The 144,179-nt window shown below is 38.0% G+C and overlaps 1 long non-coding RNA gene across 1 annotated transcript; it reads right to left on the bottom strand.

The window, feature by feature from the left end:
* Positions 1-50,343: 50,343 nt before the first annotated feature.
* LOC148131400 (uncharacterized) lies at positions 50,344-111,236 on the bottom strand. Its single transcript, XR_015748361.1, has 3 exons — positions 111,036-111,236; positions 51,012-51,215; positions 50,344-50,695 (listed from the first exon to the last, which is right to left on the bottom strand). It is a non-coding gene; the product is annotated as an uncharacterized LOC148131400 (long non-coding RNA).
* Positions 111,237-144,179: the final 32,943 nt, after the last annotated feature.

Below are 144,179 nucleotides of genomic sequence, written 5' to 3'. Positions count from 1 at the left end.
TTGGCAGAGGATTTAGACTCCTTGAGACCAGTTGTTTGACTGAGAACGGAAAACTGGTCTTAAATCCTTCTTAATCCACACAATTTCTTATAATCCCAAAGTTAATGATCTTCAAAGCAAGGTGAAGTGAAAGCAATTGAATGCAAGGACACCTAGGTGTTAACTATTAATGGTGCCAAAGATCATTTTTTAACAGATCATTTACTGTAAATACACACAAACTTTATGATTTTTTAAAATTTGTTTTCAAAGCCTGTTCTTTCACTTTGAGGCTCTGTTATTTTGTTTCAGGCTATGTCTCTTTTTTCAAATTGTACTTTCCCATGTCTTTATAAACATATTATTAAGCTACATTATTGGCATGAGTCAACTGCCTAAAATGATTAAGTTGGACTAGAAGACCTCCAAGGGACCTTCCAACTCTGTTATTCTGAATGTTCTGAATTGATGAAAAAAAATTGAGGGTTTTCTGGGAAAACATAAAGCTTTGGGCTAACCTTACCTCAGTGTGAAGAGCCATATGAACTGGCAGAATTAAAACTTGCAATTGACAAAAACATGGTGAAGAGACATCAATGAGCTAAAATTTCCAGAGAAAATTAATTGCATCTTTTAATATTCTGAAAGGAACTTGCTGATGGTCTGCCTAATTTTTCATTCATTCTTTCAGATATATCTTGCTGCATTACAAAACAACTTACAAGAATTTACTCGATTAAAAGGAATTCAAGACATCCATTGTATTAATTAAAATAAAATCAATTAAAACAAATTCAGACCATAGAAATTAAATCCAGATTTTAAAAAAGAGAAAGTAAATCAGAAGAGATCCAAGAGATACAACTCTTTGAAACAGCTTGGTCTTCAGTGTCATGCCCCTGGTGCAGACTGACTTTGAGGGAGAGGAGGAACAGCCGACAGGGAGTGGAAGTGTGGCTCTGGAGGTTGTGGAGGAGGCTGGGGAAGCGCAGAGTCTGGCTGAGCAGTCAGAGGAGGACCTAGGCTCACCTCCTATCCATCCTAGGGCACACAGGGAGGAGAGGATAAGGGAGAGACGTGGTCTACTCGGGAGGAGAAGGCCTTGATCCTCTTCATGGGCTTCAGCTGTGACAACTGAATAAGAGTATGGACCTGCATATGGGTGAACGCTGGAAACAAAGCGTGGAAATATCTTTAGTTTATAGTTCCTCTCTGAGTTTGGCATCCTTCCCAGTGTGTGTTATCTGTGGACATCCTCCAGCCCTTATCTTGCCTGGTTTGTGTTGCTTTTTCCTTCTTTGGGTAACTGTTTGTATGGGAGTTTTTTTGTCTTCTGTCAAAGATATTCAGAGCTTGGAAGCAAAGTAAAGGAATAAAAGAGGCTTCACCTATTTTCTGTGACTGTGTTTGTTTTGTATTCCACCCTGGGTCATCACATTCAGTATCTTCTTGAAGGCTATCAGGGATCCCTATTGGGAGATTGTTCGATGGAACCAAAGCTGCTACATTTATGTACAATTTATCTATAACTGTCCTAGAGACAATTCTACCTTCAACAATGGTGTGGGGGAGGTTTAGAGCCAGCAAGAATCTGACCAGCTTATTTCCTCACTATTTAGGTACTTGCATAGAACCTGCTTTTAAAATGCTAAGTGGGCAGAAGTTGAAGCAAGTGACGGAAGCTCACCACATCATCCTTGCTAGGGCTCGAACAGCTGGAGTAGAAATCAAGCCACTGAACCCCTCATTTTTGTTGTATCTCACCTATATTATATCTAACACATATTCTTCCTATTTTCCCCACAACAACCCTTTGAGGTGGGTTTAGCTGAGAGAGGGTGATTAGAGCAAAGGTACCCACCTGGCTTTCCTAACTAAGACAGGACTTGAACTCATAGTCTCCTTTTTTCTAGCCTCATGCCTTCACCACTGGACCAAACTCTAAATAGCAGTCCGGATAAATATGGATGAGATAATTTTATAATATGAATGACCTTTCCAGCTTTGAAATTCATAAGAAAAAATACTGGGTTCAGATAATATCTATGTAGAATTTCAGAGGAAACCCAACTCTATAATTGCTAATCTTTTTACAAAATTATATCAAAATATGTCATAAGGATGTTGTAAATAATCAGTATAATACTTGTTATATAAAAAGAGTTCCATGGAGAATCCAGCAAGTACAGAGCAGTTACATTAACAGCTGATCTATATTAAAGATAAAAGATATCAAACACATGGAAGAAAAAGTCTTCCTGGAGAAAAATTAAATAGCTTTTCCAAAGCAATACAGCCTTGATAACCTTTTAGATACTCTGCCAGTGTCAACAAATTCTTAACATAACTGAACTAGAATCTGCAAAAGTAATTGCCAGATCTAAATATATCTTCTTACAGTCTGCTAACCATTAGAAACAGAAAGCAAAAAACTACAGTACAAGTTTAAAGTAGTTTTCACAGGGCCCTAATCTTTGTGCATTATCCAGCCTAGCTAGGATAGATGAGAATTCTGGTTCATCGTTCATTCTGAATAGAAACTAAATGCTCTGGCAATGGAAGAATTAAACAGTGGGGTTTCCCCAAGGACCTGTACGGAGATTGTAGCATTTTAACTTGCTAATCAAGTGATAAGGAATTAGAATCAGGCAGAGAGATGTTCTATCATGGAAGGAGAAAAACAATGGTTAAATGTAGAAGTGATGGGAAAGAACTTCCGATGGATTTCTTCAAATTTATTCATTTATATATTTTTAATACATATGTATTAAAATGTATTTTTAATACATATGATTGCAAGAATGGTACAGCTGACATAGTATCCAACATAAGAGTACTACTCTGGATGGCCCACAACAACTGTAAAAATCTGTTGAAAAATGATAAAAGCCCTAAACACAAAACCCTAAAATCTGCCACCTCAGTCAACCTCTTGGGATGTTCCAGAAGCCAGCCAATAAGTGCATCCAGACAAATTCAAGCTGATAGCATTTGCCATGCAGTGAGCATGCATGCTTCAGAAATAAGGATGAAGACATGCTTTGAACCTTGGGCCCTACACCTACCTGTTCCTCACTCAAGCACACACATTTTTGTTCAAGCATGTGTATGAATCTTAAGAAAGATGTCACTCGGTTAAGAGCTGCATTACAGAAGTGCTGTTTTAATGATCTGGTTTATTAAAGCGGCTACTTTTTTTTTTAAAGAGAAAAACAAGAAAAATATCCTGCAGGCCGGGATGAAAAGAAGGGAGGTAAAGTGCTCCCTTTGCCTAAAAACCCAGACATCTCTTCCTTTTTATTTTTGAAGCATGCTCAGCTCTTTTAAGTATTTTAAAGTATGAACAGGTTGCTGCATAACTATTCAGAGTTTCCTGGAATTGGGGGAGGAGGCAGAATAGGGCACTGACATTGACTTTTGAAGAGTAAAAATAATTTGCAGAAGGCAGAAAAAAGCTGCCAAGAGTACACAAAGACAACACTAAGCACAATAAGATTTTGTCATCATTCTGCAGTTAATGTCTTTACATAAAAAGCTACAAGATCAAGACAGATAAACTGTCTATTTGTCTTTGTCTATATCTATGTAGTTTGCCAAGCAGATTTTTGTTGCTCGAGCAAATGTTCCTTTCCAGGTGCTAATGGGTTAAAAAGCACCCCACCCTCCCCCATATCTTTCTGTGTTCTACTTATAATTTTAACAATAATCACTAAAAAAAACAAAGGCAATGCAACCTCGTGGTTTTGAAATGTTGTTTTCCTACCCAGAGAATATGCAATTACTCTGAAACGAAAGAAGTGTCACGCTATCTTTGAAAATTATAATTTATTCTCTTGCTGGCATGAGGACAAATTAAAATCATGCTCCATCAAATCAACACATGTTCCATATGAGGCTCTTGCCTGGAGCGGAAAAGGTGACCTGTGCTTTTCTTCCTTCTCTCTAGAAATCAAGAAAGGGTTCAGTATTTTGTTGCAGTTGGGGAAGTACATGACGTTTGAGTGAGGCTCATGATATCTCCTTGAAAAATAAAATATGAAAAATCCTCCTTGAAGATCCACTTTTGTTATTTCAAATGAATTAGCCTGCATTTGTCATGCGAGAACCAGTTTCTCTACTAATGTCTATCCTACTTAGGACTTTGGTTGGTTGTTGTTGTTGTTGTTGTTGTTGTTGTTGTTGTTGTTGTTGTTGTTTCCCTCTTCCACTGGTAATCTGTCTATAATTTTTTTCTCTCATGCTTCCACCTGTCTATTCTCTTTCCCTTCCCCTGTTTCAAACCCCCATTTGCACGTCTGTTTTCACTCTGCCTTTATTCAAAGTTTTTGCCTTTTTGATTATATTTATTTTAATTGTCTTTAAAAACCCTGTGAGTGGGTGTGATTTCATTTCTAAATTGTTGCGGGAAGATCCAGCCTAGTTTGGGGAAAAAATGAATTGAAAGCCTGAACATCTTGACTCAGGATCCTTTTACATTTTATTTTTATTTTATGCAAACTGCTTTGTGAAATGGAGATATCATGTGTCATTGGTTTAATCACAGAATATAGAGAGATAATTCCTCTGGGTAGTGATTGCAAGAAACTTACTTTGTTGCTATTACTAAAAGCAAAAGAGTAACTGTTCTATTGACTTGAGAGTTCTGGAACTATAATTTTGTTATGTTTTACTGTATCATTCATGTTTTCTATCCCTATATTAGATCTTCCATCACACTGTAATATCAATGATATTTATTCTCTGTGAGACTCCATCCAGGCGGTCATCAACTTACAGCCAGAATAGGGACCAGAATTTCCATTGCTAAGCAAGGAAGTTGTTAACTAAATCTCACTAGATTTTACAACCTTTCTTGCCATTTTAAGTGAATCACACAGTTGTTTAGCAAGTCTGGCTTTTCCTATTAACTTGGCTAGGAGAAAGCCAGTGGTAAGGTCACAAATGGTTTTGACATGATCCCAGGTTATTGCAACATCATAAAATATATATTCTTGGATGGTGCTATGTTCCTAAGTGCAAGAACCAATTGTAAGTCACTTTTTTCAGTGCCATTGTAACTTTAAATGATCACTAAATGATTGTAAGTGGAAGACTACCTGTAATAATATTAACTTGAATCCTAAATAAGGTAAGAGGAGACTATATGGGATTTGCAATTTCAGACCATATATTTTTAACATATTAGTTGAGTTCCAATCAGAACATGTAGCTGAATTTTTTTTAACCTATATAGTAGAAATATACTGTATACTGAAAACTTTGGGAGAAAAAAATTTGGCCCCTTTTTTGGGAAAATGCAGATTTCCTTCTTTGAAGAGTAATCAGTATTGGATTGCCTTCCTATTTTTCTATTTTATTTGTGATGTTTTTTGTCATAAAAGTGTTTGGTATTATGATAAATAACATAATCTAAGAGATTATTTTTTATCAAACAGTGAAAATAAATTGAACAATCACCAAAAACAGTACAAGTCTAGATCTCGTTTTCTGCATATTCTTTAAAAAATGATGCCCACTAAACCCAGACTCATTATAGTAGGCCTGCTAGCCACTAAAGATTATTTCCAAAAACATTAGATTAGTGCTCACTTCCATATAATATATCTTTTGCACATAGGAAATTATCGTGTGAGACTAACTTTGAATTCTACTTTCTGAAGTCCCAATTCATTATATAGTGGAATTTGGCTGATTGGTTTTATTTGGCAAAATATTTATCATGTGAGACTCCCAGCTTACACTGAAGTGGTGACTATATAAAAGATATTTATCTTCGCCCTTTCCTTTTGAGTACTTGATTTGAGGCATCTATCTTGTTGGAAAGGCAAGGAGAAGGCCTGTGAAAAGAAGGGAGAGTTAGGTTCAGCATAGGCATTGTTAGGTACATATACTCCAACAAGCTTCCACCACTAACATCTGAGATCCATTGATGCTTATTAAGTCTCTTAAATATTTTTTAAATATTTGTTTGTATAGTTTAGCAAGAGTAAGATGGTAGCTTGGAGCTCTTTATCCATTTTTGTTTTTGTTTCCATTCTTATGGTTAATAGATAGGACCAAAGGGAAAAAAAGAAAATCAATGAGAAGTGATGGTGACCCCCAAATTAGACCCACTTAGTATATCATGGTGAACAATAATGAGGTCAAAAATGAAAAGAGGTAACGGCTTGGTGGGAAATTTCCATAACAAAATAATGGCTCCTTCCCCAATCAAAAGCTATATGACTTCAGGTTGTATGCTGTGGTGATATTCAGCTGGTTCGCACTGGTTTGGGTGGTCCGGTAGCAAGGATTTGCTGTGGGTTGGTAAATCAGTACTAAGTTCTGGTTGGCCATGCCCCCGACCCAGTTGCCAGGTCACTGCTGGCTTGCTTGCCCCTCCCGCCTGATGCTCTCTCACCCTGCCCACCTGATGTCCCCCCCTTAAGGTATTTCTTTTTTTCCCCTCCTGACAATCAGCTGTTCATACTATCAGGTGTGCTAGGATTCACCTAGCTTGTCTTAATGCTCCACCCAGGAGGATCCCCTGAGGCCCAGGAAGACAAAAAAGGGAGGAGGGGCACAGCTCCCACTCTCCATTTTTTGCTTTCCTGAGCCCCAGGGAAACCTTCTGGGAGCAAAAACGCCCCCCAGGAGGATCCCCAAGGCCCAGATGGCCCCAAAACAGAGTGAAGGGGGTACTGCATGCCCCCTCTAGGCTCCGTTTTTTCTTCCTGAGCTCCAGGAGAGACTTCTGGGAGCAAAAATGCCTCCTCAGGTGGCTCCCCTGAGGCCCAGAAGGCCCCAAAAATCAGTGTGGGGGGGGGTGACTGCAAAAAAGCAAAACAAAGGCAAAAAGCCATGCCCACTCAGTCACATGGCCATGCCCACCTAGCCACGCCCACCAAACCACGCCCACAGAACTGATAGTAAAAAAATTTGAATCCCACCACTGGTTGTATGGTGTCCCCGGATTTGTTTGCAAGACAACTTGTATGCAAATTTATCTTTATCCTTAGCTATATATCTTTTTTTTATAAAATAACATGTTTAATTGTAATACATCTTATTACTCTTGCGAACTTATTAAATATATTCTGCATTCAGATTGGCCTCTGGCCATTTTTCTCTGAAGAAACACCCTGAAGCAGTGTTCCTTACTTCAAGAAGAAGCAGGGAAGGGTTGCCCCACATGATTTTTTTTTTTTAAATCAAACTGATGTTCTGAGGGAGAAAGGCCCATCAATGATGTGGCCACCATTTCAACATTACGTTCTGCGATGAATTTACTCTTTGAGCTAAGGAAAGTTTAAAACAAATAAACTGGTCATGTGGCCAGCGCACGGAATGCTGTTATCTTCCCACCAAAGTGGTCCCTATTTTTCTACTTGCATTTTTACATACTTTCAAACTGCTAGGTTGGCAGAAGCTGGGACAAGTAACAGGAGCTCACTCCATTACGCGGTATTGGGGATTTGAACCGTCAAGCTGCCAACCTTTCTGATTGACAAGCTCAGAGTCTTAGCCACTGAGCCCCTGCGTCCCTTTTGTATGGGAGGGTCTTTATATTTGATCCTGTTTTCAGCTTTGGGGTAAGTTTGTAAAGACCCTGACATATTTTTTTTATTGTTGTTTACTCTGGGATGCTATGTTTTGTTGCCATATTTTTAACTGTCTATTTAATTGTCTATTCCAATGTTCTTAGCCACCCAGAGTCTTTTGGAGGCGGTAGCCATAATAAATCTAAGCATAATGTTGCAAATCATTCTATTTTATTCATGAAACCGAAAAAAGAAAATAGCAACCAGAAGCCACATTTGTTTTGATCTCAATAATATTTCATTTAAGTGCATCTTAAATTTACAGGCATGCAAGTTGGTCCTGTCAAGTTGACTGCTTGTTTATTTAAAATATTTATTCTGGCCTTTACTGCAAATAATCTTGAGTCAGTTTATAAATTAAGATGACAAGAAATAGAATAGTAATATAATAAAAATGTATAAGCAGTAGCTGAAAGGATTGTTGCATCCTTTTAATCCTTTATAATCAAGCTGGATAGAAAGGATAATTATTTGGTTCATGGTATCAGAGAGGAGAAAAAGTCCGGACAGTAGAAAAGCAGGTATGTCCTGATGGAGAACTTGACTCCAAAACATTTATTTGGAATCAATCAAAGTCACAGTATCATATTTATTTCATAATCTTCGCATTCATAAAGCCATGCTTTACTAAGTTCCCTTTATACTCAGCCAACCCAGACAATGTATATTGGAAGGGACATGGAATTCACCTGCATTTCCTGCAAAAAACATGAAATCTCTTTTAGCTTGGTTGATTCCAACTTATTAAGCCATTAGGATATTATGCTTATAGACAACAGTAAGGGTAATATTGCGCAGATCTTTGGATGTTGTCCAATGATGTCTTTCATTGCAGATTTTGGTATCTCGGAATGGACATGGGTGAGAAGCACTTTGGTGCAGTGGTTAAGGCACCAGGTTATTCACAAGGAGAATGAAAGTTCTAGCTCCACCTTAAGCACAAAATCAGATTTAGTCCTAAGAAGAATGGCAAGCCACTTCTGAAAAAATCCTTTCTAGGAAAACTCCAGAGACTAGGCCATACAATCAGGTGTGCTGGGATTCCTGTAGCTTGTCTTACTGCTCTGCCCAGGAGGATTCGCTGAGGCCCAGGAAGACAAAAAAGGGAGGAGAGGCACAGCTCCCACTCTCCATTTTTTGTTTTCCTGAGCTGCAGGGAAACCTTCTGGGAGCAAAAACACCCCCCACCCAGGAGGATCCCCGAGGCCCAGATGCCCCCAAAACAGAGCGAAGGGGGTGCTGCATGCCCCCTCTAGGCTCCGTTTTTTCTTCCTGAGCTCCAGGAGAGACTTCTTGGAGCAAAGACTGACTTGAAGGGAGTCAAAAACTGACTTGAAGGCACACACACAACAATACACTTATATCTTTGCTGCACAGAATTTGTACAAATGAAAGTGGTCAGAATTCCAGAACTAATTCTATAGCTATGTCCAATGGTTTCTACATATTACAACAGAGTGGGTTTGGCCCACATCTCGTTAATTAAGCATTGTCACCTTGTGGGACTGATGAAGCCTTTCCTGTTGATGCCTTTGCCCTCTGGAATAGTATCCACACAGAGATACGTATGGCACCCACTCTTGATGGTAAAGGTAAAGGTTCCCCTCGCACATACATGCTAGTCATTTCCGGCTCTAGGGGGCGGTGCTCATCTCCATTACAAAGCCAAACAGCCAGCGCTGTCCAAAGATGTCTCCGTGGTCATGTGGCCAGCGCACGGAATGCTGTTATCTTCCCACCAAAGTGGTCCCTATTTTTCTACTTGCATTTTTACATACTTTCAAACTGCTAGGTTGGCAGAAGCTGGGACAAGTAACAGGAGCTCACTCCATTACGCGGTATTGGGGATTTGAACCGTCAAGCTGCCAACCTTTCTGATTGACAAGCTCAGAGTCTTAGCCACTGAGCCCCTGCGTCCCTTTTGTATGGGAGGGTCTTTATATTTGATCCTGTTTTCAGCTTTGGGGTAAGTTTGTAAAGACCCTGACATATTTTTTTTATTGTTGTTTACTCTGGGATGCTATGTTTTGTTGCCATATTTTTAACTGTCTATTTAATTGTCTATTCCAATGTTCTTAGCCACCCAGAGTCTTTTGGAGGCGGTAGCCATAATAAATCTAAGCAATCAGCTATATCAGCAGCAACAACAAAATGTTCTAAAATGTTGGATAGCAGATCCAGTGTTTCCAGCTTAATTAAGGGTTTTGTAATAACAGAACTCCTCTTATGTCTCAGCAGTTTTGAACATTGATATATATTTTTGAAACCTGATGCCAGAAATCTTCTGTAGCAGAGGAACAAAAGGGAAGCATCTATTCAAGGACAAATGAAAAGAGAATACAGAGTCTTTTCTTTCACTTCTCAGTCCTTTCATTCACTTTGAAAAAGATACCTTGTGGAACTTTTAATAAGGCCATGGTAAGCTAGACATTCCTGTCTAAGCAAGATGATATTTGCAGTGGATAATATGACCAGACATTGGATCATGGCTAGCCAAAATCTCTCCAGAGAAAGGAGAGATTGTGAGATTGTCCACATATGCTCTGGACAGCTACTGCTTGTAAATATACTGCAGAAACCAAGGTTTTTGTGGTTTTCTTATGTGTCTTGCGGTTGGAAGTCAAGGAATTCCAACTAAGACACAGTTGTAATGCAGCCTTTATGGACAAAAAGATTGACTGAACCTCATTACTTCGGAATTATTTTTTGCTGTTATGAAACATTAAGACCCTTCTTAATGTTGCTGACCCACCTGACTGACTACCTGGAACAGGGTTTATTACCCGAGACACAGTGTGGGTTCCGCAAAGAGCGTGGGCATGATCTTCATAGCCTGACAGCTCCAAGAGAAGTGTCAAGAACAGAATTGTGAATTGTACACCACTTTCGTGGATCTCACCAAGGCTTTTGACACTGTCAGTCACAAAGGTCTGTGATATATCATGTCGAAGTTTGGGTGCCTTGATAGATTCATCCTTATGGTATGTCAATTCCACGATGGCATGATGGCTTGTGTTCTGGACAGTAGAGAAGCTTCAGAGGCCTTTCCCGTCACAAATGGCATCAAGCAAGGGTGCGTGCTCACACCGGCTCTTTTCAGCATAATGCTTTCAGACATGCTGTCAGATGCCTTCCAGAACAGTTCCTTGGGAGTCAGCCTGAGATACAGGACCAATGGGAGACTATTCAACCCATGAAGATTCCAGGCTGTCACCAAGATAAAGGAGACTGTGCTATGAGACCTCCTTTTGTTGACGGCTGTGCCCTGAATGTTGGATCAGAGCAGGAAATGCAAGCCAGCATGGACAAATATGCAGCAGCATGCGACCGTTTCAGCCTTCTCATCAACAGAAAGAAGACCAAAGTGATGCACCAGCCAGCTCTGAATGCCCAACACCAAGAGCCCATCATCACAGTAAAGGGACAAAAGCTGCAAGCAGTGGACCAATTTGCATATCTTAGTAGCACCCTCTCCAGTGCAGTGACAATTGACATCACCAAGACAAGCTCTGCATTTGGCAATCTACTGACCAACATATGGGACCACCAGTAAGCCTTGCTACAAAGCTCAAAGTCTATTGAGCCATAGTGCTAACTATCCTGATGTATGTCAGTGAGACTTGGACTGTATACAGGAGGCATGCTAGGCAATTGAACCACTTCCACATGACCTGCCTCCACAGATTTTTAAGGATCTGGTGGTAGGACAAGGTGTTAGACATGGAAGACCTCTCCAGAGCAGGCCTGCCATCAGTTTACACCCTGCTGATTAAAGCCCAGACATGCTGGGCAGGCCATGTTACAAGGATGCCAGACCATCACATTCCCAAACAGCTCCTCTATGGTGAGCTATCTCAAGGAAAGTGATCGCACAGGGGACAAAAGAAGTGATACAAAGACATGCTGAAAGCCTCTCTCAAGTCCCTGGGTATCGACACCACCTCCTGGGAAACCCTGGCACAAGATTGATTGACATAGGGCACATGTTGATCCACCAAGGCTGCCAGACATTTGAAGACAGCACAATCACAGCACAAGAGAAGCGAGCACTCTGTAAAGCCATAGCTGCAAATGCTGCAATAGTGGTGCCCAGACATGTCTGCCCAACATGTGGCAGAACATTCCATGCCTGTATAGGCCTTACCAGGCACCTGCGGACACACCGTGAACCACCTACAACCCATTAGATGTCCAGGTCCTCTTCGAAAACAATGGACGAACATGATGCTGTTTCAGATGTGCCAAGTGGGAAAATAGAATGAATGGTACCACCCATTTTTGCTTACAAATTTTCTGATTTTATTTTCCAAAGTCTGTCATAAAAAAGGATGAGGTAGCAGTAGATGAGAAAGCATTTGGACTGATAATCTGGGAAGCTGTGTCCATTATAAGAATGCTGATAAGAACATTTTCCCAGATTCTATGATTTTTTTTTTAAGCATGGCATGATACAAACTGGGAGGAAAACAGATTGTGGCAGGCACCAAATGGTTAATGATTATGACATCTGTTAAGCCTGGATTCCCCAACGGGTGTTAAGGAAAACAAACTAAACAGAATGTACAGCAAAGTCAGATAGGAAGACAGGTAAATGTGTGAGATAAGTTTTCTAGTTAACACGCAGTAAAAATACAGATACGCTTGTGCTATCAAAAATATAGTTTATTCCATTTAAGAATTATAGCATAGTCAAAATAACGGTCCATTAGTCATATATCATTTTCAGTCAAGTCTTGTCGGGGATATTCTATTTGCAAAGTCCGTGTTGAATAGCCAATGTCAGTTCACTTACAATAAATCAGTCCAATCTTTATTTTCTCTCTGTTGAGAAAAATCAACACTCCTTCTTCTCTCCCCTTTCCAGCAAGAACGCAGTCATCAATCCATCAAGTAATTAGGGATCAGTAAGCCAGAGAGAGAGAGCTGCAATTGCTTCGCTTCTTATATAGTGCTTTTACAACCACACCCTTAATTACATTCTTGCAATTAAAGTTACACACACTTTAACTAACAAACCATGATACCATATTTATTATTTTTACCCAAACCAGTTAGGGTAAACAATGTTATCCCTAACAACATCAACAATTCTGTGCCCTAATTCTGTGCACTATTTTTAGGGATGTTTTCCAACTGTCTTAGAAGTCATACTTTGCTATGCCTGCAACTGTCATTTTTTACATTTGGATGGTTTGCGGAAGGCCAGTTTATGTATCTTTGTGGGTGACTAACAAAAAGATGTATGTTTATTTGTTCTGTCTCTCATGCTGACAGGCCAATGGTATATTACAGTATAGTTTTTTATTGTTTTAGTAGAAATGTGAAGGCAATATAGGTGGAACATTTACCTTCACTGATAGTGCAGCAATAAGGAACATAGTCACTCTTCTAAAGATACAGATGATATTTTTAAATTGTGGAAGACTTGTTTATATTTTAAATTATTCCTTTTTTGCAAGGATTCCAAGAGAGAATATGCATTTTATATCCCATGTATTTTTATGAGCATTGAAAAACAACTATTGTTATTACCATTATAGTAGTGAAATCTGTTTGAGGTCGTTCCAATGAATCCATAACAGTATTATCTTCCCTCAACTAGGAAGCAAGAAAAGAACCCCATAGCAAGCCAATTCATCTTATTTATTTACTGTGTACTCAATTAGAATAAGTGCTTCAGTAGAATTCCTCATACGTGCAGCTAGGTAATGTTTAATGACTGATGTACATGAGCCCTTGTTATAGCCTCTTTCAGGATATGTTAGAAGACTACATGGCAGATTTAGGATTGATGAAGAGTGATAAGCTGATGATTCCCGAAAAGATCAGTCTAGTCCCCAGAGAGTGATATATTAGCCACAAAAGACAGATGAAAAGAAATAATATAATTCTTCAAAGAATTATATTCATGAAGAGTTGTCTAAATCTAATTACCTATGATTAGTCCCCAAAGCACATCAAACTTTTGGTCTGCACAATTGGCTTCCAGTATATGCTATAATGCTATATTTAATATGGATATATAGTGTGCAAATAAGTGTTGGGACATATTAAATGTGAGTATTAAATATGAACAAGCAGAAGGCAAGGCCAGTAGTGTATCTAACAACAGGGAAGGTTTGTTAATAAAGCTTGTAATGGTAATTAAATGAGCCTGACTATGTATCTTACATAGGAAGGTGATTGCATACAGATACAAGAGGATTGTGATTTCAAAAGTTAAATATGGATCTTAGGCTTCAGTATAGATGCTAAAACACTTTTATGCACCTTTACCAGACTTGGTAAGTCCTGATGTAACAGCATAAGTGGGATTTTTTTTTCTTAAATTTTGTCCTAAAGTTTCTAACGAAATATATATAGCTTGGATGACTATAGACTGCAGAAAAAAACTGTTAAGTATGGAGAATAACGGAGACCAGACATCTGACCAGTGACTTCAACTCTTTAATAAAGTGATAGAACATAACAGAGCAATGCTATGGGCAGCAGTAACCCTTTTATAGGGTTAGCTGCTGCCTTATTAACCAATGAAAATGTGCAACAAGTTCAAACTACTGACCAATAAGGACAGTCCCAAAAGTGGCCAATCAGGGACTGGTTCTGGCCCAATCCCAAGTTGTTGTATAAGGACCAATCAAGTGTGCAGGTTTTCAACCCCTAATTTGCATTTAGGTTATTCACTTTTATTGATTCACAACACCCCTCCCCCTTGGGTTCCGTTTGAGGGGAGCTGTGATAAAATCCTCAAGATAGGCAGGCCGTTTGGTCTGCCTGGATGATTTCCGAGGCTCCACCGGGTTTTGTCTAATGTTCGGTTCTGGTGGAGCGTTTGGATGACCTTTGTTAGATTCTATTTCGCTGCACGGCGATTCCGTGCTGCATTCACTGTGGTTGTCTCTGCTACTGCGTGTTTCTTCGGGGTTTTGCAGTTCGTTTTCCCCCGTATTAAAGTTCCCTGAAGACGTCAACTCCCTCCCCGCTTCACGTTCCGGTGCTTCGCTGGGCTGTAGGGCTCCCGTTGACCTGCTATTAGTTGTATCAAAGTCAATTCCCTCGATACTCCCTCCCCCTTGAGTTGGTGAACCGGGGAAGTCATGGCCGCTGGGTGGTAATCTCAATCGGAGCTGGTCTATGTGGCGTTTCCACACCCTCCCATCGTCTGTTAGCAGGCGGTAAGATCTAGGCCCGGTGAGGTGGGTAACGGTTGCGGGTATCCATAACGGGTCGCCGGAAAAGTTTTTTGGCAAAGATTAAATCGCCTACCTTAAATTCCCGGCATTTGCTGCTGGAGCGAAGGTTTTTCGGTGCGAGCGGGGTGGAGCCGGTCAAGGTGCGATCGTATTTTCCGCCCCATAAGAAGTTCAGCGGGTGTTTTGTTGGTCACGCTGTGGGGCGTGATGTGCTGCAATAAGAGGATTCGATTGATTTTCTCGTCGATGTTGCCAAATTCCATTTTGTGCAGGGTCTTCTTCACAAATTGTACCATGCGTTCTGCACGTCCATTCGCCGCAGGGTGCGCGGGCGAGGTTAGCGCATGGCGGATGCCCTGATCAGCAAGATATTGTTCAAAGGGCAATGCAGTGAACTGTGGGCCGTTGTCCGAGAGCAACACGTCCGGAAACCCGTGTGTGGCAAATAGTCTGTTTAATTTATTAATAACTGAGTCAGTTGTAGTTGTGTGCATTCGATGAATCTCGAGCCAGTTAGAATAGGCGTCGACAGTAATCAGGAAAGTGTGACCTTTGGTAGGCCCCGCAAAGTCAATATGAATACGGGACCACGGTCCCCTCGGCGTTTCCCATTCGGTTGGGCTTGCTTTAGGTGGGGCGTTGCTGACCTCCTGGCAACGTTGGCACGTAGCGACCCAGGCCTCGATTCTTTTGTCGATTCCCAGCCACCAAGCATAGCTGCGTGCGAGTGATTTCATCCGCACAATGCCCGGATGTCCCTCATGCAATACCGCCAACACAGTCTGTTGCAATTTGTCAGGGATTACGACTCGATCGCCCCACAAGATACAGCCTTTTTGGGAAAACAGCTCGGTTTGGCGGGCTTTGAAGGGAGCCCATTCAGGTGCAATTTGGTCCGTCGGCCACCCCCTTTCAACCCAGCGTAGTATGTGTTGCAGAACTGGGTCACGTTTCGTTTCAAAAGCAATGTCTCTAGCCGTCAAGGGTGGTGCCTGTAGAGCTTCAATCTGTAGTGTTGAGAGGGTTGGGGCTGGATCCACAACAGCGTCTGGAAGCGGTGCTCTGCTCAATGCATCGGCGTGGAGAATCGATTTCCCCGGGCGGTGTTGCAAGGTGTAGTTGTAGGCCGCCAGGAATTCAGACCAACGGGTCATTCTGGGGGACAATATATACGGGGTTGGTTTATTACCCGCAATGATCCCCAGTAGCGGTTTATGATCAGTGATTATTGTAAACGCACGGCCATAAACATATTCGTGAAATCTTTTAACTGCAGCAACAATAGCTAAAGCTTCTTTGTCCAGCTGACTATAATTTCGTTCAGCTTTAGCTAAGGTTCGCGAAAAAAAACGCGATGGGGGCCTCCGCTCCGTTTGGTAACACGTGGGCCAGAATTGCCCCAACCCCAAAGGTGATGCATCACACGTGATAGTGAGTGGCAGAGTCTCGTTGTACTGCATAAGTACTGAATCAGAAGTTAGCAATTTCTTTACTTGTTGGAAAGCATGTTGTTCCCGTTGTCCCCAAACCCACGTTGCTTTTTTGTCTAATAGTCTATGCAATGGTTCAGCTACGGTTGCTTTGTGGGGTAAAAACACATTATAGAAATTGATAAGTCCAAGGAACGCCTGTAGGTCTGCCTTGTTCCTTGGAGTGGGTGCCTTTTAATTGCTCGTAATTTGTCTTCGATTGGGATGAATTCCTTGGCTGTCCAGGAGGTATCCCAAAAATTCTACTTTTTCGGTACATAACTGGCATTTATCTTTTTTTACTCTGAGGCCTGCATTTTGGAATCTTCGTAAAACCTCTCTGAGTCGTTTTTCTAGGATGTCTTTGTTAGGTGCGGCGATGAGTACATCGTCGAAATATGGGACAACGCCTTTTATCCCTTGTAACAACCTTTCCATTAAACTCTGGAAGATTCCAGGGGCGACGCTTACCCCGAATTGGAGCCGGTTGCATTTAAATGCGCCCCTATGTGTTACGATCGTTTGCACCTCGGCTGTGGTTGGGTCTACAGGCAATTGTTGATACGCCTGGGCTAGATCTAGTTTGGCGAAAACTTTCCCGCCGCCCAGGGAATGGAGTAAATGTTGCACTACTGGTACTGGATAAGCACTTTGCTGCAGTGCGTGGTTTAATGTGGCCCGGTAGTCTCCGCAAATTCTTAGGGACCCATCAGGCTTGATAGGCGTCACTATCGGGGTTTCCCAACGGGCATGGTCGGTGGGTTCCAGCACGCCCTGTGCTATTAGCTTATCGAGTTGTTCATCGATTTTAGGCTTCAAGGCGAATGGCACCCGACGCGGCTTAAGGCGGATGGGTGCTATCTCAGGGTTCAAGTTAAACGAGATCGGGGTCCCCTTATACTTGCCTAGTCCGTTCGCGAAAACGTCTTGGAATTCTTGCACGAGTGCTTCTTCCCAATCGACGCTTTCGGCCTTGTGGACTCCGGCTACAGTGATTCCGAGCGGCCTGAACCATTGGAGGCCTAGAAGACTAGGCCTGTCGCGATCCACGACAGTCAGTGGTAGTGCGACGGTGCGGTCCTTGAATGAGACCTGGAATCTGCGGGACCCGACGACGGGGATTCGGTTGCCCTGATAGTCTTTGAGTATAACCCTTTGAGGGTTAAGGTCTTGGCAGCGAATCGTTGGAAGGAGCTGTTGGAGCGTTTTCCACGACACCATCGAGAGGGAAGATCCTGAGTCTACCTCCATCACGCACGGTTTGTTTTCGATGGCGACCTTTACTCGGATTTTCCCAGCATCAAGGGATGTAGCGTGGCCTATGGTGATTGTTTGGTGGGTCTCTTCCCGCCGGGTTTCTTCACGCCTTTTGTTTCTGTAGTTTTCAGTTTGTTTCAGTTTGTTTCTGTAGGAGTGGTTTAATTTTTCTCGGTGTGTGCCGAAGAATCCTGAAGACTGGCATTCGGCCTGTCGGGGTTTGGAGTTTTGTTTGCTTCTGCAAACCTTTGCGATGTGACCTCATCTCCCGCAATTTCGGCAGAGCGCGTCGAGGAATTTGCAGCCGGATCGTGGGTGATTGGATCCACAACCGGCACACAGTCGAAAGGAGTGTTGTGTGGACTGATCTCGCTCCGTTCGCAGTCGGTTGACCTCTTCCCCATCGCTGTCGGACGGGGACTCTTGGTCTTCGTGGTGAGTTGATACCGGGTGTCTCTCTGTGCGAGGCGAGGTATCCGTGGCGAGTTTACGTAGCGGTGCGTTGGTGCGGCGCATTTGGGCTGCCGACTTCTTGGTCGCCTCTGCTGCCGAGGCTTCTTTAAGGGCATCGGTGAGACTGATGTCCCCCTTAGCCATAATTTTACTCTGGATCGTGCCGTCTTCTAGGCCCAGAACCAAACGGTCCTGGAGAGCTTCTTCTAAGTCTGCGAATCCGCAGACGCCTCCAAGGTTGCGGAGGTCCGCGATATAATCAGCGAGGCTTTCACCTTTCTGTTGGTCCCTCCGGTAATATTTGTGTCTTCGGACTAAGGTTGGCATTGTGGGCGCGTAGTGAGCCCGTAGTAAAGGCTCGAGGACGTCCCAGTCCATCTCTTTTACCTCTGCTGGCTTGGCAAGTGACTTTGTCATTTTAAATACGGTAGGGCCGCAATGGGTTAGAAATATAGCTCTTTTTTTTCCGGCTGTTGCATTTTTCAAATTGTTGGTCTCCAGAAACATCTGGAACCTATCCATATACGACTCCCAGTCTTCGGTTTCTGGGTCGAATGGAGCGGGTGGTACGACACCGCTGGCCATGTTGCCGTTGATGGTGCGTGTTCAACCACGTGCTCTGTTAGTTGCTCTGTAGGTTAGTCAGCTCTTCGGTCTCCGGATCCCATCCTCGTCGCCAGTGTTAAGTATGGAGAATAACGGAGACCAGACATCTGACCAGTGACTTCAACTCTTTAATAAAGTGATAGAACATAACAGAGCAATGCTATGGGCAGCAGTAACCCTTTTATAGGGTTAGCTGCTGCCTTATTAACCAATGAAAATGTGCAACAAGTTCAAACTACTGACCAATAAGGACAGTCCCAAAAGTGGCCAATCAGGGACTGGTTCTGGCCCAATCCCAAGTTGTTGTATAAGGACCAATCAAGTGTGCAGGTTTTCAACCCCTAATTTGCATTTAGGTTATTCACTTTTATTGATTCACAACAAAAACAATTATTACCAACCTGCCTTCAACCAAGGACCTGCATACTGCACGAGTCAAAAAGAAGGCTGTGAAAATATTTACAGACCCCTCACATCCCGGACATAAACTGTTTCAACTCCTTCCCTCAAAATGATGCTATAGAGCACTGCATACCAGAACAACTAGACACAAGGACAGTTTTTCCCCGAACACCATCACTCTGCAAATAATTCCCTCAACACTGTCCAACTATTTACAAAGTCTGCACGACTATTACTATTAATCTTCTCATCACTCCTTATCACTCATCCCCTCCCACTTGTGACTGTATGACTGTAACTATGTCGCTTGTATCCTTACAATTTATATGGAATGTTTACTAGTATGATTTGATTGCTTATTGTACCATATGACTATCATTAAGTGTTGTACCTTATGATTCTTGATGAATGTATCTTTTCTTTTATGTACACTGAGAGCATTTGCACCAAGACAAATTCCTTGTGTGTCCAATCACACTTGGCCAATAAAGAATTCTATTCTATTCTATTCTATTCTATTCTATTCTATTCTATTCTATTCTATTCTATTCTATTCTATTCTATTCTATTCTATTCTATTCTATTCTATTCTATTCTATTCCATTCCATTCCATTCCATTCTACAGGACATGCTGTATTCAAAGGATCCAGACCTTCATTTGAAAGTGAAAAAAGAGTCGCAACAAAACTAGACAAACTAATGATTGGTTGCTGGGTTCAAATACTGTGGCTGTTGTCATAATTGCTTCATCTGAAAAAAAAAATGATGGTCTTCTATTCCAACATATCGCAAACTAAAACAAACTATGGATTAGTATGACACATGAACACAGCTTCCTATAAAGCAGCTTCCTTCCTTCTGAATTGTTTTGTCTTAAAACATAGTCTGCCATGTAGGTTTGTGGCTCTAATCCTACTACAGAATAAGAGAAATGACCAAGGCCTTGGTACTCCCTGTTTACAAATGGTTTGAGATGTGCAGTCTCAGCACCTGTTCTGAGCAAAGCAAAAGAACAAGAACATTTTTTTTATGACAGCCATCGTGTTTATAGCAAATTAAGCCTTTTTGTGTGAAAGAAGATGATGTTGCCTTCTTCACTTGACTGCAGCTCATTTTCTGAAATATGTGGGGTTAATACATGGCAATTTTATTGCTAATGGAAAGGCTAGTCTATTCTTCCTTCTTGAACAGCTTTCCTGCTAACTTCAAAGGCGTCTGTTAGAATGAAACTTGAATAGAGCCACAAAAAACAAATTACTCTGTCTTTGGTTAAATTAGTGATGAAACTATAACAACTGAAGGCTGTGTGACCTGATCAGCCAGGAGGAATGATGAGAAGAATAATGAAAGGGAGAAAAAAACAACTAATGCCTCTAATTTCAATTGTCAGAAACTGTTTTTCTCATACTCTACATGTTGTTATGGACAGAAACTTATGCTGGCAAAATAAGAATAAACAAACTACTACAATTGGTACCCCAATTCAATATACTGCAATCCCAGTAGTGATTATTATGGTGTATCACATAGTCAGCCAGATGTTCAGACTGGATTTGGCATTTTTATCCACCTATTGAGTTCTTTCCAATGACCTGAGATAGGCAGATGTGGATGTTTGATGGTGTTAAAGGTATCATTGCAGGATGTAGGCTATTCCGAGTAAAGCTGCCTTTTGCAATTGACTGATGGTGATTTTTTTCAATGACTATGGTGTTCAAGTGGTGCTTCAATTTTGGGATTGCATCCAAGCTATCTATTACTACTGGCATAGTACTACCGTGTTTCTCCAACAATACAGTCTCCACCAATAGGAAGGCCCAGCATGATTTCTAGGCCTGAGATGAAATTAAGCCCCGCCCCCAAAATTTAGGCCTATTTAAACCATGCGTTTTCCCGCCATTTCTCACATCGTTTGTTAGAACTACACGAGGTGAAGAGAAATGGGGGGAAGGTTGGGGGGGATGGGGAGAAAACTTGCCTTTAGGAGTGCCCTGCAGGTAGCCTAGGCTATAATACCTCGATAGCTGATAGAAGCTCCCTGAAGGCAGAGTCCCCAGCCGCTTCAGGGCGTGGCGTAGCTGCCCATGTCCCCTCGCCTTTAGGCAGTCTCTTTTGGGCAATGGAAGCTCCCCAAATGCAGTCACCAGCACTTCGATCAGCCAGTAGAAGCAGCCTCGGGGCGAGCGCACACACACACTCCCCTCACCGTGAGGCCGCTTTTATCGGCAGATGAAAGCTCCCTTGAAGGCTGAGTCCCCAGCCACTTCAGGGCGAGGCATGGCTGCCCATGTCCCCTCGCCTTTAGGCAGTCTCTTTTGGGCGATGGAAGCTCCCCAAGTGCAGTCACCAGCCACTCTGATCGGCCGGTAGAAGCAGCCTCGCGGCGAGGGGAGTGTGTGTGCGTGCTCGCCCCAAGGCCGCTTCTACCGGCCGATCGAAGTGGCTGGTGACTGCACTTGGGGAGCTTCCATTGCCCAAAAGAGACTGCCTAAAGGCGAGGGGACATGAATTACTATGAAATTCTTGGGCGGAACATGGTATCATGCATTTATTTAGTCACAAGAAGACTACAATATATCCCACCTTTCATTAATTGTGTCTCCAGCCATAGCCATTTTGTATTGATGGAATGTGCATCACACTGCGATGATAAAAATTCTGCCTCACTAATGGTGCAACACTACTACAAAAGGGTGGGGACTGCACAGTGGCAATATATACACATTTCATCATCTTGACATTGTTATGGTTAGGAATGGACATCTGTATCTCCAGAAGCTGATAGGCTCTTTGGCTTCCCCCACATCTGTTCAATCCCACAATTAGGAAATGCGGACAATTAAAGGAGGCTTCAGAGCTTGTTGCTTGCAGTGATAAAATAAGCTTAAATACACCATCAGACTTCCTTCAGAGACTCTTTCACTTTTTTTTTCCCCAAGAAGTTTTCTAGTTATTATGGTTAAGTTGGGGAGAGAGAGGGGAAAAAAAGACAATTTGAGTATTGCACAATGGGGAGTTTCAGCAAACTTGTTCTTGTCAAGCTAAAAAGCTCAGAATAAACAGTGCAAAAATGAAGAGCATGCATATGCAAGCATGTTCCAGTTGAATAACTTTGGAATAACTTGCAGAGTCTGGATACTGTGAATTTAATGTTGGAATACATTCATTGTTCTGAGGTTTGTCAGTAATTTGATAAAGCATGGCTGCCCCAGACCTGTTGGGCAGGGCAGACAAGCAGCGGGACCTGACCACATGATGTGATTTGGTTGGCAATTTTTGAAAGATAACATCCTTGAGGTATAAAATATGGCCACATTGCCTCAGAGGCATGAAAATAAAACTAGAGAGCTGTAGGTCCAGGAAAGAATGAAATATGAGTCTTTTCTTTTTCATTTGGCAGGGAATATAAATTTGATAGACAAATTTGATAAATATAAATCAAATACATTTGATAAATGAAATAAAAATAAATATTCAAAGAAGAAGGCTCTTGTTTCCAATTAACTGTCATTGATAACAGAATAATGTTTTCAAATGGTTGTTTGATATGATTATTTATTCTATTATGGCTATTTTTCAGAAGCATTCTATATTTTAACCAAATTGATACCTTGTTCATTGAGCAGTCACTTTGGGAATAGAGGAAGGTCAAAATTAAGTTTATTACAGTTTCATTAGCATTATAACTAATGGTTTAAAATGGAAGTTGTGTCAGAATTCTTTGGGGTAATCATTTTTCCCAGTATATGCATGTTTATATAAAAGAGTTAGAGAAAAATGCAAAGCAATGTGGAATGTGAATAGAATAGAATTGCCCAACTGGGGATGGTATTAAAAATGTTAGTTTATTTTTTCCTCCCATTTTGAGTTAGAAAAAAAGTTAACATGTATGATCACCATGTGGCTTTCCTTCAAAACCAACAAAACTTTCAATGAAGTATTAAAAGAAATCAGAATGGTGAAATCAGTTGCTGAAAAGGGGCAAGAATCAATTTAATTACCATAAATATTATAGGTATATTTATTATCCTTTTTCCAACTTTTTTTATTTCAGTTCATTGTTCAGTGTTTTCTTTAACTAAAGAAAGCTGCTTTTTGCTTTCCAAGACTGATGATTGGGTGTTCTCCTGATGCCTTTGAGCTTTTGTGTGGTCTCTGTATTAAAATTCAACAGGTATCAATGCAAAGCAGCGGAAGATAAATTCTACGTTAAAGGATCTGATATTTGCTTCTGTATATTTACATACTGGGGAAAAAAAGAAAGGGTAATAAAAATCTAGATTTCTTTTAAAGAATGAAAATGCCAGCACTATTTGATTAGGTAATTAAAGTAATAAGATTTACTTAATGAAAACAAATTAATTAAAAGGATAAATTCACTTCCCTGAGTAAGGGACGGGTATAGTTAATGTGTCACAATTTAATTAATAGTGGAATAATATCCTTAGATGGATGCTGAGATGCCTACAATTGTCCACTTTCTTCAGAAAGAGAAAGAAGCATTTGAAAGAGGAAGGCAAAAGGAGATTTCAGAAAACAGAGAGGGATAGCAGAAATGCAGATGAAATGGAATAACAATCATAGATCCTTCACTTTTTTTAATGTGCTGTTCTCTAGCTTCTTTTCTACTGATCTCCAGCAATTGATTCCCAGCCCCTGTGGCCCTTGAGAAAAGGGCCATTTTGGGTGAATAGACTGCAATCGTATATCATTTATCTTGTAATAAGCCCCATTGAGATCAATGATGCTTTCTTCTTAAAAGACATAGAGAGCGTCAGCAGTTCCCAGGAACGAAAACCAAATTCTACATAGAAGGGAATGATTTTCCCTGTCTCTGAATGAGTTACTGTTCTAGCTTAACATTCTCCTAAGGTAGATAGTTTTGATGCATCTGTGTCAGAAATGTGGCAGAACTGAATGATTCAATCACAGTCGATGGAAAAGCACAGCAGAATGACCTGCGCATTGGCTCTCTGCATGAGTGACTGCTCTAGACACTGTAGGACAGGGATCCCCAACCTTTTTGACGCCGCGGCCCGGTTCCGGCGTCAGCTGGGCGCCGCGGCCCGGTTCCGGCGTCAGCTGGGCGCCGCCATCTTTTTGACGAAAAATCACTTCCGGTGACATCACGAAGTGATTTTTCGTCAAAAAGCGGCGCCAGCGCTCGGTGAGCTTTTTCGGGTAGAAATGGCTTTCTACCCGGAAAAGCTCACCGGAAGCGCTGGCGCCGCCATCTTTTTTGACGAAAAATTGCTTTTTTTACCAAAAAAAGATGGCGGCGCCCAGCAACCAGCGGCCCGGTAAGGCTTGTTCCGTGGCCCGGTACCGGTCCGCGGACCGGCGGTTGGGGACCCCTGCTGTAGGACACCTACAGTTCCAATGGAAGGTGGTGTTTCAATTACATAGATGGCACATGATATGCATTGTGTAAAAACGAAAAATTCTCTCCCCTCAAGCAGTTAGAAGTCATACACAGGGGCGTGACTTAATGTAACATTTGCATCTTTCTCTTCTTCTTCTTTTTTTTTAAACAAATTTTATTAATTTTAAAGACAAACAAACCATCATTAACCATTAATACATGAACCTCTTTCCATTATAAATTTTACAAGTCAAATAAAACATTATTTTATACAATATAATTCTATTTTAGACCATTTCCATGTGAGCATACAAATATCTCTTATCCAATTTCTTTATATTACTCTTTACTCTTATCCAATTTCACTATTATTATTTTCCTCTATATTTATCCAATTTATAATTATCATCTATTTCTCTCTGACTTGGTTACCATTATTCTCATTCTATATTTCTGCAAGGTTTTATTAATTCTCCCACATACATAAACACACAAAACACAAAAATATAAAAGATCTTTTAGGAAAGTAACTTGGCCCCAGAAACCTCTCTCTACATGGACTTCAATTATATTCATGCTCATCTTACATGCCATTACCTATTTTATTTACCATTCTATATCTTCTAAATTAGCTTCTCCACACATTTCACTCTTCTTAATTCTATCTTATTTAATTCATTTTAATTTAAGTCATTATATTTGTATCTTTTGTCCATTCTTTATTATCCATTTGTCTCATTCCCTATAGTAAAAAGAAAAAAGAGTTTCTCCTGAAATCACTAATCAGAGTATGATGCCTTTCTATCATCCCCCCTAAATTAACATTTAAAATAACACCTAATACCCAATCTGATTCTGCTTGGTACATTCTATCTACTAATTTTTAAAAAAGAAAAATAATAAATCCAAAATGATTAAATACATTACTAAACATTTCAATATTTTAATCTCTTATTAACTCTTAAACCATTCTAATTTTCTATTTCTAATACAAATGCTACAGTACCATCTTATGTACCTTGCAGAATCTTTTTTTTAAACAAATTATACATTACCCTTTGTCCCTAAAAAAAATTCCTCTTTTCCCATCTGGTTTCAAAGCTTTGTGGCTTTTCTCCACCTTTTCCCTTTCTTTCTTCTCCCACCAGGCCTTTCTACCCCCCCTTCTCCTAGCCTCTGCCTTGTTAGCTTCCCTTCTCTGTTGTGTTCCTTTTTTCTTTTGTTTTCTAGCATTATATTGATTTTGCATCTTATTTTTCTCTTTCTTGGGTGTTTTTTTAAATCTTAAGTCCTTCCTTTTCCTTCCTCTCTTTCTCCTCTCTTTCTTAATTAAATTTTGAGATTCATCAAAGATGGCTTCTTCTTCTTCTTCTTCTTCTTCTTCTTCTTCTTCTTCTTCTTCTTCTTCTTCTTCTTCTTCTTCTTCTTCTTCTTCTTCTTCTTCTTCTTCTTCTTCCTCCTCCTCCTCCTCCTCCTCCTCCTCCTCCTCCTCTCCTCCTCCTCCTCCTCCTCCTCCTCCTCCATCTGTTGTTGTGTTTGTTGATAAATAGCAAGCGCCATTTCTAAAAAGAGAAAAGCTTCCTCTACAGCGTCCTTGCCCTCTCTTTTTGTTTGTTCATATTCTTTTCTCAGTTCCTCAACAGAAAAAGCCATTATAAATCTTTTCTTTTCTTTTTTTCCTCTTTCTTCTTACAACAACCAAGATGTTTCAAAAGTTAGAACAGTCCCAAAATCCCAAAGTCACCACTCAGTCCAAGCCAAAACAAAGTTCTCACTTTCTCTTCCTGGGGTAATATCAATAAAAAAAAAACGACCAAATCTGTATTTTAAAGCCTTATTGCAATAAATTTCAGTCTTCAAATCCTTAAGGCATCTCCTCCAACAAGATCTTAATATATATATATATATATGTATGGTGTTCGGCTTGGTTCGGGTATTTTCCCACGTCATTGTAGTTCTTTTAAAGTTGTAGCAACGTTTCAGCAGAATCTCATCTGCCATCATCAGGCTTCTGTATTGTGTCCGTCTGTGGGTCAGACTTTTACAGTGGTTTCAGATTTAAATTTGGGGCAGCCTATTGCTGTGCCAGAATGTTTTTTTCTTCATCCTGATTGGTTGGGAGTCTTGGTCTGTGTTTATTGGTCTCGGAGTTTGCTGTGTTCTGCTTGATGGGTGTCTCTGATATCTTCTGTCTGTTTTTTGGCTCTTTTTGTATCTTGATTGGCTGGCAGCATTGTGTTACTTTAATGGAGGCCTTTAGTGCAGCTTGGCTTCGGGTAAATGGACGGCTATCATTAGTTAGGAAGCTGGGTTTCATCTGGGTGCCTGGTTGGGGTGTGTTTGAGCTGGAGGTATCAGGGGGGATCTGTTTGTGCCCAGGTGTTTGCCTGGCTTGTGGTGTGGATATTTTTTTGTTTGTGAGTGCAAGCCAATCAAGATACAAAAAGAGCCAAAAAACAGACAGAAGATATCAGAGACACCCATCAAGCAGAACACAGCAAACTCCGAGACCAATAAACACAGACCAAGACTCCCAACCAATCAGGATGAAGAAAAAACCATTCTGGCACAGCAATAGGCTGCCCCAAATTTAAATCTGAAACCACTGTAAAAGTCTGACCCACAGACGGACACAATACAGAAGCCTGATGATGGCAGATGAGATTCTGCTGAAACGTTGCTACAAGTTTAAAAGAACTACAATGACGTGGGAAAATACCTGAACCAAGCCGAACACCATACATGTAAGTACCCGCGAAAACTTAAGAAAACATATATATATATATATATTGTCCTCTCCCTTCCCACTTATCACAAAAAGCAAGTTTTAACTTTCAATAAAAAGACAAGTTTCTCAATATCCATTTGTTGATTCCATAGGGAAGGAGAGTAAACTTTCCTTTCAGAACCTCAAAATTGCCGCTTATAGTTCTCTTCTGGAAAGTATCATTCAGAAAACCATAATTTTCAGGATGTTAAATATGTCTTAAAGTCCTGGGTCAGCCAAGAAAAACTTTCACTTAAAAAAAAACTTTCTCCTCTTCCTCCTGCACATTCTTACCCAGCTGCCGGCTTCTTTGTGGCGGCCATTACGGACCGCCGCTGCACCGTCTTGAGAAAAGGGGGTTTTGCCGGCCGGAGAGGGGGTCTGCAACACCCCCAAACCCCTCTCCGGATCCCCCCTGTCTTCAGCCGCCCCTGCAGGGCAGCCTTAGCCTCCAAACCCGTCTGGATCGGAGGCACCAAAACGGCTAGCGCCGCAGGGATCGCGCAGTATCGCAAATCCCTGCTGCTAGTGAAGCTGACAAACCGGAAGTCTCTCTGCATCTTTCTCTTCTGAGAGCTTAAAGCAAGGTAGACTGTGTTCAGATCTATCTATGGGAATGGAAAACTGAGATTCAAAACTGCTGCAACTGGAGCATTTAATTATTTCCACCTTCAAGTTAATGTTGATTAATCTTTACTGTGCCACTATATTGTAGTTTTCTCTCAAGAGACATGTCCATAACAAAAATTCATATAGAAATAGGGAATTATTTACCAAAAGGTTAAGGTGTTCTTTGTTTTAAACTGTCCGAAGAACATCTCAACTTTATTTTGGAAAAGAAACCTGGGGTTTTATATGTATCTGTACTAGGGGTTTAAGAAACAGATTGATTTATAAAGAATTGTAAGCTTGGCTGGGGGAAGAGACACTCCCCTTCTCATAAACACACCTTTTACATTTTTAGTTGTTTTGCAACATTGCAAATGAAACAGCACATATTTCAGATATATAAGGACATTTGCATCATTTAATCTGGCAAACATACTCTAAAAAGGCAGGCTGGTAACCTGAAACGGAGCCTTCAAAGTTTTAGCCTGGTCTCCATGCTACCGATACAATTTCGTTCAGCATCTAGATGTCTCATCTCCAGGTACTCAAGTCTGAAACTCAAACTGGAACTCTGTTTAATTAGTTTGTTTGATTGTCAGTGTAGGCACAAAGTCGAAATTGTGTTGACCCTGAGAACAATGGCTATATGGTTGAGTTAATCTAGTGTTTCTCAATCTTAAAATGTGTGGACTCTAGCTCCCATAATTCTAGAATCCTCATGGTAGTTTGGAATTCCGGGAGTTGAAGTCCAAATATCTTAAAATGGCCAAGGTTGAGAAACACCGACTTAAGCTACTTGAATTTATTTAAAAGTACAATTCTTCCATGAGATACTTAAAAGATGCTGCCTCATAGGGACACATTTATCATGGTGAAAGGATTTCCCTTGTGACACCCCAAATTTGATGCTACCAACTCTCTCCAGAACAGATTTCAATTTCCAGTTAAGTTTAATATTTTTGGAATGCCTCATATTTAGAAAGGGTGATTATTATTTGGGCTTCATCACTATTAGGGAGACTAATTTAAAATTTTTATTTATTCATGAAGGGGATCGGCTTTCTTGGCTCAATCACCATTTCTCGGGTACATGTATTTCTTCAAATAACTTTAAAAAGAAAAAAAATCAATTAAATTAGCATACATAAGCCCCAGGTATATTTTTTTTCACTCTTTAATATGAGCAAACCTTCCAGTGCTGGGTGTTTATAGAACATCTGGTGCCTTGACTCATTCAGTGTTTGCCATTTTCACATTCAGTGTTCAAAACAGTATCAAAAGGCAGAATGAGAACTAAGCCTTAGAATGTTACTCAGGCTTAATTCCCCCTGGCACTTAAGGGAGATAGTTTAATTAATTCTTTTGAAAGCCTTTGGAGTCTGACAAACAAACTACATGCTGGGATATGCAATGGGGATGATGAAGAAATCTCTTCAAGCCCAAAGAAGCACCACGGCTGTCCTGCTGAGACTTGACTCTACTCTGCCTCTCTGGTTTCTAGGAAAGTCTAATTTTTAACCAAGTTTGAGACGATTTGCGGACAAGGAATTTAGTCATGCTTGGCATGATATTCTCAGGAGCCTCTGCTTTAATTTAAGTTGATTGAGCTGCATTCTCTGGAGTCGAATGCAGCTCCAGCTTGCAATGGAATAACACTAGAACTGTGGGCTGCAAATCTTTTGTGGCCTTCTCCATTCCCTCCTTGAGGAGATGCCAAACTCTTTCCTTGTGTTTTCAGTTTTCACTAATAAAGTCAGGCTCCATTTTGTTATTTACTGCGTAAGCCATCCTGCCCCAAGAGATCACGCTTGGGAACAATAAGATTTTTGCTCTCTCTTTTGCTCAGTCTTACGTTTCAAATATTTGAAGCAAGCTGTATGAAGAACAGCATTAGAAACCACACAATGTTTTTAAAAGTCTGGGTGAGGGAGAGAAATTCTGAAGCCGAGGCATAGCAACTGAAGATAACATCATATGAATTCTTGTACTCCTGGCAATTGGAGAGGTATAAGAGAGGGCATTTTATAAATCTTTCAGCAAGAAAAGTTGAGGCAAGGATGGACAAAGATCTTTAGCTCTGGTTAGGTGAGACTGTTTACTGGTTTATTCTGATCTTGACTGATCACAGAAAAACTTAGCCAGGATCATGGCTAGTAGTTGGAAAGAATATCATTAGGAAGTCCCAGAATAGAACTTGGACGTAAATTAATAAAAGAAGTCATGGAAGGAGGTTGTAGCAAACCACTTTTGCATTGCTGTAATTTATTGCTGTAAACTTGTAATTTACCATAGAGACTTTCCTTTCCTTTTACTAAAATGGCTGGTGGGGATGCCTTTAAAAAATAAATAAAGGAAGATGATGAATAATTTCTCCAAATTAATTACAGAGAAGTATACTCAATATTATTGTTGTTTTACTGCCTCTTCAGACTGATTAACCATATATTAGGCTTTTAATTAAACCATGTAACATTTTTTCCACCAAGAACAGCCTTTTAGGAACATTTTGGGACTCTTAAAAGCCTTGTTTATAGGATTTAGCTTTGTGAGTATTTCTACAAGGAAAAGAAGACATTTCTGAATGGTGGATATGCTGAATGGATGATTATGCAAGAAAACGAGTATGAGAGAATTATAAACTTATCATATGTCCCATTTTCAGTTATCCTCTCCATATACATTTTGGTTTTCGAGTACTTTTCAACTGTTTTGCCTCAAAGGTACTTTTTCAAAAGGCAACTTTTCATTTCTTATCCAGGAAGTTTCTTCATTTTTCAGTTCAGAACTGAAGAAGCTTCTTGGATGAGAAATGAAACATATTCAAGGAAAAACAAGAAGAAAGAGAAAGGGGAAGGGGAAGGAGGAGAAGGAAGAGGAAGAGAAGAAAGAGAAGCACAGTTGCATTATAACGAGTCAATATTATACTCAATATTAATATATTATTATAGATTTCAGCTTTAAAGGGAAATATTCCTACCCCCATACCTCAGCCTGAATGCACCATTTTCTGAATGGGTTGGTGTTTCATATAGCCCTAGATCTGGACAAAGTCCATGAAAACATTACAAGGGATTTAAAATATAGTTCTCAGCCAATTAACTGAGTTATCCCCCTGCCCTCTCTTTCACACACACACAGCTAACTGAAGGATAAACAACTTGACCCATAATAGACTGGAACCTGAGAGAGAGGCCCTGTAGTGGTTAATTCCAACATGCCAAAGACCCTTTTATCTCCCATCTCACAATAGATCTCTGATAGATTGATTTGATTTGTTGTATCTAGTGTGTATCTCAATATTCTTCAAAGAAGCTTCAGGAGACATACTGTATATAACTCACTGCTTTTCTTCTCAAAACAATGTTAAGCCCAAAGCCAAGTTTCTCCACAATATCATACTGACTTACAGACACACATAATATTGTAGCAAAAAGTGAAATAAACTGAATAGACAAGTTAAAAGGTGATCAGTTGTTTTAGTAGCAATTAGTAGCAATTTATTAAACTAAATTATATGCTCCAAAGTAGATCCCTGAGATCTACAGAATTAAGCTAAGTGTGAATGATTTTTTCTAGAAAGCTCAGTACTAAAATGGAATTCATTTTCCACATGCAAATCTACTACTTCAGGGAGGGCTGTAAATTTAATTAATTTTAGCAGGTTAATTTAGAATAAGAGAAATTGTTTTACTGATGCTTCTGCTAAACAATTAGTTAGAAGTCCTTCTAAGCTGTATAGTAAATAAGATCCATCTTCTGCTCATCCCTGGACCAGACAACCTATTTCTGTACTGACCAAGATTACTTTTTCAGAAATACCATTTTTAAAGCTGCGGGGTACAAAAATGGTTTTATATTGATTACCTAAATATCCTTGCTAGCATTTCTAAATATCTCATGCCTGCACAAGGTGAAAAGCCATTAGTAATGCTTAACATTTGCTCTCTCTGCTCAAATAGCATTTCTTGAAGGCCTGCAAACCTGATAGACGCTTGAAGAAGCTATTGGAATGCGAATGAATGGCATTAATGAGCTAGTTAGTGATGCTACAATGGCTAATCAGGTTTAGACTGTGTGGAACCTCTGCATATGTGGAAGCTGAGGCATTTCATTTTCATGGCATAAAGGAGACAGGTTACATATACTGTCTCTTTTAATTGGCCTAATGGAAACTGAGATCTCTTGCTAAAAAGACCATACCAATTTAACTCTGCTTTTGGCATCTGGTGGACTGTAGGCAGATATTTGCAAGCAGTAGATGTATTTCCCTTGGAGATTTATAATTATGAACAGACCTCTTCTGATTTCTCTGTTTCTTGATTTTCCTCTTTTTTTAAAGTGTAAAATGACTCTTGCATTATATTTGGAAAGGTACAGTATATGCCCTGCCTGCCTGCCTGCCTGCCATTTACATCCAAAGAAAAGCAATGATATGATTTCGGTAATATCATTTGACTCTCCTACCTCCTGCAATTAACCAACTACTTTTTTTTAATGACCATTGATGCTGGTTACTACCATTTGTTATAATGGAGTGGACGGAATGCATCCCCATGTCAAACGAATGAAAAAGATGCTGCCCTGGGTGTTAATAACTCTCAGCATAAGACTAATGACAATGGAAGAAATCAAAACGATCAAATAAATAATTTGTAAAATAATAAGATCATTGGTTGTGATTTCCAATGAAAATGTGGTCCTTAAACCGTGTGTCTGTGTGGGATGATTATCTGCAGCATACCATTGTTCATATGCTGTATTTCTCAGTGCTCGAAACATCGTTTGAAAAAATATGGTTTATCTCCCTTTTGATAGTACAACTCTTGCTATTAAGATCAAAATACAGAATCTAAACATAAATGTATGTTGACCTTATTGGATAGTTGTTGTTAAAAACTTATGAAAATAGTATCTTTATGAAAGCTAACCAAATAACTTCCAGATATATATTTTTACTGTGCAGTCTTCAGGTAACATAATTACTCTCTTGAGTAGCAGACATTATCATCATTTTTAAACTGTTTTTATCTCACTGCCACTTCCACCCACAGTGTCATGATTTCTAGCCAGCACCTTCACCACTGTACCAAACTGGTTCTATATATTATAATAAATTATATATCTATATATCTGGCATTGATAATTACCCTATCAAAGATATTCTATGTTAAGAAATGCTAGGATAACTACTGACAGTAAATAGTAACATTGCCTCCTCCATGTTTCTTATAGGCTTTCTGCAAATTAAAACAATTCTGGACTAGATAATGACCCCCTGGTTGAATTCACAAAGACCACTGGGTTTATATTTCTCATTACTTCCTATGATTTAAAAGAAGAAAGAGCTGGGGATATGAATTAATGACATTTGACATAATCATAATCACCCATCATCATCATCCTTTATAACCATTGTCTCTCTTCCAAATCTTATCCTGTTTACACGTTGCATTACATCTCAAAGAAGACTGAACGTTGAAAGTGTGATGTAAGATGAATAGTTCCTTTTAAAAACATCTCTCTCTTAGGCTAGCAAACTGCAGTTTTTCTTACTGTGTCTTTCAAAGTGTAACAGTTGTACCAGCTCATCTTTCAGTTTCAAGCTGTGCTTTTCTGATGGTCTCACCCAGCAAGGGAGCTTTCAACATTAGAAGTAAATTGGCGGGGGCAGGGAATGGAGGAAGAAGGATTGGATAGAATGTATTTTTTAAAGCACAGTTAACAACACCCTTTTAGCCAAATACCTTCCCTTCTCCCCCCCCCCCATTTTGCTTAAAAAAGAAGAGAGGAATGAAATGACAATTTTTGTTGACTAATATGTTCCCCTCATGCTGCTCACCTGAGCTTTAAAAAGTTTGCACTTTGGCCATATATACCTTAATCTTTAAATAGAAGCACTGAGTAAAAATATATACGTATATAAAACCACCACCACCATAAGAAAGGCATCACAACCTCGCCCAAGTCACTTGTGTAAATGTAGATAAAAAAGAAAACCAAAATATTTAACTCGTAGAAAATGAGTTTAGATTAATTTTAATGATGATGATGATGATGATGATGATGATGATGATGATGATGATGATGATGATGTCTGGAGACAGCAGAATAGAAGAGAAAGAACTGGAGAAGATAACAAAATACAAAGACCTACAAATAGAAATAGAACGTTTATGGCAAAGGCAAGCAAAGGTAGTACCAATAGTAATAGGTGCCTTGGGTACAATCCCAAAATAACTGGAGCACCACTTGAACACCTTAAGGCATTGACAGATTTGCCATCAGTCAATTGCAGAAGGCATCTTTACTTGGAATAGCTTCCATCCTGTGGTGATATCTGTAACACCATCAAACATCCAGATTTGCCTATCCCAGGTCCTAGGTAAGGACTTGATAGGTAGACAAAAATGCCAAACACAGCCTGAACAACAATTAATAATAATAATGAGAAGGAGAAGGAGAAGAAGAAGAAGAAGAAGGAGTAGTAGTAGTAGTAGTAGTAGTAGTAGTAGTAGTAGTAGTAGAGAAGTACTAAAGAGAAGATAATCCCCACCAATGAACCACAAGACTCCTGCACATGCCTTAAATGCTACAAAAATCTAAAGGACAATGAAAACTCCATCAAATGTTCTCTGTGTAAAAAATACACTCATCATGACTATTTGGGATTACCTGAGCAAATGATTCAATACCTAGAATCATCCAATGAGTTTCCATATTTCTGCAAATCATGCAGACCCAAACTGGATCTGTCTGTAAGAGTTGATACCATCGAAACCATTGAAACATCCCCTACCATCGAAACCATTAAAACATCCCTCAACACCATAGTAGCATCCCTGGACGCCGTAAAAGAAAGAATATCCAACCTTGAAAAAAAAGACACAACGCAAAAACCTGAACATCCAATAGATACAAACCACATCTCTACCCAACAACCACAATCCAATCCAAAACCCAATCCACAAATAAACACAACCCAGACAAATATTGACATCCCAATCCTCATCAAAGAAGCCGTTGAGCATGAACGGAAACGTCCAAACGCCATCTTATTTGGTCTAGAAGACATCAATGTCAATGATGACATCACAACTGTCCGAAACATCATCAGAGATTATCAAGCATCAACCATCTCCGCTGATGAAATACTTGACATTTCCCGCATCGACCGAGAGCTCAAAAATAGAGACGGCTCTGTGGCCCCACGCTTGTGCAGGGTCATTTGCAAAAATGAATCAAGCAAACGTAAATTCATTTATACTATAAACTCACTCGCCAAAACCAACACCAACCATAAGAACCTCCATTGCCGCCCTGACCTAACCATACAGCAACGTGCCCGCTCCCGTGTACTCCGCATCGAACTCAAAAACCGTCTAGACAATGGAGAGAAGGACCTACCATGCTGACTTTATCAAAAGTAAGCCACGCAACCCAATACTCAGCTTTTACCCTCAACCACAACCCTACCTCAACCGATCCACCATCACACAAGACTAGGCACGCACGCCCCCAACTACCTCAATTCCAACTACTGCCGGCCTCAAATGCAAACTACTCAATGCAAGAAGCCTCGTGAATAAAATACCTGAATTTCTCATCCTCCTCAATATGGCTAACTTCAACATTATATTTGTCTGTGAAACATGGCTCAATGCATCTCTCCCTGACTCCATTACCACAGTAAGAGACTATCATGTTTACCGATCAGATCGTGAAAATCGTCGAGGAGGTGGTGTTGCTATATTCTATAAAAAATCCTTACATCTAAAAAATATCCAAGTTACCCAGGAGCTTGCCCTTCCTGAAACCATCATCTATGAACTATCCTTAAATATCACAATTCGATTCTTACTATGTTACAGAGCACCTGATTATGACATTGAACATGTAAACAAGCTAAATACATTACTAACATGGGCTGCATCCTGCCCATACCCTTTTATCCTTCTTGGTGATTTCAATCTACCTCATATTGACTGGACCCTAAATGACTGTACAACTGAAATCATACACACAACCTTCTATAATGCTATTACAAATCTGGGACTGGAACAACTAGTAACCAACAACACTAGACTAAACAACTGCCTCAATCTCATCTTCTGCAATAGTTTGAATTTAATTTACGGAATACAAACTAAAGAACCCTTTTCCAGTAGTGACCACAATATGATTGACTTTTGTCTCAACATACGTCCACACAAAAATCACCACAATGATGTAATCCCCAATTGTAACTTCAAAAAGGCAACTATGATCTTATAGACAACGATCTCTCATCCCTTGATTGGCAATCTCTATTCACTGGATGCAATACTGTTGAAGACCATTACAACATATTTTTACTTGAAGTCAAAAGAGTCATCAAACTATATGTTCCAACAACAACTCCCAAAACAAAACAAAAAAGCAGATTACCCATATCAATAAGGAAACTTCAATTCAAAAAGAGATCACTCTGGTGGAAAAACAAATCTGGTCACGTTGCCAATTTCAAAAACCGATACAAAAATTTATGCCACCAGATAAAGACCGAATGCACCAATTATCACATTAAACAAGAGGAAAACCTCCTAAGCACCAATTCCACCCGTGCTTTTTACAATTTTGTAAACAACAAACTAAAAGACTCAAGGTCCATCCCTCCCTTGATAGGACCTGATGGTAAAGACTGCAACGACTACACCATTAAATCCAACATCTTTAACACATTCTTCGGCTCAGTATTTGTAAACAGCAATGGATCATGCCCAGTATTTCCTAGCCGTACCACAGATAACAACAATGATCTAATACATATCGATTTCACAGAAGACAATGTTGAAAAATCACTACGCAATCTAAAACCATCTCTATCTATTGGACCGGATGGAATATGTGCCTACTTCTTAAGAAAGCTTTCCACTGCCATAGCCAAACCTCTAAGCATAATCTTTGAAAAATCTTTCAGAACCAGCTCCTTGCCTAACCTATGGTCACAAGCCACAGTCATCCCCATCTTCAAAAAGGGAGACCCAAGCCTAGTTGAAAATTACAGGCCAATCTCCTTATGCTGCGTCACCTGTAAAGTCATGGAATCAATTATTAACCAATCCATTATCCTCCACTTAGAGACAAACAACCTACTCTCCAATAAACAATTTGGTTTCAGAAAAAAACTATCCTGTAATCTGCAACTCTTACACTGCAAAAACATATGGACGACACAACTCGACCAGGGCAAAGCAATAGACGCAATCTACATAGACTTCTGTAAAGCCTTTGATTCAGTGGTACACGACAAACTACTCCTAAAAATAAAATCCTATGGTATCTCTGGACAACTGAATAACTGGATAGAAGCATTCCTGTCAAACAGACAACAAATGGTCAAAATCGGGAGCGTCCTATCAAATCCAGTACCTGTCAATAGTGGTGTCCCCCAGGGCAGTGTTCTAGGACCAACTCTCTTCATACTCTACATAAACGACCTCTGCGATCATATTAAGAGCAATTGCGTTCTTTTCGCTGATGATGTAAAGCTGTTCAATACCACAGACAATACTGCTACCCTTCAAAAAGATCTCGACTATGTATCTGAATGGTCAAACAAATGGCAACTTCAAATCTCAACAAATAAATGCTCTGTCTTACATATTGGCAAAAAAAATCAGAAAATAAAATACAAGATGAATAGTCAAGAACTTGTTGATGACCCAAGCTCTGTAAAGGACCTTGGAATACTCACCTCTAATGATCTAAGTGCTAGAGCCCACTGCAACTACATAGCCAAAAAGGCATTAAGAGTTGTTAACCTAATCCTACATAGCTTTTTCTCTGGTAATATCACACTACTAACCAGAGCATACAAAACATTTGCTAGACCAATACTCGAATACAGTTCATCAGTCTGGAACCCTCATTACGTATCTGATATTAGCACAATTGAGAAAGTCCAGAAATATTTCACAAGGAGAGTTCTCCACTCTTCTACTCATTGTAGAATACCTTATGCCACCAGACTTGAAATTCTAGAACTAGAAAACCTTGAATTACGCCGTCTTCGGTCTGACTTAAGCATGGTATATAAAATCATACATTGCAATGTCCTACCTGTCAATGAATACTTCAGCTTCAACCATAACAACACAAGAGCACACAATAGATACAAACTCAAAGTAAACCGCACCAAACTTGATTGCAGGAAATACGACTTCAGCAACAGAGTGGTCAACGTCTGGAATACTCTACCCGACTCTGTAGTCTCTTCCCCAAACCCCAAAAACTTTAACCTTAGACTGTCTACTATTGACCTCACCCCTTCCTAAGAGGTCTGTAGGGGGCGTGCATAAGCGCACCAACGTGCCTACCGTCCCTGTCCTATTGTTTCTCTTATTCTTTTATTTTTCTTATATGTACCCATTTCATGTATTCACAACTATGTATACGCTTATACTTATTATCTTGTAAACAATTGGCAAATCAAATAAATAAAAATAAAAATAAATAAAATAAATAGATGGGCTGCTTTCCTCCCCCCACCCCATACCTGACTCTGCCTTTCTGACACCAAGTGGCAGTTGAGTTGCCGTGGCTAGGCCTGGATGGCTATCAGGTGCAGATAACTGCCTTTGGATCGGCAGTGGCTTAGCCACCGTGAACTAACTCAGGCACCATCATCAGTGATGAGAAGAAAACAACAAAATTCCACATTGGATCAGTCATCGCCCGGGTCAATAAGGACCACATCAGATGCTATGGCTCCTGGACATCTGTCAAAAAATGGGCTACAGGGCTCAGTTGTTAATACTAAGGAAAGTGACAGGAACAAAAGCACAAAACCAGGATAACTGAAGAAAATCAAGAAATCATCAAATTTTACTACCAGGCAGAATCAACAGCCAGGGGATTTCAAAAAAGAATGATGCAACTATGGAAGGAAAAACACCTGGAAAGTGATGTAACTGAACAAAGATTAATGAATCAAAGACTAATAAAGTTTTTACAGATGCAGAAATGCAACATCTAGAAATATTGGCTAAAAAGAAAACAACAAGTAATGATGAACAGGCTGAAAAAATTATTCCAATGCTTGAACAAAGTGACCAACCAGTGGAAGAAACCAACATACAGGATGAAGATCCTCCTGTGCAACAACTTGAAAGTGTACAGCTAAGTGATCTAGTGAAAATGCTGAAAGAAAAGATTGAAAACCACATCAAAGGAAAAAAACAGAAAGAAAAAGACTGCCTGCCATTCGCAAAATGCTTAGCAAATGAGTGAAAGATCTACTAACTGCCAGGAACAACATTTTATCTTCCATTCCATCCAGCACACTATGTGAAACAAACCAACTAATGTACAGCACAGCTGCTGTTATAAGTACAGAATTAGGTTATAAAATGCCAAAAAAGAAACCCACTGGAACACCAAAGTGGAAAATTCGACTTGAAAATAAAATAAAAAATATATAAGAAGATGTCAGTAATTTGAAATACTTAAAAGAAGGAAAACTAAAGAATGAATAGCTGAAAAATAGTTTATGCAAAAAATACAACCTAGAGGAAAAAACAATAACAGAAATCATGGAAGAACTAAACAGTGTGTAATAGCAACAGCAAAAAAAATTAGAAAGATAGAAAGGACGAATAAAACAATATTGTCAAAATGTCCAGTTCAGAAGAAACCAACAGCTCTTCTACTGGTCGCTTGATGAAAATCGAGTCCAAACTAATGTTCACCCATGTAAAGAAAAAACTTTTGGAAAAAAATCCAGTGAACACAATAAAACTGCCTCCTGGATCAAATATATTAAAAAACAAGCAACACGAAACAAAATGGAGAATATTGTAATAACATGTAATATGTAATATGTAATAAAACATGTAATATGGTTACAAAAGCATTTTATAAAATAAATAAATTGCAGCTTCCTACAATAACACCAGCAGAACTGCAAAAAACTGCACTACTCAGAACATCATACATCTTAAGAAAATACCTAGGATCAATCCGTATCAACCATTAGTGTCATAACTGACTAAACATGACTGATTTTCATGTTTAATGAATAAAAGAGATAATAATAATAATAATAATAACAACAATAATAATAAATTTGTAATTGACTCAAACTTTTAAACAGTTCTAACTTCAAGTAATTGGCAATTTAAGGCTGTAGGTAATAAATTCAGGGGCCTTATTTTCATATACGTGTATAGATAACTGCATACTTCCCTACTCTTGATCATCTATTTTGCCCATTTAACAACTAACTCAAAAACGCATGTTCAAGATTTGATTGCAATCAAAATATTTCTTCTACAGAAAGCTCCCAAACTTGCCCATACCCTCTTCTTGCCATAACTGAAATTAAGATGATAGATTGGAAATGGAACTAAGAATTAGCATCAACCTGACTGCTCTTCTTGGCATGCATGTATGTATATTTTGCTTTTACCATTTTTACTTACACTTTGCAGTTTTATGCTGAAAGGCAAAATGGAATGTATTCACATATATAAATTCTGCCCCCCCCCCTTTTTTTAGCATGGCATGGGGAGACTTGTAGAACTTTGTCATTCTCTCTCAGCAGACTTCCTGAACAAATACATGTAATGAAGGCATCAGCTCCTTCACCTTGACCTCTGAGATTATTGAGTATTTCTGCAGGAAGAGGCTCATTAATAGTTGTTCTCATGATGTTTCTCGGCTTCATCAGCTTTAAGATGTGTGGACTTCAACACCCAGAATTCCCCAGCCAACGTCTTAACATTGGAAAGAGATTGGAAAACACTCTTCTAAAACATTAATATGCAAACGTTAAATCTGATTTTATTAACATCACACCCAACATGTTTGCTTCTTATGCATTTAATAACTTTCCCTTTTCTATCATGTTAAATAATAGTATAGCAACCATTTTGGAGGGTTAAGGTGTTACCTCAGGGCTTTGTGAAGCTGACAAAGCCCTATGGCTGTGGGTTTTATTTTGTGCTAACTCTGAGAAAAATCTTGTCTCCTTCAATCATGATATCTTTGATGTCAGAAAAAGGATGATTTGTTTTCATATTCAACTTGTCATTCAATAGCAATGACTAGCTCCTAACCATCTGTAAGGCCTAATGTACCCTAGTGCTTTGAGAAAGCAAAGGGAATGACATAAACACTTCAATTTCACACAGATGTGTCCTTGTAAGTAAAAGAAAAAAAAGAGAGAAAAGCAGATGACAGAAATCCACATTGTCATAGAGAATCAAACATGCTGTCATGGATAAAATAGCAAGGGTGGAAGTAGGGGGAAGGGAACAGACACCATAGTTTTGCAGTTCTGTGATTTAAAAAAAAGGTTCATAAAGTAGGATGGTTGTTCTAACTTTACTGGTTACTGTGTGGGATCATGAGGAGTCTGCTTGTAAAAGTTAACTCTGTATGAACATAGGTATGTGTACGTGTGGTGTTTGTCTGTTCGTTGGTTTGCTTAGTGCCTTCAAGTCAGCCTTGACTCCTAATGACTGTCTGGGAGATCCTGCAGTTTACTCATAACACTTTTGGAAGGGAATTATGAGTTACTTTTTCCTATTGCTGATTGACTGATCCAGCTGGCTTTTCTGCCTCAAGGCAAGGCTGGAACCCCAAGTCTCCCTGTTTTCAGCCTGGTGTCTTTAATCACTACATCAAATTATTTCTCATATGTGTGTGTGAATAATGTTACACAAAAGAGGGAGAGAAAGACTTAAAGGGATGCTTGTATGACTATGACCTCTGGAAGTAGGTTCTTCTTGTCCCTCCCTGTCTCTTTCCCTTTGCAAGCTACATCTGTAGAAGTCCTCTTCTCTAATGTCATTTGCAAGTCACTTGTAGAATTGGGATTGTGTTTGGGTTGCCTTCGAGGCACACTAAGCATATATGCACATATGTTAAGGTGAGACATGCATCTTTGTGTAAAATTCTCAGTGCTAACTCAGCAACCTGGGCAGCCCTCAGGCCTGAATAATTTTTCCAGGCAGTTGTAGACATGGCCATGTTTTCAAGAAAGGTTATGGAGATATTCTTTCTGGTTAATAAGTCTCAAATTAAATATCATTTGAACTAATTTTATCTTGGTCTGCAATTTGGCAAATTGCTATGAGCCATAATAGCTGCCCATGAGGGTGGGGTTTACTGGGAAATTAAACGTGGGAGTTGATAGATGTGAAAGTGTGTATCACATTAATGCCCTTTCTAGGATGATAATTAAAAGTCAGAAATATACTTATGTAGGTAACACTATTGTCCCAGGAAATACTGCTAACTTGGGGCAAGCAGATTTCACTGAAGCTAGTGAATGCTTTTAAACAAAAAGTCCTTCAGTTTTGTTCTTTTTACAGATATTTAGCCTCAGAAACATTATAGATCATTTCAGCTTTATAGACTCCGATGGATTTGGCATCTACAGTTTAGTTTCTTCCATATCATATCCATCTTACAAACTGGGTTTTCTGTCCCAGAGTCACCATTAGAATTTTTGTTAAACAAAACATCAGAAAACTTTCCTCCAAAGGCTGTGGGTTTTTTTTTTTTGAAGGGGGGAGGACACTTTAATAAGCTCAAGGGCCAAATGTTCCTTTGAGTTTCTTATCCTACTTTCATTGCACTGTATGTCAAGTACATTTTCCCTCTCAGTTAGAAAAATCCTCTGAAAATCCATATAATCCCCTTAGAAGCCATCTGTGTTTGACATCCAAAGCAGTTTGTTAAGAATTTATGGATTTTCTGTGAAACTGAAAGACAACAATGTTATTACATTTAGATTCATTTGCAATGTCCAGCATTTTTTCAGTCCTTCTGTATATGCCATCTTCTTTTCATGCAGTGAAAATCGACATAAACCTCACTAATGTTAAAGGCAAACTTTATACCAGCACTATTTATTTTCAGTACTTTTACACCATCCCTTTTAGACCATCCCTTTTAGACCAGTCAATCTATGTGGAAGGTTAACAATAAAAATATTAAGTAAAGAATCCATGAATGAAAATTCAACCATCACAACCTAATGTAACACCATCACCTTAAATACTGACATAAAAAGAAGAATTTTCAGAGCCAAACAGAAAGGAATCAACCTTTTTTTTCTGGGAAAAGTTTGTTTTATTGTGGTATTGATTCTCATTTAGTAGATGTTATTATATGCTTTATATTCATTGTTTGTAAACTACGAGGAGTCAATCTGATTCTGGATGCTTATAAATGTAAGAAATAAATAATGGCAGTATTCCTATCACTATAAAATTACTGTCATTTGATACCTTTTCCTGGCATCAAACTTAGATAGGAATTACCAAATATATATATTTCCTATCAAATTACCTTCAGCAGAGCAACTTTCCCTAAATTTACACTTTCTAAATGTGTTAGGCTTCAAGTCCCCTAACCCCCACCCAATTTGGGCAACAATTAGGGGTGGTGAGCAGAAGTTCAAGACATGTGGAGCGAACCAAATTGGGAAAAACCGTTAGAGGAAGAACTGATAACGTTGGCAGAATTGTAGCATTTTTGCTTAATTTTTTAAAAGAGAGAATAATTTGCAGAATGCCCACTTTGCTGCACAATTTTTAAATGGGCAGAGTAAGTGGCACAAAGCTATAGTATCAATTTGGAAAAGTTTTTAACTTTACTGTAAATGGTTTTAAACGTTATCCACTGTATCTCATCTCTGTCACATGCTTCAAGAGAAGCAAATGGAATAGAAATCAGAAGGTAGAAAAAGTTTATCTACCCTCTTCATGATTTTGAGAATCATCCAGTTTTTTCAGCAAGTTACAACTTCTCTGTAATGATATGAATGCGCACCTCCAGTTTCATTTGAAATCTGATTACCATGACTGTAGTAATGTGCTTACTGCACAAACAAAAGGCTGGTATCACAGTGTGTACTAGAGGTTGCATTTTATTCATTAAGCTTGGACAACTCAAATCAGAGGGCTTCTGTAATACTGCCAACTAATGTGGCAATGCTAATCTAGCAGTAATATTGCTGTAGCTCTATTATATGAGGTTGTTCAGGCACAAGGACGAGATAATTTGGCTCCAGGAGTATGTTACCAATTTGGGAACAATGGCCTGTCCAGTCACTGACATTGGAGTGAAGGTGCATGTGTATGTGAGAAAAGTTTTTATCTAATGATCCTGGAAAACAAAGATATCCTATTCCTATCATTTAATTAGAATAGAGCTGGACCTTGGAAGTCTTTTAATTCAACCCCCTGCTCACCATTTCAGATGGGTGACCGTCCAGTCTCTTCTTGAAAACCTCCAGTGATGGAGCACCTATAACTTCTGATCACAAGCTGATCCATTAATTAATTGTCCTCACTGTTAGGAAGTTTCTCCTTAATTCTAGGTTGGTTCTGTCCTTGATTAGTTTCCATCCATTGTTTCTTGTCCTGCCTTCAGATGCTTTTGGTAAATAAGTTGGCCCCCTTTTCTTTGTGGCAACCTCTCAAATATTGGAATACACCCCTAGTCCTTCTTTTCTCTACACTACTTTTTTACTGTTCATTTTGTGAGCTGCCCAGAGTTGTAGTCTAAGATACTCACCTCTGGCCACATAAATCAATCAATCAGTCTGCAACCAACTTATTTGAAAGAATGATTAACATTGATGGGTGACAAATTCTGAATTTATGTTTTCTTGGGTCTTCCTCAGGGGTGGGATTCAAATTTTTTAACAACCAGTTCTGTGGGTGTGGCTTAATTGGTGGGTGTTGCTTGATGGTCACGTTATTGGCCAACTTAATATCACTCACATCGAAGCACGCATCTCTTCACCTGGCCTCTCAAGACTGTGGGGATGCTGCAACAGTCATAAGTGTGAAAAATGGTCATATCACTTTTTTCAGTGCCATTGTAACTTTGAATGGTCACTCCACATAAGCAAAGTACCAGCAAAGGAAGGGGAATAAACTCCAGAGAAGTTCCTGAGACAGGAAGTCTAGTCCTGCCAATAATGTAATAAGGGTTAACGGAGAGGCAGTTTCTGTAAGCAACACCAGAATGTTTACTTTCTGCCTTCCTTACAGGATTAGGCCAGTAATTTCTTCTAACAACCGGTTCTCTGAACTGCTTAGAATGTTAACAACCGGTTCTAGCGAATAGGTGCGAACTGGTAGAAACCCACCCCTGGTCTTCCTCAAGCATTTTCCCATTTCACATCCATTATGGAGGATTGTGGTGTCAGTCTCAGAGGGGTTTTATGTGCCTGCAGATATGACCAAGTCACTGAAAATAGATCCTTCATATTCTTTGCTGCATTTTCTTATTACTCTTCATGCAGTGGTGCAATTCAACTGGTGTAACAACCGGTTCAGTGAGGGCACACCAAACATGCACACAGAGCGTTAGCTACTGACCTTCTCCAGCAATCTCTTTGTGTTAAACAGATAATGGTGCGGCAATCCGCTGTGCCATGTGAATCAGCTGAGCTTGAAAACCAGGATATAAAGCACAGAATAGAGACAGGGCGAGTAGGTGGGCCCAACAGCTGATTGTCAGAGCAAACCGGTTCACTCACAGCTGATCCTTGGAGTTACCGGTTCACCTGAACCAGGCCTAACTGGTAGAATCCCACCCATGCCTTCATGCCTGTAATGTTAAAGCAATCTTTTTTGATTTAGAAAGGGCAAGAAGTATAGATTCAATGCCTTTCTTTATTTTCACAAGTTTATATTTCAATGATAGAACACTTGTTCCATCTTGATTTTTTTCCCTATCCACTACAGCTCTAGTGGGTTCAGTGTATTGTTGTACAGTACCAGCCTGAGTTAGCTTCTATTAATCTTTCCTCTCCTTCTTCAAATCCTTGGAATCCTTTTTCTTTTGTTCCTAAATATTGTCGTTCAAAAAGCCATCTCTATCTTTTTTTCCCTCAACAAATACATAGGGTTAGTCTTTTCTTTGAAGATTCTTTGGCACAGAATGTTTTATTCTTTTGAGTGCTTTTATATCACATTCAGGAAGAATGTCTTGCAAGATTTGAAACTTGAATTTTATGGGATTCCTTGATATGCGTGCTCAACAGTAAAATTAAAGTGGAGAAGCTTTCTTAAGGAATACAGACATGTTTATGCTGTAACTTAAATTTTAAATGACATGCCAGATCTGAAATCAAAAGAGCAGGCACAGTTTAGAACCAAAAGTGGGAGACACCAGATTTTTGTTTAAAAAAAAATAATTTAATGTAGTGAAAATTTAAGTGAAATTCAATTAAAACAATTAATTGCAACTCATAGGACTACTCCCTATGTACTTAGTAATTTACCTCTCCTGTTATGTTAAAAGTTACAATTTGGCAGAAACTTTGGAATAGCTTTAATAGCTTCAGGTCATAAACCTCTACTGTTTAAAAATAAATCTGTTTCCTACTCTACAAGCTGAAAGTCAGTTTGGTGCAGTGGTTAAGGCACCAGGCTAGAAACTGTGAGACTGTGAGTTTTAGTCCCATTTTAGTTGCATTGCCAGCTGGGTGACCTTGGATCAGTCATTCCCTCTCAGCCCTAGGAAGGAGGTGATGGTAAGGCACTTCTGAAAACCCTTGCCAAAAAAATCTGCAGGGACTTTTCCAGCCAGGTGCCAGGAAGTATACACACATAGCCATAACTTGGAAGCACGTACACATACCCACTCTATTAGTCATATTCACTTATCTTCTGAAGCTCCTATGTGGCTTATAAAATTGTGGTGTGAAACAATTTACTGGATCAGTTGGTTAATACATTTTCTGCAGAGGTGTTATTCAGCAGGTTCTGACCAGTTCTGAAGAATCGGAAGTGGAAATTTTGAATAGTTCGAAGAACCAGCAAATACCACCTCAACTGGAGATTTTACAGTATCCTTCCCCTGCCATGCACACCAAGCCACACCCACAGAACTGGTAGTAAAAAAAATTGAATCCCACCACTGATTTTCTGATCTACCCTCATGACAGATAGAAGGAATTTGGCATCCCATGTCTAATCATAATGCTCTTCCACTTTCTTAGCTGTTTCCAGTTTGCACTGCAGCTGTATTATTCCCTCCCCCAAAATAAGCAAGGATGCCATCTTCTCTGAAATGATATCTTTCTAACAGCAGTATCTAAGACCCAGACATTAAGAGAGAAGGAGAAAAAGAATGGAGTAGTTCATCCATCTTCCTATGTTTTTTACAAGTTAAGATTTTATTGTGCTGTGAATGTTTACATTTATCAGTTTTGATTGGGATGCCATTGAGAGTAAAGAAATCAATGAGAGAAAAGGCATTATTATTATTATTATTATTATTATTATTATTATTATTATTAAACTAAAATGATACAGCAAGAATGCCAGTTCAATAAAAAGTAAACTTTGAGTCTTTGTCAACCCAGTGGACAAAAGCAATTTGTATCAGGATCAGAGCAACGAAAGGAAGAAACATAAAGCTGGTAACCTTCTCTTGGCAATCAGACCCAAGAATGCTACTTCCTTACTGCTATTAGCAGTGGTGAAAAACATGTCATGCTTGGAAGATGAAGCACTTGGCTCCCACTAACTTTGTGACTATATTCTATATGTTTGAAATGGGACAACTTGCCACAGCCAACTTGCTGTGGCTAACTCACTGTGGCCAACTCGCCACAACCAATTTGCTGCAGAACAACTTGCCATGGCCAACTCGCCGCATTACAACTCGCTGCAGGACAATTTAACAATTCAATTTAATTATTTAGACTAAATAAAAAAAATCATTTAAATTTTTGTCATTCACTTTTCATTTTGTCCCTCCTTTTATATCCTTTTTTAAATGATACTATTCCACAATTACTTTGATGTTAGTGTAACTCTAGCCCCATAGCTAATTGTCCAGCAGTGAGTTGGCCATGGCAAATTGTCATAGAGCCCAGGAGCAGAATCTCAAAAGTCCCAAGTCCTGGTCCTTTTGTATGTGTGATGATATAAGATGCATGTACAAAAGAGAAAGGCTTTGACTGCATGCCATTGGGACTTTTGAGATTCTGCTTCTGAGCCTCAACCCATTGTCAGAGATGGCTATTGGGACAAATATATTTTTTCACTGCTAATCTCTAATATTCTCTCTCTCTCACACACACACACACAACCCCCTACTCTTCTTAGCCCCTTACAGGAACTTCAACTGAAAAAGATTTGGTTCATAAAACCTGGCTCAACCAAATCCCTTTCCTGCCCTACCTTTGCTTTTGCTGAAGTTGAGGTACCAGGTAGGGATTTAACCACACCTAAACTATTAATATGGGATTGGGGACTGTTGATAAATATAAGCAAGTTAACTGCAAACATCAATGCTGTACAGACTAAGGACAAAAAAGTGTGCTGGTTTTCATAAGCCTGGGTAAACAAAAGGAAGGATGAGATCAATTATTTTTCAAAGCTTCAATATGCTTAAGTGACTACAGGAATAAACATGTCCTTGTACTCTGTAAACTGCAGTGAGGCTGATTTGCTTACTATAACTTCATCAAGGACAAAATATAAAGAGGGGAGATAAGTGAATCAGCTTGCCTTGTAGGATGAAATGGTCCTGAAATGACTGCTATGGCAGGAGGCAGATAGTAAAGGAAGAGTAAGAGTAGATGGCCTTTGAATGACCAAATTCCAAGAGATGGCCAGCCTGCCCCACAATTCAATTTGTAATTAACCTATTAAAAAGGATTAATTATGAGAACATCTTCAAGAATGCCTGAAATTAATCATAATAAACAACAGATCAATTATGAATCAGCTGTATTGCTGAGCTGTAAACTAAAATCACTTTGCATTAGTGTCTTGCTTCAGTGTAATTTAAACTTGGCATTGGTGCAGTACCACTTTCTATTGTGTTTGTATGCATATAAGTTTGAAAGGAGTAGCTTTGGAGAAGGATGAGGTAGAAGAAGATTGTAATTTTCATTAGGTTAAGTTAATCTTGTAAAAAAAAATACCCACCTTGCATTGCTCTGGCTTGTTCAAGATTGATAGCATGTCTCATTAAGAATCCTTGTTAATCACCAAACATGTAATCTTTTTTTTCAGGGATGGCCAACTCACAGCTAATTAGCCCAATCTGATTCTCAAAACATTCTTTTTCTGGTTCTTGATAAACTTCCCAGCTTTTAAGTAGAATATATTAAATGTTTTCTTGTTTTAGGTGCTCAACTTTCAAGTTACAAGAAGCAGAAGCAGTCCAGATGTTCATATTAAGTTGTCTTTTCAGCCTTGCAAAGGTAATATATGAAATGCTGTATCTGAACGTATAAAGTCCATATCTGTGAAACACTTACTGTAGCATGGTAGCAGCTGTAACATAGTCAATTTCTACGGCAAAATGTATCTTTCTACTTTCACGAATCATTCCTCAATTACAGACATTTTTGGTCTTTGTTCTCCTGATTCATACTATCAACTTGCCTTCAGTCAATCATTCTGAATGAATAAGTGTTCCCTTCCATTTATTTATTTATTTATTTATTTATTATTATTATTTATTATTTATTTATTATTTATTTATTTTATTTTTGTCAATTGCTTACAAGATAATAGGTATAAGTAAAAACACACTTATGAATACATGGATACATATAAGAAAAATAAAAAAAATAAAAGAAACAATAGGACAGGGACGGTAGGCACGTTGGTGCGCTTATGCATGCCCCCTACAGACCTCTTAGGAAAGGGGTGAGGTCAATAGTAGACAGTCTAAGGTTAAACTGTTTGGGGTTTGGGGAAGAAACCACAGAGTCAGGTAGAGTATTCCAGACATTGACCACTCTGTTGCTGAAGTCGTACTTCCTGCAATCAAGTTTAGTGTGATTAACCTTGAGTTTGTATCTATTGTTTGCTCTTGTGTTGTTATGGTTGAAGCTGAAGTATTCATTGACAGGTAGGACATTGCAATGTATGATTTTATATACTATACTTAGATCGGACCGAAGGCGGCGTAGTTCTAGATTTTCTAGGTCTAGAATTTTGAGTCTGGTGGCATAAGGTATTCTGCAACAAGTAGAGGAGTGGAGAACTCTTCTTGTGAAATATTTTTGGACTTTCTCAACTGTGTTAATGTCAGATACATAATGTGGGTTCCAGATTGATGAGCTGTATTCGAGTATTGGTCTAGCAAATATGCTCTAGTTAGTAGTGTAATATTACCAGAGAAAAAGCTATGTAAGATTAGGTTAACAATACCAGCAGTATTGTCTGTGGTGTTGAATAGCTTTACATCATCAGCGAAGAGAACGCAGTTGCTCTTAATATGATCACAGAGGTCATTTATGTAGAGTATGAAAAGAGTTGGTCCTAGAACACTGCCTTGGGGGACACCACTATTGACAGGTACAGAATTTGATAGGACGCTCCCAAGTTTGACCATTTGTTGTCTGTTTGACAGGAATGCTTCTATCCAGTTATGCAGGTGTCTAGAGATACCGTAAGATTTTATTTTTAGGAGTAGTTTGTCATGTACCACTGAATCAAAGGCTTTACAGAAGTCTATGTAGATTGCGTCTATTGCTTTGCCATGATCGAGTTGTGTTGTCCATATGTTTTTGCAGTGTAAGAGTTGCAGATTACAAGATAGTTTTTTCCTGAAACCAAATTGTTTATTAGAGAGTAGGTTGTTTGTCTCTAAGTGGAGGATAATGGATTGGTTAATAATTGATTCCATGACTTTACAGGTGATGCAGCATAAGGAGATTGGTCTGTAATTTTCAACTAGGCTGGGGTCTCCCCCCCCTTTTTTTGCACTCTGGTATGTTTTATGACATTATTAGGGCAGCAAAATATTAGCTGCTAAAGTGTTGATGAATAAAATATATTCTGATCTTGCCCCCCATGAATTTATTCACCAAACTGTCATTAACATTGAAAGAATGTACATTAGTTGCCTTTTTTTTCACTTCCGGCTGCTTCAGAAAGAGTGAGTGGTGAAATCCTATGTCATTGTCAAACCATTTTTATTTTCAACTTGTAAAGGAATCTTTCTTTCTACATGAAGTCAGCTAATTCTACTGTCTGACCACCTGCAGGGAGGAGTAAAAAAGAGTTAAGGTTTCTTCTTTGGCTCACCTCTTAACAGCCATTAAATTCCTTTCCATTTAATAATGAGAAATGAACTAGCGCAATAAATAAGGCAGGAGAATCTGACAGTAATTGGCTTTCTAGTAAGAACACCCACCTCAATCTCTCTCTTTAAAAAAAAACAAAAAAACCAAAAATGTAACTACAAGCTTAACCTCACAAAGTTGCTTTAGGCAAACTGTCATCTTAAGTTTATATCTGTCAGTATATAATTTAATAATAATAATAATTTAACACCATCAAACAACATCTGCCTACCTTGGGTCCCTGGGAAGGACTCGATAGGTGGATAAAAATGCCAGATCCAGTCTCAACATCAGGCAGTATGATGAACCATAATAATAGCGATGATGTAGAGTTAAGCGAGCAAATGAAGTTAAACGTCTTTGAATTTATTCCAGGCAGAGAATTTTCATGACATACCGGTTCCCATTTCATCCCATTCCTACCAGTTCATGTTAGCTGAATAACAAAAGAATGAGCATCAGAAATGCTTTCAGAGAAATAGAGAATTCAGTGAAACTCTCAGAGTGGGATATGATATTGTTGCACTTATAATTAGTCCTTGCTTAACAACTTACCAACTGTTTGAAGTTACAACAGATCTTCTCAAAGCTACTTATGACTTGGTTCTGCAATTCCAATGGCTGCAAACACACTCCAAATCCCATGAACACATTTCAGGTGCATGGCAACCTACTTACCTTTATGGCTTCATTCTATAGTCATATGTGATATGACATTTTCTATAGTTCTATAGTCATATGACTATAGTCATATATAAATACATTGATTTTCTTAACAGTGACCATTAATGACGATGGTGTCCGCTTAATGACCACTGGAAAAAAAATTGGATGCAGTCACACAAGTGCTTTAACTTACTACCATTATACTTATGATGGAAATTTGGGTCCATTATGATCGTAGGTTGAGGACTACCTGTACTTCATTAGAAAATTGACAAAATATATAGGGAAATATTCTGTCTTTTATAGCTACTATCAAAGCAGACTCCACCTTCCCTTGCTTTAGAAAGGGAACTCAGATTTAGTACTAAGCAAGGGATAGCCTCCAAGCAGCTTTTCTGGTGGTAGTAGTGATATGATCACCATTTAAAGAAATCTAACTCTTGAAAAGCTGTTGGAAAATTTCCCTTTTTTCATGAAATCTAGAGAAAATGTGTTCACAAATTGATTGAAGAACTTCAAAAGGTGCTTTGAAGATCACCTCTTAAGATGACCTTGGTGGGTCACTAGCTCAGTTTCCCACCCAGAAATTTCATAAGATCATAACATTTCACATGTATTTAATTTAACACACAGATCTCACCTGCTTTTGTCTAACATCTCAATAAACATTGGCTACAGAGTAATAGGAGATTTTTAACTACCCTGACATCAACTGGAAGACAAACTCTGCGTTAAGTGGGAGATCAAACAGGTCCCTGACAAACCTAGCAGACAACTTTGTTTCTCAAAAAGTAGAGAAGGGAACAAGGGGATCAGCCATATTGGACTTAATTCTCACTAAGAGAGACGAAATGTTAGAAGGTGTTGAAGCCACAGGGACTTTGGGGTGGGGGGTGATCATGCAATATTGGAATTCAACATTATGCACAAGCACAAGCCAAGTCAAAGTAGAGTCTTGGACTTTAAGAGAGCTAATTTCAATAAACTTAGAGAGAAGTTGGGAAAGTTTCCATGGATGAGAATGCTCAAGGGGAGTGGTGGGATACAAATAATTTAACAACCAGTTCTCTGCCTTAATGATTTCTTCCAACAACCAGTTCACCAAACTGCTCAGAAAGTTAACAACCGGTTCTCCCAAACTGGTGCAAACTGGCACCACTGCTCAAGGGGAAACAGCTCAAGAAACTCCCGAACTGGTGCAAACTGGCACCACTGCTCAAGAGGAAACAGCTCAAGAAACTTGAAAAGTGAGATTATAAAAGCCCAGTTTAGCACTATTTGTAAACTATTGCTGATGTTGATACAGTAATGCCCAATGCCACGTAATGACTAAACATCACAACAACAGTATCCATGGCTTGCATATCAACTCCCTTCTATTTTTCAGGTAACAGTAAAAAAATTTTTTTAAGGCAGCTGAATGCTGATGTTAGGAGTTTTGTAAATTCTTATTTCTGAAGTTATTTAAACTGTTGGATTATTATTTAAATTGCTTGTTTGGTTTCAGTCTGGAATTTTATTTTACATTTTTATTGTATATTGTTCCAAGAGTTTTTCTCTGATGCAATCTAAAAAGAAAAAGAAAATTATCTATGTTACTAAGTCTGTGTGCTTTTATTACTGGCACAGAGATGCGTGCAATAGATCACTGCTTTTCAAAACACAGTTTAGGTGACCCCGGGTGGCTCATGGAGCATTCTTCAGTGAGAAGATCAATAATGGAAGATAAGCTTACATTTTATTAACAGCTACAATATATAATATTGGCTATGTGGTTAGAAGATAATCTCTGTGTTTACTTTATGCTCCTGGATCTTTTGAACACTTTCTCTAAGTAAGGGATGGATGAAAAATTAACCCCATCCAAACAAGTAACCTTCAACTTATGGCCACAATTGACTTGGAAATTAAGGTTATAAATTGTGCCAATCATTAAGAGAGTCACCACGTGACTGAATCCTAATTTACAAATGTTTTCATGACAGCTGATAAGCAAATAAGATAATAATTAAGCGAACCATTGTCTGCAATGGTTGGCCAAAAATGTAAATCATGATCATGTGGCTGTGGGATGTAGCAGTAATGCACTTGTTGAGCTCCCAAAATGCACTCATATGACCAGGGGGGCAACCATCAGAACTTCAAATCTGGGTCATAAGTAACACTTTGTCATAACTTTGAATGATCACTAAGCAACTGGTCATAAGTCAAGAGCATTATTGTAGTCCCACCTTCCAAAGTATAGAAGAACTAGAATGTATGTGTTAAAAAACCTAACCTTTCCCCCCAGGTATTTGGTAATGTTTTCAACTCAGTTTAGAAAAAAGCATCCAAAAATGTCCACACTTCTTAAAAATATAAACAAAATTATATACTGTATATTGCAAGAAGGTATGCCCCCAAATGCTTTATACTGGGAGAAATGTTTAGAATAAGTACACGCTCAAATGTGCATATTGCAAGCAAGAAATATGAAAGAAAATCAATCATGCTTTTCAAAATAATCCACTAAACTAACCAGATGAAACTGGATTGGACAAATACATACCTGTACCTCTATCCCTTTTGTTTTTTTTTCACTGAAATGGTGACCAAGAGGTGATTAAAAGCTTCTGCTTCAGATTTATGAATTTGGGCAAATAATGGCTTGCTTTGGCTTGCACAGAGCCAATTCTTTAATGAAGACTTAGGTTTTGGCTAGATAGAATATCTTATGCAATGCAATAGTTTTTAAAGACTTACAGCATCCGCTACCGCATTTGTGTGTTTTGTGGCCTTGGTGTCAGGGTGTAAAATGTTCAGCAAGTGAAACTCTATTAAAAATGCTTTTGGCTATTTCTAGACTAGAATTCTCCAGTTGCTGGAAGCAGGGAAGAGTTTTCCTTTTGTAGCTGCTTCTCTGGTACACAGATTGACAGAATATCTAACTCAACAAAGTCAAGCAATGTGGAAAGCTATAACCAGTTTAAAAAAAACAGAGAATAAACAGAGTTGGAAGGGACCTTGTAAATCATCTGGTCTAATCCCTCCCCCCACTCTGGTTTCCTTTATTCTATATCTAATTCAGTCATGTCTGCTATTCTCCCTCCATTTTTTTTCTGCTTCTCTTTGGAAAAGGTTGGTGATGAGGGCTATTTGTTGTTGATTAATATTCTGTTAATGATTTGGCACATTTGCTGATATTGTATTTTATTCATCAATTGCATTTATTTAATTTCCCCAGACTAAACAGACATTAAAAAAAACCTTTTATTTGCTTTCCAGCTGATTGAAATAATGTCTGTATATTTTCTTATTGAATTCTGTGCATGTTGGCTTGAAAATAAAGACCGGTTAAACCCAGAGGACCCGATTATTCCAATAAAAACCACGGAATCTCATTGCTGAAGTGGATACAGGGCTTTTTTTCTACTACCATGAAAAGAGTCAGAAAAAAAAGATGAAGGAAAACAGTAGTTTTAACCAGCAGAGAAATACGGATTGCCACAAAAAATCTTGAGATGCCTGCCTGCCTGCCTGCCTGCCTGCCTGCCTGCCTATCTATCTATCTATCTATCTATCTATCTATCTATCTATGCACATATGCACATAAACACACACACACAGACACACACACACACAGAGAGAGACACACACTCCCACACCTGGCTAGCTCCACCCACCCCTCCCCTCCCAGGAGTCCCCACACAGCCTGTTATACATGCAGGTAAGTGCAGGGTGCGTGCGGAGACTCGGGGAAGGTGAAAAACAGGCCTCCCGGACGTTTGGGAAGGCTGGAAATGGGCCTGTTTCTGGAGCCCAGGAAGCTTGTTTTTCATCCTCCCGGAGACTCGAGGAAAGCCTCTGGAGTCCGGGGAGGGCAAAAACGACCCCCTCCCAGCTTGATGCAGGAGGCCACTTAGGCCATGCTGGCCATGCCCACGCCCACCCAGAAACCGGGCAGAGAACCCTTTGGTAAAATTTTTGAAGCCCATCCATGCCTAGCCGCCAACCTCACCCCCATAAACATGCTGCTTATTCATTTGGTATGTGTACTCATTTGGTTTGCAAAATCAAACTTTCTTCTGATAGGCTGCTATAAAGAACTTGGGGGGTGGGGTGGGGAGCCATGATAACTTTGCAATGAGAAAACAATTCTAGGAAATAGAGAACAAACTGCCCAGAGTTTCAAATGTTCCTGAAGTATAATAGGCAGGAGGAGTTGGATTTCTTCTGATTTAGAGAAAAAAAATTTTTTTTTTTAGGAGCTTAGAGATATCAATGCTGATTTCCATTTGTCATCATGCAATACGCAGCCCTGTATACTGTAACGTAGCAGAGCTGTAGTAATTGCATATGGCAGGGCTCCGTGTTTCAAACCACATTGTTTTCCAGATACAGCTATATATGTGGCACTTCTGAGTTAATATGTTCATTAAGGGCTTTCACAATTTCAGTCTGATGATTCATTTTAAAGGACTTTCAATTGAATCACGCCTTCAAATTGAATCCTCAGAATGACTTACTAAATCCATTTTGGTACATTGAATCAAATCAGGTTCTTTCAAGCCTGTTTGAAAATACAATGGATTCTTATCCATGTGCAAAAACCATTTTGTTTAATCAATTTGATTTACCAATTTAAATTATTCAAATCAAATTGATCCCACTCTTCAGTTCAAACTGCAATTTAAAATGGAATAGTAATTTGCTTGCAATGTATAGCTAGCCTTAATATCTAATATCTTATTTTATAAATATGTAATGTGCACCAGGTTGTAAATTCCTTTATATTACTATAGTGTTATGCTTGCTGTATTGCATCCTATTTTTTTTTTTCAGAACTGTATAGATGAAAAAAATCCATCAACTTTTACTTTTTTTAAAACTTCACCTTGTAAAACAACTGGTACTGACTATAATATTAAATTTTCTTTGTTTAATCAACAACAAAAATGCAATTTAAAATGGAATCAAATCCATTTTTCAAATCAAGTTAATGATGCAAATGGGATCTTGTCCAATTTGCACATCACTAATGTTTATTGTCTTTATGCAATATCATAAGGTTACCAAATACTGTAGGGAAGGCATATTATTTAGTCTAAGCTTGTATTTAATGCATAGCAAAGCATTTCACAGAGCTTTACAACCAGTAGTGATTGTAATCTAAAACCAAAAGAGGCAAGGATAACAGGGGAGAAGGTAATAAGGGGACAATGGTATTAAACAATGACAGTGATTAAAATTCACTTTGGATTCCTTTTTTCTATTACTACTTATATCAGCTTTATATGTTATAATTATCTCTGAATGTGCTATCATGTGTTCTTGATAAGTATCCCCTCAACTCTGACCATTCCAGTCATTTATAAACATTATAAATCATACTCTGCGTTCAATGACCACAAACACTGCACGTGTCACTTTTTGTTGTGGTTAGCTGGTAGCAGGTGCGGACGGCTGAGGAGAGCAAGGACTCAGATGAGGGGCCAGGACCATTAGGGAGTGGACTACTGCCTTCAGAGATTGTGGGGGCTGGCAGCAGTGATGAGGAGGTTCCTGAGGAGCCTGTGCCAAATGCACGTGCACACAGGATTGCTCGTAGGAGAAGTTACAACAGCACAGGCAACTCGGAAGTAAGGCTGCAAGGTAATGGTCCCTCCTTCAAGAAGAAAAAAGCCAGCTGTGAAACTAAACTTCTTTGCAGAAGGCAAAGACATTTTGAAACTACAGCCTCGTAGACATTCCAGTATCCTGAGTTTGTATTTGAAGATTCTTATTTTGCAAATTATTTCTTGTCTGTTATCTTTTGGCAGTCTTACACAGTTTGGCAAGGCTTGTGCTTATCACAGCTAATTATTTTGTAAAAGCATTACAAGGTTTCTGTTCTTTTTGAATTGTGTTTGATTTGTCGGAAAAGGGCATGGGTCAGAACACTTTTCTACAAATTGAGGAGGATCCATTGATGAGGGTTCTTGGAATACATTATACAGGTAGTCCTCAACTTAAGACCACAACATTTTTTGTTGCTATGTGAGACATTTGTTAAGCGAATTTGCATCATTTTATGACCTTTCTTGCCACAGTTGTTAAGTGAATCACAGCAGTTGTTAAATTAGTAACATGGGTGTTCAATGAATCAGGTTCTCTGTTGCTTTTGCTTGTCAGAAGCCCGCAAAAGGAGATCACATAATCCATTGGTCATAAATGTGAAGCAGTTGCCAAGCATCTGAACTTTGGTCATTTTTCAGTGCCATTGTAACTTCGAACGGTCATTAAACGCACTGTTGTAGTAGTAGTAACAGTAGTACTGTCTAGCCTATAATAATTGTCAAGAAGAATACTATGAATATGTATGAGGTAATATCTTTATGCACAATACAGCGTTAGAGACTGTCAGAAGATCTTTTTCCGTGATCCTGAATTACCAACTGGATCTCTAAAGGTTTAACACTTGGTTTTTTTCCCCCTCACTACTATAAATGGCAGATGTTCACTTCTATGAGGACAACACCAAGATGAGAACTGGACTTACTCCAAGAAAGTGCTAGTAACTCCTGCCAGTCATAATCAAGACTGCAGTAGCGTTATCTTCACTGGTGAAATTCTGTTCCATAGTCTGTGTCTTTGATATGTTAATGAATATATAAGCAAGAAGTGCTGCTGTTCAAGATTCCAGTTATGGCCTTAGGCATGCACACAAACACACATACACAAACACACACACACACACACACACATACTTTCTCAGTTTTTGTCAGATTTCTGGAAATATCCAGTTAGCACTATACTGTTTTGTGGGTTCCCCCTTTCAAAATGCCCCCCACCAATGTTTTCTTGTATGTGCTTAGGAAAATCTTAGGCATTTCCAATAGTACATTGTGCACATGTGTATCCTTTTGTTTATTTAAGCCAAGGGTCTTCAAACTTCAACTCCCAGAATCCCTCCTCCAGGCAGGTTAGCTCTGGAATTTTGGGAGTTAAAGTCCACAAGTCTTAAACTTGCCAAGTTTGAAGATCCTTGATTTAAGCAGTGGTACAGCCGGCACCTTGGAAACAAAAAAATGTGTGCATACTCAAATATTCACATGTAGTTCCAAGTGCAAAGATGAAAATAAACACTTCTTGGATGTTCATACGCTGCCTTTGTATTTTAACTGCAAACTGTGTGTTGCTGGTTATCCCTTTGTCCTAGCATAACTTCCATTCTAATAGCAAGGTTAATGCCCCTACTGTAAAGCTCAAAGATCTGAGACCAGGAACTCCAGCTTTCTGGTATTTTTACATTTCTGGGTGGGGGTGGGGGGTGGAAGCAGGGTGGTGGGGGAGTCTAGGCTTGGAAATCACAATTGTAAGACATGAACAGAGCTGCCAACTAAGCCAGACTTGTTAGGAAGTCACAGCCCCAGAGCATCTATTAGTGTCACTTCTTTATAGCAGAAAGGGTGACTTCTTCTCTGTTATGAGACAGAAAATCAATAACCCCATGACCAGTCTCCACCTAAGTGGGCCATGGCAAGGCATATATATTTACAGTCAACTACATGGAGTCAAGCTGTGTGTGTGTGTGAGAGAGAGCGTGTGTGAGAATTTTTCAATTCAACCGACAAGTATGATGGGGAGGCACTTTTACAAGGGGAAGCTAATTGCAGCTGGCAGATTGCGTGCACTTGTGTGCATGACACCCGACCCTCGGAGCCGGTGCTGAGACTGCTGGGCAAGCATTAAGTAGATTATGGTGATTCAATGGCCAAGGGGGACTGACATCAGAATAAAAGTGAATTGTGATTACCTTTTGCAGACAGAGAGCTGAGCACTGGATAACTCAGTTCCTATGAGAAACACTAATAGAGTCACAATTTTATTATATTGGCACCATGGAACGGAGTGGTTCCCCAATCATTTGCTGTGCTTTGCTTTTATTGATGAAATTGGAAATTAATAAACAAGGCCTATCTGGTATTATTCTTTTTTACATGTTGCCAAAGACCATTATAAGAAGCAGTATTTGAATCAAATTAAAACTCTTCACTTCACTAACAACATGACCTGCAGAGTTTGACTAGCTAATTTTGTCTGGAATATGGAGCCTACTCTCTTAATAAAAAATGTGGGCCCTTCTTCACACAGGCAGACTCCTTTCAGTTGCCTGTAGCTATTGAACCCATTCTTGAAATCAACCTTTTGGGGCAGGTAATATCAGATCCCAAGAACCGAGAAAGACTCATGGAATTGCTTATAAGCAGTTTCCTTTTTTGTTCCACATCAAGTATGCACCAAAGACAAATTCCTTGTGTGTCCAAACACACTTGGCCAATAAAGAATTCTATTCTATTCTAAAACAACTATTTGAATCACTGAAGATGTAATCTGAGAATTGCTAGGGAAGACATTTCTTAACTTTCTTTCTCCTGACAAAACTATCTAAACTTTGTTGCCTCTTTTCCTTCTGGAATGAAGCTCCTCCTTCCAGGGAATCCAGACTACATTCCACCACATCTGAGTAGTTCAATTTATATAAATTAGGAAGAGATTTTCCCAAATATCACAGCCATAAATTAAATTTATTTTTTGTTCTTAGAAGGATGAATCATGGTTAACTGGGCATAGCTATCAAAGAGATCATTCCTGGGGAACTAACAGTATTATTGTTGTGTATTTTCAATAATGCTTTATTAAGAGGATAGTCTAGAAGTCACCTTAGGCCAGTGTTTCTCAACCTTAGTGAATTAAAGATGTGTGGACTTGAAATCCACACATCTTCAATATCAAGGTTAAAAAACACTGTCCTAGACTTTTCCTAGTTTTGGGCATTGGTGATGGGCAGTGATGTTAGCATATATTGGGCTCTTTGGAAGGAATGAAACTATTTACTATTACCCTGAATGATGGCTATACAAGGTCGATTAACCAGTTCATTCATCTTCTAGAAGCACAGGAGGGAAAAGTGGCAACCATCTTGCTTTTTGTCTTTGATGGAAAAGTATATTATGATGACCCCATGTGTCAATATCAAAAGTCACATATCTGCAACTGTGAAACAAAGATCAGCCTTTGATTTTTACAACTATAGCATTGAGGGTAAGGGTTTTCCTTTTTGTGGTGCCGGTAAGTACCAATAACTCTGACTTGTGACATGTACTGGGAGTTGGAGATGGGGAGAAGCATCAAAATAAGAGAGGTCTCAGATGGTCATGACTTCACAAAAGTTGTTCAACCTGCCATATTGTGATACATATTGGAAGAAATATGCAGAAAGTTGCAGATAGTATTGACCTGTATTTTATTCATTGTACTCTTTTTAGTTCTTTACTCCTGGAAAAGATCTGATACTCTGTAATTCAGTCAAGTACTACTACTTTTGTATTTATTTATTTTTATAAATATATAGACATCCATTGCACTCTGTCTGAATCTTGCTGAGTATGTTGTCCGTTTGCAATGTTACATAAAAAATAACATATAGCTTATGACATAAAATTATCTGGCATTTAAATCTGAATAAATTATAATATCTTACCCTAGAGTACCCTTGCAGCAGAGTACAGCAGAAATTGGTAGAGTAAAATTTGCTGCAGATAGAAGTTATTTATGAATTCAGTATAATTGTCTGCTGAAGTCAATGGATTTTGATCATAGGAGAACCAATGCTCTGAAAATCTAGGATGAAAGTAAATTCTCAATAGAGATAACACACAAAGACACAATGCTAGTTCGCAAGACTGATAGGATGTCTTCTTAAAACGTACTAGCTTAGGGGCCTTTTTATAAATGGTCAGGAAAGTTATCTACATTATATAACCTGAAAGTGGGATTAAAAAAACCCTGTATTTTAACATTCTACGAGAAAACCAGAACCACAATATTTGTGGCTACTAAACAAGCCTCATTGATTTTCTTAGATGCAGAAAAGGCCTTTGACTATTTGAACAGGTCTTACTTGTTCAAGATTTTGGAAGATATGAATTTTGAAGATAACTTTATAAAAGGGTAACATTGATTTACACCACATAAAGCACAGAGTTGTGAATAGAGTTCTAACAAAACCTTTGAGATACAAAAAAAGAAGAAAAAAAAAGTGCCCACTTATTTATTTTGGTTTTTGAATAGAAACAAAATGAGATGAGAGATTTGGGGAATAAAGTTTTTAAAAGAAACATTAGTTAAGAACTTTTGCAGATGGCTTGGTATTATTTCTGGTAATTTCTTTAAAGGCAATTGAAGTATTAATAGGCAAATTAAAATAATTTCATGCATTAGCAGGTTTCAAGATTAGTAAATAGAAGATAAAGATGTTAACAAAAAATACAAAAATAAAAAGTCAGAGAATTGGTGAATAAAACAGGTTTTGAGATTGAGAAGAATATATCTGGATATCATTACGACAAATATGAAGTTGTTATTTCAAAATAGCTCTGTTAAGACATCAAAGTTAAAAAAGGTGTGTTAAGATGAGACAAATAACAATTGTTATTGATGGGGAAAATTTCTATACCTGAAAACAATTTTATGGCTCTCAGCATAAGAAATATTTAGAGACAAGACACAATAGGAAACACAAATGGTTAATTTATCATTAGATACTAACATTTGATCAAAGGGAAATTAAAATAAAATCAAGAGAACTAGTGACATACCTCTCAGTGTTTATCTTATTTACATTTATTAGATTTAAAATATTATTTTAAACATTGTTTGAATTGTATACAAATGATGAATATATAGTTGCTAAAATGTATAATCATTTATTGAAATTTGAAACAGAAAAGGAAGTGAAGATTGTATGATAAAGTGGGCTAACAAACGTGGTTATAATATACAGATGCAACAATAGGAAAATAAATGGCTGAAAGGGTTGAAAATATATATTATGATACAATCTTAAAGATTTTTTAATATATAAAATGACGTATTGTTACATGTCACCTGAGAAATTGCCTAGAATGTATAAAGGAACTTTAAATTTATGTTAGAATCATGAAGAACAAAAAGATAATTTTATTATGTTTTGTGGATGTATAAAAAACTAGAAAATTCTAAATTCAAATAAATACACTGATTCAGAGGATTTAATATACAATTGAAACCATGGTTATCCAATGAGTCATTGTAGGATAAGTTTGACCATAATATTTATTGCTTGTGCCTTCATTTGTTTACCTGGAATTAGAAATGAACAACTTAAGTGGACTGTAATATCTAAATGAAAACGGGAAATAAAAGCAATGAGTTTTTTTAATTGTCTGGGTCAGCTAACTCTGATTGAAGCATGGCAGTGATTCAGACAAATGAAAGGTCTATAACTATTTATTTGGCTCCACTGCAAATGTAATGTCATGGACAGATGTTTTATCTGTTTAATGTTTGGATTGGCCTTGCTTATTTGTCACTGATCAGTTGTAACTACTCAGTCAGCTGTAAAGAAAGCAAATATGGTCTTTGATCAGAGTTATTTTTCATTCTGTGATAGCCTTGAGAAAAGAGGTTCCTTCACCCCTGTTTAATGCTGATATTGTGAGATTTATTTATTTTTTACAGGGGAACAGAAATATCTATTTAATGTACTGATGCCTTCCAAAGTGGATGTTGGTTTTCTGGAATCTACAATAGTCACTCCACAATGTGAAGGGTGCCATCTTAAAACCTGTCTGTCAAACTATTCAGAGAAAACACTCCAGTAATGACCCAGAATAAACATACAAAAGAGAAAATGATGTAGGCTTTATTGCCAATGTATCATGGATATCATCAGATGAATCTTCCTTCCCAAGCTGCAGGATGAATATTCCATGTATATAGATATAGTCTACCATTCATTTCCATCAAGGATTGTATGTAAGCATTATATTGAAAGATAGTTACAAATCTTCACAGAAATCTTATTAGTATTGTTGAGAGCCATTTATCTACCTCTCCTCTACTATCCATCTTACGTACACCAGACTAATCGGAAAATAACATTTCAGTTGATATACATTTCATAGTGGTTATTGTCATTTTCTAATATTCATCTCCCATCCCACTGATATACAGTATTTATGATAAAAATATAGTTAGGAAACATATCCTTGTGTTACATTGCTGAAAATATGGCATTACAAAGATGTTTCTGTTACTAGGCATTTGGCTGACTAAGAGATACCTCTTATTATGAAATATGGAAACTCTTATGCCCAATATAATTGTAATAGATCATGATGATGATGATGATGTACACTGATTTTCCTTACCCTTTAAAAAAGATAATTTTAATTTACAGGTTCAGATGAATCCTATTTCCTTTAGCAGATCACTTCATTCTTTAGGTCCAGTTTTGTACAGTTTCTTTTTTTTACAAGTGAGATTCCAAGTGAATTTTCCTTTTTAAATAAGGAGATGTATTTTTTATTAGATTTAATAAATTAAATTTTATTAGATTTAATTAGATTTTTAGTATTCCTAGAAAACTCAGAGGTTTTTTGACTATGATAATATATTGCTTTTGTTTTCCATTTTGTTGTATTGATTTGTATTTTCTTGATACTGTCTGCAGTTCATACTATAAGTTATTTCTTCTATATTAAGATTCCACTGTTACTCTTTAGTACCACTCAAGTGCCTTTACCTAGGAAGTGAATTGAAAATCTCAAAATGAAGGATTAAAATTGAAATGGAGATATTCAAAGCTTTGAAATACTAGAACAAATCTAATATCTGAAGTTCACTAAAAGTTTCACACTGAGCTTGAGTTTGGTCCTATTATAGTAAAATGGATGGGTGTGAATCCATGAAGCCCAAAATATCATATTTTGAAATCATTCATAAGCTCCAAACCAATTAATTGGGGGGATGGGGAAGGCAAAATGCACACAAGTATTGAGGCCCATATCAGATGGAGTGCTATGAAAAGATTTAACCTGAATAAGTTTAATGGTGCTTCAATAAATCATCACATTGAATCACATCATTGAATTTCTGCATTGATTCAATACATCAAATAAAATTGGGTGCCTCTGAATCAATTCAGTGATTTGATGTGCACTTGATCATGAATGAATGCATCTTTGTTATGAATAGATGATACAATTCAAATCAAATGGATTTGACTTATTCAATTAAGCTGACAATTTGGATCAAGTCTTGAATGATTCATAAAGCCCTAATCAGATGTCCAATACAAGAAAGGAGTATATGAAACTCAGCCTATTTGTTCCTGTTCACCACTATTGTTTAGGACTCATACTAACACTTTCTCCAATTAGCTGCTATCTGAACCTTTTGTTGGATAAGTTGTGATGGAAATGGATAGATTTATTGAATTGATTTGGTTTCTCATACTGGGTCCAAAACAAAACCACCAAGGCAACTTAGTTGTATATTCTGTACAATCTACTAAAAAAAACAGTTGAGTAAAACTTTGTAGAAAACTTGTGAACTTGATCAGAGTAATTTAGAATGTATAACAAGGGTCTGAAAAGCAGCAGCTGGTTGATGCAGAGAAGTAATTAGCAATATAGCTAGTGAACAAGAGGGTAAGTCAATATTGCACCCTAACCACATTATTCATTTAGAAGTTGATTTCAGTTGTACTAGATCTATGAATAAAATAAAATAAAAAGTCTCTATTAGTAATAAATGATATGCACTGCAAAGATCAGATGACATGTAAATTATAGCATATATTCTTAGATTCATAAATGGAAGAGGCCATTTAAGCTATTGAATCCAATTCCCTGCTCAATGCAAAAATCTAAATTAAAGCAACTTAAACCAGTGGTTATCTAGTCTCCACCTGAACATATTTAATCAAGAAAGCCCATCAGAGAAGTCTGCAAGTTCTAAAGCTTTTATAAAAATGACAAAAACAATGTTACGTAAATGCTGTCTTTATTATTCCCTTCCCCTTTGATCTCTTCTTGTAGATCTTTGGATCCAACCACCCTCCTGGGTAATCAATTTCACTGTCAAATTGCTTTCATTGCTAAAATAATCATTCAGAACTTATTAAAACCTAATTTCCCATAAATTAAATTTGTTTTTTGTATCCTGTACTTTGAATACAAATCTTGACCTTCTAATAGGTATCATTCTTTCAAGTATTTAAAGATTGCTGTAATGTCTTTCCTTAATTGGTTTTTCATAGAGGTAAACCATCTATACACCAACCTCTGACCATCCTCACTGCCCTTTTCTGACTATCTTTGAATCCTTGTGACACCCAGAAAAGGACTTAGTACTTAGATTCTCTATAAGCAATAAATAAAGTGAAGATTAAATATTAAAGGGATCAGGTTACATATACATAAAAAAGAAAGACCTAGTTTGATTGAAAATTAACATTCACATTAAAAATCAATCTCTAGTTAATCCTGTGAGGATCTTTTAGAAAATCTTTATTGACATAAAAGTTCCCCTTGAAATATGGCAGAAAGGTCCACTACAAAGTCATTGGACCCTTCTTCTTGCCCAGTCATTACTTTGTAATAAGAGAAAAATAAGTCCTAAAGCTTCAGGATGAGATAAAGCTTCAACCCTGATATAACCCAATTGATTTGTCCATCAGATACAGAAACGAAGCAGATCCCTGAGCTGGATTCAGTTCCCTATTGCCATCTGTGAGTCTACATGTGCAGTGATCCTTGCAAGATCCCATCTGTTTGAACAGACTTTAAGAGAGAGCTGTTAAAAGGAAAAGATATTTAAATTGTAATTTGTGCACACATAGAAGAGGAAATGATCACTGAGACAAAGTGACCCATGCACGCCAGGAATTGCTCTTCTAGTTTTTGGTACTCCCTCACATGCATGCACGTTCCCGTTTCAGTACTCGGTGCCAAAAAAGTTTGCCAACATTAATCTAGGACAACTCATCATGGCCAACTCACCATGATCACCATGCCACAGCCAACTCGTCACAGGACAACCAACCATAACCAATTCATCACAGGACAGCTCACCACGGGACAATATTAATTACACTAATATCGAAGAAATGGTGGAATAGATTCATTAAATAAAGGATGCAAAAGAAGGGACAAAATGAAATGTGAGTGTCAAAAATTAAAATATTTTTTAAAATTGTCTTAAACAATTAAATTGAATTGTTGAATTGTCCCATGGTGAATTGGCTGTGGTGAGTTGGCTGCAGCAAGTTGGCCATGGAAAATTGATCGTGGTGAGTTGGCTTTGGCAAATTGTTCCATTATGTGACATGAAGTGTTAATACCACTTTGTAATGTCTTAGTAAGACCACACTTAGAATATTGCATCCAGTTTTGGTTGCCACAATATAAGAAAAGGTGTTGAGACTCTAGTAAGAGTGCACAGAAGAATTACAAAGATGATTAGGGGACTGGAGGCTAAAACATACAAAGAACTATTGCAGGAATTGGATATGTCTAGTTTAATGAAAATAAGGTCTAGGGATGACATGATAGCAGTGTTCCAATATCTAAGGGGTTTCCACAAAGAAGAGGGAGTCAAGCCATTCTCCAAAGCACCTGAGGGTAGGACAAGAAGCAATGGATGAAAACTAATCAAGGAGAGAAGCAACCTAGAACTAAGGAGAAATTTCCTGACAGGTAGAACAATTTATCAGTGGAATGGTTTGCCTTCAGAAATTATAGGTGCTCCATCACTGGAGGTTTTTAAGAAAAGATTGGACAACCATTTGGCTGAAATGGTACAGGGTTTGCTGCTTGTGCAGGAGATCCCTTCCAACTCCGTTATTCTGTTATGGAAACTGGGGTAGCCAATTCTCTGTGATAAGATACAGAACTGTTTCTATATATTTATAGTCTAAAGCATCGGTCTCATGACTAATCAATAATTGCATGATATCAGATCTGAATATACAGTTATGTAAAAATAGCCCCTTCCTCTAGATCTTACTTAACAGCTGGGAACCACACTCACTGCAGATAACTTACCAGTGGGACTGTTGATTTTTATATTATCACAAGATCAGATTTATTACTAAAACTAATTAAATAAAGGAAAACTGCAGGGAATTAACAAACCTTTCAAAAAATGACCTGTGGGATATCAGCAGAATAAGAGATTCATGAGTGTTTAGGGGCCTTGATATATGCGGTATTAGTTCTAAGCTCCAAACATATTTACGTAGGCTTTAAAGATGTCAGGGCATTTCTCATGTTTATGTCACTACAGAACAGCTATAATTCCAAAGCTCTTTAGTACCCAGCAGGCTTCTGGTTTCCTTCACAGTGCTCTTCTATCAAGCACTAAAGGGTTCCTGTCTGATTTTGCTGCCACATAAGAATGGCTCCTGAAGCACAATCAGAGAAGTCTCTTTGCAACAAAATATGTATTTATGGTGCAGCCTTCAAGGGAATAATAATCTATGATTCATGCAGATAGTAAAGGCTTTGATTTGGAGATATCTGATTTCCCAGGACTTAAGAGGTATCCACCTCCATCAACTTGGAGAATATAATTAACTGCAGGGCAAAGTATCATATGCAAGAAACCAGGCCCCTGTAATTTATATACTTTCTTTCTTAAACCGGGAGCAGTTTCAACATCTTTGTCCATTAAACCAATTCACAAAAGAATAATTAAGTTAGAAGTTTTTTTTTTTTAAAAAAAAGAATTTATAACCAGGCAATTAAATAACATTCTTTAGGACAGGTACCAATTATAAAGCAAGTAGTTTATTGTATATATTATAATTTAGACATCTAATTAAACTTAATTTTGGGTTGATTTAGGCACCAATCGCCCCTAACAGACTGTGAGTGATATACAATTAAAGTGACATCCTAACGAAAGAATAAATAATTTAAAAAAAATGAGTAAATAAGAACTGATGGTGGATTTATTCAACTATATTCACCTACAATCCAGCAAGTGCACCTATCACCCTAACTCTAGGCCTGGAGAATAGTGTGGCTTTTGGAATGTCAGCAGGGTGTGAGTCACATGCCTATCAGTGGGAATCTCATTTTAAGGGAAGACATGATGATGGAGAAGGAATGCTTCCAGGGTTCTGATAGATGACTTTGTTTATTTGAGAGGGTGAAAGAGGACACCAAATGGATGGAATCACCTAGGCTGATGGGAGGTAGTCCCTATAATACAGGTGTCTTCAAACTTGACAGCTTTAAGACTTGTGGACTTCAACTCCCAGAATTCTTCCTCCAGTCATGTTAACCCAGGAATTCTGGGAGTTGAAGTCCACAAGTCTTAAACTTGCCAAGTTTGAATACCTTTGCTATAATATGTAGGGCTTCATATGTCATAATCACCACCTTGAATCACATCCAGACACAAATTGGCCAGCAGTGCAGCTCATAATGCAGAGATACACATGAGCACATTGAGGCACACCCATCACTGCCAATGTTGCTGCATTGCAGGCCAGTTGAAACTTCTGGAATGCCCTTCATGGGCAATAATCTGAAGAGCACATTTCAGTAATTGGCCCTTGAGGTGACTGGAATGATTGTCTGATGGGCCTTCTGATCCAGGAAATTTGTGCAAAACTATTCCTGGTCACAGCTGCTACCTACTTGCCATGCAAGACCTGCGAGTTCAAGCTGGCCCCCACATTGGGTATAATCCTTTATTGGACAGTATAACACCCAAGGTTAAAGGTAGATATTTTCCAGACTTAGGTATACCCAACCGCCATTTGGGCTTGGTAGGACCCCATCAGAGACAATTGCTCCCCATCCAAGCCTGTAGTTTCAGGTCTCTCCTTCATTCAACATGGACTTAAATTGGACCTGGAGGAAGGAAGAGAGTCATTGCAAAACAATGACCCCTACTGACAACTCTGGTATCAGCCCAGGAGGATGCCATGGTTGATGGTATCAAAAGCTGCTGGTAGTTCAAGAAGCACAAGAATGGATATATCACCTCTATCCTGGCTCCATCCCAGTTAGTCTAAAAGCATAACCAAGGCTGTCTCCATGCTGAATCCCTGACTGACATGGTTCTCAGTTAGGGATACCATCCCCCATTACTGAGTAAAATAAAGGGCAGGTAAAATAAAGGAATAACTCTTTTTTTTGTTAGTACTAAATGACTTATCCCCAGGAATTGGGAGGGAAAGCCACACAACCATCCAAGAACAGATGGTGTTTTGCCTTTTAATAAATTGGTTACCTTTGCATCTTGTCTTTCTTCATAGGAATATGAGAGTGAGGTTGGATATAATCTCAAAGGCTCAGATCAAAGTATGATTCTTTTAACAAGGGGTGCCTTTACAAGAAATCCTAACCTGTTGCTACAGCCCAATCTTCCTCTCTAAGTTCCATCTTCATCTGCAATAATGCATAAGTGTGCATTTATTCATTAATGGTATAAACCTAACAATCCCAGAGCCATTATTAATTATATGTTTTTATTATTAGTAGTGCCTAACTCAACTTCATCAAAGTTTCTACTGATTTCTGTGGGATGATTCCAATGACAACAGTCTCTTTATTTCTGTTAGTATCTGTACTAAAATAGGAAACATGCAGATTTCATTAATTATATCTGAGACTATGGGACAGAAATTTCCCTGACATGAGAGGGGAGGTGTCGCGTTGAGCGACCGGTCTGTTGTTTCGATCTTCTGGTTGATTGCTGAATTCCTCTCAGAACGGGACCCTCGCAAGGGTGAGATACAGAGAAGCCCTGCAAGGGCGAAGTTTGGCAAAAGCAGGACCCTATCCAGGGTGAGTTTGAGCAGCGGAACCCTAGCCAGGGTGATTGAGGGACTCTCGCAAGAGTGATTGCAAAGCAGAAAGAAAAAGAACACAAGACGAAGATATCTTTAGGTGAGACAGCGTATCGCCTGGGGCAGATGGAATTGTCCCATTTGAGCCTGAGACAGATGGATTGTTCAGGCTGCCAGCTTGCTCTACGCTGTCCTCTTTTATTTGTGCTGAATCAAAGAAGGGGGTGAGGGATTACAGAAAGACAAAGAAGTTACAAACTTTATCTTTGAGTCCAGGCTACGTGATACAAGTAACGAACTTTCTGACCGAATACACATCTTTTATCTGACACAGACCTCTGTGTTAATCTTATCAACTTCAGCTTCTTCCTGTCAGTTTTTTTCCTGTCAGCTTGGTGAATTTTGCTCTGAGAGGTATACGTGCTGAGCAGGATTTCTCTTATGGAAAAATACTGAGACAGAATAGCCACAATTCCTCCTTTTCTTTATTTTTTGTGCTCATGATTCTAGGTAGAGTCCTTTCTCCTCCCGAGTAGTCCCACAAGGTGGCAACAAACCCTTCAGTTTGTTGATGCCTTGCAGAACCAACTCATACGAGGAAAAGTCCTCATCCCCCAAATCATGGCTTGGCAGAGTTAACAAAACTTCTTTGGGAGAAAAGGAGTTATTAGTGTCTATTTCTTCCTCTGACTCTTGGTCAGAGTACCATTCCAGCAAAGGTTTTTTGACAAGGTCTTTTGATTCAATGATAGATGTGAGAAAGCTAACTTCATTGTCAAGTGTTTTCAAACGATCAGTTTTAGATGAATCATTAAGTGTAATTGCTAACAATGTGTAAGAAGAATTGACCAACTGTACTAATGGATTCACCTGAATATTGTGTTTTTGTAGAAAGGTTGATTTCAAATTGTGATTGGGACCAACATCATAATGAGACATAGATATAGAAAGACGAATTGTAAAAATATTCCCTTCATCTCCTTGACCATCCCACTGACGTCCTCCCCAAGTGAACCCAGCCATCCATTGTTTTCTTGCAAGTGTCTTTCCTTGTGCAGTAAAGGTGATTCTGAGTGGATTTATTCTCTGTCCACAACAAGGCCATTGAGAGCAGGGAAGATGTGCTTGAGCACGGGTAATATGAATATAGTCATTTTTGGTAGGTGCTTCCCACCAGATATGACCTGTGGATACACAACTCCATTTTTTACAATATCTGTCAACTACCCCACCGCAGGCAGAATGAGAAGTGCCAGTACTATGAGCAGGACAAAAATATAATCTAAAGTTGTCAGCAGGTGCTGGAGAACAGGAGCCTTGCTTGTCCCATTTATCAGCTTGTAGTTTTTTGTCTGCAAATTTTTCTACTCCTGTTCCCATTTCAGCAAAATCCATGAAAAGCTGAGGAAACCATGGCCATCTAGTATAGTTAGTGGTGGTATTTAAAATTTTTCCTTGAAAATCAAGGATAGTCCAGGTGTAAGTTTGAGGTTGATGTTCATTTGTAGAAGATGATTGTATACTTCGAGGAGTGCGATGATAGCCAAATCTTGGAACAGCATGAGATGCAGACTGCTTAGAGATGGAGTTGTCAGCAATGAAGGCAGGATACCCAAGATGGCGAGCTCGAATGAGAGCTGTAGTCTTGCGATGGATGTCATCAGGGATGAGGTGACGTCTTCGCACGACAGGTGGTTTGTAGCGATCAAGAACCCAGGAAGATGAATGATGCAATATGCATTTGGTGACATCACAGGGTGGAAAGCAGCAGCGAAGATGCCAGCGTAGTTTATCTCCAGGAAAAGTTGTCTCAGAATTAGCTTGAGATGGCAATGTAAGTAAAACAGAAGATAGTGGAGTAGATGCCACTGAAGAAGTGGAAAGCAATAGAACAGTGTGATTGAAATAAGTGTGATTGTGAAAAATCCTAAGCAAGAATAAGAACCTATAGTAAGTGGAGTAACATGTATAGTTAAAAATATTAAACAAGGATAATAGTAATAGTAAATAGTTATGTCAGAAGTAGGAGAAAGAAAACTACCGTTGTGTTGGAAAACATAATTACATGCAGAAAGAAGATTATCTTTAAAAATAAAGGTAACAGTGTCAGCAAGGAAAGCAAAAATAGCATCAGGAGATGCCCTAAATTGAGAAAAGACAGGAAGTATTGATATCAGAAGAAAGATTAGGGTTAGAGTCAGGTTTGCCATGGTAAGGTCTGACACAGCGAGCAGGAACCCAAAGCACTCGATCAGGAAGTTGAACAGCAGCGTAACCTTTTCCCCAGGTGATGAGCTGTGCAGGACCTTTCCACGCAGGATCTGGAAGCTGTATGAAATAAACAAGAGGACGGGAAGAGGGAACTACTGGCTTAGTGAAGTGGCGAGAAGCCGCTGTGGAGGGAGGAGAGCCAGTAAGATTGAGAAAGTTAAGAGTGTACAGACAAACATTTAAGATATTTTGCAACGTCGGGAGGTTCGGGGGCCTGAGCCTTTTTTTCCCAAGTGCCGATCAAGGGCTTGTTTCAAAGTTAAGTGTGTTCTCTCCACAATCGCTTGACCTTGGCTGTTGAAGGGTAAGCCAAACTTATGAGTGATGGCCCACTTATGACAAAACTCAGCAAAGGAGAACTGACATAAGCAGGACCATTATCTGTTTTGAGAATTTTTGGACATCCCAACGTTATGAATGACCGAATACAGTGATTAATAACATTTTTGTAGCCTCTCCTCTTTGCAATGTTGCTATAATAAACCCTGAATATGTATCTACTGATACATGAATGTATTTCCAGGGATCAAAGGGAGGATAATGAGTTACATCCATTTGCCATGTATCACAGGCTTGAGTACCCCTAGGATTAACGCCTTCAGGGATACCTTTGGCCTGTAGGCTACATGTTGGACATTGTTGAATTATTGCTGTGGCTTCTTGATATGTAATTCCAAATTGTCGCACTAGGGCTTTCCTGTTTTGATGAAAATAATCATGGCTCTCCCCAGGTGAAAGCTGTTGGAGAAGGGGAGAGGAGGCCATAATTTTACAAGCCTCATCTGCCATATGATTGCCTTCTGCTAGGAATCCAGGCAATTGCTGATGACTTCTGATATGAGCTACAAATAAAGGTTTCCCTCGCTTTTTCAACAGTGTCTGAAGCTGTAAAAAGTTTCATTAGAGAGGAGGGGTAACAGGAGAAATATATGCATCAAAAATATGAGCAACCATCTGAGTAACATACATACTATCAGATATTACATTTAAAGATTGTTGTGAAAAAGAGACAACGCCAATAAGAAAGCAGCTAATTCAGCTTGTTGTGCTGATGATTGTGAAGTAGTTAAGCGTTTATGCCATTGAGCATTTTCATACCATGTACATGCTCCAATATTTTTTGAACCATCAGTAAAGACAGTTAAGCCTTCCTTCAATGGCTGTTGGACAAAAGGTGATTGTAAAACAAAGGAACTGTCCTCAACACCTGCAATCGTGAATCAGAAGGAAGGTGGCACGACACTTGGCCACACCAATCTTCCAACGCATCCTGCAGTGTTGTGGAAGTCTGAAAAAGAGGTTCCCATTGAGTGATCTTAAAAGGAATATACAATGTAAAAATATCCATTCCCATTAGAGCTTTGGTTCTCTTACGCCCTTTTTCTATAAGAGAAGCCATTTGTGCTGTTCTAGTAAAAATAGATGTTTTTGGAGTGTGTTGTAGATGTAACCATTCCAAGATATGAAGATTTTTTGCATTTGATATTTGAACAATTATTGCAGTCAGTAGTTGATGAGTAGAAAGAATAGCAAGAGAAGGTGGTTTATCTGTGAGTGCACGATTTACCCATTGAGTTGCTAGGGCTGTGTTTACTTGTTTTAAAGCTTCTAGATGCTGATCTGAAAGATAGACCTTATCTGCAGGATTTTTCAATCCTACTAGTGCTTGAAAAAGTGGTGATAGCATCTGTGTGGTTAGAGCAAGATATGGTCTAGCCCAGTTAATAACCCCAAGCACTGCTGTAATTGAACCAGTGTTGTTGGCTGTGGAAGTGTGAGTGAAGGAATTTGTGGAGATGCTGTGGAAGCTAAAACCTTGTGACCTAAATATTGCATTGGGTAGTGAGACTGGATTTTTCAGGTGCTATATGTAACCCTGCTTTTGCTAATGTGGTCAAGAGGATCGGGAAAGTTTTTGAACCGTCCCCTTTGGCCCATCAGCAGCAATTAAGATATCATCCATGTAATGATATACAAGAAAATTTGGAAATTGAGATCTATAAGGATGCAGAGCCTCATTGACAAAATATTGACACATAGTTGGTGAATTCAGCATACCTTGTGGAAGAACTTTCCATTGATACCTAGATGTGGGTTTAGAGTTGTTAAGCTCTGGCACTGTAAATGCAAAGATGATCCTATCCTTTTGTGCCAAAGGTATAGAAAAGAAACAGTCCTTTAAATCTATTATTATGAGATCAAATCCAGCTGGGATCAAATTAGGATTAGGCAGACCACACTGCAGTGGCCCCATGGGTTGAATAATTAAATTTATGGCTCTGAGATCATTAAGGAGACGCCATTTGCCAGATTTCTTTTTAATTACAAATACTGGGGTGTTATAAGGACTGGTGCATGGTTCAATATGTCCTTCTATTAACTGTTGATGGACAAGAAGATGTAAAGCCTCCAATTTTTCTTTTGTGAGAGGCCATTGATCCACCCAAACAGGAATAGAGGTTTTAAGAGTAAGAGATAAAGGAGAAATAGACATTTTAATAGAAAAACTATGGTATCTGAATATAAGCCTGAAATTGAGAAAGTAAGTCACGTCCCCATAGATTACAATGTAGAGGAAGAATATAGGGTTTAAGATAAGCAGTTAAAGTAGAATGCTCAGTAGTAGCAGAGAGCCAATGAGAGCTGACCTTAGCAGCTTGAGCTCCACCTACACCCTGCACTGAAGAAGCTTCTGTGAGAGACCAAGAAGAGGGCCATTCAGAAGAACGAATAACAGAAACATCTGCACCGGTGTCAATCAGACCTTCAAAAATTCGACCATTGAGTGTAACAGAAAGAGTTGGTTTTGAAGCTTGAACAGGCTGCTGTAATGCAAACAAAGAAAGTGGTTCAAAAAGAGGCAAAATTATAAGTGTTGCCACTACTGTCCCCTTTTTAAAGTAAAGCAACGATCTCCTATTGCAGCCAATGCAAGATTATTAAGAGCAGAAGAATCATATAAGTAAGGAGCTGCAACCACACCCTCTATTGTAAGAGAAGAATTGGGAATAAGCAAGACAGGTGTGGAAGGAGGTAAAGGTTTGAGAAACGTTGTAGTTAAAGGAAGAGTAAAAACTGCACCAGGATCATCATACACAATATCCTCTAACAATACCACAGGAAATGTTGTAACAGGTAATTCAGCCTTTGTAGCGGGCTAGCTGAAGACCCCTCAATTAGTTTCCGAAGGCTGAGAAGGAGAAGGATTAGAATGACAATTTGAAGCCCAATGATAGCCTTTCCTGCAGCGAGGACAGATAGTTTTTGGCTTAGATGAGGAAGATGGACCTCTGGTTTGGCCACGAAGAACAGCTCCACCTCCTGGCATACGACATTGATTTTTAAAATGTCCTGGCTTGCCACAGTTAAAACAATTGCCATTGCGTGTTACAGCAAAAGCATCAGGAGGAGAAGTGGAAACAGAATTAGAATTTGGTAATGAAGCAGTGATTGCAGTAGCAAGCATATCCATTTTATGAGTGGTTGTTCCTACAATTCTACAGAGTTGTAAAAACTCAGCCAAAGTCACTCCTGGCTTATTAGCAACTGGCTGTAGAATTTTTGACAATCCTGATTTGCATTAGAAAAAGCCAATTTTATAAGTAATTCTTGTTTAGCAACAGAATTATCTATCTGTCTATCTAAGGCTGTTTGAAGCCGACTGATGAATGAAGCATAAGGCTCATCAGGACCTTGCATAATTTTTAAAAATGCTTGAGTGGACTGTGAATCTGAATCATCCACTCGCTTTAAAGCATTCATAGCACACATATGAATAATAGCAAAACTACGACGGGGAGAATTTTGTTGTTGTACTAGAGTGGAGAATTGACCTTTCCCCATTAAATGATCTACAGTTACTCCAGCAGGCAAACCCCTACGAATTTCAGCCTCAATACCTTTTTCATATTCAGATTGCCACACAACATATTGCGCTGGAGTCATAAGCATAGAAAAAGCATTTTCCAGTCATACAATAACATAACTGTATTAGCTGTAACCAAAGAATCAAGTATTCCCTAGTAAAAGGAGAATGCAGTCCATAAGTTGTAACTGCATCTTTAATATTTTTCAAAACTTTAAATTCAATGTTAGTATGAACATTGCCTCCTGCTGCTCCAGGGATGATAGTCATAGGATAAGCAGAAGGATTTTCTGTTTCTAAAGATAGAGGTGATGACAGAAGATTAGTTATAATTCCTCCCACAGGTTTCATAGGAGAAAAATCAGGAAGAGAAGAAGGAGAGGAAGGAGGAGGGGAAGAAATGTCAGGATAAGGAGGTGATAAGGAAAAATTTGTGGAAGTTTTTGAATGAGAAGAAGGGGAATCAGAGGAAACAGGAGAAAAAGAATTTTCAGGAAGACTAGAAGACTAGAACAATTGTTATAGCAGCCATTATTGCTCTCCAAGAGATAAGTATATCCATGGGAGCTCTGGGAACTTCATGTAAATATTTTCCTAATTTTTCCCATTGAGAATGGCTAAGAGTTCCAGCAAATGGATAGGCTGGACAGTGTGCCTTAATATAAATTATAAATTTATTTAAAGATTTCTTCGAAATTGGGTACACAGTTGTACCATTAATTTTCTGAAAGGAATTAGCCTTCTTCACTAGACTATAAAGTTCGTCCCTGTGCCCTGACGAAACTTGAGAAAGTGAGGAGCCCATTACTTACGATTCATACGAAACCTATGCCAGGTGCGTAGCAATGGGAGTGAAGGCGATGCACCTCTAGCCAGAAGTCACACCTTGGAACCAGAAAGTCGAAGAGATCCCGGACAAATCAAGGGATCCCGGACGAGCCCCAGCTGTCGCATTGAGCGAACGGTCTGTTGTTTCGATCTTCTGGTTGATTGCTGAATTCCTCTCAGAACGGGACCTCGCAAGGGTGAGATACAGAGAGCCCTCGCAAGGCGAAGTTTGGCAAAAGCAGGACCCTATCCAGGGTGAGTTTGAGCAGCGGAACCCTAGCCAGGGTGATTGAGGGACTCTCGCAAGAGTGATTGCAAAGCAGAAAGAAAAAAGAACACAAGACGAAGATATCTTTAGGTGAGACAGCGTATCGCCTGGGGCAGATGGAATTGTCCCATTTGAGCCTGAGACAGATGGATTGTTCAGGCTGCCAGCTTGCTCTACGCTGTCCTCTTTTATTTGTGCTGAATCAAAGAAGGGGGGTGAGGGATTACAGAAAGACAAAGAAGTTACAAACTTTATCTTTGAGTCCAGGCTACGTGATACAAGTAACGAACTTTCTGACCGAATACACATCTTTTATCTGACACAGACCTCTGTGTTAATCTTATCAACTTCAGCTTCTTCCTGTCAGTTTTTTTCCTGTCAGCTTGGTGAATTTTGCTCTGAGAGGTATACGTGCTGAGCAGGATTTCTCTTATGGAAAAATACTGAGACAGAATAGCCACAGGGAGGTATCCCCAAAAATACAGAAATGGAAATTCAGCCCCAAGGCTTCCATAGAATTAGCAAGGGGTCACACATAGCCAGCATCTCCTTGGATGCTTTGAAATTCTAACAATGAATGAGCAAAATCAAATCAGATGGATAAAAGTAAATGCATCTGAATAGAAATCTGCATCCCCTTTCTCCTGTGAGAGCAAGCAAGCAATCACCATTTGAGCTTACTCCAGTGAATAAAGAGCAAAATGTTGCAAACAGGGGCATTTTGAATGTAGGAGAGCATTTTGAATGTGGGAAAGAGAGAGATGGAGGTGAGGAAGTGCAAAGAGCTTATGTTTCTTTTCTTGAATATCTAACGTCATTCATAGCTATTCAGACAAGGCATTATTGTCTTAAGGTTACTGAGCAGAAAGTAAGTAATATGAGTTTTTATGCTCTAAGCAGAGAAGCCTAGAAGAACTTTGTGGAATATCCCTTGAGAAATGGAATGGGGATCCTGAGTAAATTGAAAAAAAATCTTTTTCCAATCCAAATAAAACAAGCTTTGGCTGCAAGTAGGCTGATGCTACATTGGCAGAAAAGAAAAAAAAATAGGACAAATACAGAACAAATACATATTCCTTCAGAAATGAACAACATTGATCTGAATTATTATTATCTGAGAAAGTAGAGTTGCCTTAAGTCTGCCTGCCTGCCTGCCCCTCCATAGTTTTTTGCAGTGTTTTTTTATTTTTAGGATATTTACTGACCTATATATGGCCCAGAAAATGCTTCATCTCCACTGAACAAAGTAGTAATTGGAGAACAAAAGAAGTCAAAGAACCAAGGTCTGTCAATACACAATCCTTGTTTCTGAAGTTAGTTTTGGCAGCTTTCCAATCGTGCTGGATTTTAAAAATACACCATTCAAGGGGCTGTAATAAAGTAAAAAAGAAGACCATCTTTGGGATACAGGAAGATGCATTTTAATGCACACACATAAATGGATTGGATCCAGATAGTTTCTTCTAAAAGTATAAATGACTACAAAAAGCCAATTCTCTATTCTTTGTAAGAATCGATCTGAAGTGGTAGAAACTCTTATTGTCCTGATTCCTTGAGAAAGCTCATGAGAGCTTAATTTCTCTGAGTCCTACCTAGCAGAGTTGAGCATCAGGGTGGTATTCCTGATTTTAACCCCAGAGATCTGAGTTTCCTTCCTTTACCATGATTCCTATAATACTTTTTACTCCTAATCCATCACAAAACAATATGAAGCAAACTTGTGATGACCTTCACTTCTGCCTCCATTGTGGCCTTGAGGATTGAGAAGTTTGTGAGCCTATCAGAATTTCTTCAAACCATTGCTGATCCTAGAGTAAACAAAAACCCCTCCCTAGAACAAACCTCCTATGCACATTTTCAGTGCATTTGGTGTGCATTTCTCTAGATATCAGAAAATCTAACAGGTTGACATGATAGCTAGTTTTAAACTCAAGCATACTCTGTTGCATATAAGATGCCCTGTGAGGTCTATGGTGAAAGGACTGCATGCCAGAATATTTGCAAACAGGCATTTTTCCTTTATAGCTGAAACTATTGGTGGTATGTAGTGGTTGGAATAAGAGAGAGAGGGAAATGTGCTTTAAATATCAGGCAATGAGAACAGAATGTTCAAGCGTGAGAAGCAAGGCAAAAGAAAGTTTGACTTGAGTCAGAGTGGGAGGCACAGACAAAAATTACCCTCATCATAAAGCCATATAGGTAATCCCTGACTTACAGTCATTTGTTTAGTAACAGTTCGAAGTTACAGTGACACTGAAAAAAGTGACTTTATGACGGGTTATCACATTTACAACTGGTGCACCACCCCCGTGTTCACATGATCAAAATTCAGGCATTACTAGCAAGTATTTCTGACACTGTCCCTGGGTAATGTGATTTGTAACCTTCCCAGCCATTTCTGACAAGCAAAGTCAATGGGGGAAGCCAGTTTGCAGGATTTGCTTAACAATTGCAGTAATTATGAGTAAATATGAAGAACGGTTACAGGAACTGGGCCTGACTAGTCTAGTGAAGAGAAGGACCAGGGGAGACATGATAGCAGTCTTCCAATATTTGAGGGGCTGCCACAGAGACGAAGGGGTCAAGCTATTTCCTAAAGCACCTGAAGGCCAGACAAGGAATAAAGGATGGAAACTGAACAAGGGGAGATTTAACCTAGAAATAAGGAGAAATTTTCTGACAGTGAGAACAATCAACCGATGGAACAGCTCGCCCTCGGAAATTGTGGGAGGCCATCACTTGAGACCTTCAAGAAGAGATTGGACTGCCATTTGTCAGAAATGGTGTAGGGTCTCCCGCTTGGGTAGGGGGTTGGATTAGATGACCTACAAGGTCCCTTCCAACTCTGATTATCTGTTATCTGTTAATTCACTCAACAATTGGGACAAAAAAGGGTCATAAAATGGGGCAAAGCTCATTTAACCAGTGCTTTGCTTAGCCAATTTGGGGCTCAATTATGATTCTAAGACAAGGACTACATGTAGTATTGTATATAGCAGGGGTCTCCAACCTTGACCACTTTAAGATTTGTGGACTTCAACTCCCAGTTTTGCTGGCTGAGGAATTCTGGGAGTTGAAGTCCACAAATCTTAAAGTGGCCAAGGCAGAGGTGGTATTCAGCAGGTTCTGACCAGTTCTGGAGAATCGGTAGCAAAAATTTTGAGTAGTTCGGAGAACCAGAAAATACTACCTCTGACTGTAGATTTTACAGTATCCTTCCCCTGCCATGCCCACCAAGCCACACCCACAGAACAAATAGTAAAAAAAAATTGAATCCCACCACTGAAGAAGCCAAGATATATAGTATATAGCATTGTAAGCAGCAGTTACAACCAACTTTCCCAACTAACATCCTCCCCCCACCCCCAAAAAATCTTCAGCATTCTAAATGAATTGAAGACATGCAATCTGGCACATAATTTTTTGGAGGTGTCTTACATCACTGGCTCACCCTGATCTGAAATAACTTCATTGTATATAATGATTTCTTCCTCTTCCCATTCTTTGCATGAGGGGAATTGCTTTTCTAAGCAGTCCTGTTGAATGTTAGATTGTGTTGAACACACACACACATATATACACACGTTCAGAATTTCCTTCTGAACAGAATTTAGAATCTAACACTTTATTTATTTATTTATTTATTTATTTATTTATTTATTTATTTATTTATTTATTTGATTTGATTTGCCAATTGTTTACAAGATAATAAGTATAAGTGTATACATAGTTGTGAATACATGAAATGGGTACATATAAGAAAAATAAAAGAATAAGAGAAACAATAGGACAGGGACGGTAGGCACGTTGGTGCGCTTATGCACGCCCCTACAGACCTATTAGGAAAGGGGTGAGGTCAATAGTAGACAGTCTAAGGTTAAAGTTTTTGGGGTTTGGGGAAGAAACTACAGAGTCGGGTAGAGTATTCCAGACATTGACCACTCTATTGCTGAAGTCGTATTTCCTGCAATCAAGTTTGGTGCGGTTAACTTTGAGTTTGTATCTATTGTGTGCTCTTGTGTTGTTATGGTTGAAGCTGAAGTATTCATTGACAGGTAGGACATTGCAATGTATGATTTTATATACCATGCTTAAGTCAGACCGAAGACGGCGTAATTCAAGGTTTTCTAGTTCTAGAATTTCAAGTCTGGTGGCATAAGGTATTCTACAACGAGTAGAGGAGTGGAGAACTCTTCTTGTGAAATATTTCTGGACTTTCTCAATTGTGCTAATATCAGATATGTAATGTGGGTTCCAGACTGATGAACTGTATTCGAGTATTGGTCTAGCAAATGTTTTGTATGCTCTGGTTAGTAGTGTGATATTACCAGAGAAAAAGCTATGTAGGATTAGGTTAACAACTCTTAATGCCTTTTTGGCTATGTAGTTGCAGTGGGCTCTAGCACTTAGATCATTAGAGGTGAGTATTCCAAGGTCCTTTACAGAGCTTGGGTCATCAACAAGATCTTGACTATTCAGCTTGTATTTTATTTTCTGATTTTTTTTGCCAATATGTAAGACAGAGCATTTATTTGTTGAGATTTGAAGTTTCCATTTGTTTGACCATTCTGATACATAGTCAAGATCTTTTTGTAGGGTAGCAGTATTGTCTGTGGTATTGAACAGCTTTACATCATCAGCGAAGAGAACGTAATTACTCTTCATATGATCACAGAGGTCATTTATGTAGAGTATGAAGAGAGTTGGTCCTAGAACACTGCCTTGGGGGACACCACTATTGACAGGTACTGGATTTGATAGGACGCTCCCAATTTTGACCATTTGTTGTCTGTTTGACAGGAATGCTTCTATCCAGTTATTCAGTTGTCCAGAGATACCATAGGATTTTATTTTTAGGAGTAGTTTGTTGTGTACCACTGAATCATAGGCTTTACAGAAGTCTATGTAGATTTGCGTCTATTGCTTTGCCCTGGTCGAGTTGTGTCGTCCATATGTTTTTGCAGTGTAAGAGTTGCAGATTACAGGATAGTTTTTTCTGAAACCAAATTGTTTATTGGAGAGTAGGTTATTTGTCTCTAAGTGGAGGATGATGGATTGGTTAATAATTGATTCCATGACTTTACAGGTGACGCAGCATAAGGAGATTGGCCTGTAATTTTCAACTAGGCTTGGGTCTCCTTTTTGAAGATGGGGATGACTGTGGCTTGTGACCATAGGTTAGGCAAGGAGCTGGTCCTGAAAGATTTTTCAAAGATTATGCTTAGAGGTTTGGCTATGGCAGTGGGTAGCTTTTTTAAGAAGTAGGCACATATTCCATCCGGTCCAATAGATAGGGATGGTTTTAGATTGTGTAGTGCTTTTTCAACATTGTCTTCTGTGAAATCGATATGTATTAGATCATTGTTGTTATCTGTGGTACGGCTAGGAAATACTGGGCATGATCCATTGCTGTTTACAAATACTGAGCCGAAGAATGTGTTAAAGATGTTGGCTTTAATGGTGTCGTCGTTGCAGTCTTTACCATCAGGTCCTATCATGGGAGGGATGGACCTTGAGTCTCTTAGTTTGTTGTTTACAAAATTGTAAAAAGCACGGGTGGAATTGGTGCTTAGAAGGTTTTCCTCTTGTTTAATGTGATAATTGGTGCATTCGGTCTTTATCTGGTGGCATAAATTTTTGTATCGGTTTTTGAAATTGGCAACGTGACCAGATTTGTTTTTCTGCCAGAGTGATCTCTTTTTGGATTGAAGTTTCCTTATTGTTATGGGTAATCTGCTTTTTTGTTTTGTTTTGGGAGTTGTTGTTGGAACATATAGTTTGATGACTCTTTTGACTTCAAGTAAAAATATGTTGTAATGGTCTTCAACAGTATTGCATCCAGTGAATAGAGATTGCCAATCGAGGGATGAGAGATCGTTGTCTATAAGATCATAGTTGCCTTTTTTGAAGTTACAATTGGGGATTACATCATTGTGGTGATTTTTGTGTGGACGTATGTTGAGACAAAAGTCAATCATATTGTGGTCACTACTGGAAAAGGGTTCTTTAGTTTGTATTCCGTAAATTAAATTCAAACTATTGCAGAAGATGAGATCGAGGCAGTTGTTTAGTCTAGTGTTGTTGGTTACTAGTTGTTCCAGTCCCAGATTTGTAATAGCATTGTAGAAGGTTGTGTGTATGATTTCAGTTGTACAATCATTTAGGGTCCAGTCAATATGAGGTAGATTGAAATCACCAAGAAAGATAAAAGGGTATGGGCAGGATGCAGCCCATGTTAGTAATGTATTTAGCTTGTTTACATGTTCGATGTCATAATCAGGTGCTCTGTAACATAGTAAGAATCGAATTGTGATATTTAAGGATAGTTCACAGTTGATGGTCTCAGGAAGAGCAAGCTCCTGGGTAACTTGGATATTTTTAGATGTAAGGATTTTTATAGAAGATAGCAACACCACCTCCTCGATGATTTTCACGATCTGATCGGTAAACATGATAGTCTCTTACTGTGGTAATGGAGGGGGGAGAGATGCATTGAGCCATGTTTCACAGACAAATATAATGTCGAAGTTAGCCATATTTAGTAGGATGAGAAATTCAGGTATTTTATTCACGAGGCTTCTTGCATTGAGTAGTTTGCATTTAAGGCCGGCAGTAGTTGGAACTGAGGTAGTTGGGGCGTGTGTGCCTAGTCTTGGGTGATGGTGGATCGGTTGAGGTAGGGTTGTGGTTGAGGGTAAAAGCTGAGTATTGGGTTGCGTGGCTTACTTTTGATACAGTCAGCATGGTAGTCAATGTACAGGTCCTTCTCTCCATTGTCTAGACGGTTTTTGAGTTCAATGCGGAGTACACGGGAGCGGGCACGTTGCTGTATGGTTAGGTCAGGGCGACAACGGAGGTTCTTATGGTTGGTGTTGGTTTTGGTGAGTGAGTTTATAGTATAAATGAATTCCCTTCCTTCTTCCTTCTTTCCTTCCTTCTTTCCTCTTTCCTTCCCTCCCATCTCTTTCCTTCCTTCCTTCCTTCCCTCCTTCCTTCCCTCCCTCCCTCCCCCCCTCCCTCCCTCCTTCCTTCCTTCCTTCCTTCCCTCCCATCTCTTTCCTTCCTTCCCTCCTTTCTCCCTCCCTTTCTCCCTGAATTCCCTCTTCATTTCTCCCCAACCGAGAAAGTTTCCCGCTCCAGCCCATGCACCGAGCCTCGTTTTCCTCCTCCCTTCTAACTTTTCCTCCGCATCTTTCCTTCTTCCTCTCCAGGCTCATTTTCATTTTGTCATTCCTTTAGAATTTTGAAAAACACTCTAAGGAAAAGTGGAAAGGGAGTCCAAATCTGGCACAGAAGCAGCTGATTCTTTACGAAAACTGGTCTGAGGCTTGACAACTGCCGATAAAATACATTCTACATTGTACTATGTTTTCTCTCTTTTGATGGGATCTAGCTCTCAATGTTAATAGCAGTGTGTTCCTCGGTAGTGATTAGTGAAAGCCTATCATTTTAGTGCCACCAAATGCCTCAGAATGATGCTAAATTTGGGAAATAATGGGTGGTTAGATTTAGAAGATGCTTGATATTGCCAGGCTGCCTGGTTTTTTTTAAAGCAAAATCTGGGCAAATATTATTGATAGGCTCTACAAGGGCACTAAGAATATTTGGCTGGACTGCTATATAAATTAAAATTAGATTTTCTGTCAGTTTTTAACTCCATGTTTTATAAGCCTATAAACATATCAATCATGCATTGTTGGGTGTTACCCTAGAAGAATGTATGAAACAGCCCAATATATTTCAATTTAATTTTTCTCACAGATTATTTTGAGAATAAAAGGCTGTGTTCTACTCTGTGCTTATAAGGAGAGAGATGAAATGGAACTAATTTAAACACCTGTTGTACAGATTCTGGAAAGATTGAGAAGGAAAAAGTTTGAGAGCAGGGAAAATAAGAATCATTGTACCACCTTTGGAATTCTGAAACAATCATTTAGAATTAAAAATTCTACAAAATATTAGCTTATTTTTGTCTAAACCTAATATTCATATTTAGAGTCCAGGAAAAAATTGTGAATTTTTTTCTAGGGAAAAAAAATGTCCATAGAGGAAAGACATCAATTTGTGATGTGATATGCGAAACTTCTGAGAACTAACCACAAAGGTACCTCTTTGTTTCTATTGATTTATAAATATTTAAATGTTGAAGATAACCCCAAATGCCCCTGTGCTTTGCTCGCTGTAGCCTCAGGTTAATAAATGCATGTGCCAGAACAGTAAGTATGTTTTTGGATGGCTAAGGATTTGGAAAGGAATAAATTATATTTCTCCCAGGAGTAGGGCTAACAATGATTTGTGCCTGTCATTGCAATTCCCTGTTTACCTGACCTATTAATAGAGGGCAAAATTCCAAAGAAATGTTTAATTAACATTTGTAAGTAGACTTACAAAATCACTGCCACCCCCCATCCAGCTTTATGCAGAAGCTTTAAAGCCTGAAGTGAAGGTCCTAGAAAAGACAAGCTCTTCACCCTGTAATTATTATTACTGCTCCCAGTGGGGCTTTCATTCATTTCATTAACATCACAGTCAGATGGTGCTGCTCAAGGAAACTTGTGGGTGTCTAAACAATTTTACTCCTGGGCAAAGCAAGCAGAGATCTCTCTCTCTTTTTTTAAAGCTTCCTATAGGTTTTAAGCTTTGCCAGTAGCAACACCTCACTGAAGTTTTGTGGTGTCTCAGCAAGATGGCAAACAAAAGTTGAATAGGGAAAAAAGATGAATGAAACTCAGTTGGGAAAGGAATCTTTTTGTCCGAATTTAAATCAAATTACACTTTAAACCTCCTGCCATGAGCTCAGCGGGTAGCTATGGTAAGTGTAGTACAGATAAATAATCACAATAAAATGGTTTTCCTGAATTGCCTTTTCCTTCTCTGGGAACTACTGCACCTTCTATGTATGAGGTAGTGATGAGAAGACATTGCTTACTCCATGCCCCAAGAATGGAGTTGTTAATATGTATACTGGGCATTAAAATGCAAGTATAGGTGAACATTCCTTTAAAACTCCCTCCTAAATTAGCCCCCTTTATTCAGAAGAAAGTGCAAGTCAACTTGGAACAGACTCTCATTCTTGGCTAATGTCCAAATATATTGCATTTTTGTAGGAAATCTTTTCTCGTGCTTCTGTCTGCCACAAAGGGAATCTGAGGTTAATAATATCTGCATTCTTCAGGGGAAAAAAAAAAGAACCAGTATGGCAATTTTTTGGCCAGTGAACTGATACGAGGCCTCAGTTTGGTTTTGTGATTGTATTTCAAATTTGAGCTAAATGGCTGTTTTAACTTCTAATTATATATAAAAAACCCAACTTCAACTGAGAGCTAAAAAGGCATATTATTTATTTGTTCCTTTTATATTCTGCCATTCCTTGAGGAGGTAATTTACATGAAGATTTCTCATGTTCAACCCCAAAACAACTCTGATGGGAAAGTTGTATGTATCCCACCTGAAGCCAGAAAATTAATCATTTGTGTCCAGCCCCATAGAAACATGCTCTTAGCTGGTTTGAATCTTTGTTCCACCAACTGAGTCCCACCAAAATGCACAAATTGAGAAATAGTCACTTTTCAGGTAGTCCTCAGGTTATGACAGCAAATGAAATTGGCATTTCCATCTCTAAGGGGGCAGTTATAAAGTGCAATGTTACAAGATTGCATCACTTTTAACACAGCAATCCCAGCAGTCCCTATTGCCATCATAACTCCAAGTCACACAGACTGTTAAGAGGGAGGAGGTGGAAATGGCAGGTAAGCAGTCTGGTGGATGAGAGCTATAAGAAGGTAGTGTGCCATATGATATAAAGCACAGGAGGTGTGGGATGCAGGTGCCACAGTGGGCAGCGAAGTGCTGTAGGCAGACACTATAGGCATAAAAGAAGCAGGAACAATTTTAACTCCCTGATGGCTTCCCGATTGATTTTGCTTTTGGAATGCTGTCAAGAAATGTTGGAAATCATGATCACATGACCACGGCTCACTGAAATATAATTGCGAGCTGGGCACTAAATACCCAGAGCATGCTCACATGGCTGCTGGGGCATAGCAATAGCCAACAACTTTTCAGTCTTAAGTCCACCTAATTTGGCACCATCATACTGTTGAATGGCTGGTTGCCAAATGAGTGGTTATAACCTAAGGATTCCCTGTAATCAGTGGTGGGATTCAGCCAGTTTGCACCACTTTGGGAGAACTGGTTGTTAATTTTCTGAGCAGTTTGGTGAACTGCTTGTTGGAAGAAATCATTAGGGCAGAGAATCGGTTGTTAAATTATTTGAATTCCACCATTGCCTGTAATGTGTCGTTCAGCTATAGCCAGCATTTTTCTCAAGTTGGGCTTGTATTCCTATGAGTCCCAGCCAGGAGACTATTTGGTAATTCTCAGCCGGACTTCTGAAAGCTTGCAGATTTGCACACAAACCACCATACAACAGCAGAAAGCAGGTTTCAAGGTGTTTAATGTCAAACAACAAACTTCCCATCCAGCAAGAACGGCATACAATCTGGTATAGGATAGCACTGGAAGCTTCTGCCTTCCAATGCTATTTAAAGATATAAACAGACCCACCTAAACGCTCCTATATCCTGTACTCACCCCTAATTAGCCCCTTAATTACCCTCTAGTTTACCATCTGGTTATACCTAATATGTCCATTGTTTCCTATTTCTGCAATCTATCTTTCGCTATAAAACCCTACCTACTCACGAGTAAACTATATACCCAGATTCTCTCCATCATCATCTGTTTCAGCACTACAGTCAATTCCCAAAGTCGCAAAAGGACAGGGGGTTTCCTGGATTCCCCTTCTCTTCACCGTTGACCATCCCGATCCACTGATGATGTGTCTGATGCAGCTAAACAATCCCAGAAGTATATAATGTCAGGCTTCAGCGGCTCTTGCAAATGTGCTTAGTTTATCTATCAGCACTAATGGAGCCGACAGTAATATTGGCTGGTGATTGTGGAATTAAAGATCAGCACAGACAAAGAATTAATAGGAATTATTTATAATATACATACATAGCAGAGGTGGTATTCAGCAGGTTCTGATCAATTCTGGCAAACTGGTAGCGGAAATTTTGAGTAGTTCAGAGAACCAGCACATATCACCTCTGACTGGAGATTTTACAGTATTCTTCCCCTGCCATGCCTACAGAACCGGTAGTAAAAATATTTGAATCCCACCACTGATACATAGCATTACATTGTGAAAATACAATGTAACCTATAGTGGCTGGGGAACTTTTGGGAGTTGAGGGCCACACAAGGTTGAGAAACACTGCTCTAGAGCTACATTTGTACCCAATCTTCTTTGAGTTCTTCCTGAACATAAGTTGTTTTTCAATCATGTCAAGACAGAATATATATCTTAAATAGATCCAATGCTATTATTAAATAACAAAACATATTCTACCTGAAGCCAGAAAATTAATCATTTGTGTCCAGCCCCATAGAAATATGCTCTTAGCTGGTTTGAATCTTTGTTCCACCAACTAAGTCCTACCAAAGTGCACAAATGGTGGCTTTTTGTTTCCACCAAATTTGCTTTTTATGTGATACTAGTAAATAATGTTGTATTAATAGAACATTTTGCATGCATTTTCATTGATTGTTCAACCCATAGTTAGCTAGCAATATTGATGCATATGAATCTGTGGAAGAACTGCGGTTTGCCTAAGGCCACAGAATGCATTTCTGGCTTGAGATGAATTTTGCATCACCGACTTTCTCCCTCAATTTTTTATAGCCACCAAAACTGCACCATCTGGTTCTTATAAATTGCTTCAGTTGAAGTTGTTATGGAACTTAAATTGCCTCAACTGGTTACAATAATTCTATAATTCCTTTTCATCACCGCCCACTTGCAAATAAGCAGGGCTGTTTTAAAGGATATAACAAATCCAGAGTTGTCTTTTTCCCCCAAATTTTTTTTCCTCCAGCAGAAGACCATGGAATGAAATGCTATAAAAATAATCTGCCAGCTAGTGGTGTCCTGTAATGATTTTTAACAGAGCTTCTTCCACCAGGCAGGCACTGATTTTATGTGTGATATGAGGTGTGTCAGAAATGTGCACTCTAGCTAAAAATAACAAAGCATAATGGGTCAGATATTAAGTCTCTAGTGATGGCCTCTATTTGCACTTTGTAGTTGAGAGGAAACATGATTTCTTCCCAAATGAATCAAGTGAGAAGTGAATGTCCTCTTTCATTTAGACAGATAAAAAGAATTAAGCAAGTACAAGTTTCATAGAAGCAAACACAAGACAAGAACTTTAAATTCTCAAACATGATGGAAATCAACATTTGGATCTGAAAAGAAAATGAGCGATATAGTTTTGCTTCGAAATCTGATCCACAGATCATATTTCTCTATAAGTAAGTTTTTGTCAAGCCTTAGGAAGTAAACACGATGCTCTTCTGATACATGGTTGTTGTGACTCTTTGGTCATGTTAAGTAAATATTCTGGGAATGGAGTCCAAACATATATAAAAGATGCTCAACTAAAAAAAAATCTAGAGCAATAGTTTCTTGGATCCTTGAGTGGGAAAGTTAGTGGGAGCTCCGTGTAGTTTCCTTTGTTTCTGTATCATGGCAGATGGAAGATAACAAAGCACAACTGGGAAAATTGGCAACACAACCCACAATCAGTTTCATGTTGAAATAATGTAAGCGGATATAAAAAGGTAGTTTCACAATGGGTCTTAGGGATATATAGACATGACTATTCATATGGCAAGTAATAGTTATGTATATGCAAATAAGCTTATTGGTGTCTCATCACATTATCACGGTAAATGTGGTGCTTGTTTAAGGTAGGGAGGGATATATGGACTGTTTCTAAACTAAGCAGAGGGCCTTTTTCCTCCCCCAAATTAATGTTTACCTTTCTTAAAAATAATATATATATATATAACAGGACCCATTTTCTTCTAATTCACAAGTCATTTCTTTAAGTAGCTGGAGTGTAGCTGTGTACATGTCCACAATTAATCTTCAGTAATAACAGTTAATGGAAAATCTCTTTACAGACCAATGAACTGTTGATAATAGTGTGGATATTATATTTCCCACAGAATGCTACTCCTATAACTGATTTAGCTGTTTCATAGAATCGTTAGAGTGGAAATGAACCATTTCAGCCTCCTTTATCAAGTCAAGACACAATATACCAAACATTTTCAACAGATGCTTCTCAATCTTTTTCTTAACCATTTGTCACTGCAAGTCATCTTATCAGTGTACTGACAAAAGTTTCAGAAATCTTCACAGATTTTGTCTTGATATTTTAGGTCCAAAATTTCTCACTGTTTCAAAATAAATATTTTTTCCCCTTGTCCTACCAGAAAAACAGTATATTATTTTGGAAGTTATTGTTTGCAGTCTGGATGAGGCCACTGAACCATTCAAAGAAAAATATCAAGAAAGGAAAATATGGGAAATATATTGATCTGTATATTGTGTTCAAGGGGAAAACAATATTGTGTTCACAATATTGTTCACGTATTCAAGGGGAACATATTGTGTTGAAGGGGAAAATAATAGCCTGACACCTCACAGATTTTGTGTGTGCGAATAAAATGAAAGAGATACCCAGGTAACCTCATTGAATTCCTGAAGGAAAAAGCAAGGTATAAATCTGAACAGCCACAGAAACGACTGCTGTCATGTTCACATAGTTTAACTAGGTTCTCAGCCAATTTCCAAAATTCAGTAAGAATATCAGTTATAAAACAAGCAATGCTGGTGTGGTTAACCAAAGTCTAAATTTTGATTTCTCAGATATTTTTCCACAGAAATCTATGCATAATTTTGATAGGATTGGGCTTTGGAATGGATTGTAAAACTTACTCCACATTTAAATAGTTTGGGAATCTGGACTTAATCTTTGGCATTAGCAGATACAGTATACTGAATTCTTGACAATATCTGTGATAGAGAAATAATTTTGAAATTAATATGTGTTTATCTAATGTGAGTATAAGAACAAATGTGCTTGCAAATCCTATTTAAATATGAATTTATCCGTGGAGAAAAAATATTTGTACATGTCTATGAGTAGAAAGGCATTTCTTTGGAAATTTTGTTTTAAAAAATTAGAATGCTGCTTCAGTACATATGTGAAACTCAGTCTGATTCTGAACACAGTGGCCCCAATGTAAACTTTTCTGCTTCAGCTATTTTACACACACACACACACACACACACACACACACACACACAGAGAGAGAGAGAGAGAGAGAGAGAGAGAGAGAGAGAGAGAGAGAGAGAGAGACCCTTTGTACTAGTCTTTCCTTAATTTTTTCCAAATAGAAATATATACCCATAAGGTATTAAACAAAGATGTTGTGATGTGAAAATAATTTTCTTCAGATGATGCCAATCAGTCACTTTTAGTTATGCTTTGCTATGTATTTTATCAAATCACTGGTTCTTCTCTTTCATTAAAAAAAATGAAATGAATATAGCAAACATGTTTATGTATGGCACTTTTCTAAAATGTTAATGCATTAATTTTTAACAAAGTGTATGAAAGCTGAACCCTCTTAATACAGAGAATTCATTCAATAACTTTTAAAAAAATATGTCCTACTTCAGAGAGAGTCAAATCTCTACTTCAATCTGATGGTGCGTGAATATATACATAATTTTCAACAGAAAATGACAATCCGAACAGCCATTGTAAGTAACTATTGCTTGTGTGATTAAAGTCAGCCTCTGAACATGAGTTTGCATGAACAAATATCTTCTTTAGTTCTCCTTAGGGATTTGTATAAACTCTTATTTTACTGGAGACAGCTTTTAGAGTCCTTGTCTATAGATTTATTAGAGCAAATCATTATAGAAAATAAGGGAAAAGACTACTACTTTTAATGGAGGAGACCTTGGTTTTGTACATTAAAGCTACTTTATTAAAACCAGCATGCAAATGATTTTTTTGAAGTCCATGCTGTGCAGAAATATACATTAGTTGGGACTCTTACATATGCAGTATTCTTGGGCATATTCTGGAAATGTTATTTATTTAAAACTTTTTAAGCTCTTTTGGAGACGCAGATTCTCTTCATTTGTATTTGATAAATATTGAAAAGAGGATTTTATCTGTTTGTTTATTTAGATTCATATCTTAATTGTAGATTAGATTCTTGAAATAATTAAATGGAATGTGGTATTCAACAGATGCATGGTAGGGTATACTGAAACTATACAAAGCTCATTTGTATCTGAACTTGTAAATTGAAATTAATGAAGTTAGAGGGAATGGCTAAACGAAGGAATAAATGCTGATATTTATTGAAAGAGGTCATTTTCAAAACACTGGCATTTTTTCCTCGATTAGTTAATTACGCATGTGAGAATATATATATATATATATATATATATATATATATATATATATATATATATATATATATATATATATATATATTCTTAAGTTTTCGTGGTACTTACATGTATGGCCTTCAGCTTTGTTCGGTATTTTCCCACGTCATAGTAGTGGTGCTTTTAAAGTTGTAGCACGTTTCAGCAGAATCTCATCTGCCATCATCAGGCTTTTGTATTGTGTTCGTCTGTGAGTTAGACTTTTGATAGAAAAGTCTAACTCACAGACGAACACAATACAAAAGCCTGATGATGGCAGATGAGATTCTGCTGAAACGTTGCTCAAAGCACCACTACTGACGTGGGAACTACCGAACAACTGAAGGCCATATATATATATACTTTTAATGGAATATATATATATATATATATATATATATATATATATATATATATATATATATATATATATATATATATATATTTTCTGAGGTTCTCGGTATTTGTATGTGGATCTTTGGTTATTCGGTTTTCTCGCGAAGATTCAAAGTATCTAGGCAAGTTTGGCGAGCCCACTCGCCATCTTCAGGCTGGGCTGGCTTAGTGCCAGTGCTTGCACTGGCACTAAGCCAAGCACCAGCCTGAAGATGGCAGTGGGACTCTAAGCTGCCATATTCTACTATAATGGATCCAATATATATATATATATATATATATATATATATATATATATATATATATATATATATATATATATATGGATCTTTGGTTATTCGGGTTTTCTCCCGCGTAAGATTGGAAGTATCTAGGCAACGTTTCGATGAAGTCTCATTCATCATCTTCAGGCTTCTGTCTTCAGCTCTGTGCTTCTCAGAGTGATGTGAGCTTGCAGCTGCTTCTTCCTTTTAACTGCTAGTGGGGGGTGACTTGATTGGGTGGGGGCTTGGCTGTGTTCTGATTGGGTGGGGTGTGTTCTCATTGGTTGGGGGTTTGGCTGTGTTCTGATTGGTTGGGGGTTGGCCATGTTCTGATTGGCTGGAGGTGTGTTCTGTTCAGGTGGGGGCTTGGTTGTGCTCAGGTTGGTCTTAGTTACTGGGGGATTTGAGCTGGTGAGCTGTGATCTTGCTGTTTGGCTTCGAGTTCGTGGTCGTGCTGCATCTTCATGGTGGGGGTCAGTTCGCTTCATGTGTGGCTCAGGGGGTTTGAAGTGGGTAGTGATGCAGCTGCAGTGCGGCTTCTGGTCTGTGGTCGTGTCTCATCTTCTGTGTGGGTGTGAGTCTGCTTTTTACGTGGAAGTGTGGTGGTGGCATCTTGTGTGGCCCTCGTGGGTGTGGGTCTGGTGTCATTCATCATGTTAGGTACTCGTCTGTTCATGAGGGCGGGTTTCCAAATGGCTGGTAAGCGGGAGGTGTCATCTCTTTTATTCATGCTGTGTGGGCGTTTTCTATCTCTATGGCTTCTCTGATTATTCTGTTGTTGAAGTGTTCGGTTTTGGCGATAGTTCTGGTATTTTTAAAGTCAATCTCATGTCCTGTGGCTTTGAGGTGTTGGACCAGGGAAGAGGTCGGTTCTTCTTTTTTGATTGAGTTCTTATGTTCTTCAACGCGTGCACTTATTCTCCTATTAGTTTGTCCAATGTATGTGGTGGGGCAGGCAGTGCAAGGGATTTCGGATACTCCTTGGTTTTCTAACTCGATTTTGTCTTTAGGGTTTCTTAGGATGGTGGATATTTTTCTGTTTGTGCAGAATGCTGTTTTAATGTTGTGTTTTTGGAGGATCTTGCTGATTTTGTCTGTAGTGCCTTATATATATGGGAGGAGGGCTTTGCAGTTCTCTTGTTCTCTGTCTTGGATTTTGGTTGGGGTTTCTTTTTGGATTAGGTGGGTAATCTTCTTTCTTTGGAATCCATTGGCTGTTAGTACATTGGTGAGAGTGTTTAGTTCGGTTTTTAGGTGTTGTTCATCAGCTAAGCATTTTGTTCTGGAGATGAGTGTCTAAGCTACGGAATTGATCTGTGCTGGGTGGTGGTGTGAGAGTGCATGTAGATAGCGGTTTGTATGTGTTTTCTTCTGGTAGATGGTGTGTCCTAGGGAGCCATTGGGTTTTTTGTACACCAAGACATCCAGGAAGGGAAGTTGATTGTTAGCTTCTGTTTCCATGGTGAATTGTATTTTGGGGTGTAGGCTGTTGAGGTGTGTGAGGAAGTTGTTCAGTTTTTCTTTCCCGTGTGGCCAGATTATGAAGGTGTCATCTACGTATCTGAGCCAGAGTTTGGGTTTGTGATCATATTTTTCTAGAGCTTGTGTTTCAAAGTGTTCCATGTAGAGGTTTGCGATGACAGGTGAGAGGGGTGATCCCATGGGTGCTCCTTCTATTTGTTTGTATATATATATATTTATATTTTATATATATTTATATTTATATTATATATATATTTTCTTAAGTTTTCGCGGGTACTTACATGTATGGCCTTCAGCTTTGTTCGGGTATTTTCCCACGTCATTATAGTTGTGCTTTTAAAGTTGTAGCAACGTTTCAGCAGAATCTCATCTGCCATCATCAGGCTTCTGTATTGTGTCCGTCTGTGAGTCAGACTTTTACAGTGGTTTCAGATTTAAATTTGGGGCAGCCTATTGCTGTCCCAGAATGGTTTTTTCTTCATTCTGATTGGTTGGGAGTCTTGGTCTGTGTTTATTGGTCTTGGAGTTTGCTGTGTTCTGCTTGATTGGTGTCTCTAATATCTTCTGTCTGTTTTTTTGGCTCTTTTTGTATCTTGATTGGCTGGCAGCATTGTGTTACTTTATTGGAGGCCTTTAGTGCAGCTTGGCTTCGGGTAAATGGACGGCTATCATTAGTTAGGAAGCTGGGTTTCATCTGGGTGCCTGGTTGGGATGTGTTTGAGCTGGAGGTATCAGGGGGGATCTGTTTGTGCCCAGGTGTTTGCCTGGCTTGTGGTGTGGAGATTTTTTTGTTTGTGAGTGCAGGCTTCCAAATGATTGACAGCCTGGTGGAATCATCTCTTCTGTTCATGCTTTCTGGTCTTTTTTCAATCTCTATGGCTTCTCTGATGATTCTGTGGCTGGAATTTTCTATAGTGGCTAGGGTTTTGGTGCCACTGAAGTTGATGCTATGACCTGTAGCTTCCATGTGTTGGACTAGTGAGGAAGTGTGTTCCAGCTTTTTGACTGCATTTTTGTGTTCATCCAGGCGGGTACTTATTCTTCTATTGGTCTGTCCAATGTATGTGGCCGGGCATGATGCACAGGGGACTTCGTATATGCCTTGGTTTTCCAGGTCAATTTTGTCTTTGGGGTTTCTGAGGATGGCTGCTATTTTTCTGTCTGTTTTGAAGGCAGTCTTGATGTGGTGTCTGTATAGTATCTTACTAATTTTGTCTGTAGTGCCTCTTATGTAGGGCAGGACAGCTGTTCCATGGGTCTGTTCATCTTCTGGGTCTCTATTATGTCTCAGTGTGTTTTTGTGGATCAAGTTGGTGATTTTGCTTTTGTGGAAGCCGTTGGCTGTCAATATTTTAGTCAGGGTGCATAGTTCAGTCTTAATGTGTGTCTTGTCTGCCAGGCGTTTGGTTCTAGTAATTAGTGTTTTAGCCACGGAGTTTATCTGTGCTGGGTGGTGGTGGGATTGGGCGTTGAGGTAGCGGTTGGTGTGTGTTTTCTTCTGGTATATGGTGTGTCCTAGTGTGCCATCTGTTTTTTGTAGATTAGTACATCTAGGAATGGTAGTTGTTTGTTTGTTTCTGTTTCCATGGTGAACTTGATTTTGGGGTGTGCGCTGTTTAGGTGTGTTAGGAAATTGTTTAGGTTTTCTTGTCCATGGGGCCAAATCACGAATGTGTCATCGATGTATCTTAACCATAGTTTGGGTTTGAGGATGGCATTGGCCAGGGCTCTGGATTCGAATTCTTCCATGAACAGGTTTGCAATGACAGGTGACAGTGGTGATCCCATGGGGGCTCCTTCTATTTGTTTGTATCTTTGTCCTTTGTATATGAAATATGTGTTGGTTAAGCAGTGTTCTGTTAGTTCCATGAGGTGTTTAGCTGGTTGGTATTTATTTTTGATGATTTCAAGGGTCTCTTTTATCGGGACTTGAGTGAATAGTGAAACCACGTCAAAACTTACAAGCAGATCTTCTTGCTCCACGTGTAGATCTTTGATCATTTCCAAGAAGTGGTATGAGTTTTGTACATGAGAAGCTGCTGTTTCAGCATGGGGCTGTAGCTCTTTTGCTAGGTGTTTAGCTAGGTTTTGTAGTGGTGCTCCTCTGGAGCTGACTATGGGTCTGAGAGGTATGCCTTCTTTGTGTATTTTTGGGAGGCCGTATAGTTTGGGGCATCTGGAAGATTTCTCTCTGGGTATGATCGTGTGTTGGATGTCTTTGCTTATGTGGCTGGTTATAATTTTCTTCTTGGTTAATTTTTCCAGATATGTGGTTGGGTCTGTGTTTATGGGTTTGTATGTGGAGTCTTGAAGTAGGTCTGTCAATTTTGTTTCATAGTCTTTTCTGTCCATTACTACAGTGGCATTCCCTTTATCTGCTGGGAGGATGATTATGCTGCTGTCTCTTTTCAGGGTTTGTAGCGCTTTAATTTCATTTTGCTGTAAGTTGCTTTTTGGTGGTTTGCTTGTGCATAGGATGTTGGTGACTTGGTGTCTTATTTTATCAGCTTCATCTGTATTTAATTTAGTTAGGCTGGATTCTACTGCACATATGATGGATTCTGTGGGGATTTTTTGGGGTGCTATAGCATAGTTGAATCCTTTGGTTAGGACTTCTGTTTCTGTTTTGGTGAGTTCTCTGTTGGAAACATTGTACACCAAATGTTTCAGGTGTTGTTGTGAGTTGTTGGGGGTTTTCTTGTCATGTTCTAATTTCTTTAATTTTTTTAAGAGCTTTGCCTGTTTGTAAGTGCTTGAAGATTCAGCTCTCCAAGTTGTGAGTTGTTTTATCTTGTCCCAAAGTAGAGGGTGGATTTTGCTGCTCAATTCCAGGTGTAGTGCTAGCAAATCTTTGTTTAACTGATCTAATTGGAATCTCTTACTGTGGAGCTCGTTCCTTAGTAGAGCCATTTCAGTTCTTTTCAGGATACGTTTAGTGGCTGCTGTGCTTTGATGAAATTTTAATTTGAAGCAGGTTGGTGTAGTATTGTTATCTCTGCAGCTGCGTAGGAATTGGAGGTCACATAGTATTCCTGCTCTTTTAATTTCCAGTTTCTCGTAGGTTTTGATCTGGCTGTTTAATCCCTCCCCGTAGAGGTTTGATATTTGTTTTCTTAAGTTTTCGCGGGTACTTACATGTATGGCCTTCAGTTTTGTTCGGGTATTTTCCCACGTCATTATAGTTGTGCTTTTAAAGTTGTAGCAACGTTTCAGCAATTTTGTCTTTGGGGTCAACAAAATTGACCTGGAAAACCAAGGCATATACGAAGTCCCCTGTGCATCATGCCCGGCCACATACATTGGACAGACCAATAGAAGAATAAGCACCCGCCTGGATGAACACAAAAATGCAGTCAAAAAGCTGGAACACACTTCCTCACTAGTCCAACACATGGAAGCCACAGGTCATAGCATCAACTTCAATGGCACCAAAACCCTAGCCACTATAGAAAATTCCAGCCACAGAATCATCAGAGAAGCCATAGAGATTGAAAAAAGACCAGAAAGCATAAACAGAAGAGATGATTCCACCAGGCTGTCAATCATTTGGAAGCCTGCACTCACAAACAAAAAAATCTCCACACCACAAGCCAGGCAAACACCTGGGCACAAACAGATCCCCCCTGATACCTCCAGCTCAAACACATCCCAACCAGGCACCCAGATGAAACCCAGCTTCCTAACTAATGATAGCCGTCCATTTACCCGAAGCCAAGCTGCACTAAAGACCTCCAATAAAGTAACACAATGCTGCCAGCCAATCAAGATACAAAAAGAGCCAAAAAACAGACAGAAGATATTAGAGACACCAATCAAGCAGAACACAGCAAACTCCGAGACCAATAAACACAGACCAAGACTCCCAACCAATCAGGATAAAGAAAAAACCATTCTGGCACAGCAATAGGCTGCCCCAAATTTAAATCTGAAACCACTGTAAAAGTCTGACTCACAGACGGACACAATACAGAAGCCTGATGATGGCAGATGAGATTCTGCTGAAACGTTGCTACAACTTTAAAAGCACAACTATAATGACGTGGGAAAATACCCGAACAAAGCTGAAGGCCATACATATATATATAAAGTTTAAAGTTCATGATATTCAGTTCGGTCTCTTATGTCTTGAAGAAAAGCAATATATATTGCTTTTCTTCAAGACATAAGAGACCGAACTGAATATCATGAACTTTAAAATTTCACTCCTTTCTTTTTTGGACTCTTTCTTTTAGGAAATTATGTTAAGATAACTTACAATTTACATAATAAAAACAAAAATGGGTCAACACAGTGATAACTCCAATGTAAATATGATACAATGCATTTAATAAAAAATGTTTATGTTAAGTTTACAATCAAAAAACTTTTATGTGTAATTCATCTATTTCTCCTCAATAAAATACCAAGTTATATTTTTAAGATTGAAATTGTACAATTAATACAGGAAAAAACATAAAATAACAAAAAAACACCCACCAGTAAAAGTATCAACCCAAAGTGAAATACAAATAAACGAGAAGTTATTTTTTTTTTAACCAAAGTAGAGGAAGTTGCCAGTGACATCTACCCGACCCATTAGAACCTCAAGGGTGGGACCCGCAGCATTCCCTGTCTCCTCGCTCTAATGGGTCGGGTAGATGTCACTGGCAAGAGATGTTTCCTCAGATAACCCAGACCCAAGCCATGAAGGGCTTTAAAGGCGACAACCAGCATCTTGAATTGCACCCAGAAGCAAATTGGCAGCCAATGCAGCTCCTGCAGGAGAGGCGATACATATGCACACCGGGGTCTACATAAAACCATGAGGGCCGCTGCATTTTGCACCAACTGGAGCTTCCGGATGCTCTTCAGTGGCAACACCATGTAGAGCACGTTGCAATAATCAAGACGGGAAGTGACCAGGGCATGAGTGACTGTGAGTAGAGACCGCTGATCAAGGAAAGGGCGTAACTGGTGCACAACCTGCAGTTGCACAAAGGCCCTCCTGGCCATGACCACCAAATGCTCTTCAAACAGGAGTCGTGAGTCCAGGAGAACCCAGATTACGCACAGGGTCTGTTTGGGGTAGTGCCACCCCATCCAAGACTAAAGGTGGTAATTCTCCTTGAACCAATGAACCCCAGATCCAGAGCCATTCAGTCTTGCATGGGTTTAGTTTCAACCCATTGCTCCCCATCCAGCCCCTAACAGCCTCCAGGCATTGCGAGAGGGAGGACACAGCAACACTTAACTCACCATGGGCTGAGACATACAGCTGAGTATCATCAGCATATTGGTGATACCTCAGTCCATGGTGACGGATGATCTCACCCAGTGGCTTCATATAAATGTTGAACAGGAACAGAGAGAGTACCGAGCCCTGCAGAACCCCGTAAAGCAATGAGCAAGGGTTAGATCTCTCCCCTCCTGTCAACACTGACTGAGAGTGGCTGCAGAGGAAGGAAGTGAACCAAGACAGCACAAGGCCTCCCACTCCCATCCCCTGAAGCCGTCTCAGGAGAATCCCATGGTCAATGGTATCAAAAACCGCTAAGAGGTCAAGTAGAGCAAGAATGGATGCACTACTCCCATCCTGCTCCATCCAGAGATCATCCAAAAGTGCAACCAATGCTGTTTCTGTCCCAAATCCAGGCCTGAATCCTGACTGGTAGGGGTCGAGATAATCCGTTTCATCCAGAAATCTCCGGAGTTGCCGCACGACCACCTTCTCAACAACCTTCCCCAAAAAGGGAAGATTGGAGACAGGTTGGAAATTATCCAACCGGATGGAGTCCAGCGATGGCTTCTTAAGAAGAGGGCAGACCACAGCCTCCTTAAAGTGCTGGGGCACTGTCCCCTTCTGTAGAGAAGCATTAAGTCCACTTGCCTGTCACCTCCTGGGAAGCTTTCACAGGCCAGGAGGGACATGGGTCTAAAATACAGGTGCACATACTCCCTAGGATCCTGTCCACTTCCTCAGGAGCAAAAAATAAATAAAAAATTGTGTATATTTTCCATAAACTGTAATACATAAAATTGTAGTTTTACTTGCATTTTTCAGTAAAGATTTTGCAAGCAATTTTTGTTCATCCAATGAGTAGATGAACAATTTTGCAGATTGTGGGGAAAAAATAGTCCAAATATATTTCTAAGTATATTTTTTTACTTGTAAATTGTAAACAGTTAAAAAAAACTGTTAACAACATTAAAGTTACTAACAGTTGGAGAAACATAAATTGAGCATATTCACATTAATATGTGAACCAAGTTAATTTTTCTTCCACCTTGACATTTTAAACATCCTCAGCATAAGTATTCTTTGTTTATCTGAGAAGATCATTTCAACAATAGGACTCTATCACCCTATCCCATTGCTCATACTTCTTCGTGACTAACAAAAGACACATAGCATCTGAAGAACTACTCCTGAAAGTAACCTGAACACATTCAATGTGAGATATATTTATTGCAGAATTTTGTTTCTTTTGTTGCTGTTAGTGTTGTTAAAAAAGGTTACAGAATCCAGTAGAATTGGGACAATATTAATGTATGCAGCTCCATATGGTTATCTATCTATCTATCTATCTATCTATCTATCTATCTATCTATCTATCTATCTATCTATCTATCTATCTATCTATCTTTGTGTGTGTGTGTGTGTGTTTATATATACCGTGTTTCTCATATAATAAGGCCGGGTCTTTTTTTTTTTTTGAGCCCTGAAAAAATGGCTAGGCCGTCTTTTCGGGGGTGACTTAATTCCCCCCACTTGCATCTTCGGGCGGGCAGGCGGTGACGGCTTGGATGTTGACCTCAGCATTGGTGGGGCACTTTGTATCGGGGTCAATGCAGGGATCACCATATCTGGGTGTGCATATATATATATATAAAATGTGAAAATTAGAAATTGGAACTGGGGAAGCCATATCAAATCAATTATGGGACCAATGGCTGGCTCTTCAAGCCTCTTGTATTTGTGGTTGTTTCAAATGAATAGCATTTGATGGGCATCATTTTATATGTTATTCCCTCTGTTGTACTGTACCCAAGAAAGATGATATATGTTATGATGACCTCATCTGAAACTGTTCCATTTCTAAACTTAGCAAGGAAGAGGCAAAGTCAAACAAAGGTTTTTGTACACCAAATGGATCTCTTGTTGCAGGTAGGCAAATGTGAATCTTACTTCTGCAAAGTTGAAATAACTCTCTGGGTTTTAATTTACATAATAATGGCATGCCTTGAGCCATCTTGTTCTATAATTCTAGTAAGAATAATCTGAAGTGAGATAAATGTGAAGTGAAGCCATTATAAAGCAACTTAATCATGCCATATCATACGATTATTTTAAGAATAAAGGGAAGATAAGCTAATAACTTCATATAATGACAGTTGCTGAATAGATGCATATTTCAATTCATCAGAACAAGAATGTAATTAATCTCCATGATGACAGGTGGATTTTGAATAAGCTAAACAAAATGCTGGTTTTTTAAAAGGTTAATTTGCTCAAATGAGCTGTCCTTTCACAATACTCAGGAAAAAAAGGGGGGGGAAATCCATATCCTTTAACATAAGTTTATGATCTAGGATTATCTTTTCTTCTCCAATATACATTCCAAATGTTTTGGGGCTAGAAAAAAAGGAGCGGTCTCTGATCATATATCCATGAACATGTGTCTCATATGGGAAATATTTAGCATGATTGTAAAAGTAAGATGAGAGAATTGAAAAATCATGTTGAACCCAAGACTTTATAAGACAGAGCAGCATATTGCCTCCCTTTATCAAATCAAAATGTATATTTGCCAAAAGCTACCCAAGTTATTTAAAGTATTTCTCCATCTTTGGCAAAAAGCAGATAGAGTAATTACAAATGAATGAATGAACCTTTTACTGCTCTTTCATAAGACACAATGAAATAGCTAACGAGACCATTTTCTGCTCAATAATGGGGATGATCATTTGGAGGATGACAAGGCAAATCCAATAAAAAACTGAGGTTGAAAAGTATTATGAAACTAATTGGATGGGACTCTGGATTATCTTTGAAGAATTCTGACCTAAACTGATTTGATTGGCTTTTATACAACCCATACTCACCCTTCCTTCCTCCTTCTCTCCCTCCCTCCTAAATGTTTATGTACCTACTCAGAAAAATACATAAAGACATTCTTATGGCTCAGATACCTCCACATTTAAAAATGCGATCTTTAAAGGAAACATTAATTTTGTAATATGGTAGAGTATTGTGGATTTTTATTTTTTTCTGCTTCTTTCCTGTCATTATCAGACAGAATGGAAATAATTGGAAAACATATGTAAATAATTGGAATCATCCCCATCTTCAAAAAGGGAGACCCAAGCCTAGTTGAAAACTACAGGCCAATCTCCTTATGCTGCGTCACCTGTAAAGTCATGGAATCAATTATTAACCAATCCATCATCCTTCACTTAGAGACAAATAACCTACTCTCAATAAACAATTTGGTTTCAGGAAAAACTATCCTGTAATCTGCAACTCTTACACTGCAAAAACATATGGACGACACAACTCGACCAGGGCACAACAATAGACGCATAATCTACATAGACTTCTGTAAAGCCTTTGATTCAGTGGTACACGACAAACTACTCCTAAAAATAAAATCCTATGGTATCTCTGGACAACTGAATAACTGGATAGAAGCATTCCTGTCAAACAGACAACAAATGGTCAAAATCGGGAACGTCCTATCAAATTCAGTACCTGTCAATAGTGGTGTTCCCCAAGGCAGTGTTCTAGGACCAACTCACTTCATACTCTACATAAACGACCTCTGTGATCATATTAAGAGCAATTGCTTCTCTTCGCTGATGATGTAAAGCTGTTCAATACCACAGACAATACTGCTACCCTACAAAAAGATCTTGACTATGTATCCGAATGGTCAAACAAATGGCAACTTCAAATCTCAACAAATAAATGCTCTGTCTTACATATTGGCAAAAAAATCAGAAAATAAAATACAAGCTGAATAGTCAAGATCTTGTTGATGACCCAAGCTCTGTAAAGGACCTTGGAATACTCACCTCTAATGATCTAAGTGCTAGAGCACACTGCAACTACATAGCCAAAAAGGCATTAAGAGTTGTTAACCTAATCCACGTAGCTTTTTCTCTGGTAATATCACACTACTAACCAGAGCATACAAAACATTTGCTAGACCAATACTCGAATACAGTTCATCAGTCTGGAATCCACACTACGTATCTGATATTAGCACAATTGAGAAAGTCCAGAAATATTTCACAAGAAGAGTTCTCCACTCCTCTACTCGCTGTAGAATACCTTATAAACATTTGCCACCAGACTTGAAATTCTAGAACTAGAAAACCTTGAATTAACTTAAGCATGCAATCTTTAAATGAAACTTCAGCTTCAAATTTTGTAAACCGCACCAAACTTATTGCAGGAAATAGACTTCCCAGCAATAGATTGTGGAATACTCTACCCGACTCTGTAGTTTCTTCCTTTTTAACCTTAGACTCGACTATTGACCTCACCCCTTTCCTGTCTGTATTATCAATGTGCCTACCGTCCCTGTCACTATTGTTTTTATTTTTTTCTGCTTCTTTCCTGTCATTATCAGACAGAATTGATAATTATTGGAAAACATATGTAAATAATTGGAATCATAGGCAATAAGACTGCCAGATCTGGATTGCAAAATCCAGTAAACTACAAAAACCAACAAAGGCCATGAGCTTTCTCGCTTTACTTCTATGGCACTGTCATAAGGAATTTTGCAGTTCAAATCTGGTACACAGGCTGGTACAGTCCAGATCAAGCATATGGTACAAACTAATGGCCCATCTCTTAAACTGAGTGATCTTTGTTTATTGGCTATAAAAATGACATTGCATCAACCTTTCTCACTACCTTTGTCTGCTTTACAATCCATGCATACAATGTTTTTCTTTTTTAAAGCCTGTTAATTATGCTGACTTTCCTCCCATTTTTCCTTTTCCTTTCTTTTTTTCCTTTCTCACAAGCTCATGTCCCTTGTGGCAGGTTACCAAGGAAAAAGCAAAAATGGGTAGGTCTACAGCTTCAGCTCTTTAATAGCCTATCCTATAATTGATCTGGACAGAAAGGAATGAAAGTGCAAGAATTCAGAGACAAACAATATCCAATGTCTTGGCTACATCTGAGGGATAAAAGCTGATCTGGAAAAGGCGTGAGGTAGTTGTACAAAAAGTCCTCTGCAACTTAGCAGCTGTGATTCTCTTAGCCACAAGGTCATAAAGGGAAAACTATACAGTCGTATTCATAGTAAAGGGAAATGATGGGGAGAAATTCTAGGAAAGGCAAACAGTGCTATCTATGAAACAATATTTAAAGCTGTTTTCATCAGCATATATTGAACACAAGTAATGAAAGGAAATCTACACAAAGCATTAAGAATTTTAGCAAAGGTGCTATCTACTATAATTACCAGCTATAACTGTATAATATTCAAGTTAATTGCACTATACTATTCATGTTTTTTTCATCTCTTTTTCCAAAGTATGCTTCATTTGATCTCAAAACCTTGAGATGAATGTCTCAAACAGTAATCATATTGCTTTCCGTTTTTCCCTTCTTAATGTTTTGGTCATCAAAAGAAGGGGTATTTGCTTGCTATTTAAGCCTCAGGAGCAGACAGAATAATAAGAATTACCGTACATTCATGCTAGCAATTTCTCTAGTCTTTATGCCAGACTGAGACAATTGAATTCTCTGTTAATTAAGACTTAAATAAAATTGTTCTTACCTGATATTGATACCAAATACCCCCTCCCCGAGAGTAACAGCAGCAAGACATCTGGTAGATGTCAATAACCATAACCCTATTTGCAAAGTTTCCTTTTTTCTTCTTTAGTGTTTTCAGTAAAACAATATAGGTTTCATGATTTGTTACTAGTAGTTACTAGTAGAATAGTGCTTCATCCAATTGAGTGTAAATGCTTTGCAGGGCTCAGACTGTTTTTCAAACAAAATGTGCCATTAATATACATATAAATGTCTTTGCATATGAACATTAAGAATGACGGTTAGCTTAACTTGCATTTATCTGATAATGTGCCTTCAGGTAGATGTTAGCTGTTAGCAACAATATAAATACAATAGACTTTTCCTATAACAATCCATCTGTAACTGCTCCAGAATTTCCATTGGTTCACTACTCATTGCCAGTATACCTAAGTTTGATTTTTTTTGTTACACGATGATACTCTTCTCTTTTCTTCAATCATCCCCATCATTCCAGCCCTCTGCAGAAAACTACATCTTCTACATAATGTGTCTGATGTATCAAAGGATAATTTAAGTATGGACATTTGTGCCTTGAGTGAGAACTCTGGGTTGACTGATTTGATGATCTGATTTGTTTCGTTTTTCCTCTGCCCATGGTATTCTCAAAGGTCTTTTCTAATTCTTCTTCTTCAAACTCCAACTTTTACTTCTATTGAGTGTCATGAGAAATATCATTGCTTGCATTCTTCTAATCTTAGTACTCCTTATTTAGAGACTGCCTTATTTAATCAATCAATGTATTTACAGTGGTGATGAGAAAGTAACTTTGCAACCTTTCCTTATATTTATTACTTTTGCAATCCAGTAAAGCAAAGGGAAGCTGGAATAAGATCATAGGAAGGGTCACAGTTTCATGTAGCAACTATTTCACTGAACCAGGTTGCCAATCCAAGTTTTTGTCTCTGAACAAGGATTACCTATACATTACCTAATGGAATATCTTTTCTGAGTCATTCATTTGCTCTATCAAGTGTTAGTCTTCAGTGTCTTTCTTGACTAATTGTTCCTTTATGATTCATGGTTAATCAAAAGCTATCTACGTTGTCAGTTCTGAAGCTCATTGTTGTACATGTTATCATTAGTCTAGGCTGTTTATATTTAATTTACTTCCATTTTTCACTGTGATTTTTATTGTTAGAATTTGCAGATCCTTTTATTTGGATTGTCAGAATAGTGTCATCAACATAGGGCAGGGTACTGCTGTTTTTGCTACCATGAGAAATTAAGGATAGCCTTGTTTAGTATTGAGATTGTAGATTGACCTTTCCAGGATGTTCCTACTGTTTTGTTAAATCTTTTCTGATTCTTCTGTTGATATTTTTTGGAAGATTTCCGTTGTTTTTCATGCCTGTTTTCATCCTCAATGTCTGTACAGATGTTGTGATGTTACTTTGTGGAACTCTTACTTTTAAGTTCTTTCCTGAAATGTTTCTCTTTGTGAGTTTTGGCTTTTCTTCTCTTCTAGGAAATGCCCATAGTTTATTCTAAATATCAGATTGCTTTGTTCTGTTATTTCATCCTCACATTTATCTGTAATGGCTTAAGTTCATTCCATAATTCCTCTGATATTCTCTGATATTCAGAACTTCAAAGCAATTCCTAACCTCGCTGTTGAAAATGGTGGGTAGATCCTCAAGATCGTATTTATGGAAACTGACCCCCCCTCCTTCTTGTAATCTGTTCTATATTCAGCATGAACTATATTGACTATAATAGATAACAGATAATCAGAGTTGGAAGGAACCTTATAGGTCATCTAGTCCAATCCCCCACCCAAGCGGGAGACCTTACACCATTTCTGACAAATGGCAGTCCAATCTCTTCTTGAAAGTCTCAAGTGATGGTGCTCCCACAACTTCTGAGGGCAAGGTGTTCCATTGGTTGATTGTTCTCACTGTCAGAAAGTTTCTCCTTATTTCCAGGTTAAATCTCTCCTTGTTCAGTTGCCATCCATTATTCCTTGCCTGGCCTACAGGTGCTTTAGAAAATAGCTTGACCTCTTCCTCCCTGTGGCAGCCCCTCAAATATTGGAAGACTGATATCATGTCTCCCCTGGTCCTTCTCTATGTAGCACAACTGACCTCCTCCAATTCCTTTTGGCAATAATGCAGTAAATTTCATTCTTATTTAGTCCATCTGTTGATATCCATGTATAGAGGCATGTCTTTGATTGTTTGGAAACAAGAGTTAGCTATAAAGAAATCACTGCAGTAACAAAAATTGATAAGCCATTCTCCTGCTTCATTTCAATTACCTAAGCCATATAATTCAAATATATTTTCTTCTTTAATATTTCCAACTTTGGTGTTCCAATCTGCAATTAGAATTGCATGTTCCTTCAATGTTGAATTTAACTTGATTATAAAGCTCATTAACCTCTCCTTATTCTATACTGGTGGTTGGAGCATAAACTTGGATGACTAGAAGTTTAATTGATAATTTCGTCATTGATTGCATTTTACTGTTTTTGCAATACCCTTCCTAACTATAAAAGCAACTATAAAAGCAATTTCTCCATTTTCATGTCCTGTGCAATAAATAGAGTTACCTTATGACTGAACATCCAGTTCATCTCAAATCACTGATGCATAAGATAAACTGTCAAATTGTAGTTGTTTAATTTCATCTTTGGCTGAATTGAGCTTTCCCATGTTCATACATCTTATATTCCATTTCCTACTGCAATTTTGCCTTTGCAGCTTTGGATTTTCTTTCCCTCTATGGCAACATCAGCATCTAGATGTCCCAAAAGCTTTAATTTGGCCATGTCATAAACATAATTAGTTTATCAAAAGATCCTCAGCATTTCCTCAGTAGTATGTTGATTGCCGTCTGACCTGAAGGACCCTATCTTGTCAATCATTTTATATCTTTACCATATGGTTTTATTAGCAAATATACAGGATGTTTTCTCCTGAGCAAGTGAACTGCTGCCATTGGCATTGAACTTCCATCTCTAACATCTTCTAATATAAGTGCCTGCTTGCTTTAGCTGGGTGACTGGAATAACCTTCATACTTTGATCCTACTGGGAAGTTATAATATTTGCCATAACCTCTGGAAGTTCTTCAGTCATATTCCTTGGAATATCCCTGTGCCACAAGGAAGCCACAAAGCATTTCTTGAAGATAATGGTGATTAGCTTTGCTTAGCAAAATCATTTCTGCATATAGGCACTGCCAAAAATGTGCTATTAGGTACTTTATTGAATAAGCTACATAAATTCAGGCTGCCAACTTAAGTATACGTAAATAGAAATAAGCTCTGAATAAATCATTAACATTTACTTTGAAGTCAAAATTCTATCTTATGTTTAACTTCTAAGTTTGTGTTTTACACATACAGCACCCACCTCTTAATGCAAGCAGCAAGTTCCTCATGGAAGTGATTACAAGCAGCATTTACCCACTATTTTAGTGATTTCCAAAGCAGTGTTCATGTTAGTCTGTTCCAGTTTTAAGGAAAAATTATGTAGCTCTTACCACCTGCCCATCATTGCTAACTCCCAAGATGAAGTTGTTGCACTCTGTATGTTCACTAGCCTTCTTCAAGTCCAATTAGGCACCACGGCAGAGCCTTTTCAGGATTTCTTTTATATAGAATGATTCACTACAATATTACATTTTGAACTAGCAATTCCAAATAATGTGACTAAATATTATTACTTGCAATAAGTTGAACCAGGATTCACATATAGTCAAAGTGGCTATGTAAATGTACTCAGTCTGAAAGCAGTTACTTATATACTTAAACTTCTGTGCTACCCTGAGCCAGATCTGCTATTGTAACAGATAACTGGATTGTTATGGAATGGACTGGAAGTATTGGGAATAGATAAATCTATTGGGAACATATCATCTCTTGACAAACAAAATAGAGCCAACTACATAACACAGGACACTTTAAGTTATATGATTTTGGTAGGATGTTACTTCCTAATCTTTCTTGGCTAAGAGAATATATCAGTTCCCTATTGTGCCACACTCTTGTCCAAATATTTTCTTGACTGTAATGATCTTAACTCAGTATGTTTTATAACTTACATTTAATCTATTGTTCCAATATTCTCCTCACCCCCATGAAATACTATCTAATTGGAAAAAAGTTATAGTATGTTATACAGACTAAGTAAGGGCAGTTTTATTTATTTTTATTAGATTGTTTTATCCCACCTTTATTTTTTTTAAGTAACTCAAGATGGAGAGCATACCTAATGTTCCTTCCTCCTTCTATTTTTAATACAAAAATAACTTTGTGAGGTGAATTGGACTGAGGGAGATAAATTGTCCCAAAGCCATCCAATTGGCTTTCATGACTAAGATGGAAGTCACAGTTTCCTGATTTTTACACCAGCACTTTCACCACAACACCAGACACCTGAGTCTCTTTCTATTCATAGATTCCATTTTAAAAAGTTGCCAATAAAAATGCCAAGGATGAGATAGATAATAGTCCATGAAAGCTAATACATAATATATGTACCAATCTATGAGATGCTGCAACACTCATTCCAGACTTATAATTTCTGCAAATTAGAAGCCACCTTTTCCTAACATGTGAAGTACATGCAAGAGAGAATGTCTATGCAGTTAATATGGCACTTGACATTTTTAATGTTGATTCCTCTAATACAGAGGCCAACAACTTTCCAAACATCACATAATATAGCAAAATATAGTAACTTCACCTCTCAGGCATCAAATAAATGTCATGAGTTTTTGCATTCAAAATAATCTTGCAAGGACTCTAAAATTATACAGTACAAGCTGTGGTAGTTTTAAGAAGGTTTAAATTAATAGTTTTAGATGTGTTTATAGGTATTACAGATGCCTTGAATATCCAAGGAAAAGCTTGTCATCTAATTGATAGTGTTTGCTTTCCCTATTGAAACAGTATTTTTATTAAGTTGTTTTTATTCTCCAACTTTCTACCTCACTATCTGTTAAACTTTATGTACAAAATACCATTCGTCCTTGATTTTTTAAAACAACAAACTATGACATTTCTTGCATTACTTTTGGCTTGTAGATTGTCATCTTAACTTGGTAAAGCATATATTTAAATATTTTTATTCTCACATTTTAGGAACCTGAGTCCTGTATGCCAGCCTGATTTTGGTTAAAAAATATGGTTGTTTAATTTTTATGAGTGTCTATTATTATACAAAAATGCAAATAAAGTGAAAATGCTTAGTTTTTCTATCAAACAGGGACAAAAGTTCAGTATTTTGCTTTGAAAAGTAAGCAGGGTAGTACTCAAATATATCACAATAGATTACCATATATTAAAGCAAATTAAGAAATATACTTATCTGAAAAGGAGAAGGATTTAGAGCATTGTCCAGAATCTCAACTTTACTTAAAATCCTACCTAATTATTGAGAAAGCTTACTTTCAGTCATTTATGCTTTAATAACTTCTCAGTTGGATTGTTGAAATGCGCCGTAACTAAGAACTACCCTTAAAGATATTCCAGAAATTCAGCTTGTGTAGGTTGTTGCTCCCCAGTTCTGAGTGGCTAAATATATTTCTAAATGCATTGGATTTAACTGAACTACTGGGCCTAACATAAAATAATAGTGTTAGGTTTTAAAGTCAGAATTCTCTACTGCAGTGCCCTCTCTTTCTAAAATGAATTAGTTAATGAATTACTATGATACCGCCCCCCCCCTCCAATGGTTGATGTTGATGATAATAATTGCTGGAAGAATTTGATTTTTCTACAATTGTGTAGTGCTTTCTGTACCGGGCAATTCTTGTGCAAGTCATTAAGCATATAAAGCTGGACATCTTTCAGAACATGATCTGCCCTTAAGTTAGATGTTTTATTCTTGACCATGCATTATGACTGCATTGGTAAAGGGCAGGTCCTGGAGATTTCTCTGAGATTGCTCAAGCTCCCTGCCATTCAGTTTCTTCACCAGTCTGCCTGTAGTCACTACCTGTCTTTTCCCACCTGCTTTCTCCTTCCTTTTCCTCTTAAAGCAAAGCAGCAGCTGGGGTCTCCAGACTATCAAGTTTGCATTGGCTTTTTGTGCAGTTGCATAACATTGTTGGCTCATGTTCATTATTCAAGACACTTGGATAATTTTTACTAATGCCCAATAAGTCCACCACCACCACCACCACCCCCAGTTCTGGGGACATTCCTTATCTTATTTTGAATTTCAAACTTCTACAGCAGAAGAATAAATCAATCATCCCAGGTTTTAATCAGCCAACTTTCACACTTTTATGTGAGACCATTCACTCATCTTTAATTTTAAAGAAGCTCACTTCTGCAACATTCAGCTATAGCCAGGCATTTCTCACATTTTCATTGCAAATGAACTGTGCTTTAATAATAATTTGAACTGTCATCCTTCTCACAAAATTGAATTAATTTCAACTCGTTCAATAGAATCCAGATACCCAACCTTTTTACTTTATATATATTTCATTGATGTGTATGGGACGGTATGCAAGAGGCTCCCACTATGAAAATATGTGTGATTGATGATTTTGTATATTCTACCATTTTTCCATAAGGATTTTAAAATCCAATATTTGATTGCTATGGAAGGATATATCTATTTTCAATTGCACACAGTTATTTGTACAGCCCCTTGAAGTTTTGCAGTCATATTATCAAGGACATTTTCAAAACAGTTTCCAGGAAGCAGATGGTAAATCATTGCAAATGGTGTCAGAATATTGCTTTCTGAAGGAAAATCCATACTCTGGTTCTAGAATAAGATTTGTGTTTCAATCTATTTTATAAATTTCCTCCTTTCCTCAACAATAATTTCTTGCTCCACATACATTGCAAACCCATCTATATTCTCCCCATTTTCTTGTGCAGTTCCCTACGAATGAATTTTCAGAAATGTGGCACAGCATGCTATATAATGTTGGGTAGCCTGAACTTATACAAGTTTTAAATGTTTCCGTGAGATTACAAGGGTCCCATACATGGGAAGCTGACAAAATGAGTTAGGTAGTAGTTAAATTATATCTCAGTGAAACAGTGAAGATGACAGTGGCACTGTCTAATTCTAATTATTTGAATTTTGTTGCTAGCTGTTGTCTTTCTTACAATTATTATAATTGTTAACAAGGCAGGGGTGTCAAAACAAATTTTATTTAAGCTTCCCATTTCACTAATTTTTAAGAGGCCCAAAGAAATCACATATTTTCCCAGTCAGGATGGGGAAATATACAGATTTTGGATGGAAGCAGAGTGTTTGAGTATTTAAATTTGATGGCATATACACAGTGTGCCTCTGTCTCTTTCCCTCAAAAGTATAATTTATTCACTTCTTTAAAGGTTTTTTCTGATTGTTTCCCTCAAGATATAACTTAAGGAGGAACAAAGCTAGCTTCCCAAGGATGCTGGCTCCTTCCCTAATGCAAGTGATTTTTCCCTCCATGGCCACTAACAGAATTTCCTGCTAAAATTTCCATACTAAATCCTTGAAGATGAAATACCTGTGGGTGTGTTCTAAAACTGTGTCTTCTCCCTAGGTATGCTTTTGATTCTTTCTGAAATAATATTATTATCTACAGCACGTCTCTGTTCCTGCACCTTTTTGTGAGGTGTTCTTAATAGTTAAATGATTGAGCCACACATCTTTTCTACTGAGAAATGATGGGAAAATGTACTTTGGGGGAAATATCTTCTATTCTCAGTTTTGAAGCTGCTACCTTTTTGAAGCAGCCCTTCCTTTTTGTATGTGGAAAATTATCCCAAACTTTCTCTAGTGCCTGAGAAGTTAAATTGTTCCTTTTTACCTTATATCTTAACTGCTATTCTTTTTCAGATTCTTCTTTCACAAAAACTTATACTGAAAATGCCAACTTTTAACTTGTCACCAAGATATCTAATTTTTTCCCCAAGCTTAATAACCACCTGATACAATTGATTCCACTTCAGCACTATTCATCACTTCTCTAAAAATGAGTAATATCTGTATCATTCACCAAATCTTTTAGTTGGATAAAACCTCCAACTATTTATATTATTAATATCCACACTCCCCAGAGCTATAATTCTCTGTTCTTAGTGGCATTTTTCTCACTTTGCAAAGGTATCTGTTGATTCTCTAATTTAAAGGTGAAGGACCTTTAAGCAGCAGATGGCCAAAGGCAGGATAAGTTATTCTTTCATCAGTTTTGGCATCTGTCTCCATCAATACTGTATTGTTGACAGAACATTTGGGGGAAAAAAATACCACCCTTCAGCTTTACCTAAACTTAACATCAAGGGCTCTCTTTGTGGTGCTTGTAATCAAACTCCATCTTCAGGTTATATATGAACTGCAGGCAAAATTTTACTTGACGAGATTGTGATCAACTATTTACCATGCAGTTAGGAACCAGTTGGTACACATATGGATTCAGAAACAACTAGTAGGACACACAGCCTTTCCACTTCCCAAACTAGCTGGACATTTGGTTGAAAGAAAAGGCATCTGGTCTTGGTCCTCTTTCACTGGTTCTTCTATGTGAATGGAATTGAGATCATGCTATCTCATTCCTTGAAGAGGGACAGCATAGTTACTTGAAGGCCCTGAGCCATATGGATGATTGCCATGAAAAGATTGCATCTCATTACAGGTAGAAGGAATGACAGGAGGGAGCAAAATATCTTAGCTTTGTGCTTAGGACTTAGTCCCCATCTAATTCATGTCTGAGGCACCGTTTAAGGCACTTCCCAGTTGAAAGGGTTGACTACTGCCCAGGAGATGCCCATGAAGGCTCCTTTTATATCCCTGTCAAGGAGCTGGAGCCAGTGATGGGAGCTCACCCCACCATGCAAGCAGCACTTCATAATATTCAGAGATATAGGGATAGAAAAATACAAAAGAAAAAAAAAGAACAAATAGAACAAATAGTAACAACTCTTAAGTGTGATTAAAAAGCATTTTCTAGCAATGCATCATCCCCTCCCTTCCATTTGTGTCCTCAACCATTAACTGCAATCTAGATATTTACACTTTATATTGACTATTAAGGATTGTTGTTAGTTCTGTTTAAGTGCTTTCCTCTTTTGTTTTTAATTGTTCTCATAACTGTTTTCTAGAAACCATATTCTAAATATCTTAATGTGCCTTGCTATATAATGTGTCACATGCAAAGGAGCTATTCCTCTTTAATATGATTAAACTTCTAGTCCTTGTGTATTTGTGTGTGTGTATCACAGTGATCTTCCAATATGGTATCATTGGCATTGATCATTGATTATTTTTCTCAACTATCTGGTTGCATACTAATCTTTATCATCTGGAAAGCTTTGCTAAGTTTGTTTTCCCATTTACATTTTCTGGAATTATTCTTAATAAGAATATCTATGATTTCTGTTCAAAGTTTATTTTTAGGATTTTCTGAATATTTTGATGCATTTGCTTTCAGTATTTCTAGGAATTTGTTTTTACACAGCTACCACATGTGGCAAAATGTTCCTTGTTACAGCAGTTCCAATAATGTTTTCATATGCTTTATCTGTCTTGATAATTATTGATAGTTATATAGCTCAAAATATAGTTTGGAGTGAATTTTATTTTTCCACAACATTTCTTATTGTTCTACTGTAATTACATTGAAGTTTTCCATCCACCTTATCATGGAGTTATTGATTTGTTCCATTTCCATACCATATTTCAATAACAATATATATCCTAGAAGATGATTTTAGTTTTGTATATCTGTGAGAAATTCTGTCATCTTTCTCATAGTCCCTCCTTTTTTAAGGTTACTTTTTATTATTCCATCTATTGGTAAATATGTCATATGTGCTAAATTCTTACTTTCACTGAACAATTTTGCTTTCTTATTGGCAAAAGATTACATCTTTCTTATCTAGTATTCTCTATACTAACTGTATAGAAGTAGAGTAAAATACATTTAACAGTGAAGCTAATGATGAAGTTACCAGATTTAATCTACATTTTAGGAAATTCTGTATCAAATGTTGTATTTTATTATATCCATTTAAGTTCCTTTTTTCTTATCTTTCTTTATACCACAAATATCAATGAAATACTTTAGCCTTTTCCTTCTATAATTATATTCTATGATTTGGAGATTTTTATCCATTTGATTACCACAATAAACAGCTTGCACAATAGTATAATTTAAAATTAAAATTTTAAATCTTTTGAATCTTTCCAAACTTTAAATCTTTCATTTTTTCTCTTCCATATGTATGTGTTAGCTATTCTGTCAATTTTTTGTTAAATTGGAGTACATAATATTTGAAGTTTTTATTAGATAATACATTCATTTTTACTATTGCAATGAGTCCTAGCCAAGAAAAAAATTAATTCTTCAACCTTTCTGAATTGTTTACTTCTTTCTATTATTTATTAAAATTGTTCTGAAATATGCATTTGTATCATCCTGTCAGATAGGATACTAAATATTCCATTGTTGTTTTTTGTTTTTCTTATCTCAAAGCCAGATTTTTTCCCCACAAAGTTGTCTTCTTCTGAGATTATTTTTTTCATTATTATCTCTGTTTTTTTCTTTTTCTTTGCTTTGTATTTAAAGAATTCACTGAAGTCTTTGGTTATTTTTCTCAACTAACTGTGATTGAATACTATCACCTGGATAATGTTTCAACTTGTATTTCTCTCTCTGAATTTAAGTACCAGATATTTGTTTGTGTTCCAGAGTCTTCTCTGCCAAATATAAAGCTACTACAAATAACAACGAAGAAAATTGACACCTTTACTAGAGCCTTTGCTTATGGGAGAGTATTCCATTTCCTGAAATCTTTTTCTATTTGCTGCTGATATATACTTTCCAAGATAGTCTTACATTCTTCTCCTGGGTTCATTTTGTTTAAAACTGTTGGTAAAAAAAAGGCCACTCCAAGTTGTCAAAAGCTTTTTCAATATCTAAGAAATATAAGTGTGGCCTTCTTTTTCGCACCTTCTTTTTATATATTCTGTTGCATTTATTAAAAAAACTTCTGTGAGGTCTTTGATACTCTCTGAACTTGATTGTTTTCTTGCAGGTGTTTCATGAGCAAACTAGTTATCACTGGTGATAGTAAGGGAGTAGGATTTGCTCTCATTTTATACACTTGTGACTTGTGTGTCTGAGTTGGTAGTTTCTTAATTGTGATTCTTTGCTTCTTGATTGTTGCTCTAGTGTTAATCTTGGTATTAATCTCTGATTATCTGGGTGTTGATTCCTGGTGAGATGGTGTTTAGGTCTTTTTGTTTCCTTTTTGGCTTTTTGATTGTCTCTTTTGAATGGTATTATGGATGTTGATGCAGAAACATCTAGAAAACCAAGCTCAAAGAGTACCAAGGACTCCATAGTTCATCCCTGAGCTACAAATATTCTCTTCTATCCAGTATAAATCTTCTGTTGGCCTTCATTTTCATTCCCAGCTGAGCTGGGCAACAAACACATCTAATAAATAAATATTTTTTGTCTTAGGTGGATAACTTGTTTGGTCTGTATATATTATTTCTAAAATATACTTCCTCTGCAATGATGGCTTAATTGAAGATTTGTACCCAGGCTGTAATTGCCCAGCTCTCAGTTTTCTGTTACAGCACCTTTGGACATTCATATATAAGGCGTAGGTTATATAGAAATCCAATAACACTACTTTATTTTTTATCTTACCAAGCTGATTAAGCAAAAACAGTAACTCGAACCCTTTTCAAAAAACGTTATGAAGTTGTGAAGTCCAGAGAACTTTCTCAGAATGGTTCAATGAAGTAAGCATTTGTTGAGACAAAGAGTTACATAGTTTACTGAATCTAAAGGTGAATTGGATGAGAAAAATGATCTGGTGTTAATGCTAGTTTATTGTGTGCCTACCTATTATGTAAATATAAAACTTTTAAAGTGTTTAGAGCAACTACAGTGTAACAGAATATGGATCAAAGATTTAGTAGCCTGGAGCCACCTGGGCAGAATTTTTCTACACAGGGGGCCTTCTTGTATTTGTTTTTGAGAACTACTGATGAAAATATGTTTATCAGACCAAAGACAACAATTGTTAGCTGGTGTAAATATCTCACTAGTGCGGTAAGGATTGTGTGTCTTTATAACACTGACCTCAGGGTAGTTTGCTATTCTCTATATGAACTTCTACCTCAAGGAACTATGTTGTGAATATTAGTATGACCTGATTTGGGCACAGAACTCCCAAATCAGGATTCTATAAAGAAAAGCCATAATCATGAATTTTGTCTTCAATTTCTTGCCTCCAGGAGAAGTAAAAGTTGTCCTTGAGTATGAGCAAAGCCAATTGCTGCACTTGACATGTTAATTGCATCCAGGATCTAAAAAACTGATTTCTGATTTAATCAGTACAGCTTCTGTCTCACTGGAGAAGATATAAGTAGTAATGAAAGTGTGCTAACTTATAAGGGGTACATAAATTGAAAGAAGAATATTGATAATTATTCTGGTCTAAAGTTGCATAGCAGAAACACAGCATTGTGACTTGGGAGATTACAGAAAAATAGGCAAGCAAGATTCAGTTTTCGCCTAGATATTCATAAAGAATTTATACAGGCAAATAGAGATTCCATAGTTTCTATGGCAAAAATTTGGGCTTTTTTTTTCACCTCCACCAACATTTTATACTTTTCACCTGAAATTACAAATAGATCTTACCTATCCACCCTGGATAAGTACAAATCACCTGGGCCAGATGGTTTATACCCTAGGTATTTGAAAGAGCTGTCAGATTTAATATTGGAATCACTGAATGTAATCTTTCAGGGTTAATGTAGCACAGGGGAAATACTAGAGGACTGGAAAAGAGCCGATATGGTTCCAATCTACAAAAAGGGAGGTAAATAGATCCAGGAAATTACAGGCCAATCAGCTTGATATCAATACCTGGGAAAATCCTAGGAAGGATAATCAAACAAAGGATTAATGAGTACCTAGAAACAAGGTGAATACTAGAAGCCAGCATGGGTTTGTTAAAAATGGATCATGCCAGACAAGTCTTATTGCCTTTTTTAAAATAAAGTAACTAAAGTAGTAGACCAGCAAAATGCTGTGGACATAATATATTTAGACTTCAGTGAGGCATTTGACAAAAGTAGATCACAAGCTACTTCTTGATAAGACAGAACTATAGATAGTACCATCACAAGATGTATTTGTATTTGTTTGATCAATCACACTCGGCAGGTATTCCTACAGGGAGAGAAGCATACTGGATCTTGGGCTCAGTATTCTTCAATTATAAATGATCTCGATGAAGGGATAGAAGGGGAACTCATTAAGTTTGCAGATATTACGAAGCTGGTGGGGAATAATTAATATACTAGAAGATAGGCTCAAGATCCAGAAAGCTCTTAAAATACTTGAGCATTGGGCCGTATCCAACAAGATTCAGTTCACTGGTAAGAAAAGTAATGTCCTATAGTTGGGAAAAACCAAACCAGTAGGTATAGAATAGGTGATTCCTGGCTCAGCAGTAACAGGGACAGGGATCTAGATGTCCTAATGGGCTACCACTAGGAGCCAGCAGTGTGTTACAGCTGCCAAAAAAGTCAATGCAGTCCCTAGGATGGCGTCAAGTCAATGAAAAGTGATAGTACTGGCTAACACCACACTGGTGAACCATACTTGGACTATTGTTGTATTCTGGTCAGTTCTAGTCAGCATGGCAGAAAAAAGTCCTGGAAAGTGTGCAGAGAAGAGCAAAAAAGACAATAAATTATGTAACAAATGGTTGAGTGGCCTAGGTATGTCTAGCCTATCAAAGAGAAGGATCCGAGTGGGGGCATGATACCTGTCTTCCAGTATTTGAGGGTCTGTCACAAAGAAGTGGAGATTGATGTATTCTATAAGGCCAGAGGGCAGGACAAGAAGTAATGGCTAGAAGCTTGTCAAAGAGAGATACAACTTAGATGTAAGGAGAAAGTTTATGACAGTAAGAGCAGTTAATCCTGGATTGTGGGTGGTCCATCACTGGAGGTTTTCAAAAATAGACTGGACAACCATTGGACTTTTTGAGATCTCTACCAGCCCTATGATTCTATGATTCTAAAAACTTGAAAAAAAGGCCACGGCCACTCTTAGGTCAAGGGTGTCAAACTGGCGGCCTGCGGACTAGATGCATCACGTGAAGGCCACACCCACCCCAGCTCTGTGAAGGGAAAAATGTCATGATACATCACGTGATGGCAACGTGACACTGCGAGTTTGACACCCGTGTCTTAAGTGAGTGGCCATTCCATTCCATTCTCTTAAGTGGTGTGTAAACAGAAGTACCATAAGTTAGTAAAGTCCATGTTTACAATCAAAGGATGAACTTTGCAATTGTGGGGGGCCTGTAAAAATAAGAGATGTTGTAATTTCATTCCTCTTTTTCAAAAACCATGTGTGTTTACATCATGTCCCTCTAAGTATTCACATTTCACAGAATTGTAAAAGAAACTGGGAGCAGAATTAGTACGGAAATTATCAATGCAGAAACTGCATATGCCTGATTGCATAATGCTTCACTGTTAAATTAACTCTCACAGTAATTTTATTGGTAGTAAATATAATCAGTAATGAATAATTCTGAAATAAGTGGAGAAGAACATGGCATTTTAAATCAGAGAGCTTTTAAAATTGTGTTTCATCTGAATCTTTTTAGTGAAGAGCTTCTTGAACTTAAAGTGGTACCAGATTACTTGCAGAAGTCAGATTTTGTTGTGCCTCAAGTTTGCTCCCTTATTAATTCCTCAATTGATAAATGGCAGACATTATGAGGAAAATTTCCTCAAAATTAAGACTGATGTAAAAATTACTGGAGAAGAAAATTCTATGCACATGCAAACCGTAGAAAAGAGAATCCACCATATGGTCCCAAATTTTTAAGTTATAATATTTTGAAACCTAACAAAGGAGAAAGTACTTCAGAAAAACACAATGTTAAAGTAAAATGGTTTGTTCTTGCTTGTGATGATATTGTCAATGAACTGATGTACGAGCAAATTCCCAAAAGCCTAATTAGTCCAAAATGCCATTACATTCTTGATTTGCAAAAACTCAGACCATTTTGGAGACATTATAATAATAGCATGGATGAATTTAAAACAAAATTGGGATTATTAGCAAAAGTTGTAGAGGAATGAATGCGTGAAGGAAGTAAGGAAAAAAAATTGAAAAATGAACCAAGTACTTCATCGACCCCAAATATTGTAACTGTTTTACAGTGATCTCATTTGTGTGCAAATATGTCACCATATCTATCAAACCAGGCTGTAAATGGACATTTTCATGTCTGCATCAAATTAAGACCTTTTAGCAAAACATTGAGATATGATGGATGAATCTCCAGCGTTGCATACTGGCAGTAGGAAAAGGAAAGGCAGAACTGCTCTCTAAATTTCTTAACTCTAAAGGAATGGCTAAATACTTTACAGAATTGGTGAATTCAGATTCTAAATATATTTAATTGTGCATTTGCCTTCATTCTCCTCTTTCTTACTTGATCAAACTAATCAGACACTTTGATCAGTCAGATCTTGGAAAAACAAAACCATGTCTACATTTGGGTGTTATGTATATGTTGCCATGTCTATATTTTGGTGTTATGTATATGTAAATAACATAATTGGGTTGACAATATATAAACTACAAATATATAAACTACAAATATATATGTTTGTAGCTTTAAGGAAAAATACTGTAACGCATTATGCTGTGTTCTGGTTGGTTAATTAGGCTACAAGTTGCTATAAGAGGGAGCTATAGATCATGGTTTAATTCTCTTTTTCACTGATGATCTCTCTTGATACTTATACTGACTGACTACAGACTGATACTGACTAACCCTGTTTATTTTGATATTCTGTTGATATCGAAGGTTATTTGTTGTATTATGGATTGATATTTATCTGCTGTAAAAGACATGGAACTGGTAAGAAGACTTAATAACTGGATGTAAAAAGACTTTATAACTGGATATTTCTGGACTGTTAAAAACGTGTATGACATGGACTGTTTATTGGACTGTGCTATTTCTTCAAGTAAACATTAATACAACTTGTTGAACTCTGTGCGGCTGTATATTTCTTCATAACTGTTCTCATAAACCATTTTCTGTGTGCATATCCTTTTTATACAAGGGTTACTCTGCACATATCCTAACACTTGGCAAGAAATCCCACCCCCACCCCCCATTTGCTCTGCTTCCTTTCATTGATACTTCATATATTCCTGGCTGTATCTGCACTAGCTGAGAATTAAACAACTATATTTTTTGAAGAAATCCATTGCTACAGTGTTTTTTGTTGAAGTTTTTACATAAAATATTTACATAACATTTTTAAGTGATATGCTTGTGTATATGATGCCAGTTATTCATGTGAAGGACTAGGACTTCTTTCAAAAAATGTCTGTTTAGAATGAGAACTTGCTCATCCTGAAATTCTCTGCATCCCCACTATGCACACCTGATATAAAAACGTTCACAGCAGGCAGATATGGCCAGTCCTAAGTCATTTGAAGCAACTTCATGCCAAGATGAATGAGTTCTGTCGGAGAAAATTCATAGGTAAAAAGACCTTCTGAATACCTGCAGAAAAATAGGACTTAGTTTTCAATATGCAAAATTATATTTTGGTATAATTGTTTGCAAACTATTAAGCTGGGGTGCTTGATGTCTCCAGTTATGGTTACCCTTTCTATTCTAAGTAAAAGCTAGTTTTTAATTTTTAATTTTTTTATAAAGGAGTACAGAAAGGAAATGGAATCTAAGTAAAGACAGTCTGTCCATGCTTTTGTTATGTATATAGGCTAATCCATATATGTTTCCTCTTGCTTATTATCAGTGATTATTTTCCATACTATATATTTTGAGAACAAGATCTGAGTAAGTATAACACCTCTGGGTAATCTAAGGAAGCCAACAATTTAAATATTTTAATCTTCTCTGTTAAATCCAATCTGTTATTTTAACAGTTGTCATTCAATACAGATTTGTTACTGCATTAGGGAGTATAGGTGTATTTCAATAGATACAAAGAAGCAATGCTGGCGACCTAAAGTAAGATCCTGCTACTTGATGCTAACTAGATACAATATGGTTCATAAGCATTCATAATCTTCCAGATGTAGGAAAAGGGCAGGCTGAGCTGTAGGGCAGAGTAAAAAGCATTGCCCTAGGAAATCCAAATCCAGCCCCCTGGAATTCCATTGACCTTTATCTAGAACCAATTTAGAGCTGACCATTAGTTGACCAGATTCTTGTGTATGACTTCAATTAAACACTTATGTTGCAACCTACATAAATTGTCCTGATTCTTTGCACCTGATACCAGCAAACTACAGATAGTCCTCAACTTACAACAGTCCATTCATGACCATTCAAAGTTACATCACTGAAAAAAGTGACTTAAGACTGTTTTCACACTTATGACCATTGCAACATCCTCATGGTCACATGATCAAATTCAGATGCTTGGCAACTGACTCATATTTATGATGGTTGCAGTGTCAATGGGGAAACCAGTTTCACTTAACAGCCATACTGTATTCCATACTAACTGCAGTGATTCACTTAACAACTGTGGCAAAAAAGTCATAAAATGGGACAAAACTCAATTAAGAAATGTTTCGCTTAACAACAGAAATTTTGGTCTCAGTTGTGATTGTAAGTTGAGGGCTACCTATATTGGAAGATTATAGGTTGATTTAAACGAAGTTTTAAAACAACCTATAATCGTTCCTTATTTTAAGGAAAAAATATTACAAAATACTTTAAGCAAAGTATAGTTTTTAAAAACTATTTTGAATTGTATTTTAAAGATTGTATTTGAATCATGCTGATTGTTTAGCTTTATGTGTGTGTGTGTGTGTGTGTGTGTGTGTGTGTGTGTGTGTGTGAAATAAAATTACATAAAATAAAAAACTGGTCCTGAGGCAAAATGTACCCAGCCTTAATTATATGGTACCATACCTGGGAATGCAAGCTATTTTGGTGGGTTCCCCTGCCAATGGTACTGCAGACATGAATGAAGAAATGCCACATCAAGGCAGTAATTGGTGTTTTAGAAATTGAACCTGCAGCATCAATGACTGGTGCTTGAAGGAACAGTCCTCTCACCCAAGTAAATTCTTGGCTCACCTTACCTCCAATTTTTTTGAATCCTGTGATGCTGCCATGATTAAGAAAAGGAACCTAAACGCAGAACTGATGGCATGCTAGCATTATGAATTTGGAAGACAGTGAAGATCAGACACCTTGTTGCTCATGGAAGTGTGGAGAAGCATTAACAATTTATTCCTTTTTATTTTTGAATAGAAGATAAATATTTGTTTCAGCACTGATATGAGAAAGAAGGTCAAGGAACTAAGGAGAGTAAATAAGCAGAGATTAGCTGGCAGTTCTGAACTATTATCCAAAAATAGCAATAGCAGTAGCACTTAGATACCACTCTACAGTACTTTAGAGCCCTCTAAGAGGTTTACAGAGTTGGCATATTGTCCCCAAGAATCTGGGTCCTCATTTTACTGGTCTTGGAAGGATGGAAGGCTGAGTCAACCTTGAGCCAGGCAGGATCGAACTCCTAGCAGTGAGTAGTGAGTTAGCCTGCAATTCTGCATTCTAACCACCACTCCACCATGGCTCAGTAAGTGAGCTTTGTTTGGTGATTATCTATTTGTTCAAGACTTGCAAATCATGCTCACATTTACAGCATTATTTTTACTATATAAATCTAAAACCAGAAAATATTTGAATGCTTTTTAAACTGGATTCTAACTTTGTGTTTCTATTTAATGCACATATTTATATTTGCATATCAATTTGCACACTTGAGTCATTATACAACATAATTGCTTCAATGCCATAACTGCTTCAATGTTACACTTATTTGGTTTCCTCTAAATAACTATGGTTCATAATTTTCAAAAATAATCCTCTAATTAAAAGCGTCCTTTAGCTGAAAAAAATAAAAGCTCCAAGTCCAGTTTAAAAACAAAAACTGCAAGAATAGGGAGGTTGTGACCATGGCTATACAAGTCATTTGCTTAAAGAGTTCCTCACAATACTGAAATGAAATATGGCATTTATATTTAAAGAATGGGAATTATTTCTAAATAAATATCCATGCATATAAATTAACATCTCCAGTATTATGCAAATTTATATCCTCTCTCCTTTATTTTAGCTATGCTTCAAGTATTACTATATTCTTCCCTGTTTAATATGTACTATGTTCATATGCTTGCTTTCCTCTGTTGTTCCTTTCCTATTCTTTTTGTGGGTGCTTTCAGACTGATGACATCTTTGTCATCACTACTGATAGCAGAGTGCAGATAACTGAGAAAACCATTTAGCTGAAATATAGAGTTAATGTGGTTTAAATCACTGTTTTTAAACAATATACTGTAAATCAGTGCTGACTGAGGAATCCTGGGAATTGAAGTCCATACAACTTAAAGTTAAAGTTTCCAAAAACAGATTTAAATGAATAAACCAATAAACTGCATGCTATAAAAAAAAACCTTGCAGTTTCTATTTCTCAGTAGTTGTTAAGGAATTGTATAAGCCAACTAATTATCACTATTTCTTTCTTGTATCATTTTAGTACAGGAAAATAACTATACACACAGACATTCAAACACACACGTGCCATGATCATCCCAGTTACACACACACACACACCTCTGCATTCTTATATTGCTTGTATTAGTGTTATAACATGCCTTCTTTTCTCTGCTTCTGGATCTGGACCAGTGGTGGGATTCATTTTTTTTTTACTACTGGTTCTGTGGGCATGGCTTGGTGGGTGTGGCAAGGGAAGGATACTGTAAAATCTCCAGTCACAGATGGTATTTGCCCTTTCTCCGAACTACTCAAAATTTCCACTACCGGTTCTCTAGAACCTCTGAATACCATCTCTGATCTGGACTAATAATTATGAGCCTTCTTTATGACTGATCCAATGATATCCATAGGGAGAGGGTCAAAGAAGTTAATATGCTGCTCGAAGTATTGTAATCAAAACTCTACCTCTTTTAGACATCGACATCATGCATATGCATATACAGGTAGTCCTGAACTTACGACTGCAATTGAGCGCATTTTTTGTTGTTAAGTGAGACATTTGTTAAGTGAATTTTATCCTATTTAATGGCCTTTTCCCCCCACAGCTGTTACGTGAATCACTATAGTTTTAAAGTTAATAACACAGTTGTTATGTGAATGTTACTTTCCCTTTGACTTTGCTTTTCAGCAGTTTGCAAAAGGTGATCACATGACCTTGGGACATGGCAACCATCATAAATATGAGTCAATTGCCATGTGTCTGAATTTTGATCACATGACCATGGGGATGTCACAATGGTTGTAAGTGTGGAAAATGGTCATAACTCACTTTTTTCAATGCTATTGAAACTTCAAATGGTCGCTAAATGAACTGTTGCAACTCAAGGACTATCTTAACTTAGCTAAAGTTTCAAGCTGTTTGTTACAACTGCCATCTTGCCTTTTTAGACCCTCCCATCCATGAGTTGCTAATGAACAGATAAATGGTCCGTGCATTTCCCTTCAGTGCTTATTGAAAATTGTACAAGAACTGACAAGCAGTACTGTTTTAATTCCTTATTTATGGTACCAAGTTCTGCCACTTTGATTTCTTACTGACTGCTGAAACTAGAGATGGAATGCTGTGATGGAACCAGTGATTGTAATTTATAGCATTTGTGTCAGTGTACATCATGTGTGTAATATGGGCTAATTGTATCCATTAAAATCAAATGTCCATTAAAACAAATTGGCAAAATGTGAATTATATCCATTGCACCAATTTATGTCATTTGTACAAATGTCATAAATAGACACAAATGATGCGAATTGTATCAATTGCTTAATTATGCAAATAATGTAAATTTACAGAAATGATGTCAGTTGAAACCATTTTGCTTTAATGAACACTTGTTTTTAATGAAATTCCCCTTTCCCCAAATTGGATTGTAAAAATGGGAGGAGGAGAATATTGTTAGAAAGTCATTCTGCTTTCTGTATTATTGAACATGAGGCAAAACTCAGTTACTAACCAAAGCTGATGTCCAAATAATATCTTAGCAGACTCCAACAATATTATTTTTTTCCAGTGTTAGAAGAACATTAAGGTAAGAGTGACCAGCATAAAATAAAAAGGATCACTGTGATCAGATGGTGATTTGTGAGCATAGCATTTGTGAGGTAAAAGGTAAACGTTCTCCTGCACATGTGTGCTAGTCATTTCTGGCTCTTGGGGGCTGTGCTCATCTCCATTTCTAAGCCAAAGAACCAGCACTATCCAAAGACGTCTCCATGGTCATGTGGCCGGTATGACTAAACACTGAAGGCATACAGAATGCTGTTACTCTCCCACCAAAGTGGACCCTATTTTTCTACTTGCATTTTTACATGCTTTCGAACGGCTAGGTTGGCAGAAGCTGAGAGAAGTAATGGGAGCTCACTCTGTTATGCGGCATTACGGATTCACTAGCATTTGTTTGTAGCAATTAAATTTAATCCCTGCAACCTTTCCTATGGAAAATATTGTGAGAATGGGAGAGTAGGTTGAGGAAGACACCTCTTCTTTTTTTTGCTGCTAAATGAAGACATTGTCTAATTATAGCTTTGGATTTCTTTTGCTCTTCTTTTAAGAAAGTAGCACTGCTGACTGCATTTCTGTATTCTGCTTGCAATATAAATAACAGTTGCAGAATCACTTCTATTTAAAATGAAGAGGCATGGTAGACATCTTAGTTAATTTCCCTCTGATTTGAGCAACTGCTTGTTATGCTGCAGTCAGGCTGCAGAAATCAGATTTTCCCACTAATAGAATGCCATGGACTATGTCATGATATCACCTTGTCCTCCAATTCAGTAGTGCTGGCACTGCTGAGTTCCTTGCTTTACCTGGTGGGAGTTCAATCAAAGAAATTTAAGGATTAGATGAAGAGATAAGGCTTTCTTCTTAAGTACAGCTTATTTGCAATTTCTATCCCAGATAACTGAGCATGCAACTTATTATCATTGCATAAATATGAGTCAAAAATTGTATTAATGCTTCATTTTTCAAATGCATAATTACATTATTTCACTTCAAGGCCTGCACTGTAAAATATTAGCATGCAGAAGTAAATTATACTGATTCAGAAGAACCACAGAATTACTTCCATGAAATAAATATATACAAACATCACTCAGGCATTTGTAAATTGGCCACTATATATACTGTGTGTGAGCGTGTGTGCAGTGTACATTTCTAGGCATACTATGTGTATGTGTGTAGAGTCTATCACTATTGTTGTATGTACACTGAGAGCTTATGCACCAGAGACAAATTCCTTGTGTTTAATCAACTTGAGGCTAGTGTACTGTCAGTGTGTGAGAGTGTTGAGGGCTGTTTGGAAACTGAAATAGTATTTGTTGTGTGTGATGACCCAGGATGGGATACAAAATAAACACAGTCACAAAAATAGGTGAAGCCCCTTTTATTCCTTCACTTTGCTTGCTTCCAAGTTCCAAATATCCTTGACTGGAGACAAAAAAAAAAATCCCACACAAGCAGTTGCAAGAAGGAGGAAATTGCATTTAAAGTATAAAGAGTAAAAGCTACACAAACCAGGCAAGATAAGGTCTGGAGGATGTTCACAGATAACAGAACACTGGGAAGGACGCCAAACTCAGAGAGGAACCATAAACTAGAGATATTTCCATGCTTTGTTTCCAGCACTTGCCAGTACGCATGTCCATCCTCTTAGCCAGATGTCACAGCTGCAGCTCATGAAGAGGATCAAGGCCCTCTCCTCCCAAGTAGACCATGTCTCTCCCTTATCCTCTCTTCCCTGCGTGCCCTAGGATGGAGAGGAGATGGGCCTGGGTCCTCCTCTTACTGCCCAGCCGGACTCTGCCCTTCCCCAGCCTCCTCCACAACCTCTGGAGTCACACTTCCACTCCCTATCGGTTGTTCCTCCGTTCCCTCAGAGTCAGTCTCCACCAGGGGCATGACACTGTGTGAGCAAGAAGGAGACAGAGCATAGGCATGGCTTAGCTCAGCTGTTCTGTACTAAAGCTGGTTGCTGCTGTGAAACTAACACTGAAACTGAAACTCCTCTCCTCTGCTTGTGTTTTGCATTTGGAACATATTTCTTTTCAGATGGACAGGGGGAGTAGAACTCCTTAGCACCAGAGCGTGTTAATAATAATATATGAAATACTAATGCTCTGATGGTCATTTTGAAAAATCCTTTCTTAGTGAGCACCTAGAAACCAAGAAGAACATACGGGCAAAATTTCAAGTTTGTAGGCTTTACAGTTCTGGAGATTTTGTGATGATGCGTGAAGTGCTTTTATATATATATATATATATATATATATATATATATATATATATATATATATATATATATATATATATATATATATATGCGATCTTTGTTATTCGGGTTTTGCGTAAGATTCAAGTATCTAGGCACGTTTGGCGAGGTCCCATCGCCATCAGGCTGGTGCTTTCGGCTTAGTGCCAGTAGTGTTTATAGCCGAAAGCACCATATATTACGCGAGAGAAAACCCGAATAACCAAAGATCCACATACAAATACCCTGAGAACCTCAGAAAACTATATATATATATATATTCGGCTTGGTTCGGGTATCATAGTTGTTCTTTTAAAGTTGTAGCAACGTTTCAGCAGAATCTCATCTGCCATCATCAAGCTTCTGTATTGTATTCTGTATTCTGTATACAGAAGCCTGATGATGGCAGATGAGATTCTGCTGAAACGTTGCTACAACTTTAAAAGAACAACTACAATGACGTGGGAAAATACCCAACCAAGCCGAATACCATACATGTAATACCCGAAAACTTAAGAAAACATATATATATATATATATATATATATATATATATATATATATATATATATATATATATATATATATATATATATATATATTTGTTTTCTGAGGTTCTCAGGGTATTTGTATGTGGATCTTTGGTTATTCGGGTTTTCTCCGCGTAAGATTCAAAGTATCTAGGCAACGTTTGGCGAGGTCCCACTCGCCATCTTCAGGCTGGTGCTTTCGGCTTAGTGCCAGTGCAAGCAGAAACGTTGCCTAGATACTTTGAATCTTACGTGGAGAAAACCCGAATAACCAAAGATCCATATATATATATATATATATATATATATATATATATATATATATATATATATATATATCTTTGGTTATTCGGGTTTTCTCCGCGTAAGATTGGAAGTATCTAGGCAACGTTTCGATGAAGTCTCATTCATCATCTTCAGGCTTCTGTCTTCAGCTCTGTGCTTCTCAGAGTGATGTGAGCTTGCAGCTGCTTCTTCCTTTTAACTGCTAGTGGGGTGTGACTTGATTGGGTGGGGGCTTGGCTGTGTTCTGATTGGGTGGGGGTGTGTTCTCATTGGTTGGGGGTTTGGCTGTGTTCTGATTGGTTGGGGGTTGGCCATGTTCTGATTGGCTGGAGGTGTGTTCTGTTCAGGTGGGGGCTTGGTTGTGCTCAGGTTGGTCTTAGTTACTGGGGATTTGAGCTGGTGAGCTGTGATCTTGCTGTTTGGTTTCGAGTTCGTGGTCGTGCTGCATCTTCATGGTGGGGGTCAGTTCACTTCATGTATGGCTCAGGGGGGGTTGAAGTGGGTAGTGATGCAGCTGCAGTGCGGCTTCTGGTCTGTGGTCGTGTCTCATCTTCTGTGTGGGTGTGAGTCTGCTTTTTACGTGGAAGTGTGGTGGTGGCATCTCGTGTGGCCCTCGTGGGTGTGGGTCTGGTGTCATTCATCATGTTAGGCACTCGTCTGTTCATGAGGGCGGGTTTCCAAATGGCTGGTAAGTGGGAGGTGTCATCTCTTTTATTCATGCTGTGTGGGCGTTTATCTATCTCTATGGCTTCTCTGATTATTCTGTTGTTGAAGTGTTCGGTTTTGGAACTATCGTAGATGACACCTTCATAATCTGGCCACACGGGAAAGAAAAACTGAACAACTTCCTCACACACCTCAACAGCCTACACCCCAAAATACAATTCACCATGGAAACAGAAGCTAACAATCAACTTCCCTTCCTAGATGTCTTGGTATACAAAAAAACCAATGGCTCCCTAGGACACACCATCTACCAGAAGAAAACACATACAAACCGCTATCTACATGCACTCTCACACCACCACCCAGCACAGATCAATTCCGTAGCTGAGACACTCATCTCCAGAACAAAATGCTTAGCTGATGAACAACACCTAAAAACCGAACTAAACACTCTCACCAACGTACTAACAGCCAATGGATTCCAAAGAAAGAAGATTAACCACCTAATCCAAAAAGAAACCCCAACCAAAATCCAAGACAGAGAACAAGAGAACGGCAAAGCCCTCCTCCCATATATAAAAGGCACTACAGACAAAATCAGCAAGATCCTCCAAAAACACAACATTAAAACAGCATTCTGCACAAACAGAAAAATATCCACCATCCTAAGAAACCCTAAAGACAAAATCGAGTTAGAAAGCCAAGGAGTATACGAAATCCCTTGCACTGCCTGCCCCACCACATACATTGGACAAACTAACAGAAGAATAAGTGCACGCGTTGAAGAACATAAGAACTCAATCAAAAAGAAGAACCGACCTCTTCCCTGGTCCAACACCTCAAAGCCACAGGACATGAGATTGACTTTAAAAATACCAGAACTATCGCCAAAACCGAACACTTCAACAACAGAATAATCAAAGAAGCCATAGAGATAGAAAAACGCCCACACAGCATGAATAAAAGAGATGACACCTCCCGCTTACCAGCCATTTGGAAACCCGCCCTCATGAACAGACGAGTGCCTAACATGATGAATGACACCAGACCCACACCCACGAGGGCCACACGAGATGCCACCACCACACTTCCACGTAAAAAGCAGACTCACACCCACACAGAAGATGAGACACGACCACAGACCAGAAGCCGCACTGCAGCTGCATCACTACCCACTTCAAACCCCCTGAGCCATACATGAAGTGAACTGACCCCCACCATGAAGATGCAGCACGACCACGAACTCGAAACCAAACAGCAAGATCACAGCTCACCAGCTCAAATCCCCCAGTAACTAAGACCAACCTGAGCACAACTAAGCCCCCACCTGAACAGAACACACCTCCAGCCAATCAGAACATGGCCAACCCCCAACCAATCAGAACACAGCCAAACCCCAACCAATGAGAACACACCCCACCCAATCAGAACACAGCCAAGCCCCCACCCAATCAAGTCACACCCCACTAGCAGTTAAAAGGAAGAAGCAGCTGCAAGCTCACATCACTCTGAGAAGCACAGAGCTGAAGACAGAAGCCTGAAGATGATGAATGAGACTTCATCGAAACGTTGCCTAGATACTTCCAATCTTACGCGGAGAAAACCCGAATAACCAAAGATCCACATACAAATACCCGCGAGAACCTCAGAAAACATATATATATATACATATACATATACATATACATATACATATATATATATATATATATGTTTTCTGAAAAGATATATATATATATGTTCCCTGAAAAGAGATAGCAGCATAATCATCCTCCCAGCAGACAAAGGAAATGCCACTGTAGTAATGGACAGAAAAGACTACGAAACAAAATTGACAGACCTACTCCAAGACTCCACATACAAACCCATAAACACAGACCCAACCACATATCTGGAAAAATTAACCAAGAAGAAAATTATAACCAGCCACATAAGCAAAGAGATCCAACATACGATTATACCCAGAGAGAAATCTTCCAGATGCCCCAAACTATACGGCCTCCCAAAAATACACAAAGAAGGCATACCTCTCAGACTCATAGTCAGCTCCAGAGGAGCACCACTACAAAACCTAGCCAAATACCTAGCAAAGCAGCTACAGCCCCATGCTGAAACAGCAGCTTCACATGTACAAAACTCATACCACTTCTTGGAAATGATCAAAGATCTACACGTGGAGCAAGAAGATCTGCTTGTAAGTTTTGACGTGGTTTCCCTATTCACTCAAGTCCCGATAAAAGAGACCCTTGAAATCATCAAAAATAAATACCAACCAGCCAAACACCTCATGGAACTAACAGAACACTGCTTAACCAACACATATTTCATATACAAAGGACAAAGATACAAACAAATAGAAGGAGCCCCCATGGGATCACCACTGTCACCTGCCATTGCTAACCTGTTCATGGAAGAATTCGAATCCAGAGCCCTGGCCAATGCCATCCTCAAACCCAAACTATGGTTAAGATACATCGATGACACATTCGTGATTTGGCCCCATGGACAAGAAAACCTAAACAATTTCCTAACACACCTAAACAGCGCACACCCCAAAATCAAGTTCACCATGGAAACAGAAACAAACAAACAACTACCATTCCTAGATGTACTAATCTACAAAAAAACAGATGGCACACTAGGACACACCATATACCAGAAGAAAACACACACCAACCGCTACCTCAACGCCCAATCCCACCACCACCCAGCACAGATAAACTCCGTGGCTAAAACACTAATTACCAGAACCAAACGCCTGGCAGACAAGACACACATTAAGGCTGAACTATGCACCCTGACTAAAGTACTGACAGCCAACGGCTTCCACAAAAGCAAAATCACCAGCTTGATCCACAAAAACACACTGAAACATAATAGAGACCCAGAAGATGAACAGACCTATAGAACAGCTGTCCTGCCCTACATAAGAGGTACTACAGACAAAATTAGTAAGGTACTACACAGACATCACATCAGGACTGCCTTCAAAACAGACAGAAAAATAGCAGCCATCCTTAGCAACCCCAAAGATAAAATTGACCTGGAAAACCAAGGCATATACGAAGTCCCCTGTGCATCATGCCCGGCCACATACATTGGACAGACCAATAGAAGAATAAGTACCCACCTGGATGAACACAAAAATGCAGTCAAAAAGCTGGAACACACTTCCTCACTAGTCCAACACATGGAAGCTACAGGTCATAGCATCAACTTCAATGGCACCAAAACCCTGGCCACTACGGAAAACCCTAGCCACAGAGTCATCAGAGAAGCCATAGAGATTGAAAAAAGACCAGAAAGCATGAACAGAAGAGATGATTCCACCAGGCTGTCAATCATTTGGAAGCCTGCACTCACAAACAAAAAATCTCCACACCACAAGCCAGGCAAACACCTGGGCACAAACAGATCCCCCTGATACCTCCAGCTCAAACACACCCCAACCAGGCACCCAGATGAAACCCAGCCTCCTAACTAATGATAGCCGTCCATTTACCCGAAGCCAAGCTGCACTAAAGGCCTCCATTAAATTAACACAATGCTGCCAGCCAATCAAGATACAAAAAGAGCCAAAAAACAGACAGAAGATATCAGAGACACCCATCAAGCAGAACACAGCAAACTCCGAGACCAATAAACACAGACCAAGACTCCCAACCAATCAGGATGAAGAAAAACCATTCTGGCACAGCAATAGGCTGCCCCAAATTTAAATCTGAAACCACTGTAAAAGTCTGACCCACAGACGGACACAATACAGAAGCCTGATGATGGCAGATGAGATTCTGCTGAAACGTTGCTACAACTTTAAAAGAACTACAATGACGTGGGAGAATACCCGAACCAAGCCGAACACCATACATGTAAGTACCCGCGAAAACTTAAGAAAACATATATATATATATATATATCCACACCTATCCACACCCACGCAAAATGCATACATTAATAAATGTACGCATTCCAGTAGATTTTCCAATTTTCAAATATATTCCTTCAGGTTATCTTCATTTGTTCTTTCATTACAATTACCTACAATTGTATAATTTTATAATTGTATAATTTTGTGATTGTATAATTCACTGCAATATATAAGTATTAAGAACAAGGATCTCTATGGAAAGTTTTTTTTTTCATACTGAGGTTCTTCATTCATTCCAGTAATTTTTTGTCTCCCTTCAGACAGCCAGTTTAGGAATTAATCAACCCTGTCCTTTTTTTGCAAAAGACCATCAATGTCTATGAAATGGTTTGAATGTCTAGGGATGAAAAACATATCCAAAAGGGACTAGAAGATTTACAAACCTGAATTTTAAGTAGCATTTCTGAACGGTTCTCCCTCAACCACAACCACCATTACAAATAATGCATTAGAAGATTAACAAAAGACATAGTAAGTGGATTAATAAACTCTTCATTAAAGCTGCATTTTAGTGGAAAATGAAAGTGAATTCTAAAAAATAAAGTTACTAAAGTGAATTTAATAAAGATAATTTCATGCTTAAACTGTATTTTGATACATTTGGTGCAAATTATGAAAAATAAATGTACTGTTTTGATAGTCTGACCCTGAACAATATTGGATGAGCATTGGATACAATATTTCCATTGTGCTTCATGAAAAATTCACCAAACTAATTGTTTTCCAAATTGTGTGTTTGTATGTGTAACATTAATCTTATATTTACCAAATCATGTTATTTGGTTAAAAGTAGAGAATGGGGAAACAGGTACCTATGTATTAGGCTGGTTTTTTTGGGTTGGGTTTTATGTGTATATGTGCGTGTTTTAAGTGTTTTGGTTGCTAATGATACTGAACCCACTTTCCAATTATCTTCTGTCCTAGAACAATATTTTTTCTGTCATTTTGCTTTAAACATAATTTAATAAGTTAATGAACTTAAACACAATACTTCAAAATAACCATCAGAAATAACAGCAGGAAATCTAAGGTAATCTCAAGCCCAGAAGAGGATAGTTGATTCCACTCCAGCAGACATATTTAAATTCAGAACAATTCAGAAACGCCAACACTTTCATGTACTGATCTGTGATAAGCCATTTTTATTCATATTTTTTCTTATACAAACCACTAACATTAATAGAAATTTAGCACAGGCAATCTTTAATTTAACTGATTAGAACAAATTACCTGCTTTTTTTTTCCCATTAGAAAATGAGACATTTTACACTCACTGCTTCTAGGGCACACCTATTACTATGATTGGTGGTTGCACAGTAAGTCAGAAGTTTAGATATGTTAGATATGGCATTTTATCCTCCTATCAAGCAGATGTTGTTTTATGGTGTTAAAGTATTGTCACAAGATGTAAGCTTTTCCAAGTAAAGCTGCCTTTTGCGATTGACTGATCGTGATTTTGTCAATGCCGATGCTATTCAAATGGTGCTTCAGATGTGTGGGTTCAGTTGTACATTCGTTAAGGGTCCAGTTAATATGAGGTAGATTGAAGTCACCAAGAAAGATAAAAGTGTGTGGGCAGGATGCTGCCCATGTTAGTAGTGTATTTAGCTTGTTTGCATGTTCGATTAGTCTCTCTGTCCTTTTCTTCGGCTTGCCTGGTCTTAGCCATTGCCAATCTTATTGTGTTGTTTTTTTTGAAAGAAATTTTATTGATTTTGAAGACAAACAAACCATTGTTAACCTTTAAATACATAAAACCTCCATTATTAACTTTACAAGTCAAATAAAATATTATTTTATACAACATCATTCTGTTTTTCACCATTTCAATATCATCTTCATTCCTCTCTGTCTTGTTTAACATTATTCTCATCCAACATTCCTCCGAGGTTTTATTAATTCTCAAAGAAAACATAGACATACAAAACACAAAAACATAAAAACTTCTTTTAAGAAAGTAGTTTGGCCCCAGATTACCTCTCTTTGTATGGACTTCAATTAAATTCGTGCTCATCTTATATACCATTACCTAGCTTATTTAGCATTCTATGTCTTCTATATAACTTCTCCCCGCTTTTCACTCTTCTTATTTCTATTTTATTTAATTCATTTTTTAAATCATTATATTTATATTTTTGTCCATTCTCCAAATTATCCATTTATCTCATTCCCTAGAGCAAATTAAAAAAAAAAAGAATTTCTCCTGAAATCGCTGATCAAGGTATGATGCCTTTCTATCCTCCCCCTAAAAATATTTAAAATTCCCAATCTGATTCTGCTTAGTACATTCAACCTACTAACCTCTAAAGAAAAAATAATAATAAATCCATAATAATTAATCAATTTAAATAATAAATCTAAATTTTAAATCTTATAACATTCCAATTGTCTATTTCAAGAAACAAGTGCTACAATAATGAGTTTATAATAAGATCAAAACAACAGTAAATTAAACTTTTTAATTAAACTCAATATTTTAAACATTCCTTTTAATCTTTTATTAAATTTTAAAATCTATCATTACTAAACATTTCAATATTTTAATATTTTATTAATTCTTATAACATTCTAGTTTTCTATTTCTAATACAAATACTACAATACCATCTTATGTACCTTGCAGAATCTTCTTTTTTAAAGAAATTATACATTACCCTTTATCCCTAAACAAAATTCCTTTTTCCCATCTTGTTTTATACCTTTGTGGCTTTTCCCTCCCTTTTCCCTTCCTTTCTTATCCCACCTAACCTTTTTCCTCCCCTTTAGCTTCCCCTCTCTTTTGTATTCCTTTCTCCTTTTGCTCAATAACATTAACATTGAGTTGGTTTTGCATCTTATTTTTTCCTTTCTTAAGTATTTTTTTAAGTCTTAAATCCTTCATTTTCCTTCCTTTCTTTCTCCTTTCTCTCTTAACTAAATTTTTAGATTCATTGAAGATGGCGTCTTCTTCTTCTTCTTCTCCTTCCATTTCCTTCATCTGTTGTTGTATTTGATAATTAACAAGCGCCATTTCTAAAAAGAGAAAGGCTTTTTTCACAGCGTCCTTTCTTTCTTCATATTCTCTAAGTTCATCAACAAATAGAGCCATTCTTTATTCTTCTTCTTAAAGCAACCAAAATGTTTCAAAAATTAGAGCAATTTCCCAAAGTTCCAGAGAGAGTCAATCAGTCCAAACAATACACAAAGTTCTCACTTTCTCTTCCTGGGGAGGTATCAAAGGGAAAGGAAAAAACCTCCAATCTATACTTTAAAGCCTTATTACAATTAATTTCTGGTCTCAAAATCTTCAAGGCATCCCCTCCAACAAAATCTTAATTTTATATATATATATATATTTGTCCTCTTCCTTCCCACTTAAAACAAGAAGCCAAGTTTTTACCTTTTATAAAAAAACAGCAGGTTTCTCAATGGCCATTTGTTAATTCCATAGGGAAGGAGAGTGAACTTTCCCTTTCAGCACTCAATTTTGCCACTTGTAATCCTCCTCTGGAAACGAAGTGTTGTTCAAAAAACCATAGTTCTCAGGATTAAACGCCTCTTAAAATCCTGGGTCAGCCAAAAAAACTTTCTCTTGACAATTTTCTCCTCTCTTCCTCCTGCTCAATCTTGCCCAGCTGCTGACTTCTTTGAGGCGGCCATTACAGACCGCCGCTCGACCGTCTTGGGAAAAGGGGGTTTTGCTGGCTGGGAAGGGGGTCTGCAACACCCCCAAACCCCTCACCAGCTCCTCCTTATCTTCGGCTGCCTCTTCGTGGCAGCCCCAGCCTCCAGATCCGCGGATCGGAGACACCAAAGCGGCTAGCGCGGCAGGGATCGCGCAGGATCGCAAATCCCTGCCGCTGGCAAAGCCGACAAACCGGAAGTCCAATCTTATTGTTATCTTCTTGGCTTGCTATTTATTCTTTAGGTACTGCCATGTAATATTTTGTCTTCCCATTTTTGTTTTCTATTTTTTGCTTGATCTTTCTTGTAGGTCGGTTTTGTCCCTCCAGTATTCAGTAAGACTTAATGGTGTATCATTTTCAGTGCATCTTTCTCACTGTCTTTCAAATATTCTTCTGATGCCCTTCCCCTGCCCCTTCTTCAATTGTCTGGTGTATTTGAACACTCCACACTCACCTATGTTCCTTGGTAAGTAGTCTGTCAGTATCACTGCTTGAATTCTTCACAATTATTTTTATTTATTCCTATCCAGACTGTTAGTTCAGCCTGACCCTGTTAGTTCAGTCCTCTATTCCAGCTGTTTATCCAATGACTGGAACTGCCCAAGTGGTAATTGCTATGATGATATTTCCTACACTGAGTTTGGACTTTAAGATCTTCATTCCATGAAATATTCACTTCTAATCTATTTTTAACTTCAATGTGCTTGATGTTGTCAGCTTGAAGAATGCCCAGAGTTAGTAATGATCATCTCCATGCAGGCTCTTGATTCCCCCTCCCAACCAAGGGGTATCTTTATTCTTTCAGTTTTCATTACTTTTCCCCTGTTGACAGTGAGGGTAACATATTAATCCAGTCCAAATTACACTGCAATATCTTGGTAAGGCAGTATTTGTAACACTATTTGTTTCTGTTCCCTTTTGAAATTAGAGATAGTGACAAAGTGATTGACAGAAAGTCATCCTGTTCAATCCAATCTGAACATGGAGATGGAGTAGACACTGAGCTTTTCCTTTATAAGTCCAACATCTTAATCATTACAGTGGCTGTACAAGTTCTCTAGTTACTGGGTGTAATCTTATTAAAATAATCATTAAACGCAATGGGATTATAATAAAAGAATCCATTCCTTTATTTCAACCAGTATAGTCATAAAATACCCTTTACCAGAAGAAGCTTCATTTCATCTCTAATTTATACTTTGCTCCCCTTTCCTGTCTTTTCATTTTCTCCACTTTGAACATTTAGACCCTAGACTTTTTTCAGGAAATAAACGATCTCCTTTTTATGTTTGCATGCCCACGTACCCACCCATTTGCCTTGTTATGTACAGTAGAAAAGAAACAATGAGATAATCAGTACATAATATAATATAATGTGAACAAATCATATGATTTCTGGGTTTGTTGACAAAAGCAGAATAATAATGGTTTGCAGATGTCCAATAGTGCATAAAATGAAACTTTAAAAAACACAAATTTTCCTCTTTTCACATCAGGAGCTGGAAATGCAAGATCTGGGTAGCTCTTATGAATTATTCCTCCCTCACTTTTAATAGGATTTGCTTAACAAACAATTTATTTTTTAAATCTTAGTTTACTAATAAATAATTGAATAAATTACCACACTTGCTGAAAAGCAAAACCTAGTACTTGAAATATGGGTTGAAGGAACAGAAAAGAATATGCTAGAAACCAGATTTTTTTTTTATCTGTATCCTGTATCACATACATGCTTTGTTCCCTTTAAATTTGTTAAGGAAAATGGGCAGATTTCACAAGGAAAAATGCAGTGAGATTCCTGAATTCAAATATTTTATACCTGTTCAAATTTATAATAGCGTGCATTTTTTGGTTCTTTTCTACTTAGAGCAGTTATTCCCAAACTTTGTAGTCCTGCAGACTCATAAAAACAAAAAGTGAATTTATGTGTTCCTTGCCAAGAATAAAATGTAATATTTCCTTGGAGTCATGGTTGGGCATGGAACAAAAAATAAACATAACCTTTCTAATAATTACATTTTAATCTTTCACAGAGAAAATGTAGAGCAAAACCCAGAGTAAGCTTTAAAAGTTGTTCAGTTATTCTTGATCAGGTTATAATGAAAAAAAAAGTTGCTTACTCTAAATTGCTTACAGTTTGAAAACTTGTGCTTCAGGTCATTATCAAATGTGGTTTAAAATTCATGGAGAAAAAAATTATATCCCTGCTGATCTGTTGATTGATTGGTTTCTTCCTGCTAAAATGGCAGGATTATTTCCCAGTACACTGTATCCACAGCACGAAGTGTAAAATTTCACTTCTCATATTTAACTATTTACAATTGCAACAAGGTTATACTATATATTGCCTTTAATTTATAAATTTTACAGTGTATTATGATAACTTTTATTATGGAGTATTTTCCATGAGGGAAAAACATTTTTTTCAAGTGGGTAAAATTTCAAAAATCTCTCACTAAAGACAAATCAAGTTACTAAGAAGATCGTGTTGTACAGAGAAAACTGTGGTATAGATATACTTCAAGAATTTGATATTTGATATTGCAGACTCCAAGATAAACTGACCTAATCTACAGGTTTTTTGGCCTAAATACATGTTTGAAATTTATTTATTCATGAGCTTTTGTACCTCTTAAATAATTTGTCATTATTCACAAAAAACCATAAATGTTGTTTTATAGGTTCATATAGTGAGAGACCACACACTGAGAAATACCTTTTACGACAGCAACTTGTCTTTACAATTTGCTATATATTTTAATAAATTATTTTAGAATTATTATTTTGCATATTAAGAGAAAAAGAAAGGATGGATTTAGCAAAGAGCATGTGGATTAGTAGTTCATGCTAGAAATTTAATCCATCTGTAGAAATGAAATCACACAGGAATAATACGTAGAAGAAAACAGTAGCAGAGATACTTGTGGAATCTGACCAGAGTGCAATTTTCTATGTTAGAATACTTGAATGAATGGTTCAGTGAGAAAAGACCCAGCTGAAGAAAGAAGTATGATAGTTTGGAGTTTAAAAAAGAGTGAATAACCAATAGTGTCAAGTACGCCTGTGGGTCAAGGAGGAAATCATACAGCAGAACACATTTGAATTAGCAACAAGGAGCCCAGCAGTAATTTGGTTGAGATAGTTCCAATGAAATGCAGATGGTGAGGGATAGGAAAGGAAGTATAATGACATATTTGAATATGTAAGAGAGCCAAATAAAAGTCACAGAATTAGATTTCGGAGAAGATAGGAGAAGACAGAAGAATGGCAGAAGGCAACAAATGGGCCATGGGACTGTATGTACAGGTAACTGGCTGCTGGTTGCCACTGATGGAAAAGGAATCACCAAGACATTGAAGAATCTGCAGAATAGAAACATTAAGTATCTGATACCACATTACGTATCTGATATTAACACAGTTGACAAAGTCCTGAAATATTTCACAAGAAGAGTTCGCCACTCCTCTACTCGTTGCAGAATACCTTATGCCACCAGACTCAAAATTCTAGACCTAGAAAACCTAGAACGCCGCCGCCTTCGGTCCGATCTAAGTATGGTATATAAAATCATACATTGCAATGTCCTACCTGTCCTACTTCACCTTCAATCATAACAACACAAGAGCAAACAATAGATACAAACTCAAGATTAATCGCACCAAACTTGATTGCAGGAAATATGACTCCAGCAACAGAGTGGTCAATGTCTGGAATACTCTACCTGACTCTGTGGTTTCTTCCCCAACCCCCAAAAACTTTAACCTTAGACTGTCTACTATTGACCTCACCTCTTTCCTAAGAGGTCTGTAGGGGGCGTGCATTAGTGCACCAATGTGCCTACCGTCCCTGTCCTATTGTTTCTTTTATTTTTATTTTTTATTTTTCTTATATATATCCATGTATTCATAACTTATGTTTTTACTTATACCTATTATTTTGTAAGCAATTGACAAAAATCAATCAATCAATCAGTCAATCAAGATCAAAGTGTCAGACAGCAAGAAATCCTGAGACAGGGAAATTGTCCTTGACAGAACAGTGAGAGTTATATGGTATAGTGAACTCAATTTGTTGGTGCACATGGACCTTTACTTTCATTTAGTGAAGAGATCGTGCAGTTAGGAGAGTTAGAGAATTATCCAGCCATGAGATGCAGCAGCTGGAAATTACTTCCTACTATCTTAGTATCTTCTCACTGTAGCATTCCAGATCTCAAGTGGCCACACGCAGCCTGCTCACTAGCTTTGATACTGTTTTTTCTATGAAAAATTGTACAGAAAGATTATTTAAAAGAAAAATGATGAATTTTGATGAGGGAAGAAAGAAGAAGCAAACTTCCTCTGGGGGTTTAGAACAAACTTTTCACAACCTAAACTCCAGTTTCTGCCCCCCAGAATGTCATACATTGCAGACATGTCACTGAGGCACACTGCAAATAGCTGTAAATGTGGGCTGATTTCCCAGTGCCCAAAATGCAACTGTGTAACCATGGGAGGGGGAGGGGTGTTGTCAGACTTGGAATCTGGATCATAAGTACTATTTTTGAGGGGGCATCATAACTTTGAATGGTAAGCAAACAGTTTAAGTCAAGGATCTGACAAAAATTTAAATGTATTCTGACATGTAAAATAGAAATAGCCAGTAAAAAGGATGTCTCATTGGTCTTTCTTGGTTCATTTGTACCTACAAATACAACTTTTGCCATTGAAGAGCTGTAAATGTACTAATGTATCCTTTTCAACTAATTTTTATTTATTTATCAAATTTATATGATTGCCCGTCTCACAGAAAGCCACTTTGGGTGGCATACAATATCCACTTAAATTAAACTAAATAAATAAGAGAATTATTAGTTAAAACTATTATATAATACAGATAATTATGACCATAATTGAGCTCAAAATTTCAGTTATTAAGTGAAACATTTGTTCAGTGACTTTCCCCCCATTTTATGACTTTTCTTGCCACGGTTGTTAAGTGAACACCTGCAGTTGAAAAGTTAGTAACCAGATTGTTAAATGAACTTGGCTTCCGCATTAATGTTTTGTGAGAATGTCGCAAAGGATGATCCATGATCTTGGAACACTGCAACCGTCATAAATAGGAACCAGTTGCCAAGCATCTGAATTTTGATCACATGATCAAGGGATGCTGGAACAGTCATAAGTGTGAAAAATAGTCATATCACCTTTTTCACTGCCATTGTAACTTTGAACAGTCACTGTTGTAAGTTGAGGACTACCTGTAATTATTAAAAAGAATTCAGAATTATAAAAGCAGAGCGAAAACAGAAAAAGAGAGTAATGGATGGAGGGGATGTTAATAATAAGGGAGCATTTTCCATAGCCACTGCACTATTTCTTTGAACTGGTGCCACTTCTAATGCATCATATATTTGCTAAGCAAAAAAGGTTGCAGCATATACTGATTTTAATTAAGCAGGTACATTAAAAAAAAAACTTTGAGTCTATCTTCATGAGTTAGGAGGTATTACTGCAAACATATCAATAATGCACATACTCTCTTGAAAGAGTTTTGGTTTTACACTCTTTTCCCCATGCATTATATAGATATAGCCTTTGAGAGTTGTTATGTGAGATGGGCAACTATATAAGTGGGATAAATAAATAAATCTTTGGCTCCAGAGACAACTGATCACTCCTTTTTTTCCTTTTGGAAAGTTCTTTTAGTACATACCCACGGTAAAAAGAGGCATTTATTTAAATTTGTTATAGCTGCTCAACTCCAGCAGATCCAGGGAAGCTTTACAAAATCTAAATCAGCAGTTAGAACAGTTAATTAATTATAAACACATATCTTGCTGCAGGGATAAGATTCTGCCTGCCCTCACCCCATAACAGTATGTGATAAAAACTTGGAAGGTAGGACAAAAATATGGAATGTAAGATTCTCCCAGCATATCCTTTAAAGCTTTAGGAGATTCTGTTAATATAGCTTTGCAATAAAGTAGAATTAGTTTATTTATTTGATCATATTTCCTGAACATTCTATTTGGTAAGGCTCTCTCAGACATACACTAATACACACATATATAGTGAGTACAGAAAACAGGTACCAGAATATGACAAAACCTATTTGAAAATTATATATATATATATAATTTATATAATACACACAATACAGAAG

This window comes from Notechis scutatus, chromosome 3 (genome assembly GCF_049901735.1).
Source record: "Notechis scutatus isolate UNSWTSFEM ecotype Mainland chromosome 3, rNotScu1.2, whole genome shotgun sequence".
In the NCBI taxonomy this organism is placed as follows: Eukaryota; Metazoa; Chordata; class Lepidosauria; order Squamata; family Elapidae; genus Notechis; species Notechis scutatus.
Note: the sequence above shows the minus strand (reverse complement) of the source record. Positions and strands in the feature narration are given on the sequence as shown.